At 39.6% G+C, this 144179-nt stretch overlaps 4 protein-coding genes across 5 annotated transcripts; 2 read left to right on the top strand and 2 right to left on the bottom strand.

Annotated features, from left to right (window-relative positions):
- The first annotated feature begins 7540 nt into the window (after nt 1-7540).
- IVNS1ABP (influenza virus NS1A binding protein) lies at nt 7541-25906 on the top strand. The gene is made up of 15 exons (XM_081947392.1): nt 7541-8031; nt 12167-12401; nt 13478-13604; nt 14377-14546; nt 14634-14709; nt 15457-15630; nt 18908-19033; nt 20241-20348; nt 21853-21979; nt 22189-22413; nt 22612-22733; nt 23020-23146; nt 23248-23379; nt 23604-23777; nt 24727-25906. The coding sequence occupies exons 3-15, from the start codon at nt 13494-13496 to the stop codon at nt 24978-24980; spliced, it is 1926 nt and encodes a 641-aa protein (XP_081803518.1). The 5' UTR covers nt 7541-8031; nt 12167-12401; nt 13478-13493; the 3' UTR covers nt 24981-25906.
- A 15884-nt stretch (nt 25907-41790) lies between these two features.
- Nucleotides 41791-80156, bottom strand: SWT1 (SWT1 RNA endoribonuclease homolog). The gene is made up of 18 exons (XM_081947389.1): nt 79919-80156; nt 76507-76579; nt 71203-71258; nt 69643-70393; nt 69012-69071; nt 67814-67943; nt 67593-67691; nt 64672-64860; nt 62863-62956; nt 61432-61574; nt 60290-60432; nt 58142-58280; nt 54397-54542; nt 52525-52733; nt 51026-51157; nt 48623-48689; nt 47391-47455; nt 41791-43090 (listed from the first exon to the last, which is right to left on the bottom strand). The coding sequence occupies exons 2-18, from the start codon at nt 76561-76563 to the stop codon at nt 42985-42987; spliced, it is 2586 nt and encodes an 861-aa protein (XP_081803515.1). The 5' UTR covers nt 76564-76579; nt 79919-80156; the 3' UTR covers nt 41791-42984.
- Nucleotides 80157-80302: 146 nt separating this feature from the next.
- On the top strand, nt 80303-105242 carry TRMT1L (tRNA methyltransferase 1L). Of its 2 annotated transcripts, none has more exons than XM_081947391.1 (16): nt 80303-80423; nt 84738-84890; nt 88559-88669; nt 92454-92567; nt 94607-94671; nt 95077-95206; nt 96371-96488; nt 97180-97259; nt 97801-98047; nt 98733-98945; nt 100002-100192; nt 101082-101160; nt 102638-102804; nt 103896-103955; nt 104356-104482; nt 104682-105242. In XM_081947391.1, exons 2-16 carry the CDS (start codon nt 84743-84745, stop codon nt 104905-104907), a joined length of 2076 nt encoding a protein of 691 aa, XP_081803517.1. In that variant the 5' UTR covers nt 80303-80423; nt 84738-84742; the 3' UTR covers nt 104908-105242. The 2 variants fall into 2 exon arrangements, with proteins under 2 accessions (XP_081803517.1, XP_081803516.1); XM_081947390.1 differs by lacking the exon at nt 80303-80423 and adding an exon at nt 80450-80735.
- Nucleotides 105243-106421: 1179 nt separating this feature from the next.
- RNF2 (ring finger protein 2) lies at nt 106422-125237 on the bottom strand. The gene is made up of 7 exons (XM_081947393.1): nt 125089-125237; nt 117082-117170; nt 116697-116857; nt 115135-115350; nt 113467-113739; nt 113082-113253; nt 106422-108276 (listed from the first exon to the last, which is right to left on the bottom strand). Exons 2-7 carry the CDS (start codon nt 117166-117168, stop codon nt 108175-108177), a joined length of 1011 nt encoding a protein of 336 aa, XP_081803519.1. The 5' UTR covers nt 117169-117170; nt 125089-125237; the 3' UTR covers nt 106422-108174.
- Between the last annotated feature and the right edge of the window lie 18942 nt (nt 125238-144179).

Below are 144179 nucleotides of genomic sequence, written 5' to 3'. Positions count from 1 at the left end.
TATCTAACACCCCTCCCCTCCTAGATGGAACGTTGCGGTAGGTAACATAGTCTTTTAGGTATGTGGGTGTTTGTCTTGCTCGGGAGGAACGTCGTAGTTCGGCTTGGTTTGAAGTGGTTGCAGGACCGGGTGCGGGTTGGTTTGAAGTAGTTGCAGGATCGGGTGCTTCTCCTGTTTCCTGTTCTGGAGGTCTTGTGCTTTCGTTGCTCGGGCGTTCAGGAGTCTGTTCGGCTGCGTTGTCTGGGGGTTTCTCCGCTTCGTGCGTGTTGTCTTGTCCCACGCCTGGCTCGCCGGCGTCGTCGTTTCCTATGCTGGGGCTTTCGCGTGGCTGACTTTCTGTAGACAGGAAACTCTCGTCTTCGTTTCGCAGGTCGGAGTGTGCTAGGCGACCCCGAAGTTGATCGATGTGCCTTTTCCAGTTCCGCCCATCTTCTAGTTCCAGCAGATACGATCGTGGGCCCGTGATGCCAATGACCTTTGCCGGCATCCATAATGTTCCCCCTGCGTAGTTGTGGGCGTAAACTGAATCCCCTACTCTGAAAGACCGGATTTTGCTTGTAGAGTCTGGGGGAGCCGTGGCAGAGTAATTCGGGTGAAACCGGTCCAAGTGAGACCGTAGGCGGCGACCCATGAGTAGTTCAGCGGGGCTTCTCCCTGTTGTTGTGCTTGGGGTAATGTGCTGAATTAGGAGGTAATGGTCGATGCGTGTTTGCCAATCACCCGGACCCATCCTAGCGAGGGCCTCTTTTGCGAATCGCACCATTCTCTCCGCCTGTCCGTTTGATGCTGGATGGAATGGCGCGACGAGGGCATGCCGAATCCCCAAACCTGCTAAAAATGTTTCAAACTGCATGGCCGTGAATTGGGGCCCGTTATCGGATACTAGGAGATCTGGCAGGCCATGGGTTGCGAACAGTCGCCGTAGAACCTTTATGACTGCCTCTGCCGTGGTTGAAGTCATTAGGACTACATCTAGCCATTTTGAGTATGCATCCACAACTATGAGGAAAGTCTGACCTTGGAATGGCCCTGCGAAGTCGATGTGTATTCGCGACCAGGGTGCTTTGGGTTTCTCCCATTCTGTGGCGGGCGCTTCCGGGGGTGCTGGTCTCGATTCCTGACATGGGTCGCAAGTGGCCACCCACTCCTCTATTTCTTTGTCCATGTTTGGCCACCACACGTAACTTCTTGCTAACGCCTTCATTCTAACAATCCCCGGATGACCCATATGTAAAGCATTCAATACATTTTTACGTAAAGCATACGGAATAACAACTCGATCCCCCCACAACAAACATCCCTGTAGCACTGAGAGCTCGTCCCGTTTTGACCAAAACATTTTGAATTCCGGGCCCACATTTCCCTTCGGCCACCCCCTCCAAACCCAAGTTTGAACTTGTTTTATTAAATTGTCTTTAGAGGAGAACCTTGCAACATCGTAGGAAGAAACCGGTCCCGAATCCAAACAGTCAATGAGCAATACCGGTACTTCTGGAGTGGGGTCTGGCAGAATGTCAGGTAATGGGCAACGGCTGAGTGCGTCTGCGTGTCCAAGAGTGGAGCCCGGTCGATGAATCAATTTGTATGAATACGCAGCCAGGAAAACAGTCCACCTGGTCATGCGAGGAGAAAGGGAGACCGGAGTGGGGCGGTTTCCCGCCAGAAGTCCCAACAGCGGTTTGTGATCTGTGATCAGTTCAAAATCGCGGCCGTAGAAGTATTCGTGGAAACGCTTTACTCCCGCTACGGCAGCCAGCGCTTCCCTGTCCATTTGGCTGTAATTTCTTTCGGCCGATGAAAGAGTCCTGGAGTAGAACGCGATGGGTGCTTCTTTTCCGTCGGGCATCCTGTGGCTGAGGACTGCTCCAACTCCGAAAGGTGATGCGTCGCAGGTCAATACCAGCGGTAGGGTCTGGCTGTATTGAACAAGCAGTGAGTCAGTGGTGAGCAGGCGCTTTACCCCGGCGAAAGCTGCAGCTTCGGATCGTCCCCATTTCCATGGTGCGTTCCTCTGGAGTAGACGGTGTAGTGGCTCAGCAACGGTCGCCTTCTGCCTCAGAAAAACGCTGTAGAAGTTAAGTAATCCGAGGAAGGCCTGCAACTTGGTCTGATTTCGTGGTGTGGGGGCGTCCTGGATCGCCTTAATTTTCTTTGAAGTGGGGTGTATTCCCTGACCATCGATTCTATAACCCAGGAATTCTACGCTAGGCACGTTAATTTGGCATTTTTCTTTTTTAAGGCGGAGACCCTTTTCTCTGATTCTGGCCAAAACAGATCTGACTCTTTTGTTTAATTGCTCCTCATTTGCAGCGGACACCAAGAGGTCGTCAAAATAGGGGACGACTCCTGGTATCCCTTGCAAAAGTCGTTCCATGACGCTCTGGAACAATCCTGGGGCAATGCTTACGCCAAATTGTAGCCGGTTGCATTTGAATGCTCCTCTATGCGTCACTATAGTTTGGGCCTCCGCTGTGGCGCTATCAACTGGCAGTTGCTGGTAAGCTTGTGCCATGTCTAACTTTGCAAATACCTTTCCTGGCCCCAATGAGTGCAATAAGTGCTGTACTACAGGCACCGGATATGCGCTCTGTTGTAGCGCGACATTAATTGTGCATTTATAGTCCGCACAGATGCGGACTGATCCGTCTGGCTTGACTGGGGTCACGATGGGCGTTTCCCAGCGCGCGTGATCTACCAGCTCAAGGATTCCTTGCTCCACTAACTTATCTATTTCTTTATCTATTTTTGGGCGGAGTTCAAAAGGCACTCGTCTCGGTTTAAGTCGGATTGGCGCCACTTTAGGGTCTAAATTGAATGCTATTGGTTTACCCACATACTTACCAAGACCGGGGCTGAACACATCCTCGAACTCCTTAAAAATCTGTTCAGCGCTGCTGTTTCTCACGGCGTTGATTCCGGTGACTTCTAACCCCAGGGCTTCAAACCAATCAAGCCCCAGAAGGTTCTGTAATGGCGCGCTGGCGATGGTCACGGGCAGCTGGGCTTCGATGTCCTTAAAACGGATGTGGAATGTGCCTTGGCCCACGATGGGGACTTGGTTCCCCTGGTAGTCTCGTAGCAGGACGTCTGGAGCGCGTAGTTGGCTCTTTCTGAGGCTAGGGATAGCCTGTTTCATGGATGCCCATGAAATGATCGTCAGGGTCGATCCTGTGTCGACTTCTAGCTCGCAGGGTGAGCCCTCCAAGAGGACTGTGACTCTCAGCCTTTTTGGCCGCTTAGGGCGGACCTGATGTATTGTGGTGAGATACGTTCGCAACTCCTCTCTCTGGGTCAACTCTATCTCATCGTCAACATCCTGAAAATACTCTCGTTGAGCGTCTTGATAGAACGCTCTTTCAGCTCTTTGTGTGTATTCTCTCTGGGGATACGCTCGCTCAACTCCTTGTGAGTAATCTCTCTGGGGATACGCTCGTTCAGCTCTTTGGAAATACTCTCTCTGGGTAAACACTTGTGGATTTCTCTCTGGGCGCCCTTTTTGATTTCGCCAAGCCCCTGGGTTAGGCTTCTGTTGGCGGTACATGGGTGGCTGCCGTGAGGCAGGGACTCCGCTCCGGCACACTCGTGCGATGTGCCCAAGTTTGTTGCAGTGCGAACAAACAACGTTCCTGAACCTACAAGTAGACCTGGGGTGATTCCCTCCGCAGCTTGCGCAGGGCGGCAAACGGGATCCGGGTTTCCCCCCAGGCCTCACGTGACTGCTCTGCATCAGGTGACTGTCCTCGAACTCGGGATTCTCGAAGTCGGGGCTTGTGTCCTCGTAATGTACTCTGGTTTGTCTTGGTGCTGGCTGGTTTACGTTGGCCCCTCGTTGTATGGTCACTGATGATTTCTCCGCTGACTCTGACGCTCTTGCTTCGTTTAACGCTGTCTGTAGGGTTAAATTCGGGTTTGCCAGCAGCTTCTTTTGCAAAGAAATGTCTCTTAACCCACAGATGAGCTGCTCTAAAATGTGCTCTTCCAGATCTCTGTATTCGCAGTGAGTTGCTGCTTTTCGTAGGGCTGCAACATATTGATTGATGGATTCTCCCGCCTTCTGGGTCCTCATGTTGAATTCCTTGCGGCAGACATGGCGGGAAGGTTTTGGCGCGTAATGAGTTTGCAGAGTCTGTTGCAACGTCGTCCACGATACTGCCTGTATTGGAGTAGGCGCGGTGAGGTCTCTGGCCGTATTGAAGACTTCCTTTCCGCAGTAGCCGAGGAAGATGTTTTTCTTCCTCGCATCGGTGATCCCCGTATATTCGTTTGCTTCGAGGAAACACTCGAAACGAATCATGAAAGCTTCCCATTCGTCATTTGCTGGGTCGAAAGGAGCGGGGGGAGCATGCATCGCCATCTTCTCAGTTTGAATTTGCCGCGCTGCGGTGATCTGAGATGGCTGTCGGAATTACTGCCGAATTCCTGGGCTGGATCAAATCCGGAGATTCTGGAGGTAGCGTTCTTCGTCCTATCTGTCTCTCAATCCCACCTTCGTCGCCAATGTTAGATCTGGGCAACGAGAGACAGACTGCGGACACGAAGTGACTTAACAGCTCTTTATTAGTAGAAGTAGTGATCCAGCTTGCTCTGTGGTCGGAGGGTTCCCCTTTTATAGGGATCGGGTACGCCCCTCGACCAATCAGAGGGATACCTGTTTCCCGCTGTAGTAGCGGACCAGAGGGAAGACTTATCTCGGTATATGCTAATATCTAACACCTCCCTTTGGGCCCCTAGCACCTCGTCTCTTGTGGTCCTCCTGAGAAATTTAACGTGTACCTCTCTTGGAACATTATGAGTTCTGGCATATGCTGAATTAATTCTATAGACCAGGTCCATATCCCACCACATCTGCTCTTTGTTTCTCTTAAGGTATTCTGCTAAAATTGTGCTCATATCTTTAAGATCTTCATTTTCTGTCTCTGGTAGATTCTGGAACCTGAGAAAAAAAGACATTCTTTCCAATTCTATTTTGGCCATAAAGTTTTCCAGTTCTAAATTTCCCTTTTGGACCTCCTTAACCCTTTCCTCCATCCCAGCTGCCCCTTCCTCCAGTACCGCAATCCTCTGTTTATTTTCTGTTGTGTTATGTTGTACCCCTCTGAGTTCATTTTTGAGGTCTGCCACTTCCTTCCTCAGTTCGTTTTGGCCTCTCATAATTTCCTGAAACATTTGGTTGACAGATAATTCTTTTGAACTCTCTCCAGCCGCTTCTTTTTGTTAGCAATGAAGTAATTTTCGGCTGCTGGGTACTTGGGCTGGAAGTCGCCGATGCAGGAGCCGAAACTGATTTGCCCGTTGGTGGTTTCTTAGGTCCCATTGTCTAAGTTCAGAGATGAGAATCTTTTACAAAGAAAATGGCGTTGCTGGAGCGCGCAGCCAGGCTAGTCCAGGGTAGCAGGCAAATCCGAAAGTAAAAAGTTAGTTCTCCTTCACTGTTCCAAGACACAGAGGTACACCAGGAAGGAAAAAACCAAATAATCAAATCCAGAAAGTCCACGAAGCAGAAGAGATCTGGAGCAGCCTCAAGGGAAATATTAAAAGATGCCACAAATTATCATTTTCCCCCCAGGATGGTTTCAAAAGGCAGACTTCATTTATAAGTACAGAAACGAGAATGGAGGGGAGCCATCTTGACTCCTCCTTTCCGCAGGAAGAAGAGCAAAAGTTTTAATTTTTAAAAACAGCTCAGCAAGCACTCTTGCAACTATGATTTCAGTCTTTCTCACATAGTTAATTCGAGTGGCAAGTCAGCCTTTGTTCTCTCTCCATTCCAAAGTGGAGAGAGAGAGTTTGAATGCCGCTTTATCTGAGGGGGGGTTAGAAAAGAAAAACTCCCCCCTCCAATCTTTGGTTTAAAATAGAATGAACAGAAATTACGATAGCCTGCTGCTTATCCATTACCGATAGTTGAAGAGATTAGGAAGGATCCTCCACAACCAACATTTCAGCCACGCTTCCTTTGATTAACTTATTTCCTCCGGAGCCCATTCGGCGAAGGGGCAAGCATGCCCCCACTTCTGCTCCCCGGCTCCTGGGGCGAAGCTGGAAAAACCCCCACCGGCTGCCGCCGAATCTGGGGGGGGTTTCCAACAAGCCGCCCTAAGGCAGGGGTCCCCTCCAAGGCCCCCTGTGCTCCAAACGGAGCCCACCGAGAAGACAAGCGGCAGATGAAACGTCCATCGCCTGCAGGGACCGGAAGTCCCTGGAGAACTTCTGGTGTTGGGTAATTCTTATTGTGGCTGATGGCTATGTCCTGTGTTAGATTTTTGGATGAGGGGCTGCTTGCTCTGATCCTACCACTTTGCTATTATTAGCTGTCGAAATTGCTGTAAGGGGTTTTCAAATATCCTGTCTGGAATAGACTTCTGCCAGCAGTATTTGCTTTGCTTATGAATGGAGCCATCTACATAGTTGGGTTCCTCTTTCAATAAGCTTGTTATCTCCTTAAGTGCTTGGCATCTGCAGTTAGCTTCCTGTAACAATGTTTTCTTGGGATAAGGGTGTGTGTGTGTGTGTGGCTGATTTCTTCTTACAAATTAAGCAAACTATTGTTAAGCAGGACTACCTGTATCCTGAACCTTAACAGCTGAATTTAAAAGCCATATTAAGTCACAAATCAATCAGCCCCATTTTAGCCCCGTTCTAAAACGAGAGAACACTCGAAGAATGAATGTCTAAAGGAGTTTTTTCTTTCCCGTGCAAGAGGCAGAACAAATCATCTTAATATGGCTGCAGTTCCACAAATGTCTATTCAAAATTAATCCGCCCGGTTCAACTGGTCTTTCTTCCCCGGTTGCCGGTTCAGAGGCATTTGCAAAGCTGCAGGAAAGATCTTTTTGAAGCCCTTCGTACAACAGCCACCACAACCAGAAAGGACATCTACCGACCTTTCTTACAGGAAGGAAGTTTACCGGGTCTTCATTCTTTTAAGGCAGAGAGGCCCCCCACCCACCCACCCACCCCAAAAAGCAGCCTGATCTGGAAGGAAGACAGTGCAAAATTTGGCTCGGTCAAAGTTATGATTTACTCGCGTTAGAATTGAATTGGGCTATAAAGGAAGGATCGGGGCTGTTGGACACATTTAGAAGCCAGCAATAAAAACACATCCTCAGCTTGGGAGCGACGAGGGAAAAAAACATCGAATAGGCGATCGCAATTCCAGGTGGTCCTTGATATAAACAGTAAATAACCGGCAGAAGCAAAATCGCTTCGTTTTTCCCTTCGAAGGGACGGAAAGAGGAAGAACAAGGCGCTTCCTCTTTTCTCCGAGGAGAATAACGCGCCACTGCACGCCCCCCACCTCCTTCTACTGACCCACTTTGCCGCCAGCGGGGTGGAGGTGGGGGGGGGGGGTGATAGATACGGAGGAGGAGCTCTCAGCCGGATCTGTTGCGAGGCGGAACTTTTTTTTATTGCATCTCTACAATTACTGTGCGACCCGCGGAGTAATCCGAGTCTGTCATCTGACACCAAGCTACACCGCGAGCTCTTAACCTATCGTCTCGGTTTGTTGGCGGAGGGTTACCGTAAAAAAAAAAGGACCCTGCGAGGAGGGGGAGGGCCGACAGCGACGTCTTTTAGCCACCTCGCCGGAGTAGCCGCAGAAGGCGAATAGCCGGAGTTCGAGGAGGGTGGGTTGCGGTCTTTCTCAATCTCTCCTGCTGAAGGAGAAGGAAGGAAGGAAGGGGGGAGAAAAGCGTGCTGCCTCGTCACCACTGACGTCGGATTTGCTCGTCCTTCCTTCCCGCCTTTCGGTCGTTCCCTCTTCCTGCGCGTAATCCTCTGCCCTGCCACGCGGAGTCGGTCGACGAAGGGGAGGTGGAACGAATTGCGCGCTTCTCCTCTCGCCGCTGCCCGTTCCCGGGTTTTTTTTTTCTTCCCCCCGTCTCCTTTCCTATACTTCTCGCCCCCCTTCTGGTAGTTCCTCTAGAGTGCCAAGGCGCGCCCTACGTCTGGAAGCAGAAGCCGCCTTTCCTTCTCTACAGACTGGACGTTCTCAATATGAACGGTGTCGTTTACCCAGTGCAACTACAGGTAAGCGGAAAGGGCGGGCAGCCATGCGAGCCAACGGCGTCTTTCCAGGCTTCCAGCGTTTTAGCGCTTCGCCTAAGTCCGCGCTGGCGGGCGAGCACGCGATTGGGCTTTTGTCTCCAAGAAGGGGGAAGGGGGGAAAAAGAAAATGTCCGTAGGTTGTGGGGCCCTGTGCAATAGGAGACCCGTTGATCTTGAAGGAGGAGGGACTCCGGAGCCCGCTTGGTCCCGCGGAGTAGCTTCGAGATGGGAAGAAAAGCGAAGGGCAGCTGCTGGAGCTTTTTGTAGAGTGCGGTACTCGGGTAGCACACGTGGATTGGCTTGATCCATAAAATGCGCAGTGGAAACGGAAAGGGGATTCTGCTAAGGAGAAGGGGGAAAAAGGTTTCTGCGTCTAAAAGATTTCATTATGCGTGGATTCCAAGTAAGGAATATTTGTTCCTTTTTTGTGGGTGGGAGGGTGGGTGTGTTTCCACCTCGATTTTGTTAGCCTGATGACCCCTCCCATTCGCTTCAAGGGGGAAATGTTCTTTTAACATTCGGTACAGCTTTCTTCCGCCGAGGAGTGGAAGGAGCGGGAACAAGAAGAGGGTTTGCTGTGTCAGTATGCCCTTAATTTCAACGTGGATGGTTGCAGTAGTGGGCGTTCCCCTAAATCGGTGGCTAACTACACGGTTTATATATATGATCATGGTGTCATAAACCTTCTCAGTAAGAAGTATTTCTACTTGGTAAAAAAAAGAAACCGTGAAACCAAAAGTCGCTCCGATTTTGCAGCATTGAGTTGAAAGGCTTCATCAAGGCTTCAATGCTGTTGAGTTAACTGCGGCGGGATTATCACCATCCATTGCCTTTCTTCTCCTTCAAATCCTCAAAAAACTGAGAGGGAAAGAGGGTATTCTTTGCAGTCAAATAACATAGGGGATTTAAGATGGGAAGAGCGAATTGAAATAAAGCCGTGTTAAATTTTGGTGTTTTCAGCAAAAATGACTTGTCATCCCCCAAACAATCTTGAAATACGGGGAAGGAGCCCTGACCTTTCCCAGAATGATGCACCCATACAGGATACTTTGATTCTCACGATTGGCTGTGTCTGAAAACATTGGCATATGGCAAGCTAAGACAGGTTTTTTTCAGATTGTTTTGTCTGGGTTAGGGAGTATCCTTGTTTGAAAGAAAACAAGGATTGGCGAGGATTTTTGAATTGCAATATTAGAATTGCTAGGAAGTGGGGAAAATAAGCTATAAGGTAAAAATTGTTCATTATTTGGAAGCTGGGTAGATTTTTCCCCCTATTCTGCTTTTCCTTTGTTCGTTCTCCACGTTGCTGCATCCTGTTGCCAAGCTCATGGGATTGAAAAGCCTCTGCTCCAATATGCTTCTTGGTAGTAGAAATGCGATTGGCTAGTATGCTTTCTTTTCAACCAATTGAAAGGTGAAAGCTGTATGATCGAATGCTATGTTAAATAGCTACAAATGTGTATGTTGCACAGCTTTTATTAGTCTTACATATCTTAAACTTGTGTGGTAGTACTTTAGAATGTGAAAACCACATTTATAAAATAATTGACTAAATCTCTTCATGCAGAATGATCCTGAAATACTGTATATGGTTATTTGTGGGATTTTAAGTAAAGAAAGTAATAAATGCTAATCTGTGGTCAAAATGTAAACCTCCCACAAATATTAGCATGGCATTGGCATTATTAATTTATGTCTTGTCATTTGCTTGTTTCTGAACAGCACAACTTAATAGCTGTATTCTGTATTAAAACAAAAAAAAATCTATGGTTCAAAATAATATAGGAAGGTTTTTCTCCTTTAAAATAGTTGGGAAGGGCTCTACATTTAATGAGTTTGTAACTTTCCCTTCACTTTATCATTTCTCAGTCAAATATTGTGCTTTTTTAAAGTACAGCTTACATACCTGTATCATGGCCCCTCCTCCCTGTTAATAGCTATTTCTGCGAGGGAGAATTAATAGGGTGAAATATTTCTGTCAGCTGAACAGAAACCAGTGTGTTATGAGATGGGAAGAATACATTGTGAAAAAGATAAACTGGCCTTAGTGCTGCTGCTTTGATCAACATAAACCTAGAAAAGGTTCAGCCATAATTATATTAGGCTTATTTTGCTGACTTGAGCTAAACTTCACACATGTTGTATTGTTGAAGGGCTTAAGGAAAGGTATAGTGTACCAATATTAAAAGGCATAATATATAAATGTCAAGAAGCTGTTTTTCTAACTTTCATTACTTTTTATTTCTGTCCTCTTTAGAACAGGATTAACACACAGTACTGTACTATTTTTTCCTAGGACTGTTCATACTTGCTGTTTAATACAATACTCAATTCTCATCCAGGCTTTTCTTAACAGCATTTTCTCAACATTCTGGCATTGAGAAATTGTTACTCTGTTTAGAAATATTATAATTAGTGATAGGAGTGGTTTTTTAAAAGAAATAAACTTCTGCAACTTTTTCTCTATTTTGATCTTGGTTGTTAGAGAGTTTGCCTCCTTTCCCCTGGAGTACATTTTCAGCATAAAACTTCCTCAGATTTACATCTGTATATAATCGCATTTGGTTATTTATCAATTATTTTTGAACTTGAATTGCAGCATAGCTGCATAGGCAGGCATAAAGTTACACAATACTTTTTTTTAAGTCTGAAGAGTGATTTTAATTTCACCTGCTGTTGCAGCTATTAATGGTTTGAGCATATGTTTTTATGAGATGCATACATTATGAAATATGCATGGCTTTTCAAGTGTCATAATTTGGTTATATAACTGTCTATTTAAATATTTTCATGAATTGGAATATGTCTCCTTCAAGATCATTCTCTAGTCAATCTCTCATTATACTTTTTAAACATGCACAATTTTACATGGAAGTTTCTTATGACACATAAGTCCCTTCATCCAACTCAAATTAAACTACTTATATTAACTGTTCCCTTAAACTTCAAAGATGCTGAAAATTGTAGTATTAAATAATCTAGATGGCAATAGTTACCTCATGGATTTGAATATTTAATTTCTTGAAACTATGCCAGTAATACATGAGGGAATGTATACATGGTACAGCCTGCCTGAAATGATTAAAGTTTTATGTTATTGAAATATGGTATAGAAATTGAAGGGGAAATTCTAAAAGGAGAAGTCAAAAATATCTCACATGATTTATTGTACTGTGAGTTATACAGAGTTTATAGGTCAGTGTATATTCTCCTCTTATTAGACAGATGCCTGGGAGGGCAGACAATTTTTATGTAGGCTTTCTCCTCCAGGACTCAAACCCAGCTACCTCACTTGCAGTGGCAAAATTGCTGAAATGTCCACAAGAAAGAAATTAGTTACAGAATTACAGCTGTCAACTTGTGCCAATTTTTGGAAATATCTCTAACCATTTTTGGAAAATTATATTTACTCACATACTTACCGGTTCTCCACTTAAACCAGGGAGTGATTCTAAGGGGGTCACCAGGGAGCTTGAGAACATGTATTTTCTTAACAGGGATGTTATTATCCACTATTAATGTCAGTACTATTTTTTAATATATTGTAAACAGTGATGTCTATTGCTGGTCTATGTCCGTAATAAAGTTATATTCTATTCTCCTATGCGCTGTGGGTCATTCTATTCCATCATTACAATTTGGCACATTGAAGAGGCTTGAAAATTATTTGTTTTTGTAGATGTTTATTTAGCCATCATTCCTCAACAAAATGACTCTAAGCAGCCACAAAATTCATTCCTAAAATGAATTTTAGGAAAACAAATTTCATCTCTCTTCATTGTATTGAATTGCATTGATAAATTTTTCCAATTTAGATAATATTTATGTAGCAAGTGCTGTGCTATTTAATCTGACTTGTGCTCAACTTATATTGCATTCTAAAATAGTATTTTTAGTTAGTATAACACAGATCTGAAGATTCTGTTTTCAAATGGAGTAGGCTGTATTTTCAGCTATATCTTAGAATATATACTTAGTATAAAGTTGTCCCTAGATTTCTGTTCATGGGGGCGGGAGGAAGCAATTTTCATAGATCTGTTCTTCAAATAACATCTAGAAAATTTGAATAAGATATATAGGAATTCCAAATTCATTTAATATCTATTTTTTGTTTCAGAGTATGATGCATGACTATCACAGAAGAAATTCATGTCTATAGCTTTTAAGGACTTTGATTACATCGTTTTAAAGCCTGATAGTTTTGGAGTCAACAGTTCAGAAGTTACAGCTGCAAGCATTTTTTCCAAACCAGTGTTTACCTAAGAAGGAATATAAATTGGCATACCCTGTAATAGCACACAGTGGATTATTGAAGGTCTCCTAACTGCGAAATCACAGCATAAATCTAACTGGTGAGTTTATTCATGTATGTATGCTTGTAAGTAACATTTCATGTGATTTATTGTAAATATAAATCAGTATAAGTAGATAGATTTTCCCATGTTCTGATACCATAAAGCCAGAGTAAAAAAAGGAAATAAATGACTACACCAGATAAATGTAAATACCAAAACAGAATTTTTGCTCCAATTGTAAATAGCTGCATAAAGAAGTCTTACTACACAGATTCGTTGGACCAATCTAGGCAAAGAAGATAATTCTTTACTGACCTTGAAAGCAAACAGAGCAGTTACTGTAGCCATATATTTCACTGTGAAAAGTCCCTATTGCTGAGTTGGTTACTTTTTCTTGAAAAATAATCATTGAGAGAAAAAGAAGATAACTGTGCCAATTTTTGTAATACTGTTATTTGTAAAGCACAAAAAAATAGTTGCAAAGTCGAACTGCTCTCATTTTTAAAATTAAAAAGCAAAAGCAAGCCTCTTCAAAGCTGCTGTTTTCCCTTAGGAGAGAGACATAAAAGCTTTTATTCCCCCTCAATATTGATTTCCCAGTTTGCATTAAGGCAAATTATATTTTCCTGAAATGAATGCTCAGTTATAATCCCACTTAATTCTGAGGTTTGGGTAAGTCTTCCAGGGTTTTTTTTTAGCTAAATGTGCCTCCTAACACATATAGAGGGAGAAAGGAGAAAGCATTCTGGCCAATGGGCAAAAGGAAGAGCAACAGAAGCAAAAAAATATTTGTCCTCCAAATTAGCTCATTTACAGTCAAGAGGAGATAGGGATCCATCTTTGTACATTGACAGAGATTATATAGGAGACACATGAAATTACAATGGGAAAGAATGAAAAAAGAACATATCTATTTGAATTAGATACATCATATTTTTGCTACTTATTGGATCTATTCAAGGGGGAAGAGAATCTACTGCATAATTTACTGCAATGCTTGCCCAGACCTGAATTTTGTTTTTTTCTGCATAGTTTACACCATATTATGATGCATAATTTTAAGATGGCCTTGTGTAAAAGAACTGTGATTAGAATAGCTTATATTAAATTTCACAAGCTCTTCTTTGTTTCAGCCACAGAAACAGCAAAATGATTCCTAATGGGTATTTGATGTTTGAAGATGAAAACTTCATCGAATCATCTGTTGCCAAGTTAAATGCTTTGCGCAAAAGTGGCCAATTTTGTGATGTTAGGCTTCAGGTAATGTAAACGTGTTGTATTTTATGCCTGCTGATGCGGAGTTTCTAAAATATTCATAAATACTTTAAAGTGAGGATATCTATTGGTAATTTTATTTCAAATATAGTTACAGGTCTTCAACTTACAGCTGGTTGCTTAGCAACCTGTTGAAGTTCTAATGGACCTACCTGGGAAGGGGGCACTTAGGACCTGAATTTGAAACACTGATGGTCAGGCCCATGTTCATAGGAACACATTCCAGGTGCTTGACATCTAGACTGCATTTATGCCCATTTGCAGCATCCTGTGGTCACATGGCCAAAATTCAGAGCAGTTTTGCCAAAAACATGAATTTACTTCCATTTTTCAGCCAAAGCAGCCCATTATGAACTGTGGGTTCACTTAATGGCTGTGGCAGTTGCTTAAGAACTCTTGCAAAAAAAAAATTGGGTTAGTCACGTGGGTGACCCAATTTATGACAGTGAATGGGCAGGCTCCATTATAATACATTAATAAAGTGGTCTTTTATTACATATTGTGAGATCAGTTCACACTACTTTGAAGTTTCTTTTTAAGCCTATTTCAGTTTTCTAATTATGATCATGATTGGTCCAAAATAAATCCTAATTAAATATTTTCATATATGATGGAAATGTTTTAATATTTTTAAATCAACCAGAAGTAAAAGTGCTTTTCCAAGTGTTTTGGTACATCATGAGTCACTCAAACTAGAGGTTTATAATTTGTTGAATAGTTTCTATTTCCAATAATTCAGGGTTTTATTTTAATGAAGGTCTGTGGACATGAGATGCTGGCACACAGAGCAGTACTAGCTTGCTGCAGTCCTTATCTTTTTGAAATCTTCAATAATGACAGTGATTCTCATGGCGTTTCTCATGTGAAATTTGATGATCTTAATCCAGAGGCTGTTGAAGTCTTGTTAAATTATGCTTACACTGCTCAGTAAGTGATCCTTTTTCTATATTACAAATATTTTACTTTATACTCTGTCCAGAAAAAATCTAAATAATAATTATGTCATTTTAACAGATTAAAGGCTGATAAAGAACTGGTCAAAGATGTATACTCTGCAGCTAAGAGGCTGAAGATGGAGAGAGTCAAGCAGGTATAAAGGGGTTTTGGCAGGTAGCAAAACTTGAATGACTTGCCTGAGTTCAGAGGCTGAGTATATTCAGGCTTAGTTAGCACTCACCATAGGAAACTCAGAGAATGCTACAGCTGAGACATAGACTTGGAAATCGATAAACCATTTCAATGGTGCTGCCAAGATACACAAATATATCCATGAATGCACAAAGAATTGAGCTCAGTCATACTTTAAATTATGAAAACTGAACACTTTTTCAAACACATGTCAAGTTAAAGTATATTTAAAGTCAATTATTTTGAATACCTGCTGGCACACTATTTTCACTTCAGTTCTAGGGCCAGTTCCATATATTTTTGTTAACCCATTTAAGAAGTTATATTCTTGGACTCAAATGATATACCTAACAGATAAACTGAACACTAATCATAATTACACATAGCAAAAAAACTGAAATAAAAGTCTTTAGAGCACATTGTTAAAACTTTGACCAAAAGTCTCTCTTAATCATAGTAAAATCATTTAGAGACAAGGTGGCCAAAAATAACTTAGCCAAGTGGGCAAGAGACTAAGATACAAGGAGGAAACAATATCCTATGAGGTTTTTTTATGTATATTGATTGTAGATAAGTGAACATATTATGTCATTTTAAAAATCAAACTAACGGAATACAAAGTCAGGATCTATGGTGAGAAAATCTAAAACAAAATGAAGTTGCAAAATCACAATTATCATAATTGTAAATTCTTTTTCAAAAATAAAAGGTTTGTGGAGATTACTTGCTGTCCAGGATGAGTGTTCAAAGCTGCATCTCTTATCGGAACTTTGCAAGCAACATGAGTGATTTGCGATTACTGAACATGATTGATGGTTACATTCAAGAGCATTTGTTGCAGATCTCTGACCAAGAAGAATTTCTCAAACTGCCACGTTTAAAGGTACTTATCCCATTTCCTCCTTCCCCATCCATCACCTTGATACTGCTTTTCACATAAATATTAATTGCTTCACTTAAGTGTTCAATGAAATAACCTTTTGCCAAAAAAAAAAACCCCTATCGATCTGGCACCAGGAACATGTATAGGCATTTAAATTCTTGTTTAATTATGACACCATTTGGAAGTAAACATTTAAGTATAATTTTACCAAGTATTCTCTTTTTCTAATTAAAAAAATAGTTTCATAAAAGTCACCATACATTTACTTAACACAGTTGGGATCTTGCAATCTTAAACAATTTGCAAATAGGCAGTTTTGTAACAATGCCACCTCAGCACAAAAAGATACCAGCGATGTTTAGTATAGATTTTTCCAAGCCATTTACTATTGCTCACTGTGGCATACAGCCCAGAATTCAGGTCATTGGCACAATCATAACAGTGAAATTCACTAACATCATATAACTTGAACATATATTTTATTAGGCAATTTAATTACAATAATCAAAACTGATGCAAACAGAAAATGGAAACAGAGAATAAATACCATATTTTTCAGAGTATAAGACGCACCTTTTTCCCTCAAAAAAGAGGCTGAAAATCTGGTTGTGTCTTATACACTAAATACAGCATTTTCCTGGCCCTGCTCTGGAGAGTCTAAGCGTGGGTTAATTACAGCCAATCTGCCCAGGACTGAATTGAAACTTTAAGCCACGCCTCTGGTGCTGACCATCTTCAGTTTTTTCAATTCAGTCAGCCCAGTGGACGTGCTTCAAGTTTCTCTTCATTCCTAACAGATTGCTTGGATTCTCCATTCTAACAGAAAATAAATTTCTTTGCCTTCATTGTGAGCAGGCTGGGTGAGCAAAATTTCTCTGTCCCTTTAATTGATCTAAATCACCTTTCTCAGGCTCCCCGGTATCCTGGGCTCTCCCGGGCGCCGCAAGGTTGCAGGCAGCTGTTGCGTGGGTCAGAGTGCCGACACCAATGCGATCACAGTTCCCCACTGAGGTCTCGTTTAAAGGAGCCGGCGATCGGCGCGGTGCTTCAGGGCTCTCTGAGAGTTCTGGTGGCCATTTTGGGCTGCTGGACAGGTGCGGTGGCCATTTTGAAGAGATCGAAAGTCCAGCCACCATTTTGTTTCCTGCTTTTGGTTTCCCGTGCTTCTAGCCATAGCTGCCTGGTCGCCTAGCTCTGCATGTTGCCGTGTGGAACCTTTTTGTCCGGTTTGCTGGCAACTTGGCTCCTTCCCCTCTACTGAAAGCATCAGAGGTGGCGGCAAAGGAGGTCGTGGCTCCCCTGAGTCATTCTCCAATTTCTGCTGACCTGCCGTTTTTTGCTCACCCCCCCCCCCCCCCAGCACTCTGCAAGCCCCCTAAAGGCTATTCATGCCTTTTTGGGGGGCGGGAATGGGCCCGTTTTCACAAAAAACAGGAGGTTTGCAGAGTGCAAAAACTTTTTTTATTTGCCTCTTCAAAACCTTGGTGTGTCTTATATTCCGGTGCATCTTATACTCCAAAAAATACAGTAATTAATAAATAGAATAAATTGTGTAGGAAAAGAGAAAAGACATATATAAAAAGCAAATATATAATCTGATATCACTGTGTAAGCAAAAAGTTCATAATAAGTTGGAAATTTTCAAAAAAAGGTCTTAATTACAACCTTAAACAAATAAACCAACTCTATTCCTTCCTTTTACTTCTAATAATCTTAACCTTTAATTCAAAATAATATTGTCATATGATTTCCTGTTCAATTCTTCTTCATCCCAACACATACGTTTCTTCAAGGTTTAAAAAGCCCCTTTTGTAGAACCAATAAGAAAACATTGTCCAGATCATTCTGTTCGTTTATCACTTGTATTTGGTGGTGAAGCAGTGGTTAAAATGCAGTATCACAGCCAAACTCTGCACACAGCCTGGAGTTTGATCCTAATGGCGCTCAGGGTCATCTCAACCTTCCATCCTTCCAAGGATGGTAAAATGAGGACCCAGATTGTTGGGGACAATATACAAACAATACTTCTTCATTGTAAACCACCCAGATAATGCTGTAAAGCACTATAAAAAGATATAAAAGTCTAAATGCTACTGCTATTTGTTTTAATTTTAAAAGTTTAGCCAATTTCTTTTTTATATCCAGTAATGTAAACCCTAACTTTAACCCTTTCCAAACCTTCTCTATTATTTGTAGTATTTTCAGTACTTTCTCGGCCAATATAATTTGTTCCCTATTTGCTTTTCATTCATTGGACACAGTATATTCATGCTAGGCCTTCCAGGACCACCTCCTCCACCCTATGAGACACCCCACACACTGCTTAATGACTGGTGTAAAGGCTTAATGACCATACATGCAAGTGCCAGGATTGCAGTCATTGAGCGAAGCAGTCACATAGTATCTCACTTAACAAATGCAACAACTTACAACTGAAATTCTGGGCTCACTTTTCCTAAGTGAAGGATTATCTGTAACTAGAAGTGGATATAGATTAAAACATCAAAAAACAATTCATACCACATCACAGTTGTAAACCACCAGGAGCTTAAGAGTTGGAGAAGACTGACACCATTTTTATTTATTATTTTACTTTATCTGTTCACAGAAGGCTAAAATATATTGTTCAAAATGTTAGAAATAGCTTGTTCTGAATGATTCAGTGTAATAGCCATAGAGTACCAAGTTTCATTACTGCTTTTTATTTTGAAATACCTTCAATTGCTAATCGCTGTTTAGATCAGCGGTCACCAACCACGGACCACTGGTCCAAGAGAAAATGTTGGTGGTCCGCAGAAAAATTATTTGCATTTTTTATATTGCACTAAATATTTATCTTTTAAAAAAATCATATTAGTGGTCCACGGGATTTAAAATTATGAATTTAGTGGTCCCTGAGGTCCAAAAGGTTAGTGAGCCCTGGTTTAGATCACATCTTCCTTCCCTGTTGAAAATGTAAAGTCTTACTTAAGTTTTCAGTATTATATAAAAATATCTGTAAAAGTATAGCCCAGGGGTGGGGAACTGTGGCTCTTTTGCGACTTGTGGACTTCAACTCCCAGAATTCCAGAACCAACATAGCTGCCTCAGGAATTCTGGGAGTTGAAGTCCACAAGTCGCAAAAGAGCCACAGTTCCCCACCCCTGGTATAGCCCATCAAAACTGAAGAAATCTTTAACATAACTACAATGTTTGTTTCGGGCTGAAGGCGTTCTTAACTGGAGTGAATATAAGGTTGCACTTTGTGGCCTCAGTGTGCTTTTCTTTTTTATTTCAGCTGGAGGTTATGCTGGAAGATAATGTTAGCTTGCCGAGCAATGGCAAGCTGTACACAAAGGTAATCAACTGGGTACAGCGCAGCATTTGGGAGAACGGAGACAGCCTTGAAGATCTGATGGAAGAGGTCAGTTTTAAGAAAAACGAGATTGGGCCATCTTTTAACTGCTACATTTTCCTGAAATTAAGGATGATCCCTTCTCCTTTTTTGTTCCCTTTAAAACAAAACTATGAAGAGTTTAAATTTTACTGTAGGTATCCCTAAGCTGAGAAACTAGGGGGGTTTCAGGTGAGCTGCTTAAACTACTGTTCGAGTTTTTGTCTCCGTTTTCTTTAGGAAACTTCAAATATAGAAATTATCTTCACTTTAAATTTGGGGAGGTGGTTTGAAACTTGTTTTGTTCTTAATGTATTCTTTTTACAGGTTTTACTTAAAGAGAGAAAGTAGGACAAAGGTTCTAATGGTTGTTCCTCCCCATTGATTTATCTCCCCATAGGTTTATTAACAAAACTAGGATACTCATCGCTGAAGGACCATAGAAGAAACTTCAAGTGTAATGACACGTAAAGAAGCAGCAGTTTTGCCCCAGTTCTCCTATGAAAATTCGCTGTGGGCAGAGAACGATGATGATGTTTAATGGTGTTTACTTCTTTACAGGCTATTTTAACAATTGAAAAGTTTTGTATAATTAACTAGTCTAATTCATGAACATAACTTCAAATATTTGGTTTAAAAATGGAATGCACTGGAGATTCACATTTCAGATTGTTTCCAAACATTTATTTGGTTGCCATCAAATGGAAGCCTTAATTTCCAGAGCAGTTGTTTTCTGTTTTTCTTTTATACCCGAGAATCTCAAGTTACAGAATCAAATTTCCCTTAAAGTACTAATACATTTAATCTGAGATGTAGTAGGCAACAGAAGTTCCTGAAATGAAAAGTAGTTCCATTACCTTTCTTGCAATCCCTTCTATATATAACATAAGTGTTTGATTTGCCTGTTTCAGAACTGTGATTTGCAAAAAGAAATTTGTACAATTTATTCTGAAAGATAATGTACATTATACTTGTTGTACATTTGGATGTTTATGGCACAAGGAGTATAGAAGTCAAGAAGATTTCTTTTGAGCTGTGAAAACAAGGAGCCTTTATCCAGTATTTGAAGATCTGTCGTCGTGAGAGAAACCTCCCTTTTTTAAAAAAAATGCCATTCTGCTAGATGGAGAGAAGATCAGGCTGCACTCCTGGAATCCTAATGAAGTTTCTATACAATGTACCATTAGTTAAGCAGCAATGGAGACTATAGCCAGATTGCTGTTCTGTTGTTTTGCAGGTTCAAACGTTGTACTACTCAGCTGATCACAAGCTGCTTGATGGAAATCCACTAGATGGACAGGCTGAGGTGTATGGCAGTGATGATGACCACATTCAGTTTGTGCAGGTACAAAATGCACATGGTCTGAGGTAACCTCAGGTAAAGCTGGGTAGAGTAGTACGACACAACTAAAATGTTGTGTAGTATAATGAAAGTAAGACATTTCCAGTTTAGAAGACTAGGGAAATACAAACTTAAAATAATTATGACTTCTGACTCATCTAGTTTTGAGCTGTGCCTTAATTCATTTAATACACACTAAATACTGTGAAACAAAGAATAGAATTAAATATTTAACTTAAGCTTCCATGAGGTTGAAAGATTTAGATGTGCTGAGAAGACAAATGTGGCAGAACAAGTCTCCCCTTTCCTCAAGAGTTTGGAGAAAAGAATTGGGGAAATCAGGAGTATTGGAGAAAATAGAACATGTTTCTATCACAAGTGGCAGCTAGGTATCAAATGGTAATATAATTTTAAAATCCTGGTGTAAACAATGGGCTCACTTGAGCAAAAAGGTTTGTCGTTGCAGGAATAAATTAATGTGTTCTGGATAAATATGGCAGAAAGTAGTGGGGAAGTTCGTTTCATTTCATGAGATTCCTACTTTGTTTTCTGGACTTAGTAATAAGTTATGTTTTCACACTTCCATTAAGTTTGAAACAAAATTCATATTTTAATTGTGACTCATTTTTGAATTTACAAGAAATAGAGATGGCATTAGTTTCTCGATTGCCACTTAAATAAGTTTTAGTAAGTATTTAATTGAAGAGAGTAAATGGTGTTAACTTAGGCATATTGATTTAGAAATGAAGGCCACTGAATTCAGTGGAGAAGCATAAAAAGGAGAAAAGATTAGGATATTTAAACAAGCAGTCAAATTAAATATACAGATAAATAGAAGAAATAATGAAACACAGGTGAAAGGGAAATAGGAAGCTGTATTGCAGAAAAACTTTATTCTAAAAAATTAGATTCCCTAATCTTAGTTGATAAATCCTAAAGGCAATAAGGTGAATTTTTTATTTATGTTAACAAGAAAATGATGCAGTAGTTACCATAGGCATCGAAAGGTAATAAAAATAATACAGAATAGATTTAAATAGATTTAAACACTATAATTTATATAGTGTTAAAATATCTAATTTAGTTAGATAGGGTTTATGTTTCGTGCAAAGCATTTGTCTTAGTGCAGTGTGTGAACCCAGTTTTGTGAGTGGTAAACCAATGGCTTGTATGATGTGTGAATATAGATTGTATTACCTTGAATTTGGTAAATGCTGATTTGATGTAAGGAGTAAACTTTCATTTGTATACATTTGAATTATATTTTAAAATGAAAAGTAGACCTATAAAGTTGAGGGATAGTAAGTGATTAAATGGAATAGAACATTTTTTTGTGGATAAACAACAGCATTAACTGTTTCATCTTGCTGCTAAAGCATTCAGCAAGTTACCTGTGTAGCTGTGCTATTGGATGAGACTCTACAGCAATAAAAATAGTTCTGAAGACAAAGGCAGAGCAAATTTTCCTCCCTGGCTAGGTTTCTGTAGCTGCCTTTTGATTTTGCAGAAAAGGCCACTCCGTGAGAATGATCTCAAGCAGTTAAGTAGCAGTTCTTCTGGAAGTCTTTCACCAAATGCAGCAGTGCAGAATCTTAAACACGAGTGGAAAATTGTTGCTTCAGAGAAGACCTCAAGTAAGTCTGTTGCTGTTGGTTTTACTCTAGATTATTTCATTCATATTAAATGCAGAAGTAGTGGGAGGAAGGAAAAACTACTGCTCATGTACATAATATATATTATTTTTCTTGGAATGAGTTAAAGATTTTAGAATTACAACACATTTGGAGGGAAGGATGTGAAAACCTTGGTATACTGAAATTGAGATGTATGTTTTGCTTTTCAGATAACACCTATCTCTGTCTTGCTGTTCTGGATGGTGTCTTTTGTGTGATTTTCCTTCATGGTCGAAGCAGTCCACAGAGTTCCCCAACTAGTACTCCACGACTGATGAAAAGTTTGAGTTTTGAGGTTCAACCAGATGATCTTATAGAAAAGGTGATGTCTCCTATGCAGTATGCTCGATCTGGATTAGGAACAGCAGAACTTAACAGCAAGCTGGTTGCTGCAGGTAACACCACAATTCTTATACCTTGGGTTGAGCAATATGTTGCCCTTCAAATCCTTTGGAATTGGAGATATGCTAGCTAACAGTAGCAAAAGTTCAAGTTCATGAAAATTTTGGAGGATTACACATTATCTAAGCTTTTTAAAGATAGTATTTCTCTAACCCAATAATACATCTTTTGAATGCTCTTTTTACAACCAGGTGGCTATAATAGAGAGGAATGTTTGCGCACTGTGGAATGCTATGATCCACGGACAGATTGCTGGACTTTCATCGCACCAATGAGGACTCCAAGAGCTCGATTCCAGATGGCAGTTCTGATGGTACGTTTTGAATTAAATCACATGTTCATTTCCCTGCTGAAACCTGTTTAACAATTGCAGCGTGTTAGATTAGGTGGAGGTAGGAGAGTAGGATTCTCTGGAGTAGGAGGGGATCAATATTGTGGGGGAGTATTTTATCTTGAGATAAGCCTTTAATACTAGGCCATTATGCTAGCTTAGTGGTTTTCATTATACTGCTTTAAAAGCCTCTTTTCTATTAATGCACAGATTTAGAGATAATATAATTTAAAAGATCATTTCAACAACATGTATTTCCACTACCCAGGGACAGCTGTACGTTGTTGGTGGATCAAATGGACACTCAGATGATTTGAGTTGTGGGGAGATGTATGATCCTGAAATAGATGATTGGACTCCAGTTCCAGAATTGAGAACTAATCGTTGTAATGCAGGTAAATATCTGCATTACAGATATTTAATATAAGTAGCTCTATAAAGCTACTTATTTTAAAACTTACAAACTGTAACTTCTTTTTTTCCTTTGCATGAACAGGAGTATGTGCACTGAATGGAAAACTGTATATTGTTGGTGGGTCAGATCCTTATGGACAGAAGGGATTAAAAAACTGTGATGTCTTTGATCCTATAAACAAATCTTGGACAAGCTGTGCTTCGCTAAATATCCGTAAGTTCATAATCTCTTCAAGCTTAGAGTGATTTATTTTATCTTCTTGCAGATTTTACTTGTTTTGCCTATAGAAGGTGTTAGAATTTAACAATGGCGTGTTTATGCACCTGAAAATCTAATCCGTGAAGAATTATATGCTGCAAGTAAAGTTTTCCAGAATGCCTAAGTGACAGAATCTTGGTGCTAAACTAGTTTTTTCCCCTCTTCTTTTGTCTTTATAGGTAGGCACCAATCTGCTGTATGTGAACTTAGTGGGTATTTGTATCTCATTGGAGGAGCTGAGTCATGGAATTGCCTTAACAGTGTAGAACGTTACAATCCAGAAAACAATACTTGGACGCTAATTGCATCTATGAACGTGGCTAGGCGTGGAGCTGGTGTTGCTGTTCTTGATGGTAAACTCATGGGATTGGAGAAGTATTAAAAAATTTTGACTTTAGTTGTTTAATGCCTTGAATTTGTGAGCATGCAGCATCATTTCCATATTATTTTAATCTGCCTCTATACTACAACATCAAGTTGATAATAGATACTTCAGATACACTGGCTTGTTACGCAAGTCAGAAGTATAGAGTGCACATGTATACATGCATGTACATGATTGAAAGATGTGAAATTAAAGCTACTCTAAAACTTTCCTACTTATTGCCATTCAGAGATATATACTTGTGATATTAATGGGATACATCTGAGTAGGGTTCTGTTTTCCATGCAGCAGTGGTATAAATCATAGGACAAAGTACTTTATAACTGTTGCATGGAACAGACCATTTGCATTTAAGTAATCCCTGCCGTAACTCAAATGCTTTTATTTTGAGTGACTTGTTCCATGCACCGGTGAAATATGCTGCTTTGTTCTTGGCAGAAGTGGTTTTATAGGAAATAACTGAAGATATCAGAAATAAGTGGAGGGAGTCAGTGCGATATTTTGCACCAGGAAAATCAGAAGCTGATGGGAAGTATATTACAAGGGCATCAGCTGCCGTGGGGAAAGAAGAAAGACCACTAGGGAGGGGAAAATGAGTCTGCAAATCAATAGGTTATGCTGTACTGGGAGCAGCTTGTGAGGAAAGGGAAGGCAGTACAAATTAGCCTTGCCCATTAATATGTTTAGCCCAAACCCAAAACAGCTAAAGTATTCTATAAACTGACTGATCTAAAACAATTTGACAGAACTGATCATTTGTCCTAGGTTCAAACAAAACTAATTAGTCCACTATACAATTAATCTTTAGATATTAAGCACATAGGTTTTGGGCAGAGGGTGGACAGTTGAAATTTTGCATTTTTGGCAGTTTACTGGGACACACGTTGTTCAAGCTTATGTTCTTATTTTCTTCCTAGGAAAACTCTTTGTTGGTGGTGGCTTTGATGGCACACATGCAGTCAGCTGTGTGGAAATGTACGACCCTGCTAAGAATGAGTGGAAGATGTTGGGTAGCATGACCACACCAAGAAGCAATGCTGGTTTTGCAACAGTGAACAACACTATCTACGCAGTGGGAGGATTTGATGGCAATGAGTTTCTGAACACAGTTGAAGTCTACAATTCAGAATCAAATGAATGGAGCCCCTACACAAAAATCTACAAGTTCTAATTTCCTTAAAACTAACAGGCTTAGTGATGTAATTGTTTTAGTAGAGGTACACATGTGAATAAGGTGGGAGGGAAGGGTTAAAAGTTGCTATCAGCAACAAGGCTTTTGCATATTGCATACTATTAATATGCTGTACATATTTTTTTAGAATAAATGAAGGTTGTTGTATGCATTAGAATTTAATTTAGACTTAACATTAGATTCTTCTGAGATAATAAGAATGTAAGTTGATGGCATATCATTTCATGAGCATCTCCCAATGTTACGTTTTGCTGATTTGCACAAGCAAATATTTTTTTATTTTGGAATTGTTTCCAGTGCAGGAAAGAAACAGCAGTCTTCATTATCAGCAATTACTTTATAGGCCTTTTTTTCTTAAATAACTGGAATAATCTCATAAGCCTTATTTAAATAGCTAAACGGCTTTATTAAAAAAAAAAAAAAGCTGACACACCTGCCATTTTGACTGCCTTTTATAACTTTTTATATATTAATAGAGCCAAGACTCTTATAACCTTGAAGTGACACGAGCATACAAATGTATGATGCAAAGAGACAATCTCAAAATTCATAGACTGGAGTAAGACATTTAATTTACTATCGTGAGAGCTATTAATTCCCCCCCCCCCACTTGCTATGATGTTAATACATAATTGTTTTCCATCACATCTGAATGGAGTTTCTGAACCTGAGTGTTAATATGAGTGAGGAAGCATAACTCTGAAATTCAGCCAAGATAGAGGGTGTTTTCTGTATGGTTCTTAAGCAGTTGTAACAAACGTGCAGAGTTATAAGATGCAAAACAAAAAAAGTCTGTGCTGTTTTGGAAAGGTTACCTATCTCAAAAATTATTGTATAAGTTTGTATCTTTCTACTGCAAGCTCAAAACACGCTGTAATACAAATTGTGTTTCATTTCTTTAATAATTGTTGTTTGATTCTGATGCTGGAGGGTTGGCGATGCGTGAGGTATAATAATATCTTCCTAAGTACTTTAGCATTTTAAGAACACAACAGAGCTCTGCTAAATCTTAAGTACAACATTTTCTCACAGTAGCCAACTAGAATGCTTGAAGGAGGTTATCTACCCCTTGTCCTACCATTCCCCCTTCCCTCCTGCACCTGATGTTTGAAAGCCTGTTGCCCTAACTCAGAAGTGCTTCAAGATCAATAGCAATTGATACATTTTGTCTTTTATAAATTGTCTAAACTACTTTTATAAAGCCATCCAAAGTAGTGCCCTCCATTGTATTTTGAAATAGTACTTTCCGCAAGTTAATTAGATGCTGTGTAAAGTGACTATAAACAGTACGGGTAGTCCTTGATTTGCAAGTGTCATTCCAGCCATAACTCATAGTTATGATACAGGTCACTCAACCTTTTTTGATGTGGTTGGTAAATGAACGTCATGGCATTAAGCAGACCCATTGTACCCAATGGCTGTTTTTTGCCAGAAATCATAAGTAAACACAACTTGCTGCCTAACAAAAGACACAAATCACAGCAGAATCCTACAAACAGCTGTAAATGCAGGCTGGTTGCCAAATGCTATAATAATAATAATAATAATAATAATAATAATAATAATAATAATAATAATAATAATAATAATAATAATAATAATAATAATAATAATATTTATTTCTTAGCCGCACCCTCTCCCGCAGGACTCGGGGCGGCGTACAATGAAACATATGAAATAAATATGTGGACAAAACAAACATATAACAGAGACATATACGGAGACACACACAAGGAGGAGGTCGGCTGATAAATAAAAACAATTAAAATACAGTATTTAAAAACCCCTAGATAATTAAATATAATTAAAATACCCAGTTAAAAACCCGTCAGGAGCGATATGGTTAGATCAAAGTTCAAAGTTGAGCCAGGCCAGCTGCTTGGAATAGGTGGGTCTTAAGCTTAATACGAAAGGAGCGGAGGTCAGAGGTATTCCTAATATCCGGAGGGAGGTCATTCCACAGGGCTGGGCCCGCCACAGAGAAGGCTCTACTCCTAGGCGCCGCCCCTCGACACTGTCTGGTGGACGGCACCTGGAGGAGGCCCTCTCTGTGCGAGCGGATTGGTCGCAGGGATGTATGGGGCAGAATACGATCCCGCAAGTAACTAGGTCCTAAGCCATGGAGCGCTTTAAAGATTGTTATCAAAACCTTGAAACGCACCCGATAGACCACAGGAAGCCAGTGCAGCTCGCGCAGGAATGGTGTCACATGGGAGTACCTAGTACTCCCCATAATTACCCGCGCGGCTGCGTTCTGGACCAACTGTAGCCTCCGGGTGCATTTCAAGGGAAGCCCCATGTAGAGAGCGTTACAGTAGTCCAAGCGAGACGTCACCAGCGCATGAGTGACTGCGTAAGGCGTCCCGGTCCAGTAGGGGGCGCAATTGGCGCACCAGGCGAACCTGGTGGAACGCCCCCCTTGCCACGGCTGTCACATGGTCATCCATGGACAGCCGGGCATCCAGGAGGACGCCCAAATTGCGCGCCCGCTCCACGGGGGCAAGTTGAATGCCCCCAATGGCCAATGATGGAATTAATTGGCTGAACCGGGGAGCTGGTACCCACAGCCACTCCGTCTTGGAGGGGTTGAGCTTGAGTCGGTTGTCATCCATCCAGATCCGTACGGCTTCCACACACCGGGACATCACTTCGATGGCCTCGTTGGGATGGTTCGGGGTGGAAAAGTACAGCTGAGTATCATCAGCGTACAGATGGTATCCCACCCCGAAACCACGGATGATCTCACCCAGCGGCTTCATATATGTGTTGAACAGGAGTGGCGAGAGGACCGACCCCTGTGGCACCCCACAAGTAAGGGGGCGTAGGGTTGACCTCTCTTCTCCTGCCAACACACGCTGCGTCCAGTCAGAAAGGTAGGAGCCGAACCACCGCAAAACGGTGCCCCGGACCCCCAACCCCTCCAGCCGGCGCAACAGGATACCATGGTCGATGGTATCAAAAGCCGCCGAGAGGTCTAATAGGACCAGGATAGAGGAACAACCTCTATCTCTGGCCCTCCAGAGATCATCCACCAACGCGACCAAGGCCGTCTCCGTGCTGTGACCGGGGCGGAAGCCGGACTGGCGCGGGTCTAGATAATAATTTTCCTCCAGATGCCGTGGAAACTGGTAGGCCACCACACTCTCTACAACCTTCGCCAAAAAGGGAAGGTTGGAGACAGGACGATAATTGGCCAGCTCCAAAGGGTCCAGGGAAGGCTTCTTGAGCAAGGGTCTCACCACCGCCTCTTTCAAGGCGGCCGGGAGAGACCCCTCGCTCAGCGAAGCATTCACTAGGCCCAGGAGCCAGTCTTGTGTAACCTCCCAGGATGCCAGTACAAGCCAGGAGGGGCACGGGTCCAATAAACATGTGGTGGGTCGCAGTCGTCCACGCAATCTATCCAAATCCTCGATGGCAACCAAGTCAAACTCCCAGATCGATTCCTCAAGACTCGCCATGGACGTCTCCATTGGATCACTGACAGGAACCCAATCTCTCCGGATTTGAGCGATTTTATCCTGCAGATATTTACCAAATTCCTCTGCCCTGCCCTGTAGAGGGGCCTCCCGCGGCCTCTGAAACAAGAACGAGCAGGACACCCGAAACAGGGCGGCAGGGCGGTTCTCCGCGGATGCAATGAGAGTGGCACAATATTGGCGTTTGGCCACTCAATGCCACAAGGTACGTCCTTAAATGGGCTCGTGCCTGTGTTCGATTAAATTCGGAGCGAGAGGATCTCCAACGCCTCTCTAGACGTCTCTTGCGGCATTTCATCACCCTTAGCTCCTCGGTAAACCAAGGGGCTAGGGTGGATCGTTGCCGCCGGAGAGGCCGCAAAGGCGCCACCCGGTTCAAGGCCCCGGTAGTTGCATTATTCCACGCAACTACCAGGTCCTCTACCCGGGGGCGGGTCAAGGTTACAGGAGGTGGCCCAAGCTCCGTCTGGAACCTATCAGGTTCCATCAGGCGCCTGGGGCGGAACCATCTGGAACTTTCCGGTTCCGCCTCCCCGCAGCGGGAGGTAGCACCAGGGAAGTCAAGACGAAGGAGTGAGTGATCTGACCATGACAGGGGAGTGATGGTTAAGTCCCCTCCTCCCAGATCACTCAGCCACTGGCCAGAGACGAAAACAAGGTCCAGAGTGTGTCCTCCCTCGTGTGTTGGGCCCTGAATCATTTGAGTCAGGTCCATGGCTGTCATGGAAGCCATGAACTCCCGAACCCCCTCTGATGCTTCTCCCATCGATGGCAGGTTAAAATCCCCCATCACTAAAAGTTTGGGGGTCTCAACCGCCACCGATTCGATCAGCTCGAGGAGTTCGGGCAGGGCCGCTGATGTATAGCGAGGAGCCAGGTATACGATCAGCAGGCCCAACTGTCTCCCAGGCCCCCATTTCACAACAAGGGATTCACATCCGGACGTCTGGCACAGTAGACTCCCTCGGCTCTAAGTCCTCCCGAATAATTGCTGCCACCCCGCTGCCCCTTCCCTGGGCCCGGGGCTGGTGAAATGCTCGGTAGCCTGGTGGGCACATTTCCACGAGGGGAAGACCTCCCTCGTGGCCCAACCAGGTCTCCGTTATTCCCGCGAGGTCCGGCTCCCCCTCTAAAATTAGATCGTGAATGAGGGGGGCCTTGTTAACAACGGACCTCGCATTGCATAACAACAGCCTCAGGCCTTGGGTCTGTAACTCTTGACCACCTAGAACGCGGGGGTTGGTACAAGCGACCGGGTGTAACCAGCAACAACGGTCTCCCAACTGACTGTAAGTTCTTAAACTGTCCTCGTATCTGCCCCTCCCTGCGACCGTTGGAATTAAAGAGCCCTGTATAGGAATGGTGTCCTCCCCCTCCTCCTCCCTTCCGCCCCTTCTGCTCGCGACCACACCTGGGGGCCCGGCTCTCACATCGCTCCTGATCTGACCCACCCGCCCCACAACCCCTGAGACCCCACCCCTACAAATTTTTAAAAAACAACTGACTAAAAACCCCCTGAGTCTCCGCTTCCTCCACCTCTCGGGATTAATAAATCCGTCATCAAGGTGGGCCCTCGAAAGGGCGGAGGGCCACACCTGCGAGAGAGGGGACTCTCACAGTAGGATCAGGTCTGACCTTAAATACATAAAGTGTTAAAAGAGTTCGTCGTCGGGGCTTAGGGTCTGTGCTGAAGATGTCATAATCCAGTAAAAATTTGAAGAGCATGGTTGCAGCAAAACAGAATAGTCCAGTCATTAGACTTAGATGGGGGGGTGATGGTAATAGGTTGGTTAGATGACAATCAAGAGGTGGGGGCGGTGGGTGGTAGGTGGCAAATGGCAAGGGGTAGTTGGACTGTAGTTGGAATAGGCAGGGGGCAGATGGTCAATCAGCAGTGAATCATATAGGGTAGGAAGAAGTCCTCTAGGGCTCACGCAGATGGAATCCGGGGCAGTTGTTAATAAATAGTCAGCAAGGGGGGGTGGGGGGGGTGCAGTCAAGTGCACGATGACAAGGGCCTCCTGGCAATCCACCAACAAAGCTCCCCCCCCCCAGTCTCTATACAGCCTCCTGAATCATAGTCGTAGTCCTATTCCTACCAGGTCCTAGGCTTTTAATCCTGCCTTGGCCTGCAGCTGCGAATTTGGCCCCCAAACCACCATTCCAGGCCCCAACGCCGCTCCCACCGGCCTCCCATCGGCCTCCAGCTTCCTTCTCGGCCTACCCATCCAGTCTTTGCCGGCCTCAAAGGTCCCGGCCGGTCTCCAATCCTCGCAAATTCGGCCAACATGGTTTTTAAGCCTTTTCAAACCTCCCATAGCTCCCACAGCTATCATCTGACTTCATGGGAAATCCACCCATCAGGTTACAAGTCACTCCAGGGAGAAGTCTATTGTAACTCGAGTCACTAAGCAAGTGATCATAAATTGAAGACCACCTGTACTGAAGATACACGTGAGTTCTGGATTTGTTTAACATTGCAGTGTGGACCTTTTATTGCTTTCAATCCCTTTAAATAACCCATAGTATGGAGTTTGTCTTTCACAACTGCCATGCAAGAGAGTAATCCTTCATTGTGCTATCCATTGTGACCCCAAAATCTCACTACTGAATTGCCAAATTCATTCAATGTCTATCTAAAACAAGGGTGTGTATGAGTGTGTATTCTAGTGTGTTTTACTTTGCAGCTCCTTGAACTGAATGATATTTGCCATTCTTTAAAAAGATTGTTCCACTCCGAATAGTACCAGCCATAAACAACCCATTCCTTGTTTGCCCCAAATTTACTTAATGGTCCCAACACAAAAACTTAAGTTCTACATCCTACTTTTTCTCATTTGAGAAAGTTATTCCTTTTGTTAGCAGTCTATAAAAAGATAAATCAACTCTTTGTCACTAAGTTTATAAGAACCTTTGAAGAGGAATTTTGGCAAAGGCTTTTTGAAAATCAAATGCACTACAGATGGTAACCAGAACCTAAAGGTTGATGAGGCACACTGAATTTTTGTAAAATCTTAAGTTTTCAGCAAGACTTGGTCATCTATGCCAGGTAACAGATGTTAGTTGACTGGCCTATAATTTCCCAGATCTCTCCTGGGCTTCTTTCTAAAACCAGTCTGTTGACTACCTCCCAGTCCCTTGGCAGTGAACCTGATTTGGCTGATAATATTTTTTGCTAGAGCAATTTCCTGTCTGTCTTCTCATAAATCCCATCATTTTTAGGAAGTCCCCCATTTGTAATCCAAGTTGTTTCAGATCCTGCTGGCAATTACCTACTGACATGCTAAATGTGATATTTTCTGTTTCAAATTGATTCCACAATGCTTGCATTTTGTGCTAGCTATCACTGAAGCCAACTCCACACTGGTTGCTTTTAAGACCAAACATTCTAAGGCATACCGTAGTTATATTTAGAAAAAATTCATACGTGGAGCATGATTTCACTTACAACATGTTCCCTTTTGTATGCATTTCTGGTGTATTTTACCATCTTGGCCTTACCCTCAGTATTTTGATCAGAACTCCATTTACATTTATGACCAGATATTGCCACCCACAATGATTTGTCTTTCAGTGTAGTCTGTTGTATATTTTACATTCTTAATATAAAGAACTATTCCTTCAATATGACCTTCCCTTGTAAGATTATATTCAGTGTCAGCATGAGTTTAGTATTTCACATATGCCTTCTATTTCCTGATACGATTATCCATTAACCCATTCCCGACATTCGCTGTACTTTTATTGATTTATCTACACTTAACTGGATGTGAATCACCTATTGGCTTCTAATCAGTTTAAAATTTATTCTGCCATTTTTATATTTCCAAGCCAATGAAATTTACAAAAAAGTATGCAGATAGACTGGGAGATCTGTCAATTTGCAGGATAACTCGAAAAGGATAGAACAGGATCAAATTGGATGTGAAAAGATGGCAAAAGAAATATTAAAAATAAAAATAGATTAGTTTTGATCAGAAGCTATGGAGAGAAAAAAAACACCTTCAAAGCCTATTGGTGCAGTGGTTAGAATGCAGTATTGCAGCTAGGAGTTAGATACTGACAGGCTCAAGGCTGACTCAGCCTTCCAAGGTCAGTAAAATGACCCAAATTGTGGGGACAATATGCTGACTCTACCTACAGAGGGCTGTAAAGCACTACGAAGCTGTATATAAGTATTATTATTATTATTATTATTATTATTATTATTATTATTATTATTATTATTATTATTATTATTATTTATTACTTGAACTTATTAGTCGCCCCCTCTCCCCACAGGGACTCGGGGCGACGTACAAAAGTATTATATAGCGTACAGAGGAGGTAAGAATAAATAAATAAGTTACAATACCTAAAAAAGTTAAAACCCCAGTGAAATTAACCCTTAAAAACTAAAATTACCAATTAAAAATGCCCTGGGCTGGAGAGGTTGTAGTATTATGCCAGGTCAGCTAGTCGAAACAGGTAGGTTTTCAGCTTCATACGGAAGGAGCGAAGGTCGGTTGTTGTCCTGATGTCTGGGGGGAGGTCATTCCAAAGGGTGGGGCCCACTACAGAGAAGGCCCTACTCCTGGGCGTCGCCCTCTGGCACTCTCTGGAGGACGGCACCCGGAGTAGTCCCTCTCTGTGTGAGCGGACGGGTCGCAGGGATGTATGGGGCAGGACGCGATCCCGCAGGTAACTAGGCCCTGTGCCATGGAACGCTTTGAAGGTGGTAACCAGTACCTTGAAGCGCACCCGGTAGGCCACAGGAAGCCAGTGCAGCTCGCGCAGGACGGGTGTTATATGGGAGAACCTCGATCTCCCCATAATTACCCGCGCGGCTGCATTCTGGACCAACTGCAGTCTCCGGGTGCACCTCAAGGGGAGCCCCATGTAGAGAGCGTTACAGTAGTCCAGGCGAGACGTCACCAGCGCATGAGTGACTGTGCGCAAGGCCTCCCGGTCCAAAAGGGGCCGCAATTGGCGCACCAGGCGAACCTGGTGGAACGCCCCCCTCGCCACGGCTGCCACGTGATCTTCCATAGACAGCCGGGCATCAAGGAGGACGCCCAAATTGCGCGCCCCTTCCACCGGGGCTAATTGATCGTCCCCGATGGCCAGCGATGGCATATGCTGGTTGAACCGGGAAGCCGGAAGCCACAGCCACTCTGTCTTGGAGGGGTTGAGCCTGAGCCTGTTGTCATCCATCCAGACCCGTACGGCTTCCAGACACCGGGACATCACTTCAACAGCCTCGTTGGGGTGGTTTGGGGTGGAAATGTACAGCTGAGTGTCATCAGCGTACAGATGGTATCCCACCCCAAAACCACGGATGATCTCGCCCAGCGGCTTCATATATATGTTGAACAGGAGAGGCGAGAGGATCGACCCCTGTGGGACCCCACAGATAAGGGGCCTCGCGGTCGACCTCTCCTCTCCTGCCAACACACATTGCGTCCGGCCAGAGAGGTAGGAGTGGAACCATCGTAATACGGTGCCCCCAACCCCCAACCCCTCCAGACGGCGCAATAGGATACCATGGTCGATGGTATCGAAGGCCGCCGAGAGGTCTAATAGGACAAGGATGGAGGAACAACCCCCATCCTTTGCCCTCCAGAGATCATCCACCAACGCGACCAAGGCTGTCTCCGTGCTGTGACCGGGTCGGAAGCCGGACTGGCGCGGGTCTAGATAATCAGCTTCCTCCAGGTGGCGCGGAAACTGCTGAGCCACCACACTCTCAACAACCTTCGCTAAGAAAGGAAGGTTGGAGACAGGACGGTAATTTGCTAGCTCCGTTGGGTCCAGAGAAGGCTTCTTGAGCAGGGGCCTCACCACCGCCTCTTTCAAGGCGGTTGGTAAAAGGCCCTCACCCAGCGAAGCGTTCACCAGCCCCAGTAGCCAGCCTCGTGAGCCCTCCCAGGAGGCCAGTACCAACCAGGAGGGACACGGGTCCAATAAACATGTGGTGGCTCGCAGTCGCCCGCGCAACCTGTCCAAATCTTCGGTGACAACAGGGTCAAACTCCTCCCAGCATGGTCTCTCAAGACTAGCCTCGGACGTCCCCACTGGAGCACTGAGGTGGGTCCATCCCCTTCGGATCCGATCGATTTTATCCTGCAGGAACTCTCCAAATTCCTCTGCCCGGCCCAGCAATGGGGGGTCCCGCTGCCCCTGTGACAAAAGGGAGCGGGTCACCCGAAACAGGGCGGCAGGGTGGTTCTCTGCGGACGCTATAAGGGTGGCACAATACTGATGTTTGGCCACTCTTATTGCCACAAGGTAAGTCCTTACATAGGCTCTTACCTGTGCTCGGTCGGATTCGGAGCGGGAGGACCTCCACTTGCTCTCTAGGCGTCTCCTATGGCGTTTCATCGCCCTTAGCTCCCCGTTAAACCAGGGGGCCCGGGTCGATCGTGGCCGTCGGAGAGGCCGCAAAGGCGCCACCCGGTCCAAGGCACCGGCGGCCGCATTATTCCACGCGGCTACCAGGTCCTCTGCCCGGGGGCGGGGCAGGTCTGCAGGAAGTGGCCCAAGCTCCGCCTGGAACCTATCTGGTTCCATCAGACGCCTGGGGCGGAACCACCTGGGATAGTCTGGTTCCGCCTCCCCGCGGTGGGGAGCAGCGCCAGGGAAGTCCAGCTGGAGAAGTGAGTGATCTGACCATGACAGGGGCGTGATGACTAAATTCCCTCTTCCCAGATCACTCGTCCACTGGTCGGAGACAAACACAAGATCCAGTATGTGGCCTCCCTCGTGCGTGGGGTCCTGAACTACTTGAGTCAGATCCATGGCTGTCATGGAAGCCATGAATTCCCGGGCTGCCCCGGATGCCTCTCCCGTCGATGGCAGGTTGAAATCCCCCATCACTAATAGCTTGGGGGTTTCAACCGCCATCTCCGCGATCCGCTCGAGGAGCCCGGGCAGGGCCGTTGATGTATGGCGGAGAGCCAGGTATACTATCAACAGGCCCAGCTGACTCCCTGGGCCCCATTTCACGCCCAGAGACTCACAACCAGATATCAGCGACACAGTGAATTCTCTCGGTGCCAAATCTTCCCGGATGATTATCGCTACCCCACCACCCCTACCTTGGGCCCGTGGCTGGTGGAATACACAGTAACCTGGAGTCTTCAGTTTCTACGGAGATTCTCAGTCATCCAGGTCATGGTTGTCTCTGCTTTTTTTAAAAAGGCAACTGGGTTTTCTTGTTCTGCCTGAAGACACTTTGTTTCTCATCCAAGAAGTTTCTTAAGTTCTGACTGAATGGTAAATCCTTCCATTCTCCATCATTCAATCAGAACTGAAGACACTTCTTGGCTGAGAAGCAAAACGTCTTCAAGCAAAACAGGTTGCCTTTTAAAGGAAACATCTCTGGGATAAGTATAAGTGCTATTCCTATAACTAAGGAGAGGCACTGGGCAGTGGCTTGTTCTGCTCTAAGCCCACTCTCCTTAATCATAAGACCAAAGCAAAGTTATTTTTAAGGGATTGGAAAGAGTTCAAGAAGCCATATTTTGCAGCCTTCCCTTCCTTGTTGATAGTGCTTGAATTTCCCTTATAGATTTGGAGCTGTGCCTGTTTAGCTGAACCTGTGCAAAGGAACAACTAGTACTTCTGAGAACTCTACTATAAAGGCAATCCTGAACTTCAAATTGGAACCTAGTGGATCACATTTGTTGCCTCCTCCCCAGAACGTTTGGCAGCAAACATGGGCATTCAATGACCATCTCCACCTAAACATCCTAATGTTCTAAACAGCTTCATCTGAACATTTGGTATGTTGTATGGCGTTTAGGACCATTTGGATGTTCCAAAGTTGCAGCCCCCCGACAGTCTCAGCCAGCATGTCCAGTAAATGATGCTGCAGTGGGGAATAATTCAATATTTTTCTATTCCTGTTCAATATTATTTCAAGGCACCTATTTACTTCCTGAGTGAGACCAGTAACCAAATTATTGTTTGTCTTCTCTTCTCATTGTCCCAGTGTTTGCATTCTCAGAAGATATTATGTTGGCTAAAGCTACATACACAGGATCATTTCATAGATAACTCAGTGTCCAGTTTTTATTCAAGCCCATTCTCAATCCCCTTCAGCACCTACCCCCTTCCCAAATAATAATACTCCTCCAAAGTTAGCTGGTTACTTCATTTATAGAAAACTTACAGCAAAGGAAAAAGTAAAATTAGAATCAGAAGGAAAGGAATTATTTTCTTGTGGACAATTATTTTCTTGTGGATTTTGCAGCTTCATCAGGCTAGCTAAAATCTTTGAAAACTATTTCTTGAGACATGCAACTCCAAACCATTTTTTTACGAGATCCTAGCTGGAAAAATAACACTTGGCTACCCTCTAGGAGCTTTTCTTTGTGTTCATTTCCTTATCAAGTTTATTAGATGGCAGCTGGAGAGAAAAATGTGGCACAATGGGGAGAACTCTTTCAGGGTTAATCTTACTTTCTAGGGAGTGTTGTTTCCTGTGTCTCTTGCTCAGACACACTGGCACACTGACATAAAAAAGATACACCACATATTTAGAGTTTAGATGCAATAAAAGACCAATGCTATAAATTAACAGCAAATTATGTTCAAATCGTTCTTTGTTCTGGGAAAACTAGTGATTGTTTTGGAAACAACCCATAATATAGTTTAGCATTATTTTAGCTTTACACATAAAAGACTTAATACAGAAGTCTAGAAGATCAAGGGTCAGGTAAAGGCAGTCACATTCACCCATCTGACAAATCCCTAGACTATATCTCCCAGCCTCTTGCAAAGAGGTTTCCAGGTCTGAACTTGTAAAAACAAGTATTTGCAGGTGTGGACATGGTAGATAATATTGTTCAGACTGTAAATGTTCAACTTTTTAATTGCTAGGAGGAAATATTTTACTCCAATGACAATGATTATTATCAAAATTATTACCCTGACACATGGGTTAGAAAAGGAGGCTGTCCTATAGGGAATTAAACGCAATTTCCTGGGGGGAAAGGTCTTTACAAATTAAAATATATAATTTCAATTTTTATTTCCACACGAACGTAAAATGAAGACTGAATATGCTGCTATTCAAATAGCACAACTACTGGACTACAAAAAACACTTAGTGGGTGCACTATTTATATCCTGTCTTTATTATATTTATGAATAACTCAAGGCAGCAAACGCACACAATACTTTGCTATTTTCCCTACAACAGCAACCCTATAAAGTGGATTGAGTAGAGAGAGGGTGACCCAGATGGCCTTAATGATTAAGGAGGCACTTCAACTCATTACTTCTTGCTTTATAGCCTGGTGCCTTAAGCACTAGTAAAACACTTATAAAAACTATATTACTAAATTGCTGAGAAAATGAAATAACAGAATACCGAAACATTCCAGTTGTCTGCTAAGATACTGAGGATCCATAAGCTGTTAACAAAATTTCAAAATAATGTCCTTTCTTTAGGTCTTTGATTATTGTGATTGACAATTTGATCCCTTTTGGTCCTCTTTCAGCTCCATATTTTTGTAAAAATATGTAATTTTAACAAAAAAAATGTTAATGAAAGTCACGCTGACCATTTTAGTTTCAATATCTTTCTCTACAAATCATTATATATATATATTTCATTATATATATATATATATATATATATATATATATATATATATATATATATATATATATATATATATATATATATATATATATATATATATATATATATATATATATATATATATATATATATATATATATATATATATATATATATATATATATATATATATATATATATATATATAACAGTGCTATACCTTGGCATATATATACACCAAATAACTAAAGTTACATTAGATGCATCTAAAGATCCCCCCTCAAATACACATGCATATAAATCACAAAGAAAATAAGTGAAAACAGAATATAAATGCAATGCATTGCAATACACACACATCAAGTAACTACTATTATTGATACCAATGTCAATACCAAGGGGATGCATTGTCTTCTGCTGCTATTCATTGGTTTGAACTTCCTTAGCCAGATAATCCAAGGACTGCTTATGGATAAAATTTTAAGAGTGGAACTACTATCAACCACTTTCTGTACATGGATGATGCCATCAAGCTGTATGCTAAGAGTGAATGACACATTAACTTGCTAATCCACCTGACACACATTTACAGTGAGGACCACTGGGATACCATTTGGAGTAGAGAAGTGTGGCCAGATGGATAGTAAAGAGGGAAGGTAGTTAAGACTGATGAAGTGGAACTACACTGTAGGCCACATACCGGACACACCAGCTACAAATACCTACAGTCACATGGAAACCATGATGAGGAAGCAAGGAATACAGCAACATCCAAGTCCTGAAAAGCCAACTCAATGGGAACAAGACATTCCACACCATCAATATGTATGTCCTATGAGTTATCAGATACCCTGCTGGTATAGTGAGCTGACCAATGGAAACTGCTAATACTCCTACAAAGTATGGAGGCTTCCAACTCAAGAGACTATACACCAGTCAGAAAGAAAGCAGGCAGGGTCGGGTGAATTCCAAAACCTCTGTTCTCCTATTCTGTGCACATGTTCCTGAACACAATACCAGCTTATTGGTTGTACCAAGTATATCTTTCTCTCCCCCTCCTGCCTTGCATCTATCCATCGATCAAAGCTATGGCAAGATTTTCTGCCAAGTTATAGTAGGAAATCCACAAGATATGTATCTTGAATCAAAAATAAGTGAAATAGTTAAAATAAAAACTTTTCTCTTTATAGAAACCAAGAAAATTGTACAAGTTTGTATTGCATTATGCCTCTCAAAACCTGTCCAATTCAGGCCATTTATTAGCAAATAGGGGAGCTTGATGATAAAGATACTGTAAAGAATACAGTAACTTTAATAACACCTTTCACATTTTTAGATATGCTTCAAGTAACATTTATACCTTTAAATAGCCATTCCTTTTGTTTGCCGCATGATTTCTGTGAGATAGAAAAGACTTTCTGAAATTTATTTTATTATTTTATTTTTATAAATAACTCAAGGTGGCAAACATACCAAACACTTTTTTCTTCGCCTACTTTTCCTACAACAGTAACCCTGTGAGATGAGTTGGGCTGAGAGAAGTGATTGGGCCAAAGTCACTTAGCTGGTTTTTATGCCTAAAGTGGGGCTAAAACCAGGGGTAGGTTCTGGCAGGCACTACTGCTGATTTGCTTGTGGGCATGCTGCGCATGCTTGATGCATGCTTGTTACGCAGTGCAATAAGAATTGTTCTGTGAATGTGCAGAAGTGAAAAACAAGATGGTGACATCTACGGTGGCGTCTGGAGAACCAGTTCGGGGGCATGGCAGGCCTGGGTCACTGCTGGTTTCAGTAACTCGGGCCACCAAACCACTACTGGTTCGGCCAAATTGGTCTGAACCAGTAGGAACCCATCTAGAACTCATGGTCTCCCAGTTTATAACTCTATTTATATTGTCTGCAACTTAATCTCAATTACATCCATTTGCTTTAAATGCCTTTACAATATTGCGATCTCCCAATGGCATAACATTTAAAGGAGGTGTAATAGGTAGACAAGAATTGATTATCAATTTTTGAAATGTGAACATCTAAATGATGGATTGCTTTTGATCATTATTCCCAAGACAAATGCAATTATCTCATAGTTAAAGTTAAGAAACATCTTAAACTCTCCAAGGACTTTAATTACATAAAATTATTAATCTTTGTCTAATATTATTCCATTCAAAAGGAATTCTCTCATGTTGTGAGAAAGCTAAAAACAATCTATGAAGCTGAATAATTCAATAACAGAATTTCATATCATGATTTTCCAGAATTCTGCAATACTGTATGTATTCAAAACAGAAAAAACGAGGCTGTTGAAAAACAAATTGAAAATCCTGAAAGCATTCTTCCTTTTTCTCATAATGTATTCTGTGGTTATCATAGCCTTTTCTTGTGGAATGTTGGTATAACTACAGTATAATGACACTCTGAGCTTAAAACTAAAACTCTAATATTAAAAAAAAAACCAACCATATGTTTCAAGTAGCTGGAATAAATGGTTTTAAGTGGAGGAAGTACATAAGATGTTCTAACTTTATCCAGTGATTTTATAACAATGTCAATTCTAGGTTTAAAACTTTGGATCTCATTCCTACAGATTATCCACATTTTATCATCCAACAGTACCAATTTTAAATCAGTATGTGACTATATGGATTATCAGGTAATAAAATCTAAAACTTATTCTGAAAATTTCAAAATACCTATTATACCTTTCTACGCTTATAAAAATAGATCAATTAATCTTTTGTAAATATACACTATATTGCCAAAAGTATTCCCTCACAGAAGCTTCTGATTATGTGGATGGGGAGCGAATACTTTTGGCAATATAGTGTATGTTGTAATTTCAACATGATCGCATCTAGTGGTCAGATCAATCCAAGTGAAAGGGATGGATGAAAAATTGGGGGTTTATATGGCCCTTCATATTATATTACTCAATAATGCATGTTTTTGATAACTGCCCAAGATACTGCCTTTTTAATACTACAACCCTGATAATTCTTGACTATAGACTGTGCTGGTTGGGCCAATGAGAATTATAGCAAAAGGCACTAGGTCCTTATATGTTTACAAGACAGTTATTTTTTACATGTCTAGGATATAATTTCAATCTATGTAGTTTAGTGTATTAAGATAATCGGGACTTGCTTTGAAAAACAATATTTAAGGTTTCCTCACCAAATGTAATTGGTTCCCCAGTTTCTGTTCTTCCTGACTATTCTGACCTCCTAATTCCAGATATTATAAACTATATTAAATTACTGTAAATAAGCCTCAAGTCTTTATTTACTTCCATTTACCCATGGTTGACTCTCCACTGAAACATTATTGATTTCTATTCCAAGTTATATGTAGTGCGAGTCTGTCAAACTAGAGGCCCACGGGCCAGGTAGGTCATGCGCTGGCCATTCCCAATTTAGCAAAGGGGGGGGGGGGAAAGTCCTGCTACGTCACATGAGGATGCCATGATGCCATGAGTTTGACATCCCTGATGTAGTAGATGCTCTGAAATATCAGAACAGGACTCCAACTGTAATTAAACATTTATATAATGACAATAGTTAGCTCTACAGAAATCAAGGGGGTAGCTGTAACTTATTTGCATACTTAGAACTTCATAAAACACATTCTGAGCACATAGCCATAAATGGGCTCTCAAGTGAAACAATCAAATGTATGTCTTCCTTGCAATGTCCTCATGCACAGAGGATATCAGTCCAACAGACAGGATGCAACATTTTTTAATCTAAATTTGAAATTAAAATGTTTGAAATGAATATATAATAGTATGGAATCTTCTTCCATTAAAACATGACAAATGATACCAGTGAAAAAGTAACAACAGAATTCATCAAAAAATAGCAAACAGATGTAAGACATTTTTACCGTAAAAAGAGACATGCACAAATTAAACACTTTCCCCCCTTTACAACCTTGAAACTTTCCCTTCATTGTTAGCATACAAAGTTGGTTTTCAGTCAGGAAGAAACTTTTCTCTTGCAAAAGTAGCAAAAATGCTTGCAATTATATAATCCCAGTTTATTCTGGGTGATGGAACAGAATCTTTTGCACATTCGCTCATGATTCCTGGGCATATGGACATCTTTCCACACAAATGTACAACAATTATTTGGATAATTAGTAATGTTGAGTAGATGACGATAAATTGGCCACAAGAATTCCATTTTGTCCCAATATAAGAACTTCACAATAGACAGCAGGAGAGGAATGCACTTGCCATGAGCATTCATTGAGATCATCTGTTTTCCTTCTCCCTGTCTCTTGACCAGTGCTGTATGGTTACATGGTTCCCATAGCCATAACATTTGATGTCTAACTTCTGCAGTTTATGAGTGAGCTCTTGGTGATTGAGGTGGAAGGAAGAGGGGATTTCAAAAAAACTGTAGTTATGACAGCTACAAATTCAGTAGGTCAAGAGAAGCAGGCAGATGGGCATTATGTATTGAGACTGCAGAGAATGGGCTAATAAAATATACATAACTTCATATGCAAGCTTCATTATCAGAAAGTTTGCACAACAACATGATATGCTGAGTAAGGAGAGGGGTAGAGCTATGTCATTGCAATTAGAATATTGCTCTGGGAATGTATAATATAAAGATTTAAAAAATATCCCACCTGTAAAGTAGTGATTTACATGAGGAGTAAAAGCTAATATTTCAGGGAGATTTAAAAATCCCACCAGTTCTAATACTGTCGTCTTCCAGGAAGTAGAAACACACACACATATACATATATACAAATAAGGCCAAACCATGGATTAATGTTTCTTTAAGTGTAATCATCAAACAAAGTTGCTAAAAACATCAAAAAAGACCAATAAATTACAGAAGTTTAAACTTTTTAGGTAGCTGGGTCATAAGTTTATTTTGCTTGGTGAAAAGAAAACCAGTCTTTCAAATGTTTCAGTTAATTGAAGGACTTAGAGCCATCCTCTGTTCTTGATTTCCAAAAGGACTGATTGATAGTGCTGTCTAACAATATGTTCCAGTTGAATTAGTTGGCCATATCCAACTGATAACCGTGTTCTGGGGAGGAAATGAGAAAATGAAGAAATGAGAAAAAAGTGCAATCTGCTAAGCCTAGCCTAGTCCCCTCTGTTATGACTTTCTATAACAGTTTTTCAAAATGCACAAGATTATTTTCTTCTAAGGGTTGCACTAGCTTCCATTGTGAGCACTGATTTAAAGTACCATATTTTTCGGAGTATAAGACACACCTTTTTCTCTCAAAAAAGAGGCTGAAAATCTGGGTGCGTCTTATACACTGAATACAGCATTTTTTTGCCTCCTGAAACCTTGAACCTTCACCAAAATGGCCGTGCATAGCTTATAGGAGGCTTTCAGAGAGCTCTTGGAGGCTGGAAAGGGCAGAAATGAGCAACAAATGGGTCGTTTTTTGCTCATTTTTGCCTCTCCCCTCCAGGAATATTCTACAAGCCTCCTAAGGACTATTCATGCCCTTTTTTGGGGGGGGTGGGGGACGGACCTGTTTTTGTGAAAAATGGGTCGTTTTTGTGAGGTTTGCAGAGTGCAAAAACTTTTTTTTTAATTTGCCTCTTCAAAACCTTGGTGCGTCTTATACTCCGGTGCATCTTATACGCTGAAAAATACGGTACTTTTTATAGCCTTTAAAGCTCTAAGTAGCATGTTTTACCTGGAGGAATGTTACTTTCAATATGAAGCTATCCATATCTTTCAAGATCTTGCCAACTTCTGCAGTGCAATGAGTGAAGATATAGGAAAAGGCTTTACAGTGCAGTATTCAGGGTTTTGCACTCCCTCCTAAGGAAGGACCGACATATAAACTGTCAGCTGCTTTCCAAGTGGCAGTCACCATTTTACTTTCAGCAGGCTTCCAGCTTGCTTGGGAGATAAATTTTAATCTAGGCTGTCTTACTATTTTGCATAATGTATTGGTCTTTATCTGTGGCTATTAGTTACCACAGTGTATGGTTTTGGGAAAGAGTAACCTTTCTGATGACTTTTTGTTAAGATTCTTTGAAATTTATTATAACATAAATGAATATTGAAACTTGGAATAAAGAAATCATGCTTAAGCACACTCTTTTATTAAAAAACTGCATCAAGTAGAACCACTAAGCTTTGGAATTGGAATTTCTCACAGTTAAACTAATTTAAAGGTATTTATAGGGACAAGATACTATATTAAACAAACTGTTATATGGGACTCATAGTACCTTTCCTTTTTAAATTCTGTTGACATCCGTTTAGCATTCCATCTGTAGCTTAGAAAGATTATGTAGAAATGCACATAAAAATGCAAATCTCACCAATGATCAATTATTTCTACATACTTACTACTTCCTTCTCCAAAAACAGCACATCCCCAGCTTTTTAGAATTGTTAATGAAATGTTAGAATTAGTTTATATAGAAAACTATTTTTTTCTCTCAGAATGCATCAATTTGGATTTCCTAGATTACTACTATTTTTTCAGAAGTGATCCTTCTAGAACCTGAAGTAATTCATAGTATTTTAGATGTGATACTACTGTTTCTTAAATAAATGCATGCACTCAACGTGATTTAATAACATTAAAAAAGGATTAACAATTCATTTTAAAGGTCTTCTTGTCTAGAAAATGAATTAAGCTTCTAGTTCTTTCATTTGATACACCCTCACTTCCCTTCAAAAGGTCACTTCTTTCATCAATGGAAAACCAATCTTTTTATATCGGGTGAATGACCCGATATAAAAGTACTACTTTTATATTCTCACAAGTACTACTTACCTTCCAGTTTCCTTAGCATATGAAACTACCTTAGCATATTCATTCATGTGATCAGTATAGAAGTCACTGTCATGTAAGACATAGGGTACAGTGCTACATTCCAGTGATTATTAGAACAAGATTATATACCCATGAAAGATTTAAAATCATCCCAGAATCTGGAAGTTACTATTGAATAATTCTATCCTGGACAAGACAATCGTTTTCCCAGAACGTCATTTCAGTAAGGATCAAGATTCAGCCCTACAGATGTGCCATCAAATTAAGTTAGATAATTATCTATGTTGTAGCCAAACCTCTGATGAAAATATGGGAGGAGGAAATTCATTTAATAATTATAAGACTATATTTGATTTCTGCCCAGAATCCTCAAAGCTGATTTTAGACTTGATTAAGAAAATAATTACATTTTTAGGATGAAATTAATTACCTGGGTCACCCAAGATATGCACCAGCCTTAGTTAGGAAATCATGCGAGGCACTTTAGAAAACAGCATTAGCAAAAAATCAGCCTTCCCAATATATAACAATCTCAAGGCATTGTGAAACCCGAAAAAGTAACATATGCATACACATATCCTTTTTACTTTTAGGGTTGCTAATATCGGAACAATAATTTTTATGAGCTTTTTTAATTTGAAAAGGTACATCTGACAATTGCTAACATGGGATGTCATGTAAAGCCTCATGGTCTGAAACATTCTGTGCTGTTTTGATTTCATTCTCTGCTTTTATATATTTTTGGAAAGTTTTCCTATGTTATGTTTTAATTATCGGTTGCTTTATTGCTGTATTTGATATGATGAAGTCTAACAAATTAGAATTAGAATTCTTTGTTGGCCAACTGTGATTAGACACACAAGGAATTTGACTCTGATGCATAAGCTCTCAGCGATGGTGGGATTCAAACCAGTTCTTTGCCCTAATGATTTCTTCCAACAACCAGTTCACCAAACTGCTCAGAAAGTTAACAACCAGTTCTCCCGGCGTGGTGCAAACTGGCTGAATCCCACAACTGGCTCTCAGTGTACATACAACAATAGATCATTAAAATAATGATAATCATCAAAATAATTTGAAAACAAAAAAATATTCTCCCTAATATATTTACTTTCTTCAACCTACAATGACACCCTTTTTTCTTTTAATGATTTAATATTAAAAAGTTATATAGGTAAGTCCTCACCTAACGACTGGTTGCTTAGCTACCTTTCAAAGTTACAATCCATCCAAACAATGAAAATTACAACCTGGATGTGTACTTTGGATAGCTGGGCTCTCTCCTCTGTCATGTGATCGAACTTTGGGCAGTCAGGATCACAGCCACATTTATGGCCATTTGCACCACCCTACAGACACATGACGGCATATTACAGCGATGGCGAACCTTTTTTGGCTCACGTGCCACAAGTGGGGGGAGCGCGGGGGGTCATGTGTGGGCATGCCGCACCCATAATGCAATGCGCGATCCCCCAGTGTGCATGCGCGCACAACGCCCTCCCCCCCCATTTTTACATCTTTTTTTGCCCTCCCCAGGCTCCAGAGGCTTTATAGGAGCCTGGGGAGGGCGAAAAGAGCCTCCCCCGCTCCCCCCGGAGGCCCTCCGGAGGCTTCAGAGACCGTCCGGAGGCTTCCCTGAAGCCTTCGGAGCGCTTAAAACCACCCTCCGAGCAAACCAGAAGTGACTTCCGGGTTGCTCGGAACGTCGTTTTAAGTGCTCCGAAGGCGTCAGGGAAGCCTCCGGACGGTCCCTGAAGCCTCCGGGGGGGGGGGGAAGGCTCTTTTCACCCTCCCCAGGCTCCTATAAAGCCTCTGGAGCCTGGGGAAGGCGAAAAATAGCTTTTAAAAAGGTGAACTCAGCTGGCCAGCACGCGCATGTGCGCTGGCCAGCTGACAGGGCAGTGCCTCGCGTGCCCTGACAAATGGCTCCGCGTGCTACTTGTGGCACGCGTGCCATAGGTTCACCATCACTGGCATATTACAACTGTTTTGCTAAAAACCAGCACTTATTTCTGTTTTTTTTTTTTTTTTTTGCAAAACTCCACTCATAGTGAACCATTGGTTCATTTAACATCCAGGGGATTTGCTTAATACCCATGTTCACTTAATGCCTAAGAAGTTTGCTTATTGCCTATGGCATTCGCTTAATGACTGTGAAGTAGCTCCATGCCGAGGTTACTTCTAATGCTCCAAAGCACATGCACAGTAAAAAAGCTGCTAATCATTTGCTAATTTAGATCAATATACCATCATGAACTTGAAAAGGAATCAGATTATTTGATAAGCATAACCAACTGGTTACTTCTGTGAAACAGTCTTGGGAAATTTATATAAATTCAATAAATAAACAAACAAGCAAGCAAGCAAGCAAGCAAGCAAGCAAGCAAGCAAGAGGTACTTACAGGAGTATGTAATATTCATTTTTAATTATAGCCTTTTAAATGTTTGTTAAAATGCTACTTGATCTCTAAGTGATAGGATTAACAAAACAGATTTTGCATAGACTGTTTCATGGAAAGGTTATGAAAAATATTTAGTATTACTTTATTTTTGTTCCTTTAAAAAAAAGCTTACCTATATATTTCTTGGGAAATACAGTCATAAAGTTCCTCAGCAGTAAATTTTGTACTATTATTTACCTATGAATTGAAAAGACACCAACTTACTAATGTAGGAAAACTCATTCTCAAATACTAATGTTATATACTGGAAATTGTTTGTTGCTATAATAAAAGCAAATAAAAGCTTCAGATTTGTTAAAAAATTAATATTATGAATTGGCCCACAGATCTTATACCAGTATTAACACTGTAGACAGCAACATCTGCAGCAAAAGAATTTGATGGAAGACAATTTTCGCGAATCCTGAGGGTTTGAGAAAGCTTCCCCTTTCTGATAATCTTAATGCATGTGCAAATGCTGTTTGCAGTGGGAAAAGAATGGCTTAATCAAGATTGTGGGAGGATCTCATATAAGCTTTTGTCAGGTGTGAAGGATCAGGGCCATATGTTAAGTTGCAGCACAGATTTATTCAAACCTATACACAAGAATCTAGTCTAGTAACAGTCAGCACTAAATTGGCACTAGATAAAAGTCAACGGAATTCAAAGTGGGGGGGGGCAATTTGGTCATTTCTGGCAATACAAGGACTCTAAACTGATGACAAGTTTAACTCTGCCTACTCTTCTCCTACAGCTTTGATTAGTAAATCAGTGCTAAGCCAGACATGCATTTTATTAATTACTATGTAACTATGTAACTTCCTCCCCATATATTTTTGCTCTGTTTGAACCAGAGCAACTCTTTTGTACCCAAGGGACATTGGGAAAGAACATTTTTTAAATTTGAACACAGAAGATATGGCCTGTCATGTTCTGAAGTCATAAGAGGGAATTTAATGTAATCATTCAGAGCAAAATGGGTGCCCTAAGTTTTGCATATTTAAAGTACTTATTTTTCTGATTAACCTTGCCCAAATGATTAATAATTTTGTCTTGTCAAATTCGAGGGTACTTTGTACAACAAATGAGTCACCAACTCTCACCCATTTATGACTTGATAACCAAAATGGCACTTTCATTAGACTACAATTTAACAGGCACAATATATTCAACAAATTCGTAATACAGAGAGTGAAGTGCATTTAGGTTATGGTGTAGGCCTTTTCAAAGTACTTACATGAACCTTAATTTTTTTGAAAATGTGTACCAGACTTCTTTGAAATCTTTATCCAAAATTTCTGTCTTTTCTATCATAAACAATTTAACAACAACAAACACACCAAACACTTGAAAATTATAACTCACCTCATTATTAGTTAAGAATCTATACAAGGCCCAAACATCTTGAAAGCTACTATTTGGCACTAAGACTCTAGGAAAAAAGAAACAGAGACAGAAAATTAAAGGATTTTTAACATGAATGTTAAAAATGTTATAGCATACTCTCTTATCCAACAATTTTATACATATATAAAGATAGATAAGAGGTTTAGATTCTAAAACCTAACCTAATCCCAGAAAACACTAGTCAGAAGGTGAAATGGTAACTTTGTACATATTTATACTGTCTACCTTATGTTGCTACTGTTGGGCAAGAAATAAATATATCACTTACTTTTATTATATTTTAATCTCTATATTATCTATGTGTCAAACTGGGTGATCTGCCATGGACCAGTAGACTTGTGCAGGCAAACTAAGTAGCACAGCTCAGAGCGGTCTCACTCTGCCAGTACAAGGCTAATCAGTATTATTTTCACAATTATCATCTCTAACTGTTTGTGTCTTATTTGAGGACACCAAACCACAAACTGAACCTGACTCAGGCTCTGTGCAATGTAAAAACTGGATAGCCTGTTCAGTAACTATTAACAAGCAGAACCACTAATTATATTGTAGGGGCTGATCAATCCTAAAAAGAGGGAAGCTAAAAAGCAGTTGGCTGTTTGAAGGGGAAAGGGGAAAAGCTATTTATGAAATAGCTGATGGAGAGACAGGATTTACTTAAAACAAGCAGACCTGGATTGCTCTTTAAGAGCTAATTCCTTAAATGCTGCAAACTGGTCTTAAGTAACGTTTACCTCCTTAATCCAACCAGAAAGAAAAACATAACAGGAATTTATTTTGCCTAAGGTCGGAAGAATGCCCAATAACTAACATATTTGAAGGCAATCCATTTTTGAAGAAAAAACCTGCAGCACTAGGAGATACTTTGGGGACTTCTTCAACAGTTAGTCAAGGGTCACACTGAAGAACCCATGAAATGCATCCAACAAGTAGTCCTTGTTGAATGACCGTTCATTCAGTGGCTATTCAAAGTTATGAGAGCACTGAATGGGAAGGACCATTCCTCATTAATTCCAGCTGTTGTAGTGCTCTGTATCATTTGATTGTGATTTGGGTGCTTGGCAACTAGCTTGCAATTATGGCAGTGGCAGCATTCTGCAGTCACACGATTGCCATTGGTTATCTTCACTGCTGGCTTCTGACAAAGTCAATGGAGAAGCCAGATTCATTTAACCACTGTGTTACTAACTTAACAACTGCAGTGATTCACTTAACAAATTTGACAAGATGAGTTGTACAATGGGGCAAAACTCACTTAACAAGGGTCTTAATAACAACAGAAATTTTGGGCTCAGTTGTGGTCGTAGGTCTACCTATAAACAATTTTCATCATTTGGCCAAACTAGACAGTATGCATATATGTAGCATAAGTGATGCCTGATCAGGATGCTAAAGCAAGGCATGTTGGATTGCAAAAATAGCTGGCATGGGAGATGAAGCCCAGGAAACAAGACGGGCATTATAGAAACTGCTTGGAAGTGTCTAAGAGTTGTAAACAATTATGGAAAGCAGTACCGTAGAGTGCTTCCTCCCAAAATCAGGACAAGGGAAGGAGAAAGCCTCATATATTTAGATCAGGGGTTCCCAACCCACGGCCCACTACTGGGCCGTGGCCTATTCAGAATTGGGCTGTGTGAGCGACGGACCAGCATGCACCCTGCTTGACTTGCTCGAGCACTGGGCTTTGTGCAAGTTGAGCTGCATATGCATGTACCTGCCAGCCACTCACGTGGCCTGGTTCCCCCACCTTCCAACTCGGGACCACTGCACTAGATATCTGAGCCAGAACTACTGAGATAGCTGAGAGGTTTAGCAAGATTTACAGGAACAACACTCATTATCTAAGTCTGATCAGCTTTCTGATAGGGATAATTGTTGTTTAGGTTACTACGTGGTTCTAACTGAAGTGAATACATTCCTGTAATATTTAATAGCAATGAGCTAATTTTCTAAATTTTCAAGGATTACCCATCTCGAGAACCCATTCCTGGAGCCTGTATATGAATCCCAGAATATTTGCATGGCAGTAGGTATAGAAAATAAGTACAGTCAAGAGAATAAGTACAGTCTACATCACATACTAATCAATATACTTGTTGATATGCAAAAGCTATGTTTAATGGCCCTGTCATATAACATCTTGCCTTATGTGATGTTAGTATCACTGTATTAAAAATGGGCAACTAAGGCCCTTGGCAATTTTATCTGGAATCTAGAGAATCCTAAAAATCCTCACCGTTGCTTCACATTCATTCTGTGATCAGTTACTGCTCTCTTATGGCTTTTCATGTTTTTCAATTGACTGAGAAAACACTAGGTTATATCAGAGCCACACACACTATTCAGTTCATGGATACTCACTGCTGAATTCCAGCAAGAATTTCATTCACTGTGCCCATTAATTTCTGCAGTCCCATAAAAGCTTCTTGAAACGAAGACATATTCGAAGTTTGGGGTATTGCATTAAGGTCTACTTTTTGGAAAATTTCAAAACTAAAAAAAAAGAGTAATGTTAAAAAATTAATTAAACATTGACATGGACTCATTTTCCCCCACTGCAATCCAATCACACCAAATTTGCCAAAAACTACTGTATACAGACATGAATTTTTTTTCGTAACTGATGATCCCTAACCCAACCTCTGTCTAAATCACAGCAGTCAAGAGACTTCCCTCCAAAGTATTAAGTAACAAGGCCTAAATGATATCACACACTTTAAGATTCCAGTCAAAACAAAGTGTCTAGGAGAAGGGAAATATTTTAACATTTCCAGGGCATGTTTGTGCTATAGTAGATATAAGTGGAGGAAAGCCCCCAATGGCTGGCTAAAAAGAGGGAAAAAGTCATTCTTGGAATGACTAGTTCATTATGTGTGAAATCACTTGCAAAATGATAGAAAGCAAACCACTCTTTCCAATAATTAAATAGCAATTTTGTGGCAGAGACCCTTGTAGGCAGTGAGGTGGACCAGAAACACAAAATGACAGAAACACAAACACAGTTAGGTGAACAGTAACAGATAGCAAATACTGGACTCTCCAATATGTAAAGGACCTGCTGAAGTTTATTCTTCCCGGTCCCCTGTGTAGTCAAGGATAGGGATTTGGAAAAAAAGAGAAAGACAATTTAGAGTTTCAGCAGTCCAAACCCAAAATTCAAAGTAAAACTCAAAATATCTAATCAAAAAGTAAATGAATCATGGAAGCAGTGGTTTTAGATTCAGCTATGCACATATAAGCAAATCCTCAGCTGAGAAGTCACTGGCCCCTTTCTAAGAAAGGCTTTCCAGCATGAGAAACCAGCTCCCTTCCTCTGCCTGGATAATGAGCTGAGTATTAGTCGGTTCAGAAGAATGAGGGGTTTGGTATACAGAGCCCTAATAAGGGTAATCTAGCAAGTGTTTTCGGTGTAAGCTTATTTTTGTCATTCTCTGTTTTTTTGTCATTTTGTCATTCTATGCTTAGTAGGTCCTGAATCTGCAGGCACAGGATCCACTAAGCCCTGTGTCATACTCTGGTGCAGAGACTTACTCAGAAGGAAGCGGCTGCTTTCAAGATGGTTTCTAAAACTAGTTAATATTATGGGAGTGAATATGCAGACTATTGGTGGCAACACGATATGTAGAAATATTATTGATACGGTGCCATTCCTTTACCTGGCACTTTACTAAATTATAGAAGAAAATATTAGGCAGGTCCCACCCACAAAGAATTCACAGTTCATGCTCAGCAGTGGAGCATGTTTGCTAGAATACATGACACAAATGAACTTTTAAAATCCTGTAAGGAAAGTTTTATATTAGACTTTATTTAAAAGGATACTGGTTTGTTTTACTAAATATTGTTTTAGCAAATGGTACCTGAACACATTGATTCTGTTCCATACATTTTCAAGGACGGACCAAATTTCCTTATGTCTATTTTCTTGTGCTGAAGACTCTGTTAATGGAGACTTATCTCCTGTCTGAGTGTGTTCTGACAAAATCACATCTTCCATTTTTTCACATGTATCATTTCCCAAATTAGATTTCAAGGTATTTTTAGAATTTTCTCCTATACTTGACTCCATCTTAGGAAAACACAACAAACAAGCAGTAAGTTAGGGTTACGGTCAATTAAAATATTTGAGGAATGCCACATAATCACCATGTTAATAACAAACTCAAGAAGTTTTGTTTCCTTCTGCCATCACAAAAAAGATGTAATTCAGTTTTTCTTTATATATAATTTCATAAATTATACATGGGTAGTTCACAATGCAATTTAAAATCTAAAATTAATAAAACTTAACTTTTCTTACAGAGAAAAATGGCAATAGCAAATATTTTCAAATCCTAAAAATATAATAATTTTATAAAATCATAATAGTGATTTTCTAAGACTGAATATTTTCCAGCCAGGTCCTAGTTCACTATGCAAGCTTTTCTACCTGCTCTATTTCCAGGCTCATAAATAGAGCTCTCCTGGAGATATTTGAAAATTTCTCCTGCAAATATTTCCAAATAAGGAACTCTTTACCATACATGCCTTGGTAGTGATTTGGAGGAAAGATAATTTAGGTGCCTACTGCTTTCTAGCTGGTTGAGAGGGAGCCACTTTTCTCATTACAGGAGCAGACCCAAACCTATAAAAATATTTCTCTCTCTCTTCTCAGACAATGCAAGATATCCCTCTCTTCCTCTGCTCAACTCTTAAATTTAAAATACACTTGTGGATGCAAGATACTTTCCATCATAACTCCTCTAAATTTGGCTGCTTTTCTCCTTTTCCTTATTTTTTTGCAACCAGGACAGAGAAAAAGGCAAGAAGAGAAAGAAGGCACTACAGCTGCAATGGTGAACCTATGGCACGTGTGCCACAGGTGGCATGCAGAGCCCTCTCTGCGGGCATGCAAGCCGTCACCCAACTCAGCTCCACCGTGTGTGCCTCCTGCCTTCCAGCTGGTTTTCGGGGCTCTGCTGCACATGTGCAGGGGGGCGGGGCACATGTGCGGGGGTCACATATGCATGCAAGGGGGGTCGGGGTGCATGTGAGGGGGTCATGCACACATGCGTGGGGGGTTGTGGTGCACAGGGGGATGCACATGCATGCATAGGGGTGGGAGGAGCATGAGGCACACACGGGCATATGCACATACAGGGGGCACAGCCCCCTAGCGCATGCATTGCAATATGGGTGCGCGTGTGCACGCTTTTGGCACACAACAACAAAAAGGTTAGCTATCACTGCACTAGAGAATGAATACAAGAGAAGCCAGTAGGCTATCTTACTGAAGGAAGAAGAAAAGATTGATGGTGATGGTATGGTTGTGCTGTCATAAGCGATACCTGACTTAGGAATGGAAGCAGGGAAAGATAGTATATTAGAAACATCTGTGTCTCTTCCCTCCCTCTCTTCATGCTGTTATTCCAATCTGTCTTCTGTTGGGAACCCACAAGATACGAAGCAAGAGGGGTCAGAGCCTAAGGGCTTCTATGCTTGGAGGTTCCTCCTATATCTTCACAGTTTGTACATCACTGCTAGTACAGAAGCCAATCTTTTTTATTCAGCAGTGAAATTTGGTTCTTGTTTTATCCACAGCAAATGCAATACTAATTTCCATTTAAAAAGAAACAATTCAGACACAACTAACTTTTTTCTTTGATTGATGATAAATGTGAATGCCATCAATCTTGTAACCAGATTTATGCACTTAAAAGGAACTAGGGTTGTCAAAACTTAGCCTGGTTTACCTCTTCAACAGTCTTGAGTAATTTATTCACTTGAGCTAAAGCCCGCGAAAGAAAACCATCATAGGTGGATCTTGAACTGAACATTTCCAATAACATTTTTGACTCCCGGAGGACATTCCTCAATGTTGAATATCCAATTATTTTACCTGTGATAGGAAGTAGAAAAGAGTATTGTTCAGATCCGAAATTCTTGCTGCTTTATTATTAAAGCCCTATGAAATGGTATACTAAAATGATATGGTTATTCAAGTGTAATTGACTTTTTAAAATATGAGATGCACAATTATAAGGCTTAAAACTGGATTAATTTCTATTACTCTGCCTTGAGTTACACAATACTGTAGAGGAAAAGAAAGAGGAAGAAGAGGAAGAAAAAGAGGAAGAAGAAAAAAGAGTTTCACAGCATCATGGGCCTTATAGGCCAAAGGATGCCATCATAACATAAAAATATTGTAATAACAGCAGAAACAGAAGAGGGCAAGGAAGATCAAAAATTGGTCAGTACCAGGTGCAAATGAACTGTATGGCTTTTGGTTGAAATATCTGATTGGTCTGCATACACTCATTGCTAAGTATTTTAACAACATACTGTAAGAAGTTAAAATTGAAAACCGGTTAACATATGGCAAAATCAATCTGATAATGAAAAATCTAACAAAAGGGGCAGTACCAGGCATCTACAGGCCAATTCCTGCTTAACAACAACTTTTAAACTTCTAACTCTTATGGTAAATGATGCAGTCCAACAGCACCTAGTTGAAAACAAGCTCTTTCCATCTGAACAGAAAGGAAACCCCCTGAATAGCAGAGACACACAAGATCAACTCCCAACTGACAAGATGACTTTGGAAAACTGTAAGACAAGGATGACCAACTTGAATGTAGTCTGGATTGATTACAAGAAGGCATTCCACTCCCTGAAACATGACTCAAGTGCCAAGAAATAACAGAAATCAGTAGAAACATCAGAAGCTCTATGCAAGGATCAATAGCACAATAGAAGACACAGTTGCTGGTCAACGATGACGAACTGGGAGAAGTTAGCTTCAAAAGAGGAATGTTTCAAGAAGGCTTACTCTCACCTCAACTATTTGTCATTACATTTATTCCACTGTCAACAATGCTGAAAAGGCCAAACCGTAGCTATTGAACATCAAGAACATTTGCCAGGTTATTCCACCTCCTTTACATGGGTGATCTGAAGCTGTATGGCAAAACACTATCTGGAATAGAATTGCAGCTCGGCACTGTCCATATATACAGCCAAGATGCTGCAGTGGACTGGCAAACATGCCACCCTGGGAAACATACCAGCAGGGGATAAAATGGTGAAAACTGAAGGAATCAAGATGGAAATAGTCTCAACGAAGATAAGTAGAAATTTTTTGGATCAGGAGTCTCTGTACTCAGTCATTCAAGCTCTGGTCATCTCATACTTGGACTACTACATGGTGCTGTTCTTGAAGAGCATTTGGAAACTTCAACTGATGCAGAGTGCAGTGGTGCGCGCAGTCTTGGGGCCCCCTAGAATGGCCCATGTTAGTCCACTAGCTGCCAGTCTGCTTCTGACTGCAATTCAAGGTGTTGGTTATTATTTATACAGACTTGCATGACATGGATCATGGTTAGTTGAGGAATTGTGCCACCTGTATGGGATAGGCCTGTTCCACCCATCCAAGTACAGAAGGCATGGTATAGATCCTGTCCTAAAGGAATTACTGCTGGCAGCATCCAGGAGAAGAGCCTTCTGTGCTGTGGCCATGCCTTTTGCTATCTCTTGAGGTGAGATTGGCTCTCACCCTCCTGACTTTCTGCAAGAGCCTGAAGACCTGCCTCTGCCATTTCGCCAGGGGCCTCAAGGCAGGGACTACCATGCTGGAGGTGGATGATTCCACCTCCCTTGCTTCTTCCCTTGTCATGTTTTAATTATAATTTTGTATTCTTTTGATAATAATTTTGTATTCTTGTTGTTACAGTTTTGCCACTTTTGATGTTATAGGTCAGTGGTCCCCAACCTTTGCGACTTGGTAGCCCATATTGGGGGGGAGGGGAACCGAGCCACACGAGCGACTGGTTGACACATGCATGCACAGCTCAACTTGCACAAGTTGAACTGTGCGTGCATGTGCATGCGCTCATCCTGCTGCTTCTGCAAGGACAGCTGTGTGCTCGTGCATGCTGGTCTGCTGCTCAGGCAGCCCAGTTCCAAATAGGCCACAGCCCAGTAGTGGCCCACAGTCCAGGGGTTGGGGACCCAGAATCACTTTGTGAAAAGATGGGCTGCAATTACATGTAATAAATAAATAATAAAAAAATATAAATAGGTGGGTATCCTTCAGGCTAATAATATCAAGCACACTGAAATAAAGAAAAAAAAGTTAGTAATGAATATATCAGACGAATGAAGAAAAATTTAAAGTTCAAAAACTCTGGTGGAAATACCACCAAGGCAATGAACACCTGGGCAGTTCCAGTCATTAGATATACAACTGGAATAATAGATTGGACTTAAGCTGAAGGACATGTAGTAGGAAGAGCAGAAAATAATGATGATGAATCATGCCCTTCTTTCAGGCAGCAAAGTTGATAGACTCTATTTACCAAGAAAAATAGATGGGTGTGGAATGTTGCAAGTATACCAGATAGTTGAATAAGAAAAAAGGGCATTGGGAAAATATCTGAAGGGCAATGCAAAAGATTTATTGAAGCTAATATACCAAGAAGGGTAACTGAGTTTAAAACACTCCAAACTGGCCTATAAAAGACCAAATGAAGAATAGAAAAGATACACGAAGGCAAAGTATTAGATGGCCAGTATATCAAATGGCTAGACCCCAAAATAGACAAAGTAATAGAAAGTGAAGAGGCTAAAGTACTCTGGAAGTTTAGTATTCAAATAGATAAGCATAATGTCACATAACAACCCAGACTTAATAACTGTCAATAAAACAGACAAAAAAGTCTGGATTGTGGTCTTTGCAACACTTGGAGACCAAAAAAAAAAAAAAAGAAGTATCTGGGGAAAAATGATAAAACACAAAGCCCTGCAAATAGAAGTAGAACAACCATGACAAAAGATAGCAAAGGCAGTGCCAATAGTGATAGGCACCTTGGATGCAATCCCAAAACATATGGAGCACCACTTGAATACCATTGGCATTAAGAAAACCATCATTAGCAGGCCTGGCATAATTACAACTGTCCCTCCTGGCAAATGTATTATTATCTGGTTATCTTAGGGGTTTTTTAATTTGTTGTGTCTGTTTTAGGGATTTAAAACTTATATTTATATTAGCTTTGTACAGTTCTTTTAATTGCATTTTAACCTCCTCCAAACTGTACATATTTAATTTTTATTGTATTTTGTGATATTCTCTATGGACTGTACACCGCCCCGAGTCCCTTCTGGGAGAGGGGGCGGTCTAGAAGCACCAAATATAAATAAATAAATAAATAAATAAATAAAATCATCAATCAAGTGTAAAAGGCAACTTTACTTGGAACAGCTTATATCCTGTGGCAGAATCTTTGATATTGTTAAATTAGAACATCCATCTATCCCAAATTCTTGGGAGGGATTCAATAGGTGCACAAAAATGCAAAATCCAGACTAGACATCTGGCAGACTGTGCAACCAACTATAATCAATAATAATAAAAATAAAGCAAGCTTTATATTTTTTTACTACTGATGACTGTGCCCTTTTGATCTAAGTAATTTCACATATTAATATAAACACTCCTACCTTTACAAAGATGTACATAGAGATATTCAATAGTTGAAAAAAGGCTTCTTGATATAAATTGTCCAAAAACAGCCATCCAGTGTTTTTTGTAACACTCTAATACATTTGCTAATGTCCAAGGGGGTTTATGATATACTACCTAAGAAATAAAAATAATTTACTAGCCAGATTTCAGTATCTTTTTTAGAAACATGCCACCTACATCAGCTAGGATACTAGTAATTATATCAATGCCTCCCTATTTTGACAAACAGACAAGATATATAAAATAAATGATAGAATCTGATTTTGGAATGGGGTTAGTAATACCACCTAATACCGTCTCTTCTGATACTTTATTTTTTTCTTTAGAGACAAATTATATCAGAGGGACTTCATTTCATTCTGAGAGTATTTTACAATAGCTTGTAACCTCTCATTATATCACGATTGTGAAGCTATGAAGGGTTAACAAAATGTCAAGGTTTTATAAGACAAGATACAAATATATTAAGATAAGACTATTAGCATGCCATGTAATGCAAAAGGCAAAAAGATGGAATTGAGGATAAAATTCATCTTCCTGAGATTTTCAGATTTTATTTAAACTATGAAGGTGTCATTTACATCACTGACCTAAATCAGCTGTCACAGATGGCTAAAAGAAGCTGGCAGAATTTTGCCAGTCATGGAGAATCAGGAAATCTGAAGAGCATTTAAACAACAAGCAAATCTGGCATTAAGATTGCAAATTTGTAATAGATGTTAAGCGATTTGCTCATTTTGCTTACGTAAGCAATGGGATTCAGTTTTTTATGGCACCCTAATTTGATGTTTCAGATTATCTAAAATCCAAAATACACTAAGCATGAAGATAGATTTTTGAGGAAGGTTTCAAAGGTTTTACTTCTGCACTGTTGTTAGAGCTTAGCATTTTAATTATTTTTAAACACATATTTTTTAAAATGCGTATGACCTTTGCAGGCATTCCCATGCCCATGTGAACAAATGTCGAGCACTTGGCAATCAGCATGTATTTATGACAGGTGTACTGTCCCAGAATCATGTGAAACTCCAGACTTCCAGTGAGGCAATCTAGCATCATTTCTTGGTCTTCTGTTTTTCCTAATTCTTTGCAATAACCATGATCATTGCCAAGCAGATTTGCTCCCCTGGACAGAGTTTGAGGTATTGTCTTGTTTTGGCTTTTTTTTTTTTTGCCCCCCAAATCCTCCCCTCTCTACCCTACACTCAGGAGGTGAGTTTAAAAAAATTAGTAACATCTGATAGGATGCTCTTTAATGTATGTACATTTGAAAATTATGTGCATGCATCCAAGTTGTATCAAGATGGATGGCAGGGCTTGGGTCATGTCTCGGTGTCCTATGAAAAGGGGAATTTACTTTAGAAAAACAGAAAGAACAGGTCAGAAAGCAAACCATTAGCTGACCGTGCTCCTTATTCCTCTCCAGACTCACACCTAATTTAGGGAATTGTATACTGACTAAACAAGGAATGACAGTTAGAACAAGAATTGGTTAAAGATAATTTAGATAATTGTTCTCATTCTGCACCCATCATGAGAAGTGTATTTTGAATTAACAGCCCCAAGCTGTATAGCAATAATGGCTTATACATGCAGAAAATTCTGCTGCAAAATGGAAGCATTCTAATGGAACTTTCAGTAGAAGCTCTTAAAGTGACTTGAGGATACTATACCAGAGCCTTACATGGCAAATGTGCCAACAAGATTCATTTCAAAATTTGATACTAAAAGATCAACTACAGGAGAACAGCATTTAAATATAAAATATACAATCTAAAAATATTAAACAATTTGCTGTATGCCAAAAAGTGAAAATAATGTTGTGAAATTGTCATCATAAAAAAAACAAAAGGGGGGGGGGGGGAGAAGGAACCTATCGGTCTTGTGGCTAGCACAAACAGTCCTAACAAATGATCCTTGCCTTTTCTGCTTATAGAAGGAGCAGGATGCCTACCTGCCCCCAAATGCAACAGGAATTCCTAATAATATATAATAGGCTATAACTAAAATTGGAGTCAGAATGTACATAAGTAGGTAAGTATAGGTAAGAACCACTGATGCATTACACATGACTTCCCTAATTGGAAGACCTATATTTCTTTTGAATATTGGAAAATATTCACCTCAATCCAAAGATCTCCAAAAGCAATCTTCAATTCAGTTTCTAAAATAGAAGATAAAACATCTCCCAAGCTTTTTTCCATATCAAAAATAATTTCTGAAAGACGATTAGGAGAAGTCTTTTCAGTCTTCTTGGGGTATTTATCTGTTCGTGAGCAAAAGCAAGTTTAATGTTTCAATTCAATTACAGTTCCAGTGCATTAGGTATAAACATTATGAGGCCCATAAGCATCCTTTGTATCTGAGAATAGATCCATGTTGTGAAAGGAGGTGCAGGCTGGTGCTCTGTTCAGACTGTTTTGTATGTCAACACAACTTTTTCCTTTGAAAACTGAAGCACTTCCCAATCCTGTTGAATAATACCCTGATAATCACACTGCCCAAATTCTTCCAAATTGAAATTAGAATTAGAATTCTTAATTGGCCAAGTGTGATTAGACACACTAGGAATTTGTCTCTGTGCATAAGCTCTCAGTATACATACAACAATAGTGATAGTGATCATTATCATAGAAAACTGCTATATTCAAATAATCTGTGATAATTTCTCTATTTGCATAACAAAACTCTTCAGTAGTTCCTTAACTGAGGAACTATACTGACCTCAAAATATAAATTATTTATCCAACTAATTCATTGCAACTAGTCTGATAAACTTTCAAGTGGTTTTTCCCCTATACTTAACTACCATTTCTTTAGTCCCTAACAGTCATTTAGAACAGCGCCCCACAGCCTTTCCACCTTTGTGGACTGTCAGCGGAAGTGGGGGGTTGAAGGGATGGTTCCGCCATTCATCCGCCATTTCCGCAGCTTGATTCTGAATGGGCCATAGCCCGGGGGGGTGGGTTGGTTGGGGACCCTTAATTTAGAGGCACAAAAACATTAAGTCAATTAAGTCAAGAATTTTCATCCAGCTGGAAGTACATTTTAACATGGCATATACTTTAGGATAATGGTGGCATTTCATCAGTGATGATTAATTGGAAATAGTTATTTTATGACTTTTTTAAAGCTATTTTTCAGTTTTAGATTGCAAAATCTTACATTTACCTGGAAATAAACCACACAGAATTCAGAAGCACTTACTCAATTGTCTTGTAAGGCAGTAATGTCATGCAAATTTATAAAGTAAAGAAAAACCAACCTTTTCCCCACTTGTTATTGGTAGTATCTTCACTAATAATTGTGCCCTTTGGAGTCATTTTCTGGAATGCAACAACCAAATCTGCTTTACTGCATGCCTTTATTTCACTCACTAGGGCTTTGTTGCACAAATTTTTATCATCCCTATGAAGTAAATACAAATAAACACATCTAGTTTTATTTACCTGGGAAAAGGAAGACAATTCAATGTATCCATAACACTGAGCGATATAATGAATATGATTTTGGCTTAGATGATTGAACATTAAATACATATAGTCAATGAACTATGACTTAAAATATCTTATCTCTGTGTTACATGAGCTGGTGAATCTCTCAATACCTGCATGAAGCCATTTTAAAATAAACTTTCCACAAGCAATTGTGGAAGTTGAACTTGCAAAATTCTGTTTTCAAAGAGTTAGAATTCTGGAGGCTCTAATTGGAAAAAACTCCTCCCCTTTTACTTAGAATCCCCCTGAATTCCTACATAAGCGTATGTTTGGATTGTCTGAAACAGCAATATAGTACTTGTTCTTCAGTGAAATGAAAGGCAATAGTTCTAAAACAAAGTATTATTTCTAACAACAATCTTCTAACTTCTTTGTCTGAGAAATAGTCATCTCCAATTAAAAAGTGTATATGATGACAACTTGCCATTATATGACACCAATCTACATACTGGTAGTCCTTGTTTTACCAGCATAATTACAGCCAGAATTTTCATTCCTAAGGCAATTGTTAAGCAAATAACTACAGTTAAATGACTCACACAGTTGATGTTGCTTGTCGGAAGCCAATGGAGAAGGCAACAACTGGCAATCACATGACTCTGGGATACTGTAAATCTTATAAATACATGCTGCTCTCCAAGCACTCACATTTTGACTATGAGATCATGGAGATGCTACCATGGGTATAATAAGTGCGAGGGCCAATCATAGGTCACTTTTTCTTCAGTGCCATTATATCTTTGAATCAGTGGTGGGTTCCGGCAGAGACTACTGCTGGTTTGCTCAGGGATGCGCTTGATGTGCGCCATGCACTCATGTGCAATACAACTAAAATTGCTCTGTGCATAAGCAAAAAACAAGATGTCAGCGCCTATGGCGCCACCAGGAAAACCAGTTCAGGGATGTGGCAGGCCTTGTCGCTGCCAATTCCAACGACCCAGGCCACCAAGCTACTACCAGATCAGCCGAACCGGTCCAAACTGGTAGGAACCCACCACTGCTTTGAACGGTTATTAAATGACTGGCTGTGAGTTGAGGACTACCTGTAGGTCCCAAGGTGTTTTTAAAAGGGGATACTGCTGAGAAAAGTCAGTAACTGCATTACTTTTTTAAAAAAAATGTATTTAAAATGATTGTGCCCTTATTGCCCTGTCAATGAAATTGAGATCCTCCAGTGGAAAGCTACACCAAAAACGTACGTCAGCAAGATTACTTCAGCTTGAGGATAGAGATTCTGATACTGAAGGCAGCATTGTAACACACGATCATCATTGTTCTCAGTACTGAAACTTTCTGAAAATTTAGAAACAAGAGATTACAGTGTCATGTTCTAAAAGAATTGGCTGATGAACAAACAGCAATAGCACATCAAGAGGCAAGAAAAATATTTTATATTTATGGCATTCTTCATTTACAATTACCCTGATTGAGCTCTGTCTTGGGAATAATGTAACGTAATGTAACGTTACACAATGTAGTGCAAGAGTGAAGCACCAATACTCAGAAGGAAACATTACACAATGTAGTGCAAGAGTGAAGCACCAATACTCAGAAGGAAACACAAACTTGACCAGAATAGAGATTACCTTCTCAATTAATTGCACCAAATATAGCTCGTGATTATGATTGTTATATTGTATTTGAAATAGACAGCAGCTCATTTTGTTGACTAAGTCATGATTCACAATAATAACAGACAAAATTAAAACCATTACACAAAACCCAGAGAGCGTAACACTCTTATCCCAAATGCACATTCACTCAACTCTCATCCTGGTTCAATGTCTAGGGAAAAGTCAGATCTTCAAGGCCTTCTGGAAGTTTAAGAAGATAGCAGCCTTCCAAATCTCAGGGGATAAGCCTCCTGATCATATGTTGATTATTTCAAAGACATATTGCTCTAAAGCAAGGGTGTCAAACTAGCGGCCCATGGGCTAGATGAGTCACACACTGGCCATGCCTACCTCCCGTTTAGCAAAGGGTTAAAAAAGGCACGATAGTCACATGACGTGATGTCACGAGTTTGACACCCATGCTGTAAAGCTTCAAATGGTACAAAAATGTAGCAACAACTCCATTGCATGGTACCATGATCCTGTTATGCCTATACAGACAGATGGTGCTGCTTCTTATCATGTTTAATTTCAGGTATTGGTTTAAAGCACTAAGCAACTTAGGGCCAAGTTATTGAAAAGACTGATATAATAGATGTTAAAAGCTGTACTACTTCAGCCTTCTCTTGATGTGACCGCATGTATTTACTGTAGAACTGATGCACAGTTTCTATGTCTCTTTTAAAAAAAAACATTAAGATACATCTCTTCCACATAGTTTCTTTTATTATTTTGAATAACAATATTCTTGCTGTCTTATGTATTTTACCTATCTTTTAAATTATCTCTTTTTAAAATTTAATTCTCTTCTTTCAGCCACCATAAGCAGTTGGAGAAATCATAAAATGCTGCTACTGTTGCTGACAACAATGCTAACCTAATAAAAATGAATTGCTTCCCCTGAACTAATTTATACTTGTGATTTATTTTATTTAGCACTTGGCCAAGAGCACTTTGTAATGAGCAGTAAACTCCAAGACCCTTACTACTTGTGTTTCACTGTTTCTTAAGTCTTTGGCACCCACAAACATTCTTAGGAGGAAATTATAGTAGGTCTAGAAAACTAATCCTTTAATTTGAGTCTTTCCTTGCACCTGCTGGTCGATGGAGAGAATCAATCATTTTGTAGATCTATCCATACATCACAATTAGGAAGGCGGGTGGCCAAAGGATGGTCTTAGGAATTGCATCACTGACTTCATAGCAAGCAGCCAATATTTGGCATTATTTTAGACAAGAGAAAGAAAGAGGCATAAAAAATTCATCCTCAATATTTTCATTTCTGATGGAATAATTTCTGTTGGAATGGGGTTTATTACCAAGTAGTGCACTTATTGAAGGTCTTAGAGATCTAAGAATAAGAATAAAATTGTGACCATTTCTACAATGACTTACGTGTTTTTTGAGAAGCAAGCTGCATGGATTGACCCCACAACTTTGGATCTTGATTTTTCAGGCAAGTATAGATGAAGTGAACTGCAGGGATTGCTTTTTGACTAACGTTTGCCAATATCTTCCCCCGCTTTAAGTTGTCCAATTCTTGCAGAACTACCCAGGGAATTAATAGCAAAAATCTGCCTATGCCTAATTAGGAGAAAAATAGCATTTTTGTCAAAAATTATCAAAGTTCTTAAAAGAAAAAAATGCATTTGTGAAATCCATGTGGTTGCATCTCAATATTCCTATGCAAAAGATTCCCTTAATCCACATTTTCTAAATTTATTCTCTAATTTCCAAATCCCTGTCTTATCTGTTGATTCCCATAATTATAACTTCCAGAGAAATGAAAAAAAACTGTTTAGCTTCAAAATATTTTTTGTGTGTGTTTGGATTTATTTATTTTTTGACAGTTGCCAGATGCTTTATGTTTTCTTGAAAGTCTGGGAACAAAATGAAAACAAACTAACAGGTAATCATTACATTTAAAACAATCTTCCTCAGGTACAAAGCCAAATAGATGAAAAACGTAGCATCATGAATATGAATATATAATTTAGAAAAAAATTGGTGAGGCATCTTACCATTCTCAATTTTGTCTACTGTTAAATTTCCTTTATTCAATTCAAAACTCAGGCCACTGTAAGATTTTGCTAAATTAGATTTTTAACTAGTTCAGTAATCTATTACTTCTCTTTAATTTTATCAAAAAAGAAAACTAACTGTTAAATAAATGCACTTACACTGATTATTTTCAATCCAGAAAGGATAGTGTTATGACCAGAAATTACAAGTTTTCCACAACTCAGCGTCTTTCTTACAGTTCATTTAGTGACTGTTCAAAGTTACAATGGCACTGAAAAAAGTGATTTATGATCGTTTTTCAGAGTTACGACCTTTGCAGCATCCCCATGATTGCGATCAAAATTATGATGCTTGACAACTGGTTCATACCGTTTCCCCGAAAATAAGACATACCCTGCTAATAAGCCCAATTGGGCTTTTCAGAACACGCGCCCTAATAAGCCCCTCCCCAACTATTTAAGCACATGCGCAACTGGTCCCCGCCATTACCACTGTACCACCTACTGGTACAGCTTGCGGGGCAAAAAGAGGGCTCGCCACAAAAACAGCGGCAGGCGAAGCAAAGTGCTTCCACCTCCCGCCCTTCCCTCCCATGCAAAAAGAGCCCGCTGCAAAAACAGCGGCACCCCCTCCCACCTGTTCCTTCTCGCGCAAAAAAACACAGCCCACCCCAATGATAAAGGCAGCCTGCCTGGTTCCCTTCCCTGCTGTCCCTTTAGCGAGGGGTGGCAGGTGGGGGGGGGAAAGAGGGAGAAGCGAGACGTGCGTCCTAGCGCTACCAGAGACTGACAGCTCCACTGCGTTCCTCGCGCTTTCGCCATTGAATCCCCTTGTAAAAAAAAACTTGCGAGTTGAACTCATGAGGTTTTTTTTACAAGGGATTCAATGGGCGAAAGGGAGAGGAACACAACAGACCTGGAAAGGTAAGAGGCGCACCTCGCTTCTTTCCCCCCACCACCTGCCACCCCTCGCTAAAGGGACGGTGGAGAAAGGAACCAGGCAGGCTGCCTTTACCATTGGGGCGAGGAGGGCGGTGTTGGACCGCGAGGCATGCCTCTTATCTTTCCAGCTTCGTTGCGTTCCTTGCCATTGTGTTCAGGGAAGCCCCTAATAAAAAAAGCCCCTTCTCACGATTTCAAGAAGTTTGATTGAACTCGCGAGTTTTTTTTTTACCAGCCACTTCCCTGAGCACAATGGCGAGGAACGCGACGGAGCTGGAAAGGTAAAAGGCGCGCCTCGCTTCTCACCTGCCCCAGAAAATAATAAGCCCTCCCCTATAATAAGCCCAAGGCCATATTTCGTGGGGCAAAAGAAAATAAGACCCTGTCTTATTTTCGGGGAAACATGGTATTTATCACCATTGCAATGTGCCAGGGTTATGTGATCACTTTTTGAGGCTTTCTGACAAACAAAGACAATGGGGTAGCCAGATTCACTTAACAAGTGGGTTAGTAAATTATCAACTGTGGCAAGAAAGGTCGTAAGATGAGGCAAAACTAACTTAACAAATGTCTCACTTAACAGAAATTTTGGGCTCAATTGTGGTTGTAAGTCGAGGACTACCTGTATTAGCATATAATTTCCATTGCTAAGATGACACTGGTAATGATTATGAGAGGATGAAAGTTAAAGTATTTCTTGACTACAAGATTGCAGAGTGTTTACAGAATGAGCTTTGCAATATTATTTGTGCAAGTCATGATTTACTTTGCTTGGCATACAACAGGTGGAAATGTGTGTACATGGACCTGCAAATTACCAGAGAAAGTTCTGATAAGCAGCTACACAAGCCTTCCATATGACATGCCTGTTTTCAATGTTTTGAAGAGGGCTGATCCTAACAAGCTTTATGAAACTTGTTTTAAATGACTTCACAATTGTTTGTTGAATCATAATACACAATATTCTCCAAGCATGTGAGACACTTAGTGAGCATGCTGTTATAAAAGTAAGGCAATAAAAAAGCTAGCTCTTTTTGTTTGAAATCAAACTGATCCACCATCTTTTAACTTTGAGCGATGTCTGCTACTTCAGTACATTTTGTACCATGAGTGGTCAATAAGGAAAATAATAAAATTTACAGCTGCTTACATCATATCATGTTATATTGCTTTATTAAAGGTAATTTAAAAGAAAAAAAGTCTAAAGTTGTTCATGAAATGGTCTGCTATAATATTTGGGGGTGAAGTTTAGTTTTCAGATTGAAAAAAGATGTGGCAGGTAATAGTCAAGCAACATATTTCAGGTAAGATGTACTTGATCAAGGCTTGTTACCGAGATAAATCCACACATACCTGGGATATTTGCATTCTTCAAAGATTTGATGAATGTCAAATGGCTGATCATTATATTAGTATCAATCACAATCAAAGTATTCAACCCAGAGAAAATATCTATTAGAAAAGAAGAAGAAAAATATAATTCAATAAGTGGCTTTATCTTTCATTTATTTTCTTCTTCCCATTGCCCTGTTAATGGAGAAGCAGCAGAAAACACCTGACACAGATAAGCTTACTAGAGGATATATGTGATTCATCGTCTGCAAGATCTATTTCCATGCAAGTTAACTCTCCACAAGCCTGCACGACAGGCAGATCCATCTTCTTCTCAATACGAGCTGCATGCAAATCTTCTACAATCTGCATCTATAAAAATAATTGTAAAATCATGAGTTGAAATCTTAAGCAGGAGATAAGGATGCTGCTGTTCTTGCTGTTTTCCTTCTCTCTATAACTGTCTATCCACTGCTCCAAGTGTGTGGGTGGGTAGGAGAGAGAGGGCAGATACTACTCCTTGTCTTACTCTTTCCATCTAGGTTGTAGATGAATATGATACAGAAGGGAAAATAAATGTATAATACTAATGTTAATGAGTAAAAATTGTTCTCATTGAAAAGATTTTTCTAAAAGGTCTAACAAACCTGCATGAAACCTGTCTATATAACTTGATATATTGAGGTAAGATACTTTCTTTTTCCTAATTTTCATTTCCCTATCCACAAATTATAATTTGCACACATTTAAGAAGGGAATTAGCCAATTCAAATCCTGATTCTGTTTGACTGGAATCAAACTATTACAATTTCTCTTAACTCTATATTATTTATATTGTTTAAATAAACATGGTGACAAGAACTCCTACAGGTTTCTCTATCAAGTTCAAAATGTTAAGTTGGGACTTTTCATCCATTTTCTATCTAGCTTCTGATAGAAGTATGAACAAGTATGTTCATTCCTCATTAGTTTTAGATACTGTACCTTGACCAATGAATATATTCAGTCCCCATTAGGCTACAGCACTTTTGGATTCCTCCCAGTTATCCATTCCACCCTCCCACTCCGAGGTACATATATTTCTGTGAACTTCTGCAATGATCTCATGAGAGGTATAGATTTTCATGCATTTCTTCTGGAAATTTTTATTTGCTTCTGCTATCGCTGCTTTTGTTGTTTACATGCTTTATATTTTTATGTACTGTTTCCATTTTAAAGCTTTAATTGTGATTGTAAAGTAGCTGCAATCACTCAAGGTTTAGGTAATAAAAATCCAGTCTCTAAGTATGTGTTATTGGCATATATTAGAATGGATGAGAACAAACAGAATCAATATGACCAAAAACAAAAGAAAAAAGAAAAGAAAAAACAACAATATAAACTTTGGCTAGTATGAACTAAAAACAGCATTTAGGGAATGCTGATAAAACAATCTCTAACCTCTTGGTCCACATCTGTATTTTCGATGTTTTCAAGGGAAGAACATGAGGATTTGGAACTCTGCAACAAAGACATATATGTCCATTGCTGTTAATTTTACAGTTAGAATTTTACATGGAATCTGAAACAATTTTGAAAGGAAGAAAAATAATGCCAGAGGAACTAGGTAAACTTTATTACACTTTTAGAAAATGTTTTTGGTTTTTCCTTTCATGTTTTAAACTATTGAAGTATTATTAATTTCTTCTCATATTTAACCCACACTAGTCTGCTTGCATTTCTCCTTCAAAATTTGTCTTTATCTATCACGTCTAAGCAGCCCTAGGCCTAACTTAATCTGCTTTCCAATATTTACTACAGTATACATCCTCTGCTCAATGAGTCTTTGTTATATTTGGTCAATCTGAATTTCAGTAGTGTTTGGAAGTTAGGATCTTCCTCATTGGTTTATGAAGTGAAAGAATGAACCACTTTTATTGATACACTGTCTAAGCAAAAATTCCTTGACTATTTAAGGAGCCGTTCCCTATATTCTTACATTATCAGCCCAAGGAAATTATTTAAAAACCCATAAGAGATCTCAACTAAAGCAAAACTACCACTTCATATCGTGTTTTTTTTTTTACTTTACCCAACTTGAATGAAATGTGACTGGTTCAAATTTATTTCCTTGAATCCTTGAATTAAAAATATTCGTCTCTGAATCAGTAGGTGTTGGTTCTTCATTTTTATACTTCCAACATTTGGGCTTTGCCAGGTGATATGAGAGTGTGCATTTGACTTCTTTACCATTTTTACTGGAAAGTTCTAAAGAAAGACGCTTCTCCTTTTCAAGAGTATCTTTTTTGAAAGCCTGCATATGCACTTTAGAATCTGTGACAGTAAAAGGTAAATCTGGAACATGCTGGGTTTTGGTACAGTTCATTTTCGGGGTGAATTCATTCAATCTTAGTGTTTTTTTCTTATGAAGGAATGAACTTTCTGCAGGTTTTGTGGTTTCCTTGAATTCCTCCATTATACGTTTTAGAATTACTTTTTTAAACTTGGTGCTCTCCATTTTATCTTTTTTTTTATCCTTCTCTTTGATGTTTATGATCCCCAAATCGTGTGACAGCTTCTTCCTTTTTTTGTCATCAGGATCACTGCCACTCATGCCAGAGTGTTCTTTACGAGAGAAGACAACTATAGGCTCCATAATGCTTCTTTTCTCACCAAGATTAGCTGTGGCTTTAAATTGCATGGTGATCTTTTCACGTTCTTCACGAGGTATTAAAGCACTATTAATGGGTTGTGAGTCTTTTGATATCTTTGCTTCGAGTCCTTTACTAGAATTTTTGAGATCGAAACTCATTTTTGCTTTCACATATCCAGCACCACTCACTCTGTGAAAACATCATTAAAAAGCACTTTAAAGAAAGTTAAGACTGTGGAAGGTAAACTGTGGATTTTTAAAATTATAATCCAATCTTTTATTTAACAGGAAATGTTAAGAGAAAAATCTGAATTTATCAATATATTATTGATAGAAATAGAAAATGTGACGGATAGCTTGTTATAAAATTATTAGTCTCCTCAAAATGAAATACTTAATCTAATTCTAAAAATTAATTCTAAATTAGAAGCATCCTCCAGTTATTTTAAAGTATAATCCCATTTGACAGTTTGATCTTATAAGAACTAAAATTGAAAACTTCCAAAGAATATCATGTTGCTACTTTAGGAATAAGAATTCTCATTTGTATCTTACAAATGACACAAGTATTATCATATACTGTAGCTGAGGATATGCAATGGATGCCTATTTCTATTAGCCATGGCATCTAGAAAGAGCATTCCATAGGTTATTTTCTTTGCTTATGGCAACATAGCAACACAATCTCAAATATAATGAGGTTACAAATAAAACGAAAAATAGTAGGAAATTTTCCCCTAATAATGGAACAATAGTACAAGTAAAGTTGTTAGGCAAAGTAATAAAAGAAAGAGTTATAAAATTGGTGCATTGGTGATTATTACAAGAGTATCATTTTCTCCATAATTTAATTGATTAAAAGTCAGGCAACTAATATTATTCAATCAAAGATTCCAAATTAATCAACATATTTCAAACAGTGTTTGCACTGCAGCCCATTTAGATTTTTCAACCTCCAAAATATCAAGTTTCATTCCTCCTATCAAAGAAAAATATTACCTTTGGTCCAGCTGTTCTTTTGCATGTTTGTTCCCAATTTCTGCTGATTCTGGTTTCTGAAAGAATAAGAAATATTTATTTATAAGCATGTGTGTTTTCTTATATTAAATAAATAATATTTCACAATAGGGAGAGCAAAATTGTATGGAATTTCACTATATTGTATGCATCATTCTTTCCTCAAAGTCAGGGCAGGGTACAATCTCTGAGTTAGATTATTATTGCTTCTATAATCTTCTCTTTCACTTTGTTTTTACTGTACAATATTAACATTACATAACATATCCATTAATCTCCATGGGCCTGCACATACCATTTCATAAAATTTCCATTAAGATTCAACAATGAATACGTCTTGATCACTGTTATTTATATTATTCTAGATATGTTTTGGTAACTTATTTCTTTGCACAATCTGCATTTGTGATATCAATTGCTGCAGATGTTCAGTGTATGGTAGAAAAAAAGTACTATTTTGTAGTCTAAACACTGAGCAAGAGTCTTCTAATCTTGCTGTCCTTGAGTTTCTGCAAAAGCTTAACTAATATGACTCACTGTTGCAATTTAACATTAAAACCCTAAGTTTCCCTAAATTTGATACTCGAGTGTTAGATCAAATGTTTCATGGTGCTCCTATAGCATGTATAAACATACTGCGTCAAGCAGTTAGTCTTTTTTGTTTTGTCAAGTGTCAGGGCAGTCATCAGATTCCCAGGTATTTGGCATTTTGTGTGCGTGTGTGCATGTGTGTGATCTAGAGACAATAAGCATACCAATGAATAAAGGGATTTGAAGCTTTATTATTAACTCAAGCAAACAGATTTAAAAGTGTAACATAAAAAGTATACGTAACAAGTAAGATGACTCTCCAATCTTTTACAAGCTGCCAAGAGCTTCTTAATAATGACTGCAGAGATAACTAAGGGGTGGCAAATTTCCACAGTACCCAATGCAAAATTCTGTGCAGAAGCTTTCAATAAACAACAATGATCCCAAGGTTTTTATCAAAACTTGGTCAGGAGACTGCAAAACCTGACCTTGACTAGATGGCATGTGACTCTGGGATGGAAAGCAAGAATCTTTCATAGTGAGAAAATCTTTGAAGCTACCCTATGTCAAGCTCCCCCGCTTTCTCCTTTATTCAGCAACAAGAGTAAAAAGTACCAAGCATGCTTGCTCAGAAAAAACTACAAGATTCTAGACTTTTCTTAATATGAAGGAGAAATCAAAACCTCTTGAAATTACAATGGCTTCTCCATTGCCACTACAAACTGCTGCTTTGCAAATTTTGCATTTGTTATAAATAAAAGTTCATCAGCACTCAAAAATAATTTTCAGTTCTTCTGACTTTCCACATTTGCTCTATTCTATACACCTATTTATATCTTGAACCCATCATGGGAAATAGAACAATTATATGCTTATGATTGAATTTTTTTTTTACCTATTTGGCTTTATAAACTCCCTCTCCTTGGCACAATCTAAAAACCTAATGGTACTTTCCTTGTATTTTTTATTGAAGCATATTAAAAAAATAAGATTGTCAATATGTAATCTAAATTCTGTTCTGCATCTGAAAAGCCTGGTTTGGAACTAAAAGAAATATTTAAAAATAAAAAATGTTCTAGGAAAAGTCCTTTATTCCTCTACAACTGTTACCTAAACACTGGACCACATCATGTCTTCTGCAGCTTTTTGGCCTGCAGTGTTTTGTAAGCTGGCCACTCTTACATGTTCTCGTAATTCTTAGAGAATAAAGCTTCTTGCCCCATCTCTGTTCAGCTTTAAAGCATTAGGAAATAACTGATGTGGGGCAAAAGCACAAAACATAACACTTCAAGTGGGTTATGTTTAATTCTGTTATGTAATAAAATGCGGTATTGTCTTCAGTTACATCCAAGATACATAGAACAAAAGCAGATTATCTGTTTTTTTAATACTGCAAACATGGTGTTAAGACTGAATATTATCGGACCTGAAGTTCTCCAGCTGGACAGACATGGGGGATGTGAGAGTCTCACATGACCCCTGTCTGACAAACTGTCTCTAAGATCTGTTTTTAGATCAGAACCCCCCCCGGGGGGGGGGTTGAAGAAGGGGCAGCGTCTCATCAGAACCAGAGGGAATGCAACAGGTCCCTCGTAGGTCAGAGATTTGCCCTTTGAATTGGAGCTGGGGCGGCAGCATGGCAACATGGCTGCACAAGAGCTGGCTCCAGGCCAAAGCAGCTGAACAGGAGCGTGCAGAGGCGAGATGAAAGTCTGGTAAGATCTATTAACCCACAGTTAGAAATCAGAAATTGAAAAAGGCAAAGAATCTTAAGAGCATAAATAATATTGATGGACAGATCAGGGATTTTTGTGAAAAGAAAGAAGGGGAAAAATGGAGGGTTGAATCACTAGCCCCAAAGAGAGCCATTTGCTTGAAATAATTTTGACAGAAAGGAGAAAGAGAAGTGACAAACCCACTTAAACACAACCCACTTAAACACAAACTCTAAATTTGGTTTTGGACTTGAAAAAATTGTGTTTTTAAAGGACTCTAGGAGCGTGAAGATTTGCTTCGTCCGAGTGTCTTTTAACTAACATATCTTAAGCAGCTCCAATTAATGAGAACTGGAATGCAACAAGGGAGAAAGATCAAGAAAAAAGCACCATCTCCTTACTGACAACTGATGACCTAATCTTGCTTGTGTGGGAAATTTTAATTAACCAACTGCCATAAATCGCAACTTGGAAAAGCAGGAGGGAAGAGAAACATACCTGAATTTGGCTGTATGCAAGCTTGTTCCAATTAATATATTTTGAGCAATTATAACTAACGAGAAGCAGAAAGTACCAAGGAAAAATAATAACAAAATCAAAAACTAGGGAAATACGAAATCTTTTTCTTCTTTTTTGTTTGCAAAAGATCAAGATGGCTCCAGCTTCTCTTCCATTTTCACAGTAGTTGAATTAACTAAATTTAAGGTGGACCAGAATTTCGAAATAAGATTGGTATAACTAACTGCAATTTTGAAACTGGACATTAAGGAAGAACAAAAGACCAAGATGGCTCCCATCGCTCTTCCCCACAGCAGCTGAAGTAGATAAATTTAAGGTGGACCAGAACTCTGAAATAAGAATTGTATAACTAACTAATTTTGGGATTGGAAAGGTGGGAATTTGAAGAACTATGTGAAATTATAAAAAATATGCATAGATCATTAAAATTAAGCCTAAATAGAATTCTGAATTCAGAGAAGCAGGTATTTAAGGAAGAAGGGAAGGAAGAAGGGGGGAGAGACAATGAGGGATAGAAATGGTGGGAAATAAAAAGCAGACAAAAAACTCTATAGGACTTAGCAGTGGTATAGGGAAAATTATAGAGGGGGGATCTGTCCCAACAAAAGGGAATAAAAACCAGACAAAAGATATTTTGGAGGTTGACAGTGGCATAAGGAAAATTGAAATAGGAGTTACACCCCAACAAAGGGAAATATAAAAGATCTTTGTGATGGAGGCTTGGGGAAAATTGAAGAGGGTAGACATGTCAAAACAAAGAAAAGGGAGAAGGCAGGAATAGAGAAGTGGAACAAAAGACTTACTAGGAAAAAATAAAACAACTAGAAATTGTTAAATGGGAAAATATAAAGCTGAGATAAGGGGTTTATTCCTAAATATGACAATAAAATGGAGTTGCTAACTGGCTGAATATGATAATGGAAAGATAATTAAATAAAGGTTAAAACATATGGAATATGAAACTGATGGGGAGATTGTAAAGTAGAGGTTTGTGATTCACTTTTATACATGATAATTAAACTGAGTTGCTAATTGATTGAATATGACAACAGAAGGACAATTAAGCATGGGTTAAAATATATGAAACATGGACATATATAGAACTTTTAAGATGATGAACAAAATAAGATGTGTACTACTTATTATATATAGTAGATTAAGGGAATTGTAATGAACACTGAACAGTAAGGATTGCCATTTATAGACAATTAAGGGTAATCTAAAACAAGATATGGAAAAAGGGAACATGAAATATACTTACAATGGGAAACTATTGAGATTTAAAGACAGAATTACAAAGTGGGGACGTGTAAGAATGTATAAGTATATAAAGATAATGATGAGAATAGCTGGGAATTGTAACCAGGTCTACATTTCGGCCAAAATTAGGCTAGGGGGGGGGGGGGGGGTTTAAAGTATAATGATGATATAAGTATACTTTTTTGTTCTCTCTTTTTTTTTAAAGGAGGAAGATATATGTTAAAATTAAATATGTATACTGAAAAGGAATTATAAATACCATCAACATAAAATGGAGCTCGCTCAGAAGCCGAAATACACCAAGTAAATGAGATGAAGAGTGTGAGAGGTAAGGGAAGAACAAAGGGATAGGAGAGAGGGCAGGGGGGGAAGAGGAGGAGAGAAAGAAGGAGTGGAAAGGGGAGAGAGGAGAAGGAGAGAGGAAGGGGAAGTAAAGAAGAGAAGGGTGACAGAGGGAAGAAAGGAGGGAGGGAGGGGGAAGAGAGAGGGAGAAGAAAATGATGGATAAGGTACAAATATAGTGTATGGAGAGCAGAAGAGCCAATAATTGTTTTTGGGAGTTGATGGTAAGATGAATTGATGTAAACATTTAATAATAAAATACGATGTTGGTTATGTAATAGTATACATGTGGTTATGTTATGAAAATGAAAAAATAAAAAACTTTATATACAAGACTGAATATTATCATTAATCATTGATCAGATACAATATCATTAATCATTGATCATGTACCATTCACGGTGCCATCCTAGTGTTTTCATTTTTTTAATGCAATGACAACTCTAATCCTTGTTATTATTTATTAAATTTATTTTCTGCCCATCTCGTTGTCACACAAATCTAGATGCCTTACAATCCAATAAAATCATAGTATCAAAGACTGAAACAGCAAACGATAAATACATTAATAAGAAATAGTAAGGCAGTAGGGAATATACAATGAAGTGAAGGTCAGATCTTCTATTAATCCAGTAATCACCTCTAGGTTAACACACCCTTCTCTGGGCCCCAGGCCAACAGGTAGAACCAGGTTTAAGACTTTTACAAAGGGTCAAGAGAGTGAGAGTGGATCTCACTTTGAGTAGAATGAAGTTCCTCATGGCAGTTTCATTGCAGAAAAGGCTCTTCTGGAACCAAATTCCTTGGTTGACAGGATCCACAGCATGCCCCTTCTCCCGGCAGAAGTGGGGTGGGCCAATCCCACTGGGATTGAGACAGTTCCTCAGCTAATATAAAGATAATAGCTATAGTTTCTTACCTTTTTATCCAAGATGTCATCCTTTTGACTGGATTTCTTTTTGTGTTTTTTTGACATGCTTAGGTCTGAAAATCTGAAAAAAAGTGCTACAGTTTTAATTACAAGTATATTTAGATTCTGTCTATGGAGATTCTCAGTCATCCAGGTCATGGTGGTCCCAAAGGTGCTTTTTCAAGAGGCAAGTGGACTTTCTGGTTTTTCTTTGAAGACGTTTCGCTTCTCATCCAAGAAATCCAGTTGTCTCTTGAAAAAGCAAAAAAAAAACTGGATTTCTTTGGGACCAAGTATGTTTAGATATTTTCCCAAGCAGTTATGTAAAGTACAAAAGCTCCAGATAGGTTGGAGATTCCTAATTTAAGCAGTGAATACTGTACTGGAATATCTCAGTGAATACTGTACTTTTATCTTAGATTTAATTTGAAATTTGGTGTAATACAAATGAATCGATGACAGATTATAAGGAAAGGAGGTGGTGAAGGAGAGAAAACAAGGATATAATCTTTCGTATGCTCATGTGTTAGTTACATGATATATATTATTACTTACTAAATGGATTACAGTCAATGTTAGATTTATCAGGAATCATTTCAAAAGACAACGTATTTGTTAAATAATGGATGAGGGCTTGCTCTTGTAATGCTTTTCTAAAATTGTGCTTAGTTTGTAATAAAAAAATAGCGCTGTCCATTTCCCTTAAATCTTCCCTTCTTTAAACAATTTATTTGTGCATTATAAAAATGTGAATGTAAAAAACTGAGTCAGCATTTTTGTAATACCTGAAGTCATGAAATGTACAAATTATGAATCTAGATGAACTTATTTTTGGGTGATGGACATATGGAGGCTATGTCCACACTATTAAGAGAAAAGTTTATAGTGCATACAAGATTTTATTGAACAAACGCTGAATTTGAAACAGAATTATGTACTGATTACTAAATTATGTAGTGTTGCTAAAATGTATAAATGTTTATTGACATATGACAAAGAAGAAAAGCAAGTGAAATAATGAATGATAAACTGGGCTAAAAGTTTAGGCTATAATATACAAATGGACCAATAGAAAAATATGTGATTGAAAGGACTGAAATTTACCTTATCTTCTAGGCTTAAGACATTTTTTATAAATTGTGTCACTGGTATTTGTCAATAGAGAAATTGTCTAGAACGTATTTCAAATCTTTGCTGGAAATGTGTGAACATGAAAAGACATTTTATCATGTTTTGTGAATGTGTAAAAAAAACCAAAACATTTTGGATGAAAATATATGCTTTAATTAAAGAAGATTTTAAAGGTTAAAGTACAACTGGAACCAGAGACTTGGGGGGGGGGGGGCGTTAATGAAAAAACAATTAGAAAAAAGACATGGGATTTTGTTTTATATATGAAAACTGCAGCAATATTACTATATGTCCCAAAGTGCAAAGAAGCTTGATGCTACCTATAGCAGAGGAGTGGTTGGTCAGAATGATGGAAGTTGCAGAAATGGCTACATTATAACTGCTTTCATTAGAGAAAAAAGCAATATCTACATTTACTGTCAATTGGAAATCCCTTACACTTTTTGAATGAAACAGCAAAAAAAAACTACTTATGATTTGTGGCTTTGATGATTAGGAAAAAACTGTATAATGGAAAAAAAGCAAGAGTTTTTGTAATCATAGAGTAAGAGATAATTTTGTGATTATATTTGCTGCAAAGGAAATCAAAAGCTTCTATTTTCTTTTTGGAACTTTCTAACTTTTGTTTCTTTTCCTCTCTTATGCTCTTTATTGACATTAGTTTTTAAACTTTTTGTAAAACTTTAATTTAAAAAATATACAAACATAGAGCAAATGATCAAACATTAAAAGATAGCATTACATGTGAAAATTGAACAACAGTTCTAGATAACATTCCACAAGTGCCACATGTATGGTTACATTACTCCCTTTCCCAGCTGCATTTTTATGTTCCTTAAAACTTGCAAGTGTATTCAACTATTTTCTGAATACAGTTTTGCTTACTTCATGAGTAGATTAGATTTTGTACATTAAATGAAAAATTGCTTTGGCTAAAAAAAAAAACATGGTTTACTGAACTTCAAAAGGAGGAATGGATGGTGCTGAAATGCTAATACCATCTTCATTAAAACTCTAATAATGAAAACATTACAATGTTGCAATTTAAAAGGAAACCAACATGTAAATCTTTTTTTAAGCTGCTTTAGTCCTGACCTGTAAAGTTTCTACTATTTATGTTTCTATGTGTGGTGCAGTGGTGGGTTCCTGCCGGATCGCACCGGATCGCGCGCGCTCCCTTTCAGCGCTCCACCTGGCTTGCGCGCTCCCTTTCAGCGCTCCACCTGGCTCGCGCGCTCCCTTTCAGCGCTCCACCTGGCTCGCGCGCTCCCTTCCAGCGCTAAAACCGGAAGTACAGTCTTGCCCCGCCCCTGGCGAAGCAACGACGCCTGCCTGCGCTCCACCAGCTCGGCTGGGAACGAAGACTGTACTTCCGGTTTTAGCGCCGGAAGGGAGCGCGCGAGCCAGGTGGAGCGCTGAAAGGGAGCGCGCGCGATCCGGTGCGATCCAGCAGGAACCCACCACTGGTGTGGTGTTAAAGTTATACTAGGTAAAGGCTCCCCTCGCACATATGTGCTAATTGTTCCCGACTCTAGGGGGCGGTGCTCATCTATGTTTCAAAGCTGAAGAGCCAGCACTGCCCGAAGACATCTCTGTGGTCATGTGGCTGGCATGACTAAATGTTGAAGGCGCACGGAACGCTGTTACCTTCCCACCAAAGGTGGTCCCTATTTTTCTACTTGCATTTTTACATGCTTTCGAACTGCTAGATTGGCGGAAGCTGGAACAAGTAACAGGAGCTCACTCCGTTACGCGGTGCTAGGGATTCGAACGCGGGCCTTTCTGATCAACAAGCTCAGTGTCTTAGCCACTGAGCCACTGTGTCCCTAAAATTATACTAGGTGGGGAAAAATTAAAAACTAAAATTATACTAGGAGGGGAAAATAGTGGACATTAATGCTTTCTTACCATGACTGTGGACGTTTGCTCTTTTTTTAAAAATAGCTACCGTATTCAAAATAAAAGAGCAAATATCCTCAGTCTTTGTTTAAATGGATAAAGTAGTACTGGAAAGTGGTGTCAATAAAAGATCACCGCAACTAGTATCACAGTCGGCCAAACCGATTATCACAGCACAGGGAAGGGCTGGTTTCAGTTCTCAGTTCCACTGTATCCATTTTAAAATACTTTTTCTCCTGTCGTGTGCTTGTCAACTTAACCACACACAGGCTGTAAGTAAATGGGCACCATCCCGTTGTTCAACCAGGCTCGCTTTGACTGAAGTTCGTTAAAGAAACCGTAAACCGGATTCAAACAACACCATGTTAAACCTAACTGAAACTAACCTTACCTTGTAGCTTTTGAGGAAGTGGAGACGACTTACACACGCACACTCGAATCAAGATTCCCAGTAGCTCCACAACCTTTCCAGAGGGATCATTTTGAATTCCTTAAAAAGGTTCCCCACCCTCCCCTCACGTTTGTACGACTCTTTCTCGGTAACTAAAAGACACCTCAGGGCCAAAAAGTATTGGCCATTCGTCGAGGCTTGTTTTCCTCTGACGTCTCAGGCACGAATAGCTTCTCCGCCCTCTTGCAATAGAAGAAAAAAAAGAGGCCCCTCCAGCAGCCAATCGGCTCCTCGTTTACATTCTACTGTAACCCGTCAATTTGCGGTCTCCCATTAGAAGAGCATATAAACACCAGCCCTGTCGAGTTGCATGCTGGGTACTGTAGTTTACCAACTGCCAACGGGGCTGTACACCGGCAAAAAGGCGGCCTTGTTTTCCTTCAGAGTGGCGGCATTTTGGGAATTGTAGTTCACGAGCCGCGTTGGATTTTGGGTGTTGTAGAAGGTGGGTAGGTTCAAAATGTCACGGAGGCGTAGCCTCCCATTTGTCGTCCCGGAGTAAAGCAGCGGTTTGGCCAGCGAGGGAGCCCTTTTGAGTGGCGTGAGAGGTTTTGGGAGAGCAGATTGAGGAGGAGGAGGAGGAGGAGGAGGAGGGCAGAGCAATCCTCGCCTCTCCAACTTCGCTCTGTGGGGAAAAAAATGGCGGCCGAGGACGCCCCGCTGTCGTTCTTACAACTACCGCCGTCGCCCCCCAACGAAGAGAGACTTAGGGAAAGCAGGGAGGATGAAGAAGATAAGGAGGCCGCGGAAGAGCTGAGTGAGTAAAAGGGGTGGGGCAGAAACGGCTTTGCAGGCTGGGTTTTGCCATGAGGAGAAGGAGGTAGAGAAACTGGTTTTTGTTGTTGTTGTTGCCGCCGGCCTTTCTTCTCCTTACCCACGTCGCTTGAGAGGAACCTTTTCAGACGGTTAGAAGGCGCCTTCATATGTTGGGCACGTCGGTCAGAGGTTTCCCGATTTCCAAGCGGTGCATTGCTTTTCTTGGACGACCTGGAGGGGCATCAGCGGGAACTGATTTTTTTTGGGGGGGGGGGGGGGCGATACCGCTGTTTGCAGGGATGCAATCGTTAGCCTCTTTAAGGCGGGGGGTGGCGAGATTCTGCGGGCCCTCAACCAATTGTTCCTCCCAGAGGACTAGTTGTTGCAAAAAACCAAACCGTTTCTTTCATTAGCATTTAATGGCACATTAAATGTGCCATTTAATGCTAATTTAATGTGTACAGGATGTCCTTTTCAGGTGAGAAGAGAGGAAAGTGATGGCTTCCCCAGGTTTCTGGCAGAGGAATTATTTCTCTTTAGGTGGGAAGAAAGCGTTGTCAGGAGACTCTAATTTCCAGATTTCTCTCTCTTTCCGTTGCTGTAAAGCAGTGGTTCTCAACCTTTTCACCACAGATCCCCTTTAAATACCTTTTGTGGCCACAGAGCCCCCAACACTTAATTCAATATTTAAATCATATTTCTTCAAGCCTTTGCGGACATCCAGGGGTTCATGGTCCACAGGTTGAGAACCACTGTGGTAAAGCACAGAATAGGTAAATTGCAATTCATTAGTAGAATTGTATGATGTATTCCTTCATGCATGATTCTCTGTCAAAAAGAGAATCGGGATAGTGCCAAATGCTACTGATCAGATCCAAGGGACATCTGGCCTGATTAGGAGTGAAGGCCCCTAGGAAAAGCTCATCGAACATCAACTGCCTGCATTTCTGTTCCTCAACTGCAGTCATCAAGTCTAGGAGCATCATTGTTCTAGTCTGATGCTTTCTTTTGGTGTTCACGATTCTATTGTTTAAACAGATCTTTCCCCTAAGCAAACAAATCCTGTATTAGTAATTCATTTGGGAAGCTTAGTACTTCATTGTTCAAGCAGTGCCGGATTGAAATCTCCTTATTCAATGTCAGCTGTTTTTCAGTCACTTGCCAGTTGATTCTGGAGGGATATGCAGCACATGGAAGCTAAATCTGGATCCATGGAAACAAAGCTTTGTTAATTAAGTCTTATATATTCCTCCTTCTTTCACCATATTTCTGAAGTTGAACATTTGTCTGAATCGTTTGTTGAAATGTCTGCAAGCAAAACAAGCTTGAAGAGCATCAAGGACTCCACATTTCATGTACTGTAATCAAAAGGGGGGAAATCACAAAATCACTATTTTCAAGCTAAATTCCAACTTGCTAAGGGTAATCAAAGCCCAAGGAATTGGAAGAATTCCTTATCCAAGCAAAAACTTTTCTAAAGAATTGCTTTCCTTTTTTTCTGTATATACATATAGTAATATGTTCATTAAATTCTTATATTCTTTAGATTTTATTTATTTCATGTAGGTAAGCGGTATCTTTGTTAGCAAGTTATCATATTTCACATTTCTGCATTTATGCATCTGCCTATAGTTCATAAAAATACCTTCTAAATGTATGTTGTCCTGCTGTATGCCTAGAGAAGTACCATGTTTTCCCAAAAATAAGAGCCACCAGAAAAGCCCTAGCCTAATATAAGCCCTACCCCCAAAATAAGCCCTACTGAAGGGGTGGCCGTGGCTAGCACAGGAGGCAGCCTGTGGAGCCTCGGCCCCTTAAACGCAGCCCTGCGGATCAGCTGAGCCAGCGAGGGCTGTGAGCTGCCATTTGTTCTGCCTCTCAGGGCACTGACACACTTTTGCCAGCCCCAGTCCTGCCTGCGGCGTGAGACAACTTAGCAGCCAAGAGCCCCTCTATTCCACAGCTCACCTTGTGGCTCTGGAGCAGGCGGTGACCACAGTTTGCCCTCTGCCAGGCCTGGAGCTCTGATTTTGCTCAGGCTGCTGCTACAGCGAGGCAGAGGGCCGTGTGGCACATTGAAATCAGCTCCCCCACACTTCTGCCCACCTGCTGTATCTGCTGCTGCTGGCCTCACAGGGGCTCTTCACTCTGCTTGCTGTTCTGCTGTGAGCAGCATTCCCGGGCTGCTCCTGTCTGGCGTTGGGCAACTCAGCCTCTGGAGCACCTCCCCTGCCGCCGGCCTGCCAGGGTCCCTTTGCCAGTGGTCATGTTACCCTGCGCAAGCTCAGTGGCAGCCCTGCAGTGGGAGAGAAGGGAGATTGCTTCTTCTTCCTTTGTACCCCAAAATCACATCTTTCCTGAGTACCGATCCCCAGGCCTGCACACATCTCGCTCAAGCAACACATGCAAACTCAATGTTACCCGCGGAGGCCTCCCCGAAATGCTCTGCAATGCTCTGCCGCAGCTTTGGAGCAAACCTCCACCTTTCCTGCACAGGATTCCAAGGCTGGAGGAGGGGGGGGGGATTGTCTTGCCGATTGTCCTTTCAAATGGGAGCCCTACACAGATGCACATTCCAAAATGCTATCTCTGTGGCTTTGAAGCCTCCAGCCTTGGAATCCTGAAATAGATTTCATTACTGCTTTAAGGTTTTTCAAGAGAAATAAAACATGTATGTACAAATGATTGTATATTCCCATTTTAGCAGAATTGGCAAGCATACATTTGCTGAACTGAAATTTGTTAAGGGGCACAATATATAAAAAGACTATGCTTCAAATAGAAGAGAATATATGTAGCTCATCTCTGAGTATGGTTGCTTGCTTGCAGACATTTTTTCACCCAACTACATAATGTCATCAGTGCACGTAAGTGTGGGATCTGCTACCTGATTTTACAGATAGTCCTCGACCTACAACTATTCTGTGACCTTTTAAAATTACAGAAGTGCTGAAAATAAGGCTTATGAATGGTCCTCAAAGTTACCAACATCTCCGCACTCCTGTGGTCACATGAAAAAAAAGCCTTTTTCTCACTTAAAATTGCCCTTACTCACTTAACACCCCCCCCCCCCATCTATGCCCTTTCAGGTGTACTACAATCCTAATCATAACATTTTAGATTATGCTTTGTCTACACTAGAATACATTACAGGTAATCTTCAACTTGCAACTACAATTGAGCCCAAAATTTATGTTGTTAGGTGAGAAATTTATTAAGTGAGTTTTGCCTCATTTTACGACTTTTCTTACCACATTTGTTAAATGAATTACTGCAGTTCTTAAATTAATAACATGGTTATTAAGTGAATCTAGTTTCCCCATTGACTTTGCTTGTTAGAAGGGGATCACATGACTCCAGGACACTGCAACCATCAAAATGTGAGTCTGTTGTCAAACATCCCAATGTAAACCATGTGGCCATGGGGATGAAAGTCGTCATAAGTCATTTTTTCAATGCAGTTGTAACTTTGAATGGTCACTAAATGAACTGTTGTAAGTCAAGACTACCTGTATTCCTTTACCTTTAAAAAAAAACAGACCTAGGCATTTTATGGCCCACAGGCATATCCAGTCCTTTGACCATCCCTATCTGGCCTGCAGCTGGGGAGGGGAGGTAATGATGGTGTCCCTCCACAACAATCCCAGTTTCTCATGTTGCTCCTTGGAAAATTAATTGCTTAATCCTGTTCCCTTTGGTCTTCAATATTGCACAAGTGTTATTTTTAGTAAATCTGGCACTCGACATGCTACTTTCCTTTTCAAATTGTTAGATGTAAGCTCAATTATTGTTTGGAAAAATGCAACTAAATTCTGTAGGTCTTATTCATGTGGTGACATATTGAAATCCTGTTGATTGCAACGGGCCTAATTGATCTTTTATCTCACACTTTTTGTGTTGCAGATATACTAATTGAAATACTGTAGTATATTTACACAGAAAATATTGTAGTTAATTAAGGTGTATTGTTTTGCCTTACAATCTTGTTTCTTAATTTTTGTAGATGGAATGGATGTCCCCAAGGAACCTGATAGCCCTGGGCAAGATGGAGGAATCATTAATGACGATATAAATGCCAAAATGAAAAAATCAGAGCAAAATTCCATTGAAGATCTTAACAGTAATCTACTAGATGCATCAACTAAAGCTCCACAAGGTTTGCTAGGATAATGTGGAAACCTTTGCTTTATTTGGGGTGATTTACAGGATATGAAATATTCTGTTAATCTGTTTTTAAAATTAGTAAAGACATATAGTTAAAGAGTATAAGATAAGGTACATCCTCTAATACATTATTTTGAAAGATATTACAGCGTCAGGGAATGATGTGAATTCTTGGTACAATATGTTCATATTTATTTCTCCCAATATTTACAAATCAAATCTCACTTATCACTGCTTATCATTTTTGAAGTAGTGTAATACCATTGTCACAAAACCTTATAATGTTAGCCAGGCATGTATTATCTATACTTATTGGTTTCTAAACCCAGTTTTTTTATAAAGTTTTTTATTTTTTCATTTTCATAACATATAATCACATGTATACTATTAGCCAACATCATAGTGTATTATTAAATGTTTACATCAATTCATCTTACCATCAACTCCCAAAAACAATTATTGGCTCTTCTGCTCTCCATACACCATATTTGTACCTTATCCATCATTTTTTTCTCCCTCCCTACCTCCTTTCTTCCCTCTGTCATCCTTCCCTTCTCTACTTCCCCTTCCTCTTTCCTTCTCCTCTCTCACCTCTCCTCATTTCTCTCCTCCTCTTTCCCCCCTTTGCCCTCTCTCCTATCCGTCTCTTCTTCCCTTACCTCTCTCCTCTACTTCTCACTCTTCATCTCATTTACTTGGTGTATTTCAGTTTCTGAGCAAGCTCCATTTTATGTTGATGGTATTTATAATTCCTTTTCAGTATACATAAATCTTCCTCCTTTAAAAAAAAAGAGAGAACAAAAAAGTATACTTATATCATCATTATACTTTTAACCCACCCACCCACCCAGCCTAATTTTGGCCGAGATGTAGACCTGGTTACAATTCCCAGCTATTCTCATCATTATCTTTATATAATTATACATCCTTACATGCCCCCACGTTGTGATTCTGTCTTTAAATCTCAATAGTTCCCATTGTAGGTATATTTCATGTTCCCTCTCCATTTTTCCATATACAATTCCCTTAATCTATTATATAGAATAACAAGTGGCAAACATCTCACTTAATTCATCATCTTAGAAGTTCTATGTAGGTCCATGTTTCATGTATCTTAACCCATGCTTATTTGTGCTTCTATTGTCATTCAATCAATTCGCAACTCAGTTTAATTATCATGTATAAAAGTGGATCACAAACCTCTGCTTTACAACCTCCCCATATCAGTTTCATATTTATCCATATTCCATATATTTTAATCTTTATTTAGCTATCTTTCCATTATATTCAACCAGTTAGCAACTGGATTTTATTGTCATATTTAGGAATAAAGCCCTTATCTTAGCTTTCCATTTTCCCATGTAACAGTTTCTAGTTATCTGATTTTTTCCTAGCAAGTCTTTTGTCCTACTTCTCTATTCCTGCCTTCCCCCTTTTCTTTGCCTAAACCAGTGCTTCTCAATTATTTTCTGTCATGCTCCCCCCTAGGAAGAAGAAAACATTTCGCGCCCCCCCCCCACGCGACTGTAAATAGTATCATTTGTCTATAAAATTGTTATAAGTACACCTCTGCATAACATAGCACACCGGTCTTTCCTCGTCTCCCACCGTAGTCACATGCTTTCTTTCCTCTTTCCCTCTTACTTGTCTATCCTTCCTTCCACCCTCCCTTCCTCCTTCCCTTCCTTCCTGCCTCCCTTCCAGTTCCCTCCTTCCTCTTTCCCCCTGCCTGCCTGCCTTCTTTCCCTCCTGCTTATCTATGCTTTCTTCCTTCCTTGCACCTCCCTCCCTTCTGCCTGCCTGCCTTCTTTCCTCTTTCCCTATCCTCCTTCCTTTCTCCCTCCCTCCTTCCCTGCCTCCCTTCCAGTTCCCTCCTTCCTCTTTCCTCCTGCCTGCCTGCCTTCTTTCCCTCCTGCTTATCTATGCTTTCTTCCTTCCTTGCACCTCCCTCCCTTCTGCCTGCCTGCCTTCTTTCCTCTTTCCCTATCCTCCTTCCTTTCTCCCTCCCTCCTTCCCTGCCTCCCTTCCAGTTCCCTCCTTCCTCTTTCCTCCTGCCTGCCTGCCTTCTTTCCCTCCTGCTTATCTATGCTTCCTTCCTTCCTTGCACCTCCCTCCCTTCTGCCTGCCTGCCTTCTTTCCTCTTTCCCTATCCTCCTATCCTTCCTTTCTCCCTCCCTCCTTCCCTGCCTCCCTTCCAGTTCCATTCTTCCCTCCTTCCTTCTGCCTCCTTCCTGCCTGCTTGCCTTCTTTCCTCTTTCCCTCCGGCGTGTCTGCTTTTCTTTCCTTCCTTCCACCTCCCTTCTGCCCTTCTTCCCTCCCTCCCTGCCAGCAGCTCCTCCAGCATCCCAGCTGGAAGCAGCAGCACAACAGTCGCCGTTACCAGGGGCGAAGGGGTGGCGGTGGCAAGATCGGGCGACCGCCGCCCCTTTGTCCCTTCCCCAACAGTGGCTGTTGCGCTTCCGCTTCCAGATGGAATGCTGGCAGTGGAGCTGCTGGCGGGGAGGCGAGCTACGCGTTGGCGAAGACGGGCGGTCCCATGCTTCCCTCCCTCACACCCCCGCCCGAGAAGGCTTCTTGCACAGCTCCAGCCCGCGGCTCCAATGAAAATCCAGTCCGAAGTGCTGCCACTTCCAGGCGGGATATATTATGCCTCGCCCACGCCTTCGCCGCCGTTGCACCCAGATGGAAAGGGAGCCTTCGCGCCCCCCTTTACAGAGCCTCGCGCCCCCCAGGGGGGCGCGCCCCACTATTTGAGAACCGCTGGCCTAAACCCAGTTTAAGTTTATTAAAATACATATGCAGTCCCATAGAGCCACTGCCAAAGTTCAACAGAATAGAATTCTTCTATGCATTATAAAATTACCCCAAATTTCTAGAAAGGAACCTATGCCACCAGCCAGTCAATGAAATTTAATATGTAATCCCAATACAGTTAGTAATGAGGAAGCCCATTGAATACACTGGGATTTTCCCCTAATTAAGTATATGCCATAAAATAAATATTCAATACCAGGCATTCCTAATCATGCCTGGAGATATATAAAAACAAAATACACTTATTTATTTTTTTATCACTGACAACTGAGCCAAAAATATAGGAAACAGTTAACATTTTTATAGCTAGAAATCAGAGTTTAAAATGTACTCTAATTCCATAGAAGAAATTCTTTGTTTTCAGTGCAACCTATGGACATGTATGAATTTACAAAAAGCATAAACATTTTTTGATACTACAAGTAGTCCTCATTTAACAACCATTGAGTGACCATTGAAACTTGCAAACCAAATGCACTCTTTTGGTCAGATAATCCTGAAAAGTAGCTGATGAGATCCACAGATATTTCAGTTACAAGCCTATGTACTATGTAAATATGTTGTCAATGTATGAGCTGTTGTGGAAATTCATTATGAAGTTTTTAATGATTTTTTTATTAGTCTTATAGATTTGTTTGGGGAAAGGGTACAACATTACTATTACATAGCTATGATATAATAGGCAAGATGATTAGGTGGGCCATTATAAAAACAGGATTGCTTGAGAAACAGTGTACAAAGACTCCAAACTTTTAAAAAACTTTTGAAAGATTGAAGTTGTTTATGTATAGTGCATATATACATGCCCAGACTTTGCTGAAAAGTAATTTGAATTGTTTATTTTAGAGAAACATATTTCAATTCACCGGACACTTGATGATTTAGAAAAACTGGCTGATTTACAGGAAGGCTGCCTAATTTCCTCTGATTCCAAGAGTGAAGACCAACAACTGGCAGGTATTTAAAATATTTCCAGAAGAAACAATAAATGATGGAAATACAATGCTTGTGGCACTCAGTTGTTGGATAAGTACTTTGCTTGGTAGCTATGGAAAACTGAGATAATCTGATGAAACTATGTTACTAATCTTAAAATAGGAACCAAATAAGGAATTGTGCATCAGTGATGGTTATGAGTCTAGGCAATATGTGTAAAGAATTATCAAAATAATAATAATAATAATAAGTTTGAATTTATTAGCCGCTCCCTTTCCAAGTAGGACTCGGGGCGGCGTACAATGGGGCATATAAAACACAGAAAATATATAAAACACATAGGCGTACATACAGAACATACATACAGATACACAAACACGGACTCGGAGGAGGTAAACAATTTACATCATATAGACAGTTAAAAGACCCGCATTAAAATACCCCAATTGTAAAAACCCGATATAAAATTAAGATTTAACGTTTAAAATACAATTTAAAAACAGTTAGGAGGAATAAGAATAATTACGATTGAGCCAGGCCAGATAATTGAAAGAGGTGGGTCTTCAGCTGTACACGGAAGGAGCGGAGATCGGAAGTAATCCTGATGTCACGGGGGAGGTCATTCCACAGGGCTGGGCCCACCACAGAGAAGGCTCTGCTCCTGGGTGTCGCCCCCCGGCACTGTTTGGCGGACGGCACCCGGAGAAGTCCCTCTCTGTGTGAGCGAATTGGTCGTAGGGATGTATGGGGCAGGATGCGATCCTGCATATAACTAGGCCCTGTGCCATGAAGCGCTTTAAAGATCATAATCAAAACCTTGAAACGCACTCGGTAGACCACAGGAAGCCAGTGCAGCTCGCGCAGGAGAGGTGTTACAGGGGAGTACCTAGTCCTCCCCATAATTACCCGCGCGGCCGCGTTCTGGACCAACTGTAGTCTCCGAGTGCATCTCAAGGGAAGCCCCATGTAGAGAGCATTGCAGTAATCCAGGCGAGACGTCACTAGCGCATGGGTGACTGTGCGTAGGGCATCCCGGTCCAATAAGGGGCGCAATTGGCGCATCAGGCGGACCTGATGGAACGCCCCCCTTGCCACGGCTGTTACATGGTTATCCATGGACAGCCGGGCATCCAGGAGGACGCCCAAATTGCGCACCTGTTCCATGGGGGCTAGTTGGACGCCCCCGATGGCCAGAGATGGAAACACCTGGTTGAACCGGGAGGCCGGAAGCCACAGCCACTCCGTCTTGGAAGGGTTGAGTTTTAGTCGGTTGCCATCCATCCAGACCCGTACGGCCTCCAGACACCGGGACATCATTTCGACGGCCTCATTGGGGTGGTTCGGGGTGGAAATGTACAGCTGAGTATCATCAGCATACAGATGATATCCCACCCCAAAACCACGGATGATCTCGCCCAGTGGTTTCATATATGTGTTGAACAGGAGAGGCGAGAGTACCGATCCCTGTGGCACTCCACATGTGAGTGGCCTCCGGGTCGAACTCTGCTCCCCTGTCAACACACGTTGCGTCCGATCAGAGAGGTAGGAGCCAAACCACCGTAAGACGGTGCCCCTGACTCCCAGCCCCTCTAGCCGGTGCAACAGGATACCATGGTCGATGGTATCGAACGCCGCCGAGAGATCTAATAGGACCAGGATAGAGGAACAACCCCTATCTCTGGCCCTCCAGAGATCATCAACCAATGCGACCAAGGCCGTCTCTGTGCTGTGCCCGGGTCGGAAGCCGGACTGGCGCGGGTCTAGATAATCATTTTCCTCCAGGTGACGTGGGAACTGCTGTGCTACCACACTCTCTACAACCTTCGCTAAAAAAGGAAGGTTGGAGACTGGACGATAATTGACTAGGTCCGTTGGGTCCAGGGAAGGCTTCTTGAGCAGGGGCCTCACCACCGCCTCTTTCAAGGCGGCCGGTAGAGAACCCTCACCCAACGAGGCGTTCACCAGGCCCAGGAGCCAGTCGCGCGTAACCTCCCAGGATGCCAGTACAAGCCAGGAGGGACACGGGTCCAATAAACATGTGGTAGGTCGCAGACGTCCACGCAACCTGTCCAAATCCTCGATGGCAACCGAGTCAAACTCCTCCCAAAGCGGTCCCTCAAGACTCGCAACGGGCGTCTCTACTGAATCACTGAAAGGGGTCCATCCCATCCGGATTTGAGCGACTTTGTCCTGTAGATAATTCCCAAACTCCTCTGCTCTGCCCTGTAGTGGGGCTTCCCGTGGTCTCTCAAACAAGAGGGAACGGGTCACCCGAAATAGGGCAGCAGGGCGGTTATCTGCAGACGCAATAAGAGCGGCACAATGTTGACGTTTGGCCGCTCTTAATGCCACAAGGTACGTCTTCAAATATGCTCGTACCTGTGCTCGGTCAAATTCGGAACGGGAGGATCTCCAACGACTCTCTAGGCGTCTCTTGTGGCGTTTCATCACCCTTAGCTCCTCGGTAAACCAAGGTGCCAGGGTGGTTCGTCGCCGCAAGAGAGGCCGCAAAGGCGCCACCCGGTCTAGGGCCCCGGTAGTCGCACTATTCCATGCGTCTACCAGGTCCTCCACTCGGGGGCGGGTCAGGTCCACAGTAGGTGGCCCAAGTTCCGTCTGGAACCTATCCGGTTCCATCAGGCGCTTGGGGCGGAACCATCTAATACCTTCCAGTTCCGCCTCCTCGCGGCGGGGGGTAGCACCAGGGAAGTCCAGCCGGAGAAGTGAGTGATCCGACCATGACAGGGGAATAGTGTCTAGATCCCCTATTCCCAGATCACTCGTCCACTGGCCAGAGACAAAAACAAGGTCCAGGGTGTGGCCTCCCTCGTGAGTAGGGCCCTGAATTAACTGGGTCAGGTCCATGGCTGTCATGGAAGCCATGAACTCCCGAACCCCCTCAGACGCTTCTCCCATCGACGGCAGATTAAAATCCCCCATCACTAAAAGTTTGGGGGTCTCAACCGCCACCGATGAGATCAGCTCAAGGAGTTCGGGCAGGGCCGCTGAAGTATAGCGAGGAGCCAGGTATACTATCAGCAGGCCCAACTGCCTCCCTGGGCCCCATCTCACGACGAGGGACTCACACCCGGATGTCTGCGGCACAGTGAACTCTCTCGGCTCTAAGTCTTCCCGGATAATCACAGCTACCCCACCGCCCCTTCCCTGGGCCCGAGGCTGGTGAAATGCTCGATAACCTGGTGGGCACATTTCCACAAGGGGTAGACCTCCCTCGTGGCCCAACCAGGTCTCGGTTATTCCGGCGAGGTCCGGCTCCCCCTCCAAAATTAGATCGTGGATGAGGGGGGCCTTATTGACAACGGACCTCGCATTGCATAAGTAGTAGTGAATAAAAGATTTTTAAGAAAAAAAACCCAGTATTGTTTTACTTATTTAGGGCTGTACTTGCAGTTCTATCCTTTTTATTAGGTCCAAATAAGAAGATGCAATAGAATTAATTTCACAGAGGCTTGGGAGCAAAATCATCCCTAATGGATGGAAAGCATGGAAAGGAACAAAGAAAATAATGTCTGTTCAGGAGGCAATGATGTGCTACTTTTTTCTAGTAACCTTAGATTATTATCGTAATCGTATGAAAAAAACCAAAAGATTTCTGTCATGGATTGCAGATACTTCAACACTAGTTCAAATAAACCTTAAACCATGGCTTTTAAAGCAAATAAGTTTCTTAGTTTTTGAGTTGAGATGCAAATGCTACTTCTGTATATTGGCAAAAAAAACTTCAATACTGAAAGAATATTATTGCATATTTTTTTTCTTATTTTGGTTTAATTTAAAATATCAGCTGACAAGAGGTCCTGCCCATTATGTCCTGAAGAGAGGTTCAAAGCTTGCAGTAGTCACAAGCTCCGGCGCCACCTTCAGAATCTTCATTGGAAAGTATCTGTTGAATTTGAAGGTAAATGTAGCTAAAACACCATTATTAACGCTAATGCAGTTAGATGACAACTGTTAGTTTTTCTCTGTAATTAATGTTGTAACTAAACATCATGATTACAGGGGCATTCTTTAATTCTTAATTTATAATAGTCAGAGTTCAAGAGAAGAAAAGAGTTGGCTTTTGCCCCAAGGTTTAGGACAATAAGGCTGGAGACCAGGAGATAATATAGATGAATGGTTGTGAAAGATGGATTTTTAGAATAGTTGATGTTGCCTGATTTTTCTTGATTTTTTAAATTGTATTGTTTTGTGTGTGTGTGTGTTTATTGTTGTTAGCTTCTCAGGGTCATGTGCCAAAAGGTAGATGACCATACAACTCTTTTAAATAAATAAATATAATCTGCAAAAAAACCCAAGAAAAAAGTATTACTTCTGTATATGAAAAGAGATAAATAATGGAAGAGATAAAATTCAACAAAACTTAAGGACAAGTTATTTTTTCTAGGATATATATTGTAATACTTGACAGGAAAGATATATTTAATAATTAATTCAGGTAAAGAATGGAATATTTAGCATTGTGACATATTCCCCCTTCTTGGCAAGAAGCTTTTATTTCCTTGATTTACAAAAGAGGGGAACTATCCATCTCACCTAGACTTGTATAGACTTCTCTATTGAATGAGCTGCAAGCTTTTTATGCAATACTTGCAGGTAGATTAAATAGCCTTTTAAGGGAATGACTATATCCTGAATGACTGTGAAAAAGAGCTGTGGTTGAAAGATTTTTATGGGATACGGAAGTTATTATTTAATAAATTGATATGTCCACTGGCTCCAAGTGACTTTCAGAGGTTTACAAATTGTTAAATACATTTGAAACAATGCATAACAAAAAAGAACAAAGATGACAGAGATAACAAACCCAGAAGGGAACAAAGAAAAAGAGGTTTTAGCCACACTGAGTGAAGAGCTAGGCTTCAGGGCCAAAATACCCAATTTTTGCTCTTAGATAAGGGTGATGCTTCTCCATTCAAAGGTCTTCCTGGACTTACAGCTCCTGTTTGATGATCAGATGGCAGCTGTGGCTAGCAAGGCCATTGCATAGCTTTATCTGGTATTTTGTTTTTTCTCACTTTGTTTTTCCTCCTTACTTTTTTTCTAAAAGCCTATTAAAATGAATTCAACCCCCATCTATGCCACAAAAATGGGAATATGAAATGTACAACTTAGTATCCGAGCAACATAAATGATAAAGACTGTTCAGTTGTGTATCTTATGCTGGTTTCACATGTCCATATACATTTTATTTTTCTTCAAATCCAGAATGAGTTTCCTTAGATAACATGTGAAGAAAAATGTTAGAATGTTTACTGAATACTGTAGCAATATATAAATCAAACCCTAATTCCAATCAGAATTGTAGTTTGTCCTTACACATAAATATCTTTAATGTTTTGATTTTTTTAAAATTAATACTGCTGGCTTTAATTACTAAGTTATTTAATTGTTAATCTATTAATCTGAGTTTTCTACATTTGTCTTACTAGAATGAGATAAAAAGAAAGCCCTATTTGAGTTGTCTTTTTTTTTCTTCCTATCCCATCAACTATGTTGTCTAAAAAAAAGTGTTATGAGCTCTTCCCCACATCCTAAAAGAACTTTGCATCATTTCCAACTTCTTATGGCTGGAAAGGTTTTTTCTTTAGACCACTTGATTGAACAAAAGAGATAATGGTGGTCTTTAATTCCATTGATGTTATTTATGAGAAAAACTTTGTGTTAAAATAGACCTTCTCCCAGCTTCTCATCAGTTTTATATAATTAGGCACTTGCGTTAAAAATATGGATGCACAATCCTTGGAGATTATTTGAAGCTATCACCCTTCTCTGCCCCCATCTCATATTATGAAATTTACATCACTAGTGGTGGTTACATTTTATTTCAAGAAGTTAAAATTAAACAGTTTGACAAGATAGAACTTCAGAACATGAATGAATTCACTGTTGAAAACTGAGTAATCATTTAGAGGTGTCCAATGTCTTTTTTAATTTTAGGCTACAGAATGTGCATCTGTGACTTGCCATGCCGGCCTGTGAAACCAAATGTTGTAGGAGACCAGGTAACCACTATTCAGCTGTGTAAATTGTTGCTATGATCGGTTCCTTTAGTTATGAATTACATTCATCTCAATTTTGAACTTGAGTTCTCTAGTAAACGGAGGGGGGGGGCAATAAGCTTTCCTTTTAGACATTGTATTTCTCACCTATATATATATTCTGTTCACTATAAAGAATGTCCACTTTACAATATAAACTTTTTACCTCAGTTTTGTTTCATGCACAATAGGTAATAGCGACATGTAAAAAAAGAGGAAGTACATTATTAAGTTTCTCATATCTTTTTTGTCTTTAAGTACTGTAGCAAATAATTAGATTGCACCGAGAAACAAATAAGACACAGGCACAGTATAACTTTAAGAAAAGCATTTATTGAACTTTAAATTTGTATGTGGTGTGTATTATAGATATCCATAAAAATGGGGTCGCATTATCACTGTATTATCTGTTCAGCAACAATCAGCAGAAGAAGTGACATGGTAGGACATATTAAACGACATGTAAATAAAGGAGAAACTGAATCAAGGTTTACTTCAAGTAAGTAGTTAACATATTTCTGTTGTTTCTTCATAAAGCTCTGATTATTTTGAACATTCAGTGTCATAGACTGAATAAATTATAAATTTAGAATAGTGAAACTTTATGATTTTATATTTCTGTCTAGGAACTCAGAACATCTTAAAAGGACAAGGTTTCTGTAATTTCTAGGTACAATTTTTCTGTATCTTTAATGGACCTTATTTGTTTAAAGAGGGTAAGCTGAGTTATTAACAATGTTACATAGTAAAATATTATTTTATTGTATCTTTGGATTTAGTTGTCAGGGGAAATAACTTATTCAAGGATTGTATTTTGTAGTTTGCTTCCTTCCTCTAGAAAAGCATATGTCTTTAAGTAGTCATTGTTTTTTTTTAATTGTACAATTTTAAAATGTTGATTATGAAATACATTTAAGACATAAGTAATGAACTTGTGGCTCCCAAAAGTTTCTGAACTACAATGCCACCATTGTTGAAGCTGCTGAGAATTCATATTGGGGAACAAACAAAATAGTGATGTGTATCTGGTGGTTTTCAATGTGTTCTTAACTACAACTCCTATCAGTTCTAGCTGACATAGTCATTGTAAAACAGTTGTAGGAGATGCCATTAGAAATAATCCCTGACCAAGAAGTTTCCTCTCTTCTGCGCTAGGTTTTCTATAAAAACTGTCATATATGTTACCACATGATTAGATCCTTTTTTTCTAATAAGGATCTCTTTTAAGGATTGTGACTGAATCCAAACACAGCTTAAAGTCTTTTTAATATGATGACATAGTGGTGACATTTCACCATAACATAGTTTTAAGTGTTATCAGAATCATGTTTTACTTCTTCCAATGTCTCTTTTTAATGCTCCGCATATTTCAGTTTGAATCTAATTATGGTAGTTTTAAACTTTATACACTATGCAGGTATCATCAATAGGGCCTTTCATTCACTCAGGAACAATAACCAAATAGTTGTTCCTAGAACCATCTCTCCATTTATGTGTACATTTTGGAACCCACTTTCTAGCTTTTATATGGTCCCAATGTGAAAACTCAAGTATCATTTAGCAAGTTAGGAGAATAGGATAGATTCTGATCTGTGATTTGTGGAACTTTGAATGATGATCTGAAATGGGCTGTAACACTCTTTCATCTGAAAATAATCCTTAGCCCTTGCTCCTAAATATGAAGTATTGAAGGAAGCGGACACAGATGTACAAGTCCTTCCTAACTATTCAACACCCCAGAAAACTGATTCCTATTTTAACCCCAAAATGAAACTTAGCAGGTAAGAAATGATAACATTGACGAAGAGTTATAAAGAAATATTGTGAATTTTCTTATTAACAGAAGCCAGTAATTGTATACATTTTTGCTGTATTGTGGGTTATAAAGGGTTAAAGAGAACCTAATAAATTATTAAAAACCCAGTCAGTCAACCAAGAATTCAAGTGAGGTTTGAACTAAAATAATAGTATATCATCATTAAACCAGGACTACAATTAGTCCTTGACTTACAATCATAATTGGGACCAGAATTTCCACTGGCAGTTGTTGACTGAATTGCATCCAATCTTACAACCTTTTTTGCCCTGGTTATTAAATGAATCATATTATAGAATTGGGCTTCTCCCATTGACTTTGCTTCTCAGAAGCCAGCAGGGAAAGTTTTGCAAATTGCGATCCCATGATACCAGGATACTGCAACCATCATACATACTGGTTGCCAAGCACCTGAATTTTGATCATATTAATTGCGCTATGTCTTAGCATTGTACGCGAAGTGGACTATTCTTTGCCTAATACAATTGAATCCCTATCAATAATCTCAGTACATTAAATTGGTCAAAACAATAATAATTATAACTGCATTATGTTATATATGTTCCATAGGTTTTTTTTTCCAGACATTGTCCTTTAAACAAGATATAAGAATAATAAATGCATGGTTTCGGTATACTTTCTTCTTTTTCTTTTAGACAACTTATAGTCTGTGCTTTAACTGTTCTAACAGAGGAACGGAAACCTTTGGAATGTCTGGATGCATTTGGAGCCACTGGTAGATTGCTGTTATGCATTTTGATTTATAATTTGTAACGAGAATGTGTATATCTAGGTGCAATCTGAGGGAATAAGTCTTATTAATAGAATTTATTTCTGAATAAAGATGCTTAGGAATGCACCTTTTTTAAAAGCTTGCCCTGCCATTAAATTTTATGAGTGCATATATATTTTTAACAGAATTGGAGAAAATTTGCATTGATTTCATGGTTTCTATTAAATGTGCTATTTAGTGACTGCTTTATGTAGCAGCTAATGAAAAGTAACTTTTCTACCAATCCATGCACTTATGACCTTCTCAGGTCTATACAGCAAAGGAAAGCAGAAGTAAGATCATAAGCACAGATATGGTTTCACTAATTGACCATTTGGCTTAATAACTAAGTTTTAATCCTAATTATGGTAATTAAAGAAGGACTACCTGTATATGTACATTTCCTAAATAATTCAAACCTAATATTGTATTCTGCATAGTGAGATCACAAATCTGTAGCATGCCTTTTACTGAATTCATTATGTATGTATCATCTGCCTTCCAGGTATAATGGGATTACAGTGGGCAAAGCATCTTGGAAATTCAGTAAAAGTCACAATTAATGATTATAATGAAAATTCAGTTACCATGATACGAGAAAATTGTCATTTAAATAAGATGAAAGTTGTGATGAATTTTGAGGAAGATGACTGTGATGAAGCAATGGAAGAAGGGGAAGAAAACTTGCCTACCATTGAGGTGACAAAAATGGATGCCAATGTCATCATGCATTTGAGAGCATTTGATTTCATGTAAGTGTCTTGTCTTAGTTCAATCCCATTTCCCCAGTTGTGCTTTCCAATATCTAGATGGAGAATAATACAGATGTAGAACACAAAAAGGAGATTGATATGCAGGTTCAAGGTTTACCTCTTTAAGTCAACTAAAATACATAGTTCACAGGATATTCTATTACGGTTTAGTATTCTGTGAACTGGGCCACAAACTGATTGATTGGAGAAGGACATCAGTGCTTGCTGAAGGAATTATAATTATGTTCTGGAATCTTTGATTTGGCAAATTAAGATTGCTTAAAAATATCTTTTAAGAATCATTGTTGCACTTTAGTTTCATGCTGCTTTCTTCTGCCTACAATGTCTGTTGAATCTCAAGTTTTAGAAAACTGTTTGCATTCTTCATCTGGGTTCAGATAATTAATTGGGCTCATTGCATACTTTTCTATTTATATAGCTTTGACAATCAGCTTATATTGTCAACATTTTGTTTTACTTTCAATATGAATAGGCACTAGATTTTTTTAAAAAAACATGGCAATATAATTCATGAAATTGCAACCTTAGGCAGACAATACTTTTTTGAAAGGAGTTCCTGTTGAAGTGTATGGCATTTTAGTAAGCAAGATACCAGTTGTACATACATTTTCTTATATGTATAATTTTTACTGTGCTATGTTCTGTCTCCTGCATTATCATACAGCCACCTGGACCCATTTGGATCATCAGTAAACTACTTAGATGCAGCTTTCAGAAATGTAAGAAATCTTGGAATTGTTTCAGTGACATCAACAGATACAAGTTCTCTCTATTCAAAGGCGCAGCATGTGGCCCAACGTCATTATGGTTGCAACATTATCAGGACAGAATACTATAAGGAGCTGGCTGCTAGGATGGTACTTGCTGCTGTGGCAAGGTGCAGTTGCATTTCTTAATAGTTCTTTCAAATTCTAATTTATTTATTTTATTTGATTTCTAGACCGCCCCCTCTCCCCAAAGGGACTCCCCAAAGGGACTAATATTAGATGGCTGCAGTTTTTACCTTGTTGTTTATTCTTATACAATGGACTAAGCAAAATTGATTTTTACATCGTGTTTCTCAGTAACCTTCAGCAATTAGATCAAGAATTATGAATGTGTAAACAGAAAACTTCTTCAGAGCCCGTATACAAAAGGTTTGATCCACAAAGTTGAATGTTGTATTTTTGAGCCTCTTAACATCCTTTTTAGTCTCTGAACGTGAACAAAAATAGGCAGAAACTGAATTTCTAGTAATTATTATAGGGCTGATGGTTTGCAGGTCTAAGGAACAACTGCAAAAGTTTGGGCCCTTACTGAAATAGATTTCTTTCAAGAAAACACATCCAGATAATTACTAAAAAGCCATTTCCATAAAGGGAGAACAAAAAATTATGCTACATAAGAATAGTCACCAGATAGATTATTCCAGGATTAAGGCGATTATGAAGGTGGTTTCTTAATCAAATTGATTTAGGAAGCCTCAACAGCAACCCCATTATGTATAGATCTTTGAAATGCCAAAAAATTATTCTGGAACAGCATCAAACTGTTGACATAAAAACACTATCATAACAGGAAAGGAACTCTTCTCCAGTTGGGTGCCTGCCTTCTAGAACGACATCTCTTTTTTCATTATGTGGGTACACAAGTCAGTTGTACAGTGTGAATAGACACATTTCAAAACACTAATTTGAATTAAACTTTTATTTTGAGTTCATCTTTATCAAGCCTGATTTCATGCAAAAAATAATTTCATGGAATTAGGATTTTTTTTTTTATAAAAATGGACAGCTATGAAGAGGTCTCCCTGAGATTCAATCAACCTCCACTCTGGTGGGAACCCTGATTCTTTGCCCAGCTCTTTGCCAAATGTGATTGAAGTTAGGAGTAGGACATTTGGGAAGAGTTAGCCTTTGCTGGATTCTATTCTTAATATTCTCTCTTTTTACAGAGCTGCTGCTAGATGCAACAAAGGCATTGAAGTTTTGTTTGCTGTGGCTCTTGAACATTTTGTACTAGTACAAGTGAGAGTGTTGAGAGGTCCCTCTTCTGCAGATGATACTGTCAAGAAAATTCGATACCTAATTCACTGTCAATGGTGTGAAGAGAGGATATTCAAAAGAGAGGGCAATATGATAGAAGGTAAATCCTATTTTTTAATTTCAGCTAGTGTTCGGGTTGGTTCAGTTAATGAAAACAAAATCACCACAGCACCTGCCTTTTCTGTTGCTTGTTTGTTCAATAGTAATCTATTCTCAAATTAACTTCTGTGCAGCAGACTATTTTGGTAAAGTGCTGAATTAGAATCTAGATGATAGTCCTGCATACATTTTATTTATACCTTTTATCTTTTTGCAGTAGAAAGCTTCTAACAATAAGAAATAGCAACAGCATAAAAATGAATAAAATTAATGAGCTAATAATTGAAAACAATATTGGAATCGTTTTCATGAGAAATTAGAACTACTTACTGTACAGGAAGGGTGTAATCATGTACACAATTACTGGGACTTAACTTCAGGTGATATTTGTAAAACATACTAAGTGGACATATAGAGTTGAATAATGATTTCCCAGGACTTGAATTTTCCTGTTCCATGGAGCGCTTCTTAGGGAAAAGCATCTGCCTTAAATTTACTGAAATAAACTAGTATCTTGTAGTGCCATGAGGCAGGTTAAATCAAGTTACAATGATTGGATCAAAACCTAAGCTTTTGACTCAAGCTTCAATCTCTTTGTTCAAGTGTTAAGGCTATTTATTATTACACTTGAACTTCAGCTCTCCAACAAGTTTAGGAAGTATAATCAGAGGAAGTAAGCTGTAATATAAACTCATGTTTTATGCATGCCTACAGGGATTAATTCACCCATTTCTGAAATTATAGCGTTTAGTTAAATAGCCAGAACAAATTACTTTGTAATTATAATGGCTTTTAATTTATTGGCATTTCAATTTCCATAACATTCATAAATTATATATCACTCAGATATTGGTCTAGAAAAAATATGTTTTACTGTTTCTTTTTCATAGATAATCCTTACTGGCAGCTTCCGTGTGACTGCCATAACCAAATGACTGGGAAGACAGCAGTTGAACTGGGACCTTTGTGGTAAGTATTCTTTTTGAGTCTCTTCTCACTTCAGAATAAGAATGAAAAATTAGATTGAGAAGGATGTGTAATACATTATTAATACATTAATAAAATACTCTTACCCATACCTAGCATCTAAAGTACAATCCCTTTTTTACTTACTTGGAAGTACCATATCTTTTGGTGTCTAAGATGCACACACACCCCTAAAAGAAGGTGAAAATGTGGGTGTGTCTTATACACTGAATGTAGCCCCCCCCCCACCCCCCATCCATCCCCCCCCTTCGGCCATTTTCGGCCTCCACGCATCGCATTTTAGACCTGTTCCAGACTGCAGGGATTGCCACAGACCATTGCCACCTCCATGGCTCACATTTTTGGCCTTTGTGGCTCGCGTTTTTAGCCTCAATGCTCTATTTCAGACCCATTCAAGGCTGCCGGGATTGCCAGAGTACATTGCCGCCTCTGGCATCACGTTTTCGGCCTCTGCGCATTGCATTTTTGGCCTCTGCGTGTCATGTTTTTGAGCGGTTCCAGGCGGCGGTGATTGGCACAGAGGCCAAGAATTCAATGCACAGAGGCTTGAAAACGTGATGCACGGAGGCGGTGATCGGCAATTCACTTAACAGACATGTGACATAATTTCACAAAGTTCATATTAACAAATGTGGCAAAAAGGGTCTTAAAATGGGGCAAAGCTCATTTAACAAATTTCTTACTTAGCAGCATAAATTCTGGGGTCAATTGTCGTTGTAAGTCGAGGACTACCTGTATGCATCTGAATGTTCCTGGTTTCTTTTCTATTGTTAATCCAGATTTTCACCCATGTGCCTCTTTGTTTCTCATCTATGGCTTCCTCATAACCCAATAAGGCATTAACACTGAGGTTTAATGAATCTCAAAGAACACTTCTGCTTGGCTGTTCTGTTATTACATTCTAATTTACTGCTATATCAGAATCAATCTGAAATCAGGCAATTTATTTTTACCTAAAATGTTACTCATTGCACTCAAGAGATTTATGCTGTTTGAAAAAGTTCTGTGCGGTTATTAGAAACAAGAGGAAATAAATAAAAACATTCGCTTGATCATCGTAAGGTAAATTTCTGATTAGAGTTTGGATTTTTGGGAAAAAAAGTGCAAACATATTTCCTACATAATTTTGAATATGCATAACTAGAATATAGTTTTCCTAATTAATAGGTTCCATCCTTTTTTAAGATTTACTAGGAGAAATAGGCTGAGTACACTTTTTTAATCCAGTTTTATTTTTGTTGGGAACCATGAAATTTTGTTGTGTGGGAAATAGGCCATGATTTTTTTACCTCCACTAATTAACCATCTAAATATGTTGTTTGCAAGAGAAATCCAAATTCTTTAAATCCCTTTAAAATCTAGAAAATAAACGCCCCATGACATTTTTTTTCTAAAATAAACACTTTCTCATTTTAAAATAAATTTCTCCATTACATTCTATAGTTTTGTTGTATTGTAGGTCAGGATCCCTCTTCAATACAGGATTTCTTAGAAGAATGCTGTTTGAAGCAGTTCAGTATGGCCTAGAAGACATCCAGGCACTTCTAAAAACACTGATCTGTGAGGCAGAATGTACAACACTGAAACAGTTTACAATTCATGCTCCTAGCAGTCAGGGTAAACAAGGTGAGAAGGCATGATGATGGTAAAAAAAATGTTTAGTAATTTTTAAACAGTCCAATTTAGTACATAAAGCCAACAAGAGGCTGTAAATCATTGTGTTCTGGTTGTTGTTGAAAAAGAAAAATAAATTTGTGATGTTAATTTTTGCAAAAAGGCAAAACATCCATAAAGTAGTATGTTACTGAGTAGGAATAGGAATAAAAATAAAATTTTATTTGGACAAGTGTGTTCAGACATATAAGGCATTTGTCTCTGGTGCATAAGCTTTCAGTGTATATGCAAAATAATAATCATATCAATACCAATAATAGAAGGTAGTAGAAAAGATTAGAAGTAATAAGCTATACTGCATGAGTAAATACACAGAAGACAGTACTTCAGCAGTGATGGCACAAGGGAAAAAATGGTCTCCGTGTCTGATTGTTTTGGTATGCAATGCCCTGCAGCAGTGTCCTGAAGGCAGTAATTGAAAGAACTTATGTCCAGGATGTGAGGGATCTGTACATATTTTCTCAGCCCGACTTATTGAGTAATAAGATGTGTAGGTTAGGGATTTAATTTCTTAAAAGTGCTTTAAGTTGCATGAGAAATCGCTCTTCCATGCATCTCTTTAAAATGGCAATTTTTAATGATCATAACAGTACTAGGTCTTGGCATATAGCAGAGAATAACTTGCCCTTCAGAAGTCAGAAGACTTACTTTTTATTATATATAGTTAGAATTAAAAAATGGATTTCCCTCATTGTTTCTTTAATATTAGAGAGATTCTGTGTGCTTTTAGCTGGTTTCATTTACAAAGAATAATTTTAAATAGCTATGTATGTACAGTATGTATCAGAACAGTGATACATAGCATTAGCAAAGACTAATTTACTGCATATTGTATCCAAATGAAAATACATTCAACACCAGTCCACAAATATTTAGTATGAGCTATTTAAATTAGTGCATGCTATTCTAAGCAACAGTCCTTTAACTATAAAGGTACTATTTCAGTTATTTAGAGTGTTTCTCCAACGCAACCTTTTCATCTTATCAAATACATACGTTCCTTATATAATGACTGAATTATCATTGTTTTCCTTAAATTTTAGAAGAATGTGGTGTATTTATTAAGACATCAGATCCTGCAGCAGATTACTACATCGTGCATGGTAGGTAGTTATCAATGTAAAATAATATCCAAAAACAGAAATAATTATCTAGGATATTCTAGTTTAGAAAGTCAGTGAAACAAGAAAAATGTTCATTGAACAATAACACTAAACACTGGGATAGCATTCTTAATGTTGGTTTGCACTAGATATCCATGAAACCACCTCTGTATGAAACAAACATTTTGTGACTTTTCCTACCTACTCACATCCAGAACAATTGTGCCAGAAAATCTATGTCTGGACCAACATATGCTTCAGCATACATATGGAACAGTAATTGCTGGCTGAAGCACGCACTTAAATGTTTTGCACATTCCATATTTCATACACCATTTCCCTTACTAAGCAAATATTTATCAAGATATTAAAAAGTTCTGATGCTTGCCCTCTGTTGCAGAGAAAAGGAAAAGTGTCGACATCAACCAAAATGGAGCAAAGCGCCAGAAGTTAGAAAGTAATGCTGAGCATCCTGCTTTTTATTATAATGTCCACAGGCACAGCATTAAAGGAATGAACATGCCAAAGTAAGTGCAATTTTAAAACATCTCAATGGTGTAAATGCTAGGGAATATGGAAGCTTGGGTCCTAGCCTGTCTCACTGGATATCTTGGAGCCAGTCATATTCTCTGGTCCTATTAGGGTTGGAATTGTGGGGAAAATAGAAAGAGCAAGCCTAAAGGTACTTACCGTTTGCCTATACTTTCCCCCCACCCCCACCCCCAGGTTAAATAAGTTCTTGCACTCTCTGTTTGAAGCCGGATATCGTGTAAGCCGAACTCATTTTGACCCTATGGGTGTCCGCACCAGTGCCCCCTTGATGCAGTTTAAATCCATCCTTGTAAAGTACAGCCTTCCTACATATACAGGAGGACAAGCAGATGGCTCTTTGCAGGCGATTGAGGATGTCCAAGCGGGAACCGAAGGTGACTTTGCAGAAGAGAGTATTTGAAAGGGTCCTTCTGGGACCTGCTTTCTTTTATTGAAGATTTATGTTGAGAGAACCTACTGAGCCCTATGTCTCAACTTTTGTGATGTTCAACTATTTTAACATTTCAAATTTTTCAGGGGAAAAAAGTGATGAGGAATCACAAATGTACAGTTAATTTCCCAGCTCAGCAGGAAACTTTTTCATGTAATGCTTGCATTTAAACTTGGTAAACGCCGTTTTTCCTGACTTGTCATTTTTTGTTCAGGTGTATATTTTTTAAGATAATGTGGAATTGAAAGACGTTAAGCATGTGTGCAAGCACAGCTAATACCTACCAATAAAGTGTTTTCATTTGTTTTGAGTCTCATGTCATTAGTGGCTTTCAAATATGATTTGGAGGGATAAGAGGAAAGAGCTTGGTTAGCCTGACCTAGGGATTATATTTAAGAATCTAGCTCTGCCACCAATTGCTTTCTGTAGTTAAAAGTATCAGAAGTCAGAATGTTAATATTTTTATTGCTTGTAAAATAGCAATTACTGACATACTGTAGTTTCTAAACAATTTGGATAAAATTCAAAATGGATTTTAATTTCTTCCTCCTCCCCAACATACAGAGATTTGCTTCTGAAGCTTGCATTCTATTACTGAAATATGGTCCTTGATGTTAGATGTAATTCAGGGACAAATATTCGGATAGTCTTTATCAGTGTTTTTAATCTAAAAGTGTACCCTTCAAACCCTATACATCTTCCTGGAATTCAGTTACCTTCCTTGGATTGTTGTATCTATTTAAATAGGCAAAATAGCACACATCAGAATTGTTCACATTGGCGCTATCAAGCATGATTGATATTGGATAGCTAATTGCAATAGGGACAAAAGCAATCACTTAAGCTGCACTCATATTCATTCCGGTACTCAATATATTAAGGGCAGTTAGTTTATACTGTAATGAGGAATTCTCTGTTCCTCCAAATCCCACACCTTCACAGGAAGAATAATCAGCTGCTTTGGTCAATATGTATGGTAGTTGATGGATGATTCCAATGATCCAAGATGGTCTTCCTTTTCTGCTTCTACTATTGCAGAGATAGGGAATCTCAAAAAGGGATAATCAAAGACAACAGTCTTCTGTAGCACTTGTTTTACCATATACTATAGTAAAAGGGGGTGGGGAGAGCTGTTGTAGAGAAAACAGTGAAATTTGTTAGGGCTGGTCGGAGAGTTGAGAGGGACACTAAATGGACAAGTTGCTTCTTCAGAATTATTCTCATCTCCTTCAGAGTCATAGTACTACTGTAAATCGATATAAATCACATCAGAACTTAACTAGTCACAGAGGATGTATTATTCAGGCTCTTATTTCTCTTTGAGATTTCTTATATATATCCATGATCCCTGAATTTCAGGAATGAGATGTAACATCTAATGACAGGACTGTCACTTTTCAAAAATAGCTTGCTTGTGAAAATGTGGCAGTAAGGTAACGTCTCAAAGCTGCCAATAGTTGATCCATTAAAAAGTCACAGTGCGATTCATTGATTAAAACAGCTACTTTATATATTTAAGTAAATATAAATACTTATTGAATTCACTGTAACAGAAATTAAAAATTCACATTCTTTCCCACCAACTTGGGAACAATGTACCTTCCCCCTAGACAGATAAATCTTTTCAGAATGCTATATTTGATCTGCATCTAGGGCTAAACAATTTCTTGGATGGGTTATAAATCAAGCTTTTTTTGCACCTGATGTTTGCTTATACAAAACAATTTTTCACATAAAAAGAAATGTGATTATATTTAGTGGACATGCACTAACAAGCGATATAGTTTGTACATTACACCAAAAATACTGAACAAAACTGAATAAGCATGATACATCTTCCCCACCCCACCCTCAACCCAGCTTGGACTTATAACTGTCATGGCACAAACTGGTAAAAAAATTCAGGAACCTCTAACATTGAACGGAGTACTATAAAGCTTTTTCTTTTGTATGATCATCAGATCTTTCAAATTAGTAGGCATATTTGCAGCTTTGAATTGTGGTAATTGATTTTTTGACTTTTACTCTAGATCATAATTTTTAGACCAACAACCGTGAGAAGTTGGTAAATATTGAAGTTAATCCCCTACAAGTCCACACTTTTCTGTAACATTTCTTTTCTTAGCATATTCAAAACTCTCAGGAGTATTGGGAAACATTTCAGTAAAAAGAAGGTGGTTTTTTTTTTTACATCATCAGGCATACAGAAGGATAAGTCTTCTACTGTCATAGATGATAACTGACTTACAGAAATTTGGATGATGTGATACATAAATATAGTTTTGAGCCTATCAAAATTAAAGATCATTACAATCCACATTGCATTTACTTATACAAGTGCCAAGTATACTTGACATGGGAAAGTTTCTTCAAAGAAATTTGTCAACATTTGCATCATTGATTTCTATTTTTAAGTAGTATACAAATCAGTATATTTTCCTCTTTTTTTCTGGGAATGTTAATATGATTGTAACATCATCAGCTCTTCAGGAACTGTGATTAATAAAATTTGGAACTTGCCTCAGAAATGTATGCTCATTCTATAAAGTCTTTTCCAGAGCTAGTTGTATCTCACTCTTTAAACTGCAATTAAGTAATGCAGCAGTATTACAGTTAGTGCTCTCTTAGCTATCATGTGAAGTTGGAAAGAATAATTTACCTTTAATATGATGAAAACAGGAAAAGGAGTAGCTTGCATTCCCATGGACATTGGGAACGAAGACAGTGTTGTATATGGGGTGGCTGTTTTATTTACAACGCAGAATGACAGGGCATTGCATAAGAATTCAGGTACCACTGTGAGCAATCTATCTTCCAGCCTGCTTTTCCTTTAGCATCTGAATTAGTTATTTATTAGCAGACCTATTGTTAATCATATATAACTAACAGAATTATCGCACCTCTTCTTCCTTTGTCAATGTACATCAAGGTGCTAGTGAGTCTGCTCATCCAAAGCCTTCCAACACTCCAAGAAATTTTGCTGCCACTAACTTCACGCACATGAACCAAGAGCCACCAAATCAAAAGAACACATACGACAGTAACAATGGAATGTTCTGATCATTCAGTTCTTCAGAAAGAAAAATATAAGTTAAATATCACACAAAATACTGTCTAAAGATACTCATTGGGGTATCCAAGTCTATGTGCAGTTGTCCATGATGCAGAGAATGGTACTTCAACTTAAAGCAAAGATATAAAAGCAATTATTGTTCCAATTCAAAACCTTTTTTAGGCTTATTTGTGTTCCTTTGTTGGTGCATAGTAGAGCTCCATCGGCTTATTTACTTTCCAGTACTTTTCACTGACCAACTCCAAGGAAAAAGAACCGTTTAATACCTAAAGTGGGAGTCAAAAATAGGGCCAAAGTTAAAAATAGAAAAGTGTTATTGCCATTTGAAAATGAATAATAAAAGAAAAACCACCAATAACTCAAAAATTACCAACACTGACAAATCACAGCTGGTCAACAACATTCACTCCTGTCTATGAATAGGCTATATAAACCAGATATTTCAGTTCCAAAGGAAAAGCAGCTGCAGAGCAAATGAGGGTGTTACAGTATATTTCCATTAAAAAAGGCTATAGGTCTTTTAAAATATGTTCTTCCCGTGCAAAATAGAGCCCAGTGCTTTAATAAACAAATGTGTATGTTTGAAATTTCTGCAGTCTACCATCAAGGTAAATAAAGCTACTTTGTTCCAAGTACAGTAATGTCAAAAGCCATTCCAGCTTTGCAAACTGAAATTAAGAAATAGTATACCAATTCTAATCTTTGATCACTGAATATGATAGAAGAGCGAATATCTTTAGATCTTCAAACATTTAACATTTTGAAAAAAATCTATCAGCATTTAAATTTTTGGGTTTAAGTAATGACAAAGCTTTTAGCTGTCTGCACTTCTGTTCAGTAACTTTCATGCTGATACTTTCATCAAGAACATGTCAATCACAATCAGAAAATATTTACATTTCCCCATCAAATATGTTAGCAATATCACAGGACATAATCCTGGTTGCTTGTTACTGTGTTTCCCCGAAAATAAGACATGTCCTGAAAATAAGGCCATGCCAGATTTTCAGGGTGGGCAAAAATATAAGCCCTCCCCCAAAAATAAGTCCTAGTGAAAGGGTGGTTTAGCCAGAACAGGGGGCAGCCTTTCCCTTCCCCAGTCACCTCAGGGCTTCTCGGCCTCTTAATCGGATCAGCTGAGCCGCTCCATTCACAAAAAAGCTGCTTCACGAGTGCCGCTTAGGCCTCTGCCTACAGCAAACGCAGGTCGCTTTGCAGCCAATTGCGACTGCAAAGGAAGCCAGAGGCCAAGCAACAGAACCCAAATGTCTCATGCCCTCCTTACCCAACGGTGACAGTCACAGCAGGCAATTCCGTCCACGGAACAGGAAAGAAAGGCATGGAAATCAATACACCTGAGACATCAGAAGAAGCCCTGTGAGGAGACACGCTGCTGATGTGCAGGAAATTCCCTCCCCCACCTGCAGATCGTCCTTTCAAAGAGGGGTTTCACCAGGATGAAGGCGACACAAATGCCGCCTTCAGCCACCTCTTCGTCCTGGTGAAATTCCTCTTTGAAAGGACGATCTGCGGGGGGGGGGGGGAGATTTCCTGCACTTCGGCAGCAGCGTCTCCTTGCAGGACTTCTTCCGATGTCCCAAACGTATGGATTTCCATGCCTACAGGACGTTGCTTCTCACCTGCATATTCACATTGAAGGTTCGAAATGGGGCGTTTTTGCAAATGGCTTGAAAATGTGGAGGAAGATATTCCTGCCTCTCACCCTGTTCTGAAGGTCAGCACAGATTGAGAACAGGATAAGAGACAAAATCCCCCCTCCCCGTTTTCAAGTGGTTTGCAAAAATGCCCCACATTATCCAGGATTGAAGGATCGGAATGGAGCATTTTTGCAAATGGCTTGAAAATCAGGAGGGGGGATTTTGTCTCTTATCCTATTTTCAGTCTGTGCTGACCTTCAGAACAGGGTGAGAGGTAGGAATATCCCCCTCCCCATTTTCAAGCGGTTTGCAAAAACATCCCATTTCGAGCCTTCAGAATATTCCAGGATTGAAGGCTCGGAATGGGGCATTTTTGCAAACTGCTTGAAAATTGGGGGGGGGGGGGGGGATTTTACTTCCTCTTACCCTGTTCTGAAGCTCAGCACATACTCAGAACAGGATAAGAGGCAAAATCCCCCCCCCTTCCCTGGCAATTGTTCTTTCTTTGGGATCTCAGCACAGATGCACATCCCCCAAATGCTCTATCCGAAGCCTTCTCTGCGTCTGTGCCGAGTTCCCAAGGAAAGGATGGTGTGTGGGTATGTGATAGAGAAATCCCTACACCCCCCCCCCCCCCTCTCCCAAGGCAGCCACATCCCTCCACTAACCGGCTTTCCTGCTCCATTCTCCACTGCCAAATGCAGGGCAAGAAAAATAGTTTGTGGGACTATTTCCAACTCTCCAACAAGTTTTTTTTTTTTTTTTGCGAGAACTTGGAAGATATTTTCTGGTATTTTTTTACCATAGCCACACAGTCTACTTTTCTTGTCCTGCACGTGGAGCGGAGAATGGAGCAGGAAAGCAAGTTAGGGAAGGGATTGTGGCTGCCTTGGAGAGAGAGAGTGTGTGTGTGTGTGTGTGTTTGTGTTCTGCCAGGAAGAGCCCACCGCGAGGCCAGAGCAGCACAGTCAGCTGTTCGGCGGCCAGCAAGCAGGGCAAGCAAGGCCAGGATGCAAGGAGAACTTGGGTCATTGTGGCCGTAGGCAAGCAGGTGATGGGACGGAGAGGGTGGGGCTAGAGGGCTTGCTGCCTCCTGCACCTGCAAAATAATACCTCCCCGAAAATAAGGCCAAGGCCTTATTTGGACGGTCAAAAGAAAAGACCCTGTCTTATTTTTGGGGAAACATGGTAAAAGCATGGAATGAAATCACAGTAACACAATTGCCTGGTGTAGGAGTCAGTAAGTAGAATGTGACAACAGCAATCAATATCAGCATCATGAGCTCAGGTACAGATGGTTATCGAGGTACAACAGGCCATTTAATGAACATTTGAAGTTATGAGAGACCTCTCCCACAAAAACTACATTTAAAGTTATGACATGGCAATGGCCCTGTGGTCATTCACCCTTACTAGGCAACACCCCATCTCACCCCACCAGAACCTGCAGCACTTGGACCTGTTCCCACATGCTTATCATGTGGGAACAATCCCAAGGACACTCTCCAGATCTCATGTGGATGGAGGGCAGGCCATGTATCCCCAGTATGCACAGCAGCAATGTGGCCATTTTGTCCCACCCACTTATGGTAATTATAATTACAAGTGGGCAGAACATAATTGTGCATGTATTACTGCATCCAGCACGTATTTAACAATACCATTTTATTCAAACATCTAAACAGACTGAACTCTTAAGTACAGGCCTAGCTCCCAAATTACTTGCCACTAACAATGCACAATTCTATTCAGTGTATCAAATAGCTCTTTTCAACTAGATCAAGAATAGATGGTTAAGTTTAATTTAGACTATTTATATTTAAGTTTACACTAGAAGCCTCAAATCCTTTAAGATTTGATACAATGTGTATGGGAGGCTAGGTCTAATTTAGTTTTTTTTTAAGGGTCATGTAATTTATTTTAAGTACACAATTCAGTAACGAATAAATATATCAGACAGCTAGATTCCCTACAATATCCTTATTATATGCTCCCACAATTTGTGAGCTTCACTACAGTGAACACTAATTATGAAAAAATGAAGATGTATCCATCTAATAGGCCAGTCAATAGAGAGCTGCAGCCAATAAAGTATGCAAACTCTTTTTTAGGCAAAAACAGCAATGTTCCCATTGGTTTCCAGGATGTTGGAAGAAGCACACTGTATATTTAAATCGTGTCCAAAATAAAAACAATTTTTATCCTTCTCATACAGCATGTAAGAGATCAAAATCCCAGATATATAAATAGAAGTTTCCTAGCATATTCACTTAGTATGTTTGTATGCATTTCCATAGGTTAGCCATGTTTTACGGCATCTTAAAGACTAATCAATTTATTGCAATAATCACAAACTTTTTTAGTCGATTTCATCAAATGCATGGAGTCCAAACAACAAGCAGCTGTTGTAGGAGTTGGAAGGAGAAGAGAGAATAGTGAGAAAGGAATGGAGAGGAGAGGCAAGAGAGTGACTATTAACAAAGCAGGTTAATAAGACACAATCTTGCACCATTAAACCAGTATAAAATCCTATACTATAAGAAATATGTTTATTCTGAAAGTATTAGTATTAAATCTTTTGGTTCAACGGGTGCAGGATAAAATGTGTCTTTAAAATTGCTTTATTCAATAATAACTTAACACAAAGCAGAGTGACAAGAATATTTTCAGAGTCTGAAATTATCCCATTGCCATTTTTAGTGTTCATGTACCAGTGAATTGCATGCCTCCCCTCTCAATGCCCCCCCAAAATGTTTCTGCTTTGCTAATGATCAGCATCTCTCACCATTTTTCATTTCCCTTCTTCCCCCACCTGACAAGAGTATACATTTTGCCCTTTTTGTCAGGACTGTACTCCCTTCTTCTGTTGAAACAGGACTGTTCTCTGCAAAGGCTTGAGATAATAAATGGCGAGGCTTTAATGTACAACAAAGCACTTGGTTGTTTGCATATTATTTTTGGAAATTCCCCACTCTACATGTTTACCATTCACGGTAGGGGATGAATAATTCTGCTAGGATTGTATATGAAAGTGAGATGAACAGGAGAGGCTCAGAAACAAATCAACAATGGTTTGAAACTAGATTTTCCTCACCTCTTTTTACCAACATGCACACATGTGCTTTCCCCCTCTTAGTTCACATTGTAATGCATGCATAAATAGCTATATTACCATAAGTGAAATTAAACTGAAAAAAAATATTTTCAGAAATTTTTTACATAGAGGGTTAAGCCTGGCTATATAGATCATACCTTTTAGACACATTGTCAACAACAAACATCCTGACAGCATGCCCTATTTGCTCTGCCTCTGTATGTTTAGCTCCGGGCATAATGACATTCTGAATAGAATTCAAATTTATTTTGAAACAATGTCTTTTCCCAACTGCATTTTTGCTCAAACAGTTACTCACGGTGAATTGGCCATTAGCTGTAGCAATATAAATTGTGTATTGCTTCTCACTGGCTGTTTCAAGATTCATCTGATTAGACTCTCCTTTGCTCCGAAGTTCTTCTAAGGCTAGCCTCACAGCTAGGTACTTGGACAAGTGATCAACAGTGGCATTGCCCGAGGTCTTAATATACCTGTACAAAAGCAAAGATAGTTTATGTGCCTACAGGTTACAAGAAGGAAGACTGACATATATAGAAACGCTTGCAAGGAAAACAATCCCCCAGATATGTAAAAGCAATCTAGTATTTTCTATTGTTTATTCTACAGATCCTACAAGATTCAACAAGATTCATCTACTACCATATTAAGTATTCCTTCCAAAATAAAAATGAACTATTGCTTACCTTGTCTGTGCACTGTCATCATTTTCCATAAGCGTAGGATGGGGTCTGAAAACTAATTCTATTTCACTTGCACCATCCAATACTGGGTCTATGGCAACTGTTGTATTGTTATTGTCCAGTTCAAGCCCAGAATCATCAGAGGTTTTGGTCCTTTTGTTACTTGGTCCAGCCTCCTGATTACTGTGGGTTGAAGCATTACTACAATGCGAACTGTCACCATTGTCTTCTGCTCCGCTGCCATTCTCTATTTGTTGCTTCTTTCCTCTCTGTAACCTAGAGTACAATCAAGAAACAATCCAAGTTCTTCATTTTTAGAGTCTTTGTGTCAACTAGCAAATTTTGTCCAACCCATGCTATGATTATTTTTTCATTAAATACAACATACAACCCATCACCCACCATTTAGTCTATATGAGATAAATACGATGCTACATAATATAAAAAACTGCCCAACATCTCTATGTAATATTCAGCATTCTAGTTCTACTGCTGTTTTGAATTCAGTTCTGAAATGTAATAACAATGTGTCCTTTTATGGATGCAAAGTTGTGAAATTATCTTTTAAGAATCAACAACTTCCAGCTGAATTACAATGATATCAAAGCTGATTCTCTAAATTATAAAATAGTCAGGGGGGGGCAGTAGTAAGTCAGCTCATAATGTACAAAAGAACAAGTGTGGAAGCTGATGCCAAGGTAGTATATACAATCAACCCTGTTTTTCCTTTAATTGTGCAGGCATATTCGAAGGATATAAATATAAGGGCTATAACAGTGTTTAGTATTTCCTACACTTAAAGACCAGTTGGCTAAGATTCAAAACATATTACCTTAAATTATTAAAAAATGCAGTATTTTCCCCATAAAGGAGGGTATTTTTCAATTCAATAAAAAGAAAATGTGGATCAGGTTAATTCTAAAGCATATAGATAGAATGAAATAATTTTTCAAATTTAGGAGAGGGCTATGTAAATAAACATCAAGTAGATCTCCCATGGATATAAATTTATTTATTTATTTTTATTTATTTAATTTGTCACTCGTATACAAGATAACAAGAATAAGAATAAACATGAATAAGAACACAGGAAATGGGTACAAATAAATGAGGACACTAGGAAAGGAACGTTCTAGTGTTGGTGCACTTAAGCACGCCCCTACCTAAATGGTAGGAAAAATACAATAGTTCCATGAAATAGCAGTTTATCTTCAAGGAGATTATACTGAATGTAAGTAGCAGGCAAAAAAATTATCTAGCTGTAGTTTTAAAACAGTAGTAGTATTAATGCTGAATACCAATGCATTACATTCTTCTTCTGCCATGAGGAAATTCATTTTGCTGTTGTGGTCAATTTTGCATGATCCAGTTTTCAAATTAAAGGAAAAATAAGCAGGAATTTATTTAAAAATGTAAGCTTTTCAATTATTTCAAATAAATATACATTTGACACTATCCAATATAGCTCTGGGACACTGGTCTATTCAATCCAGTAATGTGTATTTCAAATACAAGTGATTATATAACTTTCTGGTTTGCAACATTTTCTTTCTATTCTTTCTTTTTATGATGAGGTCTGAAGACGGAAATTGATCTTCATGCAAATAAGCATGTGGACAATCACCCAACTAGAGAATTCTGTGTATCTATCTTTTCACTATAATTTTTTACCTGTTCAAGGCTTGGATTTTCAGGCCCTCCTCAATGCTGTGGCTCAAAGCTTGCTGATTATTGTGCTTGCTGATCCTTGCTAAAACTCTCTCCTGGTGAGCCTCATATTCATCACGACTTGGGTAAATTTTACTGATGAGGGCATCAAAATTTGGATCTGGTCTCAAAGATCTTTTGGAAACAAGCTTTTTACGACAAGTAGGGCATTCTTTGTTTCTGAGAGTAAAAAAAAGAATTACGAAAATATGTTATCTAATTCAATTACGAAAATATGTTCTTATCTATGCCATTTGTATAATTACTGGATAGTTAGCACATCTTTGCAATTTCTTTAGAAATACTTAACTATTAGTCAGATGGGCAACAGTTATTTGTTAATTTTGCACATCTCAGAATCTGAATTCTTGAAGGTTAACAAATTTGTTATACTCCATACTGACATTATAAGGTTTGTACATAATTGACAAAGACATAGCAGTTAAAGAGCACGAGGCAGTATAGACTTCAATAGAATGATTTGATCAATCCTCACTGACCCTCATTGCTCTTAGTCCTGTATATTATTTGATCACAACTTTAACAGTGCAAGGAACCTCATATTCATTATCATCCACTTTTTCAAAAATTGAAAAAAGTAAATCATTACTTGGGAGTCAGTGTATTATGCCGGATACAAATCTTGATTTGAAGGCTCTGCTTGGATATAAGATGCTCCGGATGACCTTGGATCAGTTATTGCTCCAGCAAATCTATCTCTTAAGCAAATAAAGGTAAATATTTGGGGCCTCAGTGTTGAAATGAAGGATCCTTGGTGCTCTCTGAGTTTGGTTTTCTTGCAAATGTTTCATTACCCAACCTAGGTAACATCATCAGTGATGTTCATCATCAATGAAATGTCTGCAAGGAAACAATCAACTCAGAGAACACCAAGGACCCCCATCTTACAAGATTAAGTAGGATAGCAAAAAATACTCATCTCATTCTGATTGCAAATTCTTTATAACCTTCTTTGGGTATCAAATGTGGCCAGCCACATATAATAGGTGACAGGAGACAATTTCAGAGAAGAAAGAAAGCAAAAGAACTTTTATAATTCCTTTGTGATTGAGCTGTGACAGCAACAAGCAGACTATAGTCACCCTTCTGAGATCAGTAAAATGAGGATCCAGATTTTGGGGGGCAATATGCTGACTCTGTAAACTGCTTAGAGAGGGCTGTAAAGCACCACGAAGAGATATATTAGTATATAACCCTATATATCATTAAATGTTGGTGAAAATCTGCTTTTTTGCCTTTCCTATTCATTCACCTTTCTTGTTGAAATAAAAAGCACCTAGTTTTTTTTATAATTACCCTTAAAATTTCCACCCCAAATCACATACTCCAGCATGGGGCAAAAACAGTAGTCTTATCCAAACATTCATGCATCACTGTATCCCATGCGGTTTCAACTCCAAAAAGCCTTTTGAATCACTGGTTTACACTATGAACAGAATTCCAAGATATAATTCAGTACTGTAACAATGATGGGGGGGAAGGATGGTGTTGGTCAACCAACTTACCCACTTCTAAGGGCTGTGATAATGCAATCGGCACAAAATCGATGTAGACATTCCTTAGTAGTCATGGTATTTTTCAGCATATCCAAACAAATGGGACACATTAGCTCACTGTGGAGACTTCGGGGTGACACCACTATCTCCAGGCCATCTGTTATAGCTTCCTAATGATCAAAATAGTGTTTTCAAGAAGTTATTTCCTTGCTCCATTGAAGTTAATATTTACAAATGCTACATTTTTATTACTCTTATAACTGTATTGCTTTTCTTTCTACGTAATTTCTTTTGGTACAAACTATTTGTGGTGTGGAAGTTCACATTCAATATAATACAACGATACAAGCTACATACCACTATATAAAGATGGAGAAGAAAGTAACTATAATACCTGAGGTGTTCTTTGAAGTTCATATAAGCTGAGTTCCCATGTTTTGCTCAATGGTTGTGTGCCATTTGTCTGTACAGCCTGAGACATGACTAAAAAAAAAGAAACACCATCATAATCTTTTTATCCTACCTTTTAGATATACATATAAAACTTAAGATGGCAAACATCCCCAATATTCCTGCTTCTTATTTTTCCCACAACAACCTTGTGAGATGAATTGGCCTGAGAGAGAAAGACCAGCCCAAAATCACCAAGCAGTTTTCCTAATTTTAATAAGCCATGTAGATTGAATAGATTTGATGTAAGCATAAGAATAGTCCTGCTAGAGCAGGATAAGATCCATTCTTATAGTGATTAATGAAATACCTCTAGGGTGCTCCCAAGTAGGAGACAGATACCACCACTGTTCACCTAAAACTGGTAATTGGAATCAAACTGCCTCCACAAAGATAACAATGGGTCTTCAACCTTACTGGTTTTTAACTAACTTATTTTCCATGAATCTAGCCAATCACTTTTAAAAGCATTCAAGTTAGTGGCCATTACCATGTTTTGTGGCAATCGATTCCATTATTTGGTTAATTATACACAGTGTGAAGTACTATATTTTTCTTGAACATTGGTTTCAATTAGTTTCCTTGGATGACTACAAGTCATAAAGTTTTCAAACAGTGTGAAAAATTTATGCCTGTCTACTTCTACACTATCCATCAGACACTATCCAAACACAAGACCTGTGAGCCGGATCCAGCCCATGATGGGCCCAAAGATGGCAAGGGACCGGCTGCCATCACCATTGGCATGCACACAGGGGTTCCGCAGCCCGCACAGGTGGGTCAAAGCGCTGCAACTGCCAGCCCGGCTCTCCCAGCAGCAGGCTGAAGCAGAGGTGCGGGGGTGGGGGCAAAAACATGTGATCCACCCTGCTGGACACACTGGGCAGTTGCCACTCACCATTTGTTTTTGCTTGCCCACAGCCGCCACGGATGAGTTGGGGCAGGTGGCCACCTGAATTGCGTGCCTTGCCCCGCACCTCTGCCTGTCCCATTTTTGTTTACCTGCAGCCGCCACAGCTGGGACAGGGCAGGTGGCTGCACGGTCACCTAGCGGGCCAAAATACATGCCTTCCCCTGTGACTATGCCACCTGCTGCTGGTGCCGCCACCATGGGGCTTGGTCCCTGCCATCCAAACCTCCTCCTCCAGCTCTGCCACACACGAGATGAGCTTCCTATCTGCCGCCCCACCCACGATGGCTCCGGAGAACAGGAAGGATGGACAGCCCCCGTCGCTAAGAGGCAGCCGGGACTCCCCAGCTCCTCCCCACTCTTCCCTGCCCAATTCCCTTCACGTTCCTTTCTATTAAATATACTTGTATAACAGGACAAACTATTGTTGTATTCTACATTCAAGGAAGACTAGGACTAAGACTTCCATAGCTGGGATGCAATAATCTGGATGCCTTCTAGATCAGGGGTCCCCATCCCAGACTGGTCCTGGTCCCTGGCCTGTTTGGAACCAGGCGATGCAAGCAAGCAAGCAAAGCGTCATCTGCGCACATGCGGGATTTCAGTAGCACACAAAACTACTTCCATCCCTGATCCAGGGAAAACTGTCCTCCATGAAACTGGTCCCTGGTGCCAAAAAGGTAGGGGGCCACAATTCTAGATGGCAAGAGATATAATGTCTTCTCTTTGTTGTCACCACATGGCCTTCTTGATTTCTTCATGCCAAGAGGCTTGTTCTGAGGTCCCACAGCTTCTTATGGTTGAAACTCTTATGGTTGAAACTCTTGAGTCCCTTTTTGGGAGAGGGGGCGGTTTAGAAATCCAAGAAATAAAATTGTTTTTGACTTTTATTTTGACAAAACATAAAACATCCAAGCCAGCTTCAGTTTTGTTCTATTGCACCAGCCTGATGGAACTTTCAGAATGAATGTTTTGTTTCAAGTTTGGAAAAAACACATTTTCCATTTCATGGTCACTCCAAACTTAAATAATATATTAACTGAAATACACAGATTGGTTAATACAATACTAAGCCTAAGCAAGGCAATTCTGCCATACCATAGGTATAATTAACACATGACTCTAACACATTTTTCCACTGTCCCTTTATTTTTAGAAGCAGATATTTTTGGTTCTTTTAAATATGATGCTTTCCAGATGTGACATCGTCAACTACCAGAATTCCCCATCAGCATAGTTACTGTTGAGAATTTTGAGTGAAACCCCCACATGTAAGGATGGAGACTATTTTATTGTTTGTCACAAACTATTATTTTTAAATATGTTACTGTTAGTCACGGCTGTTATTATAAACCTCATGAAGTAGAAGGGACAATATTTTAGGATTTATATTTTTCTAGTTTTTCTAAAAACTAGAAAAATTGTAATCACATTGCTTTTCCACATTTCAGTTACTTAAGCAGCAACATGGGTGCATTTCTCTATAGCCCTAAATTAGAACAAAAAATTCCAACTCTGCCTTCTTCATTAATATCATGACATCACCATAGATTTTGTAGTCCTGAGGTAAGATAGCTACATAAAATGCTGGAGGTCAAAAATAATTGTCTATCCTTGAAAGGATACTTTGATTTCCAAAATGGATGAATGGCATCAAAGTTGATGAAGTTAGCAGACATGGCTAAAACTCAACTTCATTATATGATAATATATACTAGCCCCATGGTGGAGAACAAATGGCACGCATGCCAGAGATGGCACCCAGAGCCCTCTCTGTGAGTATGTGCACTGACGCCTCAGCCTAGCTTTATCATGTTTCTCTTTTGCGTTTCTCGCCATTGTTTGCAAGGAAACAAAAGTCTGTGGGGCTAAAAAAAAATTTACTCAATCAATTCCAACTTCTCGCGAAAGAAAAAGATCTTGTGAAGTTGGAATTGATTGAGTGAACTTTTTCATGTGCGCGCTTCACAATGGGGGAGATGGGGTCTGCTCCTCCTGAAGCCCATTATGACACGGAACCACAATGCAACCCTGTGTCACCTCGGCAAAAAAAAAAGCAGTTGCTTTTCCTGTAGAGCTGCCTGTATTGGGATGCACTGCCTCCCGCCAGGCAGCTGAACTTCAGCGTGCTGCTCCTGGGCTTATCAGTCTACAGATGTTAGATTCCCACCACCCAGCACCAGTTCAGGGGTTCCTTCCTGGGAGAGAGAGGGGGAAAGAGGGGGAAAGAGAAAAAGGGAGGGAAAGAGGAAACAGGGGCAGAGAGAGGGGGAGGGAAAGAGAGAGGGGGAAGAGAAAGAGACACGGAGGGAGAGAAAGAGAGAAGGAGGGAGAAAGGCAGATAGAGGGGGGGAGGGAAAGAGAGATAGAGAGAAACTAAGAGGGGGAGGGAAAGAGATAGAGAAACAGAGAGAGAGAGGAGGGAAAGAGAGAGGGAAGGAAAGAGAAATGGTATTACAAAGGTTTTTCTTTTTTATTGTTGCTAAACATAATATTTCAAAAGCATAAAAAATGAAGGGGCATAAAAGTGCATTTATCATGCTTTTCTTAGAACAATTAGCTGAACTCTGCCTTGTTTATCACTATTTTAGGTAGTAAAACCTCAATATTCAGGTTAAATTGCTGTGTTAGCATTTTGCGATAAATAAGTGGGTTTGCAATTTGGGCACTCGGTCTCTAAAAGGTTTGCCATCACTGTACTAACCATTTATATAACAACAAACCTATCTAATCAGCAAAATCAAAGTTTCATTTTCTTCCACCTCAAGCACAAAGTTGAAAAGCAGTTTCCAAGTGGAAACAAAATTAATTGCATTCTTTTCTTTAATCAAAGCAGTCAATTTAGCTATTCCTGCTAACTCCATCAACTTTTGCAGCCATTTGTCCATTGTGGGAATCAGTTTTTGTGCAAAAAGTATTCTTGCTGCTATCACCATATAGAGTATAGCATCTAAAGTTTTAAAAAAATTCAATATATTCATTTTAAAATATTCAGTATTAAGATGTGAATCCTATTCCAATATTTCTTTGCTTTCTCACATGCTCATCATAAATGATAAAAAGTTCCTTCTTTACATTTACATTTCCAACATTCATTTGAAATGCCTTTAGACTCAGCTAAAGAGTAAAAGATTCTCAACGTAGGAAAAACATTTCAGACATGTCAAATGCTGTATTAACCAATGTTGAAGACCAAGAGAGCAATGCTATTTTGTTCACATTCCTTTCTTTCTGCATTTTTTTCCTGAGAGCTCATGACATATTTTTGCTTTAACTGTTTTATTTGACTAATCAGCATAGGAACATTAAAAGGTGGGGTATAACTGACTTATATGGACTATTTTACAACCATTTACTTTGCCCCGCACCAGAAATCAACATTATATTTTTCCCATTTAGGACACTTTCCATGCTTCACTTAATCCATAAACTAAGCCACAAAGTAGTGTATGTACATATGTACTTATTTGCCATTTCTAAAGGCATATACAGGTTGCATTTATTTTGTATATTTGATATTTAATATATATACTGTACATGTATACATATTAATACAATAATTCACATTCCTTTTTTATGCACTTACATAGTCATATATACATACTTCTATAGACAAGAACTTACATGTATAAAATTTTATACTTTTTAAACGTATTATTTTGCATATAATAGACTTTTCAATGAACATTTTAAATCAAAATCACTTATAATATAAAAATATTTGACTTCTCTTAGTTCATTGAAAGGGAATGATCATTCATCACTTCAACTTCATTTTGAACTTCTATTTTTTCTTTCTTTCATTCAGTCATGTTCAATTCTAGACAAGTACCTGTAGCTTTTTTGAAAGGTTTTTCAGAAGTGGCTTGCCATTGTCTCTTTGTAAGGCTGAGAGAAAATGACTGGCCAAAGGTCATCCAGCTGCTTCATGGACAATATGGGACTAAAACTCATGATTTCCCAGTTTCTAACTTATTGTCTTAAACACTACATCAAACTGGCTCTTCAACTTCTATTACAGCACTTAATTTCTTTGATTGCTTCTTTGCCTAATATAAAATAGGCTAAATGAATTATTTTCTATTTTTATTTAGAACACTTTTTTGGATAAATAATTTTGCAGCAGATAATTTTCTTTGGAAACAAATCAAATTGTGTAACAAATATTTTGAACACTCTATATCTTGATTCCAAATTAAGACTCAAGGCCACCTTCTGTATCTCTAACCGTGAATTTTAGAGAGAGTTATCAACTTTCTGAAAACCAGAAAGTCTACCAGCTGCAAATATCCCTCATCTACAGGTAGACACTGACTAAAACAAGTATACATAAAATTGTGACTCATATATAGGTAATATGCAGGCTCTGTGCAACACAGATAATCTTGCAATTTTTTTGCACTATTAATGCATTAAATTCTTGCGATAGTGGCAAATATCTGTAGCTCAGATATAGGATGAAAGTGGAGGTTTGTTATCTTAGCCTGGTAAGGAAATGTTTGGAAATCAACCCACATGCTATGAGAATGAATCTCCACCCACATTAAATTCTATCTAAATAAAATTTATGAAATCTGTTTTTCTGCAACTTTGCTTTTAACCATTAAAGCATACTGATTGATTATCAATCAAATATTATCTAAATGTTATGATTTTACCATAAATTAACCTATGACAAAGTCAACAAATATTCAGTGAAACTAATACTATCGTAAACATGTATCTTTAAATCTCATCATTTAACTACACTTTGAATTTTACAATTTTAAATGTTGGAATATTGCTGGAATGGCATGGTTGCATAGCAGTTAAAACACTAGATTTGTCAGCTGGAAAGCCAGCAACCCGGGTTCAAGACCCTAGCGCCACATGACTGGGTAAGCTCCCATTTTCATCCCAGCTATCACCCTAGCACTTCAAAAGTGTGCAAATACGAGTAAATAGGTGCCGTTTTGGTGAGAAAGTAACAGTGCTGTGATGTCACGCTGGCCACATGACCATAGAAATGTCTTTACTGGCTCAATAGCCTTGAAATGGAGATGAGCACTGCCCCCTATAGTTGGTAACAACTAGAGAAAAATCCACAGGGACCCTTTATCTTGGAAACTGAACAACAGAATTCCCATCTTATTTGCTTTAAACTTAAAAGCAATGAATGTTACTATTTTTAACAAATCAAAAAAATCAGGTTCTGCCTTTAACAAAAGAGATGTATCACAAAGTGATTGCACTCTTTTGAAAAGCCTAGAAACACCAAACTAGCCTCTTGTCATACCTATAACAAGCAACATCTCTGGTCAATGACAATTTTTGGAAGTTCAGAGTTCAAAGACCACGAGAGACATCTTTAAAAATACAGGTAGTCCTCACCTTACAACAGTTCGTTTAGTGACCGTTCTAAGTTACGTCACTGAAAAAAGTGACTTATGACTGTTTTTCACACTTACAACCATTGCAGCATCCCCATGGTCACATGGTCAAAATTCAGATGCTCAGCAACTGACTCATATTTATGATAGTAGATGTGTCCAAGGGGTCATGTGATCACCTTTTGCAGCCTTCTGAGAAGCAAAGTCAATGGGGAAATCAGTTTCACTTAACAACCATGTTACTAATTTGCCAACTGCAATGATTCACTTAACAATGACAGCAAGAAAAGTTGTAAAATGGGAACAAAACTCACTTAACAAATATTTCACTTAGCAATAAAAAAGTCGGGCACAATTGCGGTCGTCAGTTGAGGGCTGCTCATAAAGCAAGCCCTAGCAACCAAAGCTCTTTCAAAGGGACTAAGTTACTGCATATTGTTACACCTATCGCTCATTAAAATAGAAGTCTATCTTAACTTAATATTTATATGTTAGTGTGTAGGTATACACATATGCATGTTTATTATGCACTCTAGAAAGACTGCAGAGAAAAGCAACCAAGAGGATTACTGGACTGGAGGCTAAAATATACAATGAACGGTTGCAGGAACTGGGCATGGCTAATTTAGTGAAGGACCAGGTGAGACAGAGTTCCAATATTTGAGGGGCTGCAGCAGAGAGGAGTGGTTCAACCTGTTTTCCAAAGTACCTGAAGGCCAGATAAGGAATAATGTATGAAAACTGATCAAGGAGAGATTCAACCTAGAAATAAGGAAAAAAATTCTGCCAGTGAGAGCAATGAAACAAAGGAATAGCTTGCCCTCAGAGGTTGTGGGAGCTTCATCACTGGAAGCTTTCAAGAACAGACTGGACTGCCATCCATCAAAAATGGTGTAGTCTCTCCTGCTTGGGAGGGAGGGAGGGGTTTCGACTAGATGACCTAGAAGGTCCCTTCCAACTCTGCTAATCTGTTATAGCATATCTATATGTGTGTTATATATGTGTACACTTTTGAGATCAGGCAGCAGAATTTCATTTTTAATGTGTGCCAGAGTCCCACAGAAAAAAATGAAAATAAAGCATATCTGATTTAACTTTCCCTTTCCACCGACTGAAAATATCCTTTCCTTCCCGGGTAGCAACAAGTACCCCACTTGCACTTCTTCTATAGACGAGAAGAGCGTCCCTGGGCCAAAGATTTGTCCGCACAAACGCAAACCTTTCCGTTAAAGGTTCGAGACCCAAAGCTTTGGCAAGAAAAAGCAGCTGGGCGCATGGCACACAGGCAAGAGTCCCGCGGGGAAAACAATCGCCATTTGCACCCACTAACCCTGGCCGAGGCCATCAGGGGGCCGGAACGATTCCGACCGCCGGAGCAGACGAGACAGGTTACCCACCACGGCTGACATCTTGAACTGCCCCCTTCCAGAGCGCTGACCGTCTTTCTTAGCCTGAAAAGGGGGAATGTCTGAAAAGGAGCGGGGGGGGAAGGGGACGGTAGAAAGACGCTCCCATTGAGCGTCCCAATAACGACTTCTCCGCGGGTGGGGGGCGAGATTTTCAGCCACGAAAGGGGAGCCAGGCGGAGGCTTTTGTAGCCGGGGGAACGCTCCTCGTCAGGTGAGGTAGCCCAGCCAGAGAGCCCCGCCGCCCCGTCCCCTTTTTTACTCACCGGCCCCGTTGCTGGCGAGGTCTCGGAGGCCAGCCCGCTCCCGCCCGCGCGCCTGGTTCTCCTGCCCGTCGTGGTCGCCGTCACCGCCCCCGCCGTCGGCGCCCCCGCCCCCTACTCCCCTACCCGCAGCCAGGGCTGAGGCGCGTCGACCGCCGTTCGCCCCAGCCCGCCCCCCTTCCTCGCTAAGCAACCCAATATGGCGAGCAGCGGCAAACAGTGGTCGCAAAGGACGCTGGGAAAAAGAAGCGGTGAGAATTACACGACGCGTCAGAAACGGAGTGGGCGGTGACGTTTGGCGGAATCTCCGCCCGTTGTTCACGCCCCTGTCGGCTCGCTTATCCTGACCTTCTTTGCGGGGCTGGCGGCAGTTAACGTGCGGTTCCGTTGCTGTGTTCTAGGCACTTCAACGGTCCTTTGACTGCCTGCTGTATTGTTCAGTTCAGAAGCAAAATCAGTTTCTACTTCTCTTACAACTTCCTCAACTTTGATTCCCCTTACCTACCACAAGCTATAACCTCCCACTCGGCTGGATCCTACCATAGCTGATATTTCTAAATCCTTTAAATTTCACTACCTCATCCCCCCCCCTTCTCCCCGTCTCTCTGCGTGTACATATATAGATATATTATACATATTACATTTGGTGTCTTCAAGTCAGTCTGTTTCTACTACCTATCACTTGTTATAACTTCTCATTCGGCTGGATCTTATCATAGCTGATATTTCTAAATCCTTTAAATTTCACCGCCTCCCCCCTCCTCTCCCTGCGTGTACATATATAGACATTTTATACATATTACATTTGGTGTCTTCAAGTCAGTCTGTTTATACTATCTACCTTTTGCTATAACTTCTCACTTGGCTGGATCCTACCATAGCTGATATTTCTAAATCCTTTAAATTTCACTGCCTCCCCCCCTCTTCTGTCTGTCTGTCTGTCTCTCTCTCTCTCTCTCTCTCTCTCCCCCCCCCACTACATGAGGGGTGGGTTTTAATTTTTTTTACTACCAGTTATGTGGGCGTGGCTTATTTTGTGGATGTGGATGTGGCTTGGCAGACATGTGACTGGGTGGGCGTGGCCAACTTATAAAATGTGGTGAAACTCACTTAATGCTCTTGCTTAGCAACCAAAATTTTGGGCTCAATTGTGGTCATACGTTCTCTTTCTTTCCTTTCTTCCTCTTTCTTTTTTTCTCTTTCCTTCCTTCTCTCTCTCCCTCCCTCCCTCTTTCTTTCTCTTTCCTTCTTTCTCTTTCGTCTCCCTTTCTTTTTTTCTGTCTCTCCCTTCCTTCCTTTCTCTTTCTCTTTGTCTCTTTTTCTTCCTTCCTTTCTTTCTAAATTACTCTAAGGTTTGATGAAAACAATCACAAGCTTTGGGTGAATTAAGTCTTTGTCCAAAACTTAAACCAAAAACAAACCTCTAGGTCAGCATCAAACTCAGGTTTTGACTTTTATACAGAGCCCACCACCTTCAAAAGTTCGGGACAGACCTGGTTAGATTTCCCAATTAGCCCTGGGAATCAGAAAACCATGGGTGTGTGCCACCTGTGAACCCTCAGCCACCCCTGATACCACAAGCGGACTTATTGAATCTCCACTATCATGGGCTTTGGGAGAGTGGCCATCACAAGGCAAGCAAGGCTAGGAGGCATCAGAAAGGAAGGCTAAGATGAGGGATGTCTATAGGGATTCTCGGTCATCCAGGTTGTCCCAAAGATGCTTTTTTTTCCCAAGAGGGAGGGCATAGTACTCTCCCAGCGCACCCTGCAGTGCCTCGGTCTGCCAACTCAGGGCAGCGGACGAGACGAGGAACTGCGGGGAGCCTCCAACGTGTTGCACCGCCCTCCCAGCCTTCGCCCACGCCTCTGCGCCGTTTACAGGCATCCACCTTGCCAGGCTCCCATCCCCGTCCCCATGGCGGCTGCAATGGCAGTGGCTTCAAGAGATGCTCACCCTGCAGGGACAGGGGCTGTGGCCCGAAACACTTTGCAGCCACACATCTGTGAAGCTTATCGAGGTGCCCTCCTCCCCGCCAGGCTAAATTCTCCAAAAGTGGCCAGCTGCGAAGCCCCCCCCCCTCGCCTCACCTTCTCAACGCCGAGGACTTCGGGAGACAGGGTGGGCACACGTTCAGGAGCCCCGGGATGTCTGTTTGCCCTTCCACAGCACCGCCGCCATCCCTTTCAGCCCCAGCGCGTTTGCATTTCCATCATGGGCCACCCACCCACCCACCTGGCTGGGCTGGAGGTCGACCTCGGAAGACAAGTGGGCATGTGGTATTGCTGGTAAAAGTTAGGGTCTTACTTGAAGTTCAAGTAAATTATATTAACAGTATTCCTTTGGTCCACTAATGATGTCACTTTGTCATAGAATGCAATAAGATTAGTCTGGCATGATCTGTTTTTGACTAACCCATGTTGGCTTTTGGCTATTACTTTGTTTACTTCTAGGTTGGCTAATTCGTTGCTCGATTATCTTTTCCAGAATCTTCCCTGGTATTGAGGTCAGGCTGATAGGTCTGTAGTTTCCTGGATCTATTTTTTCCCCTTTTTTGAAGATGTTAACTACCTCAGCTCTTTTCCAGTCCTCTGGCAGTTCCCCAGATCTTTGAAAGATATAGTTCAGTGGTTCTGAGATCTCGTCTACCAGTTCCTTAAAGCTGGTCTTAAAGTCTTAAAGCTGTCAAGTTTGAACACCCGTGGGTTTTTTTTTCTAAAGGGTTAGAGGTGCATGTCACGATGTTGTCAGGGGAAAAACGCCTGATAGTGCAAGGGTCTTGTAACTTGACAGCTTTAAGAATTGCGTGCTTCAAATGCCAGAGTTTCTGAGCCAACATTTTGGTTGCTAAGCAAGAGCATTGTTAAGTGAGTTTCAACACATTTTACAAGTTGGCCACACCCACCCAGTCACATGGCTGTCAAGCCACTCCCACCCAGTCACATGGCCAGCAAGCCACTCCCACAAAGCAGAACACACCTACAGAAGAGTTCTAAAAATTTTGAAACCCACCACTGCTCTCCGGAAACCAGAAATAAATCATTTCCAAACTTCTGGTTGGCCCATTGGGCTCTTTTTTGCTGTCCTCAGGCTCCGGAGGCTTTCCTGAAGCCTGGGGAGTCTGAAAAATGGCCCCAAGAGTCCAACCAGAAGGCCAAAAATCAGCTGGCATATGCCGGAGCCGACGGCTCATATGCTGGCAAATATGGCTTCTCATAGCACCTGTGGTATGCGTGCCATAGGTTCGCCATCACGTTGTTATTGCATTTGGCATGTAGAAAGTCCACAAATGGTTTCCAGTCTCTTATAAAGCTATAGTCCATTGTCTCTGATCAAAGCAGCTAATTTCACCATCTCTGCCAATTCAGTCAATTTCAAAATCCATTCTTCAGCAGCCAGAATTCCTTTTTCTTTCCAGTGCTTTTCAAGTGCAATTCTCACAGCCATCACCATGTGAAGGAATAGCATCCCAAATTGTTTTTCAATTGGCTTGTCCATCATACTTAAAAGCTCTAGGTTTCATTAATATTTGTATCTTAGGTAGTTTTTGCATTGTCATTGTTACGTTTATCAAGTATGTTTCCACATATTTGCAACACCACGACATATCACAATGGATTTTGACTATATCTCCAGCACTTGTTAGAAATCCCTTTATGCATTTTTGCTAGTCTATCTGGAGTAAAGTACTAACGATATATCATTTTATAAAAGTTTTCTTTCAAACTATAAGTTAATGCAAATTTAAGTTCCTTCATACATTCTCCGATTTAGCTAACATTATATTATACCATATTTCTTTGCCCATTTTACCATACACATTTTAATATATTCATCTTCCAGATTGATCTTGAGTAACATTTTATTGTTGTTAGTTGCGAAGGTCATGTCCGACCCATTGCGACCCCATGGAGAATGTTCCTCCAGGCCTTCTTGTCCTCTACCATCCTCTGGTGTCCATATAAGCTCACGCCTACTGCTTTGGTGACTCCATCAAGTCACCTCATTCTCTGTCATCCCTTTCTTCTTTTGTCCTCAATCTTTCCCAGTATTAGGCTCTTTCTAAAGTAAGTCCTTCCTTCTCATTAGATGGCCAAAGTATTTGAGTTTCATCTTCAGGATCTGGCCTTCTAGAGAGCAGCCAGAGTTGATCTCCTCTAGGACTCATTGGTTTGATCGCCTTGCAGTCCAAGCGATTTTCAGGAGTCTTCTCTAGCACCATAGTTCAAAGGCCTCAATTCTTTGGCGCTCAGCCTTTCTTATGGTACAACTTTCACAGCCGTGCGTTGCAACTGGGAAAACCATAGCCTTGACTATACACACTTTTGTTGGCAGGGTGATGTCTCTGCTTTTTACTATGCTGCCTAGATTTGCCATACCTTTCCTCCCCAGGAGCAAGCGTCTGTGATGATCTTGGAGCCCAGGAAAATAAAATCTGTCACTATCTCCATTTCTTCCCCATCTATTTGCTAGGAATTGAGAGGGCCAGATGTCATGATCTTAGTTTTCTTAATGTTGAGTTTCAAGCCAACTTTTGCACTCTTCTTCTTCACCCGCATCAAGAGGCTCTTTAGTTCCTCTCCACTTTCTGCCATTAAAGTGGTATCATCTGCATATCCAAGGTTATTTTCTCCTGGCAATCTACCTTCCAACTTTTGAATCGTCTAGCCCCACTTTTCTCATGATGCGCTCTGCATATAAGTTAAATAGGCAGGGTGACAGTATAAAGCCTTGTTGGACTCCTTTCCCCATTTTGAACCAATCAGTGTACATGTCTTGGTATATGTTTTTGTAATATGTATGTCTTGTCTATATATTTATTTCATATGTTTTATTGTACGCTGCCCCGAGTCCTTCGGGAGAGGGTGCGGCTAAGAAATAAATATTTTATTATTATTATTATTATTATTATTATTATTATTATTATTATTATTATTATTATTATTATTATTATTATTATTATTATTATTATTATTATTATTATTATTATGTCCTGTTCTCACTGTTGCTTCTTGACCCGCATACAGGTTTCTCAAGAGACAAATAAGATGGTCTTGCACTCCCATCTCTTTTAAGAACTTGCCACAATTTGTTGTGATCCACACAATCAAAGACTTTAGCATAGTCAATGAAGCAAAAGTAGATGTTTTTCTGGAACTCTCTACTTTTCTCCATGATCCAGTGTTTGTTGTCAATTTGATCTCTAGATCCTCTGCCTCTTCGAAATTGTCCCTGTATTTCTGGTAGTTCTTGATCCACATACTGCTGGAGCCTAGCTTGTAGGATTTTGATCATAACTTTACTAGCATGTGAAATGAGTGCAATGGTGCACTAGTTTGAACATTCTTTGGCATTGCCTTTCTTTGGAATTGGAATGTAAACTGACCTTTTCCAAGCCTGTGGCCACTGCTGAGTTTTCCAAATTTGCTGGCCAATTGAGTGTATTACTTTTACTGCATCGTCTTTTAAGATTTTGAATAGCTCAGCTATTAAATACTGTCACCTTCACTACCTTTGTTGTTGCTCAGATTTCCTAAGGCCCATTTGACTTCACATTCTAGGATGTCTGGCTCGAGGTCAGTGACCAGCCCATCATGGTAATCAGGGACATTAAGCTTGTTCTTGTATAGGTCTTCTATGTAATTTTGCCACCTCTTTTTAATCTCTTCTGCCTCTGTTAGGTTCCTGCCATTTTGGTCCTTTATAATGCCCACCTTTGCATGAAACGTTCCCTCCATATCTCCAATTTTCTTGAAGAGATCTCTGGTCCTCCCGATTCTATTGTTTTCTTCTATTTCTTTGCACTGTTCATTTAAGAAAGCAATTCTTATCTCTTCTAGCTATTCTCTGGAATTCTGCATTCAATTCGGTGTATCTTTCTCTTTCTCCCTTGCCTTTCACTTTCTTTCCACAGCTACAGTATTTGCAAAGCTTCCTCAGATAGCCATTTTGCTTTCTTGCATTTCTTTTTCTTTGGGGTGGTTTTAGTTCCTACCTCTTGTACCATGTTGCGAAACCTCCGTCCATAGTTCCTCAGGCACTCTGTGTCAGCGTTCCAAATATCATCCAAAATTAAATCAGAGTCCAAGGCAGAATTTTCCTCAAACTTCCAATTTATTAAGAGAAACATGTTGGCACATCTGTAGAAATCCAAATCTGAGCTTGCTGGGTTTCCCCACCCAGTTGAAAGTTCATGATCTTGCCCCCACACCCACAAGTCCATCACACAATCCAATCTTCCACTACCACACTGGCAGTTCCACCCATCCAGTTCCGGTGAGGCTCAGAGGTGCGGAGACAAAGAATAACCTTGGCTTTCTAGAAAGGAATTTTTTATTTTGACAACAACACATTCTACTCCTTACTATTCCCCCTCCCAATTCCCCACTAATGAAAAAGCATAGTAAAATAATAGAGAGTGTGGCAGGCCAAAGATCCTAAAAGGAATATGATTGCAGGCCTGACACTGTCTATCAGATCTAATTTCTTAAATCTATTTGTCACGTCTACTGAATATTCATAAGAGATATGATTTAGTTCATACCTGAGTAGCCTAGTGCTTTTCCCTACTTTTTTCAATTTAAGCCTAAATTTTGCAACGAGAAGCTCATGATCTGACCACAGTCAGCTCCTGGTCTTGTTTTTACTGACTATATAGAACTTCTCCATCTTTGGCTGCAGAGCACATAGTCAATCTGATTTCTGTGTTGACCATCTGGAGATGTCCATGTGTAGAGTTGTCTCTTGGGTTTTTGGAAAAGAGTGTTTGCCATGACCGTCATATTCTCTTGACAAAATTCTATCAGCCTGTGCCTTGCTTCATTTTGTACTGCAAGGCCAAACTTGCCTGTTATTCCAGTTATCTGTTGCCTTCCTACTTTAGTATTCTAATCCCCCATGATGATAAGGACATCATTTTTGGTGTTAATTCTATAAGGTGTTGTAGGGCATCATAGAACTGGTCAATTACATCCTCTTCAGCACCAGTGGTTGGGGAATAGACTTGGATTGCTGTGGTGTTGAATGCCTTGGATTCGAACTGAAATCGTTGTCATTTTGGGGCTTGTATCCCAGTATTGCTTTTCCTATTCTTTTATTGACTATGAAGGCTACTCCATTTCTTTTGAGGGATTCTTGCCCGCAGTAGCATACCTGATGGTCATCTGAATTAAATTCACTCATTCCTGTCCATTTTAGTTCACTGATTCCTAAGATGTTGATGTTCAGTCTTGTCATCTCTTGTTTGACCACATCCGGTTTGCCTTGATTCATGGATCTTACATTCCAGGTTCCTATAGAGTATAGATTTCTAGAGCATCGGACTTTCCTTTCACCACCAGATTCATCCACAGCTGACCATCCTTTCTGCTTTGGCCCAGTCACTTCACTCTTTCTAGCACTACTAGTACTAGCCCTCTATATATTTATATGTATAAGTACAGAGTATATAGCAGTGATGGCGAACCTATGGCACGCGTGCCACAAGTGGCACGTGGAGCCATTTGTCAGGGCACGCGAGGTGCTGCCCTGTCAGCTGGCCAGCTGAGTTCACCTTTTTAAAAGCTATTTTTCACCTTCCCCAGGCTCCAGAGGCTTTATAGGAGCCTGGGGAGGGCGAAAAGAGCCTCCCCCGCCCCCCAGAGGCTTCAGGGACCATCCGGAGGCTTCCCCAAAGCCTTCGGAATGCTTAAAACCACCCTTCGAGCAAACCGGAAGTGACTTCCGGGTTGCTCAGAGGGTCGTTTTAAGCGTTCCGAAGGCTTCAGGGACTGTCCGGAGGCTTCCGATGCCTTCGGAGCGCTTAAAACCACCCTCCAAGCAAACCGGAAGTGACTTCCAGGTTGCTCAGAGGGTCGTTTTGAGCACTCCGAAGGCTTCAGGGACCGTCCAGAGGCTTCCCTGATGCCTTCGGAGCGCTTAAAACCACCCTCCGAGCAACTCGGAAGTCACTTCCGGTTTGCTCAGAGGGTGGTTTTAAGTGCTCCGAAGGCTTCGGGGAAGCCTCCGGACGGTCCCTGAAGGCTCTCGGGGGGGCAGGGGGCTCTTTTCGCCCTCCCCGGGCTCCTATAAAGCCTCTGGAGCCTGGGGAAGGTGAAAAAAGCATGTAAAAATGGGGGGGGGCGTTGTTCGCGCATGCGCACTGGGGGATCGCGCGTTGCATTATGGGTGCGGCACGCCCGCACACGACCCCCCCGCGCTCCTCCCACTTGTGGCACGCGAGCCAAAAAAGGTTCGCCATCGCTGGTATATAGTGTACGTATACTGTACTTATATGTATATGTATAAGTATATATGTAACAATAAAGTGATAATCTCCAGAACATAAATTAACGTTCAATTCAGATTTAGATCCTGTGAAAACAACTTTTTAAAATCAAATTTACATCTTTCAAAAATTCTATGATAATTAAACCAATCACAAGCAAATCCTTCACTTGCTAATTTTTTTGTCTTTATTTGAATCCCTCTTTTTCAAATATCAATAAATCTCATCCATTTGAATTCTGATATCATTCCTGTCAAATATCTCTATTTAACTGTTCCAGCACTAGAATAAATAATACAGGAGATAAAGGACACCTCTCAAGAGATTTCTTATTCCTTATATAAATTGGTATAATAATTCCAAAAAAGTCTTTGAGTTTTTTTGTTATCTCTGTGTTATTCCCTTCTTGAAGCTTGGCTATCACTACAAACTAAGTTTGGTTTGTATGCCAATCATCTCTATGGTTTATTTGCATGTTCAAAAAAGTATTGTTTCATATGTTTTAAGTTTCTCTTCAATACCTGAAACAGTCAACAAAGAAATTTGTTGCAATAATTTTAGTTGATTAAGTATGTTAGAATCTTCTGGTGAATTCTAGAGTTCCCTCTCCTTCAGTTTAATTTCTTATAACACATTTTGGATTGTTTTCATCCATCATCCTCTTAATTGCTGTATTGTATTGTATAAAATGATCTGGTATTAGAACCTTACAACCATCCCAAACTGCTGTCAACTTAGTTCCCATTCCTAAATTATTATTAAAATAGTCTCGAAGTACCTGTTTACATTCTTTAACAATCTGTCGTTTCTGCAGAACAGACTCATTTAATCTCCATTTAAAAGACTGAGGACCAAATTTAAGATAAGACTGGATTATGGTCAAAAGAGGTTTTTGAGAGAATAATAACTTTAGTTGCTTTGTGAAGTATTTTTTTAAAATTCAAATCATATCAATTCTAGGAAAGGATTTGGGTCTCTCTGAAAAGAAGATAAAGTCTTTTATTAGTCCATTTTTACACCTCCAAACATCAATCAGACCTAAAGTATTGGTCAGCTTGAAAATATTTGGGGCAATTTTCCTTGTGTTTCTTTAATTCCTTTAATACCTGATTTGTCTAATTATGGGGTTACTACCCCATTGTAAACACCAATTACACATCAATACTGAAAAGAATAGGAGAGTAAGTGTCCAGACAGTTGTTTAAAAACTTGGTTTTTTTCTTGGTGTGGGGTGTAAAATCTACAATAGATTTTATTCCCTATAATTCAATTTGCACAATTACATACTTGCCTTAATCAATAGCAAACAATTAATGTTGATGTAATTGTGATTTAATATACAGAACTACCCTATTAATTTTTTTTCTTTGAATTAGCAGAAATAAATTCCAGACCTAAGATGTTATTTGTTAAATACTTTTCGCCAGTCTCTTTAATATAAGTTTCTTTCAAATATACCTTTTACAAACGTTCATTTAGCAAATGTTCAAAGGCATGATATGTCTGCCAAAAGTACTTACAACCGGGTCCCAAAGTTACATATAGTACGTTGCAGCATCATAGCGGTCTTTCACACTTATGAACGACCACAAAGGCGCCGCAGGATGCTACTTTGGTGCCATGCCTGAGAGCCCTGAACTGCCCATGTTTGCCTCCTGCACAGCCTTGGGTGCCGAAGCCCTTGTCCAGCCTGTTGGTGAAGCGCTGGCCAATCCTTTCCTCTTCCTCACTAAGCCCCAGCCTCTCTCATAAGCAGGCACAGCTCTGCCCGCTACCTGCTGGAGTGCTGAACCCACTAGAGTTTCAGAAATTGCGCTGCTTGGTGCTGGAAAGCTTGGCGCCACTCCCCTGCTCCCCTCGCTTGCCAAAAGCACTCCTCCAAATTGCAAGAGGTGCTCCTAAACAAACCTGCTTTCCAGCTCCATCATGTTTTCCTGCTGCTGTAGAGCTTGTCTCCATAGAATAATATATTTTTCTTCTCAGGAATGTCTATCAAGTATTTTCTTCAAGAAATTCTCAATCTTGTTAACATTCATTAAAAAAAGAGTCCCAAAGTTGTTCTATTAAAAGTTGCAGATTAGCTTGGAGCTTTTCCTTGTGGAATAAAATCTTCTCTGGAATGTCTGTCAAATCTTTCTTTCTCAAAGGATTCTCAACCTTGTTAGTATCCATGAAGAAATGGTCCCAACGACTCTTATAAGTTGTAAGTTTATTTGGAACTCTTGTTTCAATTGTGCTAAGAGAGTTATATTCAAACCATCATCATAATAAAAGCTGGTATCAGGTTTGTATTCCAAAGTTACAGTTAAATTATTTCCATTACCTGATTGGAATTACCTCAGTGAGTTGATAGTTTTCTACACCTAATTGCATCTCTTGCTCCTTTTTGTATCATCTGTATTATTTGTATCTTTAGTACCCAAGTGATTCTCTGTAAAAAGTTTTCAGAGACTTCCCTAAGGACAGACTTGAGCTCAGTTTTAAGCATTTTCTTAGCTCCCTCTCGTGGTCAAGAAATTTATTTATTTATTTATTTATTTATTTATTTATTTATTTATTTATTTATTTATTTATTTATTTATTATTTATTTATTTATTTATTTATTTATTTATTTATTTATTTATTTATTTATTTATTTATTTATTTTTCTGGCCAGAGTTCATGGAAATTGGAGAATTTCAACTACGCACAACAAAGCAATCCAAGGCAACAGATTACTTTAAAAATAGTAAATAAATAAAATAAATCCACAACTTTTTATCCTTATGTTTCTCCATCAAATTTAAAAAGAAAAGATCCTTCACACTTGCTTACTTTAGCTTGTCTTCAGCAACCCTCTTCCTTGTTGTTTAACAATAAAGAAGTCTCAAAAATGGTACAGAGCTCTAGGCTGTGACTAAAGAGAGCCTCTTTTAGTAAAATTAAAAACAATTGCCTTATAAATTGGTTAAGAAATGAAAGGCACGACTTATTGTCCGTTTGAAAAATAATTTTCAAAATGGCTGTTTTGTCTAAAAATGAAGTGATTGCAACCCCTTCGTAAACCCCCACCAGCTGCTCCAAAGCATGACTGCTGAAATGACTTGCAGACTGTTGCTGTATGGAGGATCTTGTGGGATGATTCTAGGACTCTTCCTAACCCAGGAGAGTCATGTAGATGAAAGGAAACATGCCTTCTATTGTTAAGTTGGAAAAATGACAGTCCAGAGAAAGTTTCTAGTTATCTGATTTTTTCCTAGCAAGTCTTTTGTCCTACTTCTCTATTCCTGCCTTCTCCCTTTTCTTTGCCTAAATCCAGTTTAAGTTTATTAAAATACATATGCAGTCCCATAGAGCCACTGCCAAAGTTCAACAGAATAGAATTCTTCTATGCATTATAAAATTACCCCAAATTTCTAGAAAGGAACCTATGCCACCAGCCAGTCAATGAAATTTAATATGTAATCCCAATACAGTTAGTAATGAGGAAGCCCATTGAATACACTGGGATTTTCCCCTAATTAAGTATATGCCATAAAATTGCACCCATCCAAGAAAGGAACTGAGTTACTTGGCATTAAATTCACAGATTTTCTTGATAAACATTTAAACTGAAGAGCGGGGACAGAGAATTAATAGATACAGAACATCTCTGTCCCCAGCAAACTAAAATTCATAGGGTTATAAATGCATGTAACATAGATGTGTGTGTGGGTAAGATTATCACTCCTGCTGTCAAGCAAAACCAAGCATGTAATAGTGATTGTCATACCATGTGCATGAATCACACAAGTGGCAAGAAAATAGGGGCAGTCAGGCATAATACAGGTTATGTAGACAGTAAACACAAGGTCAATCAAAATGGACTCAAATGTCTATATACCAATGCACAGAGTATGAGGAATAAACAGGGAGAATTAGAAATTCAAGTAAAAGAGGGCAGATATGATATTATTGCCATTACAGAAACTTGGTGGGATGAAACTGACAAATGGAACATACAGCTAGAAGGATTTAAATTATTTAAAAGAAATAGACCAAATAAAAGAGGAGGTGGAGTTGCACTATATATAAGAAATAACTATGTCTCTACAGAAATAGAGCACAACAATAATGAGAACTATCTTGAATGCATTTGGGTCAATATTAAAGGTTGTGGGGGAAATGACATTGCCATAGGTCTATACTACAGGCCACCCAACCAAGCAGAGGAAGAAGATGAACTTTTTGCTAGTCAGCTAACTAAGGTATGTAGGAAGCACACCACAATAGTAATGGGAGATTTTAACTACCCTGACATCAACTGGGAAACAAACTCTGCACCAAGTGGAAGATCCAACAGGTTCCTAACAAACCTAGCAGACAACTTTGTTTTCCAAAAAGTAGAGAAGGAAACAAGGGGATCAGCTATACTGGACTTAATTCTCACTAACAGAGAGGAAATGATAGAAGGTGTTGAAGCCATAGGAACCCTGGGGGCAAGTGACCATGCAATATTGGAATTCAACATTATCCAAACACAAGTAGTAGAACAAAGTCAAACTAGAGTCTTGGACTTTAAGAAAGCTAATTTCAATAAACTTAGAGAGAGCTTGGGAAAAATTCCATGGATGAGAATCCTCGAGGGGAAAACAACTCAAGAAGCTTGGGAAATTTTGAAAAATGAGATTAGAAAAGCCCAGTCTAACACAATACCAATGAAGAAGAAAAACAACAGCTCCCAAAAGAAACCAGCATGGCTGCATAAACAACTATCTGACAAACTGAAAGACAAAAAAAGTAAGTATAAAAAGTGGAAGGAGAGGGACATAACTAAGGCAGAATATCAGCAAATAGCCCGAGCCTGTAAAGATGAAGTGAGGAAAGCTAAGGCTCACAATGAAGAAAGGCTTGCCACAAAAGTAAAAATTAACAAAAAAAGCTTCTTCCAACATGTTAAAAACAAGAAAAAAGTTAAGGAAACAATTGGTCCATTGCTAGGAGAAAGTGGCAAGAAGGTGACAAGCAACAGGGAGAAAGCAGAACTATTTAACTCATGTTTTGCATCTGTCTTTACACAAAGGGATAAAACAGTCCAACCTATCAAAAGCAGCACCACAAAATTAGGAACACAAATTGAAATAGGGAAGAAAATGGTAAGTGAGCACCTGTCTACCCTAGATGAGTTCAAATCACCAGGACCGGATGGATTACACCCCAGAGTTCTGAAGGAACTAGCAGACGAGATCTCAGAACCACTGAATTATATCTTTCAGAGATCCTGGAACACCGGGGAACTACCAGAGGACTGGAAAAGAGCTGATGTGGTTCCCATCTTCAAAAAAGGGAAAAAATTAGATCCAGGAAACTACAGACCTATCAGCCTAACCTCAATACCAGGAAAGATTCTGGAAAAAATAATCAAGCAACGAATTTGCGAACACCTAGAAGCAAACAAAGTAATAGCCAAAAGCCAACATGGATTTGTCAAAAACAGATCATGCCAGACTAATCTTATTGCATTCTTTGATAATGTGACAAAATTAGTGGACCAGAGGAATGCCGTTGATATAGTTTACTTGGACTTCAGTAAGGCTTTTGATAAGGTAGACCATAACCTACTACTAGATAAAGTAGAAGAATGTGGGTTAGACAGCATCACCACCAGATGGATTGGTAACTGGCTGACCAACCGCACTCAACGTGTAGTTCTCAATGGAACTGCATCTACATGGAGGGAAGTATGCAGTGGAGTACCCCAAGGCTCTGTTTTAGGCCCAGTACTCTTCAACATCTTCATCAATGATTTGGATGAGGGAATAAATGGGGAACTCATCAAATTTGCAGATGATACCAAGCTGGCAGGAATAGCCAACACTCCAGAAGATAGGCTTAAGATACAGAAGGATCTTGACAAACTTGAACATTGGGCACTATCTAATAAAATGAAATTCAATGGTGAAAAGAGTAAGGTTCTACATTTAGGCAACAAAAACGGAATGCACAGGTACAGTATAGGTGATACCATACTCAGTAGTAGTAACTGTGAAAGGGATCTTGGAGTCCTAGTGGACAACCATTTAAATATGAGCCAGCAGTGTGCAGCAGCTGCCAAAAAAGCCAACACAGTTCTAGGCTGCATCAACAGAGGGATAGAATCAAGATCACGTGAAGTGTTAATACCACTTTATAATGCCTTGGTAAGGCCACACTTGGAATACTGCATTCAGTTCTGGTCGCCACGATGTAAAAAAGATGTGGAGACTCTAGAAAGAGTGCAGAGAAGAGCAACAAAGATGATTAGGGGACTGGAGACTAAAACATATGAAGAACGGTTGCAGGAACTGGGTATGTTTAGCTTAAGAGAAAGAAGGACTAGGGGAGACATGATAGCATTATTCCAATATCTCAGAGGTTGCCACAAAGAAGAGGGAGTCAAAATATTCTCCAAAGCACCTGAGGGTAGAACAAGAAGCAATGGGTGGAAACTAATCAAGGAGAGAAGCAATTTAGAACTGAGGAGGAATTTCCTGACAGTGAGAACAATTAATCAGTGGAACAGCTTGCCTCCAGAAGTTGTGAATGCCCCAACACTGGAAGTCTTTAAGAAGATGTTGGATAGCTATTTGTCTGAAACGGTATAGGGTTTCCTGCCTAGGCAGGGGGTTGGACTAGAAGACCTCCAAGGTCCCTTCCAACTCTACTATTGTATTGTATTGTATTGATACATCATTTTATAAAACTTTTCTTTCAAACTATAGTAAATTTTAATTTCCTTGTCCATATATTCTCCCATTTATCTAGCATTATATTACACCAAAATTTTTTGCTCATTTGACCATACACACTTTAACATATTCATCTTCCAGATTCATCTTGAGTAATATTTTATGTACTTTAATAATAAAGTGGTCATCTCCAGAACATAAATTAACGTCCAGTTCAGATTTAGTTCCTGTGAAAACAACTTTTTAAAATCAAATTTAAATATTTCAAAAGTTTTATAATAATTAAACTAATTACAGGCAAATCCTTCGTTTACTAATTGTTTTCTTTTTTATCTTGAATCCCTCGTTTTCAAATATCATAAATCTCAATATGTCATCTATTTGCATTCCAGTATCATCTCTGTTCTACATAGTGCTTCATGAGGTGATAACCACAATGGCATTTTATCAGCTAATCTTCTTTTGTACTTCCACCATACACATCCAATCGATTGCCTAATAGCATGAATCTTAAAACCAGGGCTAACTTTTACTTTGTCATACCACAAATAGGCATGGTACCCAAATCTCAAATCAAAAAATTTGTGGTCTAACAGCCTTGAATTTTTTAAAGTTATCCAATCTCTAACCATACCAGACAACAAGCATCATAATGTAATCTAAAGTCTGGTAAACTCACACCTCCTCTATGCTTAGAATCTTGCAGTAGCTTATATTTAATTCTTGGTTTTTTATTTTGCCAAATAAATGTAGATATCTTTCTTCCACTGTTTGAAAGTGGCATCTCTAATCAATATTGGTGTAGTCTGAAATAGAAATAACATTCTAGGCAGTGGCAGGTTGCACTTACCTTAACAACTGGTTTGCTGTTGTGAGCGCACAGGGGAAAGCTTATTTCCCCCTGGGACTCCAAAGACCTCCATTTAGTCTTGAACAAACTTCATTGGATTCAAACCAAACCTGAGCTTAGGCATTGGTCAACAGAATTGCTGCCTTCTTTGATATTTGAGGACAAGGAACAAATGAAACCAAGATCATCAGTACAACAAACCCCAGTACTTGATCACCTGTCTCATCAGTTTTTGGAGATAATACATTTCAGAGGGGGCACAAAAGAGCCATCATCTATGTTCTAAATTGTGATTCCAGATCCCATGTTCAACATGGCTGAATCAGCTTAAAACATTGTTCCATATTATAGCATTTGAAGGACATTTTGTTCAATACTACTAGAGCCTCCCAAGCAATTTAAGAAAATTATATTTTTATTAAATTCACAATGAAGGTCATCCATTATGGTGATTAGGCTTAGCACATTTGAAATGGTTCGTTTTCTATGGAATCATTTCAGGTTTCAAGGCTATGGAAGCCAGAGAAAAGACGCCAAGCCTTCCCCCATCTTGTTGAGAAACTAGCTGTGAAAGAGTATCTTGGTTGACAATAAACCTCTGACTTTTAAAATTCCCCAGTTGCTCTTAGATAGGATTCTCCTGATGATCAGATCTGCTGCTAACTCTTCTTTTTGGTCCAAGTACAATATCAAGGGAGAAATCCTGCAAAACTCATTCTTTGCTACAAACAGGTAAAATTAAAAATGAAAATATCCAGAAATTTTAAAAGCAGAAATGTTTATTTCTTATTCCATAAGATGATTTCACATTTAAACCTTTCTTCTACAGTTGTCTATCAAGCTTTCCTAGTTAGGATAAAAAGAGTTACCACTCTCTTCAAAAGTGAAAAATAAAGATTCAGCAAAATTTGTCAATCATACATTGATAAAATTGACAAAATATATTATATATAATCTAGAGCAGCCGTAAAATATTAGAACAAGCAAACCAATAAATAGATGATTGATAAACTCATTGAAAACTACAGAGTTATTACTAGTAATCATGAATTTGTCTAGAAGTAAGTTCGTAGGCCAATCTTCTCCCAGGTAAATGAAAAGAAGGACTAGGGGAGACATGATAGCAGTGTTTCAATATCTCAGTGGCTGCCACAAAGAAGAGGGAATTAAACTATTCTCCAAAGCACCTGAGGGTAAGACAAAAAGCATTGGATAAGAAGATTGGATAATCATTTGTCTGAAGTGGTGGAGGGTTTCCTGCTTAAGAAGAGGGTTGAACTAGAAGGTCCTTTCCAACTCTTCTCTTCTATTCTATTCTATTCTATTCTACTCTACTCTACTCTACTCTACTCTACTCTACTCTACTCTATTCCATTCAAAAACTTCAAATGGTGTATAATTAAGTAAAAACATTCTTAAAACTGTATTCAAATAATTTTTAATGTTCCTCAAAGAACTGGGGACAGATTGATAACAATCGTTGCTCATCTAGTCTTCAATATATATTAATTAACATAAGCAGATAAAATTGATAAACCATGATTTTGTGATGCCTAATTTATACCAACTCTTAGATAAAGTTATTTATATATCTTTTAAAAACTCCAACTTCCAGAAAAATATTTATCATTTCTCAATAGAGAGTGGTGCATAAATAAAATTCAGTAGAAAAATATCTGATATCTATGGAGATTCTTAGTCATCCAGGTCATGGTTGTTCAAAAGGTGATTTTTCAAAAGGCAACTGGACTTTCTTGTTTTTTTCCTTGAAGACATTTCACTTCTCATCCAAGATGCTCCTTCAGTTGAACTGAACTGAACTAAAAAAGCTTCTGGATGGCAAGCGAAACAGAAAAAAAAAATCAAGAAAATCCAGTTGTCTTTTGAAAAATAACATTTGAGACAAAAATATCTGATGTTTAGCAATTTGGATTTGACAAATTATGGCAGGGGTGGCAAACTCACAGCCCACAAGTCAGATGCATTACGCACTGGCCACACCCACCCCGTTTTAGTGAAGAAAAAAAGTTGTGATACGTCATGTGACGACATGTCTCGAGTTTGACACCCCTGAACTACGGCAACTTGCATAAGAACACAGATGGGAGCTACAATGTAGTTCTATCATTAAGGTTTCATTTGTACTTTTTTATATTCTATATGTATACTGGTAATTGATTATGATAAATTAGTGATAGTAATTAATTTATTAGATATAATCATATAATCATATTTTAACATGATAATTTTATTAGTGATGCACTGTAAGAAGAACAAAAGACAAAATTTGAAAATAATGATGAAAATGATCTTTTGGAAATGTAGGTTGAATTATAACGTATTTGTAAGACATTTATAGTGTGTTTGAATAAAATGATGTACTGTTGGCATTTAATGTTGGATAAATTGTCAAAGATACATAAAGGTGTTTCAAAAGTCTGTTAGAAATATAATTGTAAAGTAATATACTTGCAAAGAAGGTACTTTTTATCATATGTGGATGATTTGTGACAAGGTAAAGAAATATGGGGACCAGATTTATGCTTCAATCCAGAAGATTTTTAGAATAAGTATATAATGGAAACCATAATTTTTTTCTCTTAGGACCGTTCAAAAAGGAATAGGGGAAGAATGGAACGTTGTTATTATATATGCTGATAGCAGTGAGAATTTTAAGCCCTCAAAAATGGAAAGAGGCATCAACTCCCAGAATGGAAGGATACATTGAGAAATTGATGGAACTGGTAGAAATGGCATAGTTAACAACATTGATTAAAGAAAATAATGAAACTGGCTTTGTTTCTACTTGCAAACTGCTTACGGACTTTCTGAGTAGAAGAGATAAAAATAATATTCTAACTTTGAGCTTGGATGTTGTTACAGAAGTGACGTGTGTGTGTGTGTGTGTGTAATAAAAAGTTGAGATTATAATTTTATTAGCGGTATATAATTTACTGCATCAAAAAAAGATGGAAGTTACTGCTTTTTTTGTTTCTTCCTCTTTTCCTCACTATGCTCTTTCCCTTTTCATCTTGCCCTTTTACTCACTATTTTGATTTCTATTTGTATTTTATATTTAGAAAATAATAATAAAAATTAAAATATTTATTAAAATAACCTCAAAATAGTAGTCGATTGCAAACTGAATCTGAGTCAGCAGGATGATCACCATGGGAAGAAAGCCAATGCATCCATAAGAATCTCAAGAAATGAACCTTTAGTTTTGGGGAGATCCCAAATCAAGTCTCTGGTCCCCTTGCAGACACCATACTTGAACAAGAAATTGCACAA

The sequence above is a fragment of the Natrix helvetica genome (genome assembly GCF_964273705.1).
Source record: "Natrix helvetica genome assembly, chromosome: 3".
In the NCBI taxonomy this organism is placed as follows: domain Eukaryota; kingdom Metazoa; phylum Chordata; class Lepidosauria; order Squamata; family Natricidae; genus Natrix; species Natrix helvetica.
The sequence above is the reverse complement of the archived record's forward strand: the minus strand, read 5'-3'. Positions and strand labels throughout refer to the sequence as shown.

What these genes read in the sequence shown, in the direction of transcription:
- IVNS1ABP (XM_081947392.1), top strand. Translation starts at nt 13,494, where the DNA reads ATGATTCCTAATGGGTATTTGATGTTTGAAGATGAAAACTTCATCGAA. An exon ending in TCCAGATGGCAGTTCTGATG is followed by an intron (nt 22,734 to 23,019) that starts GTACGTTTTGAA and finishes TCCACTACCCAG; the next exon opens with GGACAGCTGTACGTTGTTGG. An exon ending in CTGTGCTTCGCTAAATATCC is followed by an intron (nt 23,380 to 23,603) that starts GTAAGTTCATAA and finishes TTGTCTTTATAG; the next exon opens with GTAGGCACCAATCTGCTGTA.
- SWT1 (XM_081947389.1), bottom strand. Translation starts at nt 76,563, where the DNA reads ATGTCAAAAAAACACAAAAAGAAATCCAGTCAAAAGGATGACATCTTG. An exon ending in GAAGAATGCAAATATCCCAG is followed by an intron (nt 64,861 to 67,592) that starts GTATGTGTGGAT and finishes TCTCCTAATTAG; the next exon opens with GCATAGGCAGATTTTTGCTA. An exon ending in CTATGTACATCTTTGTAAAG is followed by an intron (nt 54,543 to 58,141) that starts GTAGGAGTGTTT and finishes TTCCTATCACAG; the next exon opens with GTAAAATAATTGGATATTCA.
- TRMT1L (XM_081947390.1), top strand. Translation starts at nt 80,618, where the DNA reads ATGGCGGCCGAGGACGCCCCGCTGTCGTTCTTACAACTACCGCCGTCG. An exon ending in TGAATCAAGGTTTACTTCAA is followed by an intron (nt 95,207 to 96,370) that starts GTAAGTAGTTAA and finishes AATAATCCTTAG; the next exon opens with CCCTTGCTCCTAAATATGAA. An exon ending in AAAGGAATGAACATGCCAAA is followed by an intron (nt 104,483 to 104,681) that starts GTAAGTGCAATT and finishes CCCCACCCCCAG; the next exon opens with GTTAAATAAGTTCTTGCACT.
- RNF2 (XM_081947393.1), bottom strand. Translation starts at nt 117,168, where the DNA reads ATGTCTCAGGCTGTACAGACAAATGGCACACAACCATTGAGCAAAACA. An exon ending in AACTTCAAAGAACACCTCAG is followed by an intron (nt 116,858 to 117,081) that starts GTATTATAGTTA and finishes TTTGATCATTAG; the next exon opens with GAAGCTATAACAGATGGCCT. An exon ending in ATCACAGCCCTTAGAAGTGG is followed by an intron (nt 115,351 to 116,696) that starts GTAAGTTGGTTG and finishes TTTTACTCTCAG; the next exon opens with AAACAAAGAATGCCCTACTT.